The sequence below is a fragment of the Rhinatrema bivittatum genome, chromosome 7, assembly GCF_901001135.1.
Source record: "Rhinatrema bivittatum chromosome 7, aRhiBiv1.1, whole genome shotgun sequence".
Lineage (NCBI taxonomy): Eukaryota > Metazoa > Chordata > Amphibia > Gymnophiona > Rhinatrematidae > Rhinatrema > Rhinatrema bivittatum.
The window spans coordinates 61,174,122-61,307,524 of NC_042621.1; the positions used below are offsets into that span (position 1 = coordinate 61,174,122).

The 133,403-nt window shown below is 47.1% G+C and overlaps 1 long non-coding RNA gene across 1 annotated transcript; it reads left to right on the forward strand.

The window, feature by feature from the left end:
* Nucleotides 1–8,748: 8,748 nt before the first annotated feature.
* Nucleotides 8,749–109,881, forward strand: LOC115095145. Its single transcript, XR_003857701.1, has 4 exons — nt 8,749–8,802; nt 10,361–10,444; nt 108,143–108,205; nt 109,830–109,881. It is a non-coding gene; the product is annotated as an uncharacterized LOC115095145 (long non-coding RNA).
* The last annotated feature ends 23,522 nt before the right edge of the window (nt 109,882–133,403 follow it).

Here is a 133,403-nt window from a genome sequence, read left to right on the forward strand (position 1 = left end):
ATGGAAGTAACTTGGCCCAATTGTCTTGTCGTTCATTAACGAACGACCGAAGAAAAGTCTTTAACGTCCGGTTGGAGCGTCTGCCCATTACTCTGGGGGTGGAATGCGGATGAGAGACTGAGTTGCACGTCGAAACATTTACATAGTGCCTTCCAATATCGAGCGGTGAACTGCGGGCCTCGATCCGACACTATGTCCTGTGGAAGACCATGAAGCTTAAAAATGTGTTGAGTGAAAAGGTTGGCCAAGTCAGGTGCTGAGGGTAACTTTGGCAGAGGGACAAAACGTCCCATTTTGGAGAACCGGTCTACAGTCACCCAAATGACCGTATTCCCTTCTGAAGCTGGGAGGTCCTCCACAAAGTCAGTGGAGATATGCATCCAGGGCTCCACTGGGATGGGCAGTGGTTGTAACAGGCCCTGAGGTTTCCCGGTGAGTGGCTTCTGTAATGCGCAAGTGGGGCATGAGTCCACAAATGCACGTACATCCTGTTTCACCGTCGGCCACCAATAGTACTGGTTCAGCGGTTCAAGGGTTCCTTCGCAGCTGGTATGGCCCCTAGTGAGGGAGTCATGGGCCCAGGCAAGGACTGCTCTATGAGAGTAGCGTGGGATGACGGTTTTTCCTTGGGAGGACACCAAAGTTGCCGAGTAGCTCACCTTCGTGGGGTCCAGGATATATTGTGGAGTCTCTGGAGTTTCCTCAACTTCGGTGGAACGAGACAAGGCATCAGCTTGGATGTTTTTAGAGCTTGGGCGATAACGCAGGACAAGGTTAAAATGATCAAAAAACAGGGACCACCGTGCTTGCCTCGGGTTCAATCGTTGGGCTTGGCTCAGGAATGCCAGATTCTTGTGGTCAGTGTATACGGTAACTGGATGGTTGGCCCCCTCCAACCACTGACTCCATTCCTCCAAGGCGAGTTTCATGGCCAGCAACTCTTTATCGCCAATACAATAGTTGCTTTCAGCCGGGGAGAACCGTCTAGAAAAGTATGAGCACGGTAGCAGTTGTCCTGTATCAGAATGTTGACTAAGCACGGCCCCAACCACCACATTGGAAGCATCAATTTCCACCACAAACGGTCGGCTAGGGTTGGGATGACGAAGGCAGGTGTCATGCAAAAAAAATTCCTTAAGATCCTCAAAGGCTTGGCAGGTGGAATTAGGCCAGTCCACTGCATTGGCCCCCTTCCGGGTAAGAGCAGTTAACAGGGCCACAATGCGAGAGTAATTTGGGATGAAATGTCTATAAAAGTTTGCGAAGCAGAGGAAGCGTTGCAATGCTTTAAGACCCCCTTGGCCGAGGCCAATTCTTGATTGCAGCCACTTTCTCAGGATCCATCTGAAAGCCAGCTGCTGAAACTCGTCTCCAGGACGGATTCTGACCAAGTTGTAAGCACCGCATAAGTCCAATTTTGTAAAAATCTTTGCTCCCTGAAGCCTATCGAGGAGCTCAGGCATGAGCGGGAGTGGGTACCGGTCCTACTTTGTAATGGAATTGAGTCCTTGGTAGTCAATACACGGCCTCAGCGAGCCATCCTTGCTGACAAAAAAAGAAGCCCGCTCCAGCAGGCGATTTGGACGGGCGGATAAACCCCTTGGCCAGGTTCTCGGATATGTATTCGGACATGGCCCGGGTTTTGGGTAATGACAAGGGGTATATCCTACCCCGCGGAGGCATGGTTCTGGGTAGCAAGTCAATGGTGCAGTCATACAGACGGTGCTGCGGAAGGATCTCCGTGTTCGTCTTAGAGAAGACATCTGTGAAGTCCTCATAAGGTGCCGGGGGACTAAGAACAGAATGTAGTAACAGCAGTCCTGGGGCCTTAGGTATCTTCATGCAATTAGCAAGACAGAGTGGACTCTACTTGGTAATCTCTAGGGTATCCCACTGGATCGTGGGCGAATGCTTCTGTAGCCACGGCAACCCTAGCACCACAGGGTGGACAGCCTTCTCCAACACAAGGAAAGCTATCTCCTCCGAATGGATCACCCCGGTGCGGACAGTGATGGGTGCCGTGGACGTCATGATATGTCCTGGAAGGAGCTTCCCCTGAATGGAGGTAATTCACAACGGAACCTCCCGTCTTTGCGTGGGAATCCGAAACTGGGAGACTGTCCTGTAGGATAAAATTACCCCCCTGCTCCCGAATCCAGAAATGCAAGGGTTTCTAGAGACCCTCCAGGGTATCCCAGTGTAATAGGCACAGTACATTGAGGAGCTATAGCACAACCTAGGAGGAGCTCCTCTCGACCCCCTAGGTTCTGGCGTTTTCCACACGCTCCTGACAGCGTGCCAAAAAATGGCCCTTCTGCCCACAATACAGGCCCAGGCCCATCGAGCGACGATGTTGTCTCTCTTCAGCAGAGAGCGGGGCACATCCCAGCTGCATGGGTTCACAAGAAGGGACGCCAAGACTATGAGGCTTAGGTGAGGATACTGGTCTTGTAGGAACAAGAGAAGGGCTGCGTCTGCTCGGACGTAACTCCCTGGCCCTTTGTTGTAGGCAGCAGTCATTACGGGCAATCATATCTATCAGAGCATTGAAGTCCTCCAGAAGATCACTAGCAGCAATCTCATCCTTGATACGTCTGGATAATCCCTCTAGAAAGATGGCCTTGAGGCTGCCATCCTGCCAACCCACTTCTTGGGCGAGAGTCCGGAACTCCATAGCATAATCTGCCAAAGAGCGAACCCCCTGGCGAAGCTGTAGCAGTTCAGTCGTAGCAGTGGCCAATCAAGCCGGCTTGTCAAAAGCCTGTCGGACGTTCGCGATAAACTGCTGCAAGTCCAGTATGGAGGAATCGTTATGTTCCCAAAGAGGGGAGGCCCACACCAAGGCCTTCCCATCAAGCAGAGACAGGATATAGGCTACCTTTACTGTGTCAGTGGGGAACTGTCGGGGCAGCAGGGAGAACCGTATGAAACATTGGTTCAAAAATCCGCGACAGGTTTTCACATCCCCAGCGTAACGAGAAGGTGCAGGTAGCTGAGTCAGGGAAGTAGCTTGTCCCTCGGGTGCCAGAGGGGGTGTGGCTCTAGCATCCAGATGGGCAGCTAGTTGCCCCACGGAACCGGTGAGGACATCGAGGTACTGCTGTTGATGTTGTAATTGCTGGGCCAACCCAGAAAGGACCGGAAGGCCCGGCATATCCGCCGAGTCCATGGCCTTGCAATCTGTTATGGTTTGATGGTTTTAGTGGACCCTTGGGCCGACCTGCAAGAGACTGGGGAGAGGTGGACTATAGTCTCTATGTGGGAGCAGGCCAGGAGGCGGATACCAGGCAAGAAGTAGACTATGATCTTCACCCTTGGAAGCCGGAGCTCCCCCGGAGGAGCCCGTAGGAGCCCAGCCGCTGGGACTTAGGTGATGGTGACTTCACCCTGGAAGCCGGAACTCCCCCAGGAGAAGCCCGTAGAAGCCCGGCTGCTGGGACTTTGGCGAGCACAGAAGCTGAATCAGGAACAAGCAGACTTGAGAACTGGAACCAAGCAGGGAGCTGAAGCAGGACACAGGTGTCAGGACCAGGCAGGGCCAGAAGCTGAGCACAGGTACTGGATCCAAGCAAGAACTGAAGCAGGACACTGGTACTGGAACCAGGCAGGAGCTGAGGCAAGACACAGGTACTGGAACCAGGCAGGAACTGAGGCAAGATAAAGGTACTGGAACCAGGCTGGAACTGAGGCAAAACATGGGAACTGGAACCAGGCAGGAGCTGAAGCAAGACACGGGAACTGGAACCAGGCAGGACCTGAAGCAAGACAAGCAGGAACCAGGCTGGAACGTAAGCAAAAGTCAGAAGCAGGAACCAGGCTGAAACGTAAGCAAAGGTCAGAAGCAGGAACCAGGCTGGAACGTAAGCACGTCAGAAGCAGGAACCAGGCTGAAACGTAAGCAAAGGTCAGAAGCAGGAACCAGGCTGGAACGTAAGCACGTCAGAAGCAGGAACCAGGCTGGAACGAAGTGACTACTGGTGGGTAGACACACTCCGGGGCACAGAGCAACTGGGAACGGCAAGGTAACCCCGTTGCAAGGCAAAGACTGAGGGTCTTTGGCCCGCTTAATTAGGCCGTGGCGTCTGATGTCAGGAAGTGGGCGGAGCGTCGAATGGCGGGAGCGGGCCTACAAAGGCGTCCTTCTTGTGCGCGCGCCTAGGACAGGGCGTCCCCCGAAGGCTTCCCACCAGCGTTGTCCCCACGGGAACGGCGCCACACAGGCCACAAACTTCGCCAGCAGAACCGGGAGCGAAGCCAGAAACATGGAGGTAAGGGCCTGGTCACGGCACTCACGACCGGGACTGTAACACTAAGCTTCAAAGGCAAGAGGAAATGTGGAAAACAGGATTTGCATTCACAAAAAAGTGGGGAGTAGCTTGCTTGTTACCGCAGCTACTACCCCATACCAAATAAGCCTGATATTTCACTTTCAATACATAGCTCTCTGCTTCAACGGCAGGGGAGAAAGACTGATACTTCTCGCATATCCAGCATAGCACTCTGCTTCAACGGCAGGGGAGAAAGACTGATACTTCACGCATATCCAGCATAGCTGTCTGCTTCAACGGCAGGGGAGAAAGACTGATACTTCACGCATATCCAGCATAGCTTTCTGCTTCAACGGCAGAGGGGATGAAGAAAAGAGGATCTATATACAGACAACAACCAACAAGGAATGACTTACATAGTCTGGGTAAGCAAATGGGCATGGGGGTAGCTTACTTATTGTGGCGGTTACTACCCTTAACTAATTAAGCGAGATATTTCACTTAGATGCAGTTCCAACACTGCTCTCTCATTAATGGTGGGGGGTGGAAGGGGAAATTGAACCAAAAGGTTAGTAAGAGCCAAGAGGAAAAGATAAGTATGAGAGGAAAAAAAAAAGTGCGAAGCTTGCTGGGCAGACTGGGTGGACCGTTTGGTCTTCTTCTGCTGTCATTTCTATGTTTCTATGTTTCTAACATCGTGTAACTACAGCAAGGGTTATTTTTCCCTATATGCAATACCTTGCACTTGTCCACATTAAATTTCATCTGCCATTTGGATGCCCAATCTTCCAGTCTTGCAAGGTCCTGTAATGTATCACAGTCTGCTTGTGATTTAACTACTCTGAATAATTTTGTATCATCCGCAAATTTGATAACCTCACTCGTTGTATTCCTTTCCAGATCATTTATATATATATATATATATATATTGAAAAGCACCGGTCCAAGTACAGATCCATGAGGCACTACACTGTTTACCCTTTTCCACTGAGAAAATTGACCATTTAATCCTACTCTCTGTTTCCTGTCTTTTAACCAGTTTGTAATCCACGAAAGGACATCGCCTCCTATCCCATGACTTTTTAGTTTTCTTAGAAATCCAAATACACTACATCTACCAGTTCCCATTTATCCACATGTTTATTAACCCCTTCAAAAAAATGAAGCAGATTTGTTAGGCAAGACTTCCCTTGGGTAAATCCATGCTGACTTTGTTCCATTAAACCATGTCTTTCTATATGCTCCACGATTTTGATGTTTAGAACACTTTCCACTATTTTTCCTGGCACTGAAGTCAGGCTAACCGGTCTGTAGTTTCCCGGATCGCCCCTGGAGCCCTTTTGTAAAAAAGTGATATATGTGTATCCTGAGTTCCTAACTGCTGGACTTGCATGTTGACTACAGGGGTGGCAGGATGAGACGAGGTTCTATGGAGGCTCCTGAGTTCTTTTACACACCTTGGAAGAGGGATATTACTTGGATTTGATAAACCATTGCTTGATTTTTGGGGCCATATACTACAGGATTCACAAAGTGGCAGTGCTGAGTATTTCCATTTTGTAAATTCTGTGGTGTTTTCCCCTCCAGATAAAAATATCGCAACTTAATAAATGACCCCTGAAGTTTGTACCTGTGGCAACGGAAGGTGAAGCGACTTGCCCTTAGCAGAAGGCATGGGGGGTATCCTTCAAGGAGCAGCAGTTACTCACTTAACAGAATAAAAATATATGTTAAAGCTTGCTGGATACACTGGATGGAGCACGTGGTTCTTTTCCTGCAGTCATTTACTACTTTATAAGGAGCAGCAGTGGGATTTGAGCCTGCTGCGCTCACCACTAGGTTGCTGCTCTACACCCACATGTGAGGGGGTACTTGCCACACTTTACATGTATTAGTATGATGAATGTAATAATTTTATTGAATACCACAAGAGTCTCCCCCTGTGTCCTCATATACTGTAGGCACATTCATGGAAACAGGGATATTTAAGAGAGATTTCAGAAACCTAAAAATGTTTTTTTCAGGGATGTATAAAGTGACATCATAATTATATTTAACTGCCAAATGAAATATTAAAACCTTTTTTTTCATGCTGTAAACCTCCATGGATGCCAATAGCTCCAGATGAGTTATTTAATGTGAAGTTAGTGCTGACTACAAATTTTGATAAACAATCTCCCATTATAGATGGGTAACATCATTTTCATTATATAAAAACAAAACACACGCTAACATACATGTCACAGAACTTACCCTAAAAAGGAATATATTAACTGTGCTGCCCAAACCTCGGTGGGGAGAAATCCTGCCAGGTTCAGGAGCCCTGAACTGATTGCAGGGGAAGGAGAAGGGTTCAGGAGAGGGGCTGGTCGCCATTATTCTCTTCTGCTGCTGACTCTGGGGCCCCTGCCTGTTGGCCTGGCTCTCTTGGCCCCAGTTCCAACCTTTATTGCATCCAATCTATGGCAGATTGTCTCTGCTGCCATCCTCTCTGTGTTGGGCCTGCCTCTTTGGGGGCTGCCTCAGTGCTCCCATATTTGAGGGCTGGGGTTATCTGGGCCACCAAGCTTTATGGTCCTTGACCTTGCATAGGATAGGGGTGGCCAACTTTAGTCTTCAAGAGCCACAAACAGGCCAGGTTTTCAGGATATGCTCACAATGAATATGCATGCACTGCCAGACAAGAGGTAACTATCCCTGGGGAAGCTCTGTCACTTACATTCTTTTTTTTTTTTAATTTGCTTTTCATTAGATTTTCAAATAATTACAAAGCATTTATATCTTTGTACTGAAAAAAAAAGAAAAACAGATCATAAAAGATCTTAAATCATTCCATATATATTACTTCAGAAATAATTTTCTTTAACAGTCCACAAATGTAATATGGGGGGAGGAGAAAATAAATATTAGGAAGCCGTACATTCATATACAATCAAAAAGATACTGAAGTAAATGGCAATAGATTGTATCTCTTTACCCCTTCATTCTCAAACTAAGTAATTGGACTTTCAGTAGGTGATGAAATATTCATCAACCTACTCAGGAGTCAGAAATATATATATATAGGTGTTAAATTTAATAACACATTTACACGGGTAGCGTAGTTAATAAGTTGCACCCAGAGATCTTGCTTCCTGCCATAAAGCTAAGAAACCTTTCCTTCTCTCCTGTGTGGCCCTTGCCAGATCAAAACAAATTGGCCCATAAAGTTGGCTTCCATATTCTGAAAATAATTCCTCATAATCAATCCCATGTCTTGTTCATAGATAAATGAGATTGATAAAGTAGCTCTTTCCACAATGTCTACAGCAGATGATTCTAATAGTTCAGTTAAATTCCCCAAATCAAACTGATTTTGCATATTATTAAGCATGAGCGAGAGACAGACAAAAAAACATCATCCGTGGCAATTTGTAAAGTCTCGCTCAAATAATTTTGCAAAGTAACCCTAGGCAATTCTCCTACTATCTTAGGGAAATTCAGTAGTCTTAAATTGAGTCATCTTAACCGATTTTCCAACAGCTCAGTTCTCTTACTAAGAGTAGTGCAGTCTTGGATCGTAACTGACTGTATTTTTTGAATGTCTTTGAGTTCGTTTTCCATCATCTGTATCTTATTTCCTTGTTTAGTTAACTTAGTGTTGCGGTCTCAAGTCACAATGTCTAATCTCGACGATATCTGAGTTGTTTGTGCCATACAGTTATGCAGAGCCACATTCTGGTGTGCCATTAACTCCCATATTAAGTCCAAAGTAACCACAGGCGGCTTAGCAGGCATAACCAATTCTGGTCGCTGTTCCTGTGTCTGTATTGAACCCAATGATAAAGCAGCACTTCTAGTAGTAGACAAAACAGTCTTACTGCCATGTTGATCAGAGTTTGAATTATCCACCTAACTCAAAATTGGAATACCTCCTTGCTCCGCTGTTTCTCCACCAAACTCCTTGCACGCCGCTGCTCCCTCCATGCTTTCCCCCGAGCTTGAACCTCTCGGCAGATCCAACGCAGTTTCTGGTGGCAAAGTTGACAAAATCGCCTGTGGAGACCTTAGTATAGGAGGGCTGCGAGATGGCAGCTTCCTTGCCAAGCTTGTCAGCGGGGAGTGGCCTCTTCTGTTTTGGATAAAGTTGAGCGCATTCATCGTTGGTCCGTTGTCCCGACGGGAGAGAAGGTGTTGAGGGAAAGATCCTTATTTTCCCTTTTCGGTTGGGGGGCATAATGAAGAATCAAAAGCTTTCAACAAAGAAACTTGAATGGGAGCTGGGGAAATGCGCTGCTACGATGCAGCCATTTTGACTCCTCCACCCCTCACTTAAATTCTTTTTATTTATTTATTTTTTGTAACTTTTCTCATTGTCTGCAATTTTTCACCCTTTGGTTTTTTTTTTTCATTTTCCCTCCAATCTCTCCCTCTTTTCCCATTTCCCTTTCTTAATTCTCTCCAGCTTCTTTAATGCTGCTGTTCATGCTGTTTCTGCTGCTGCTGCTGATGCTGCTGCTGCAGATGATGATGCCAGGAAGCAATCCCTAAAGAGGTTAGTGTCACTGCCTTTAATGTTATTAAGCCTGAAATAATTAGAACTGGGCACTTCCTTAAGTAAAAGGTAGAAAACGTAATTGTGAATGTGATGATCGCTTGATAACTTGCCTGCTTGATATGAAGATGGCAGACCTCGTGCCTCACCTAGATAGGATTTTAGACATTGCTGGGGAGGAGCCGGCTGTCCTGCACGTGAATGCCAACTACATAGCAAGATGTGGGAGGGTGGCCCTGGAAGCCAAATTTAGGCTTTTAGGCAGAAGTTGAACTCCAGGAGCTCTAGGATAGATTCTCAGAAATGCTCCCTGTTCCACATGAGGGACCTCCGACACAGGCAGAGCTCCAGAGTCTCACTGCATGGATGAGAAGATGGTGCAGGGAGGAAGGTTTTAGATTTGTTAGGAACTAGAGATCATTCTGGGGAAGGTGGAGCCTATTTCGACAGAGAGTCTCCATCTTAACCAGGGTGGAAAAGGCTGCTGGCCCTAACTTTTAAACAGGAGATAGAGGGGGTCACATGGTGTGATGTGAGGGAGAAGCCATGTTCCTCTTGTGCTGCAGTGCCCTACTCTTCTTATATGCACAAAAAGGTTTTATGTGGTGTTTTTTCCATTCATTTTTCAGCTTCAGTGACCTTCCAGCTTTCCTGACACTTCAGAGCAGATTACATTCAGGGCTTTACAGTGTAAATCTGTACCCGAGGCAATGAAGTGACTTCCCAAAGTCGTTAGTGGGATTTGAATTCCAGTTTTCCTGGTTCGCAGCCTCCTGCTCAAGCCACTAGGCTCTTCCACTGATCAAACGTACAGACACACAGTTGCAAGAAGATCACCAACCACCCCAAAATATAGTGCTCCAGTGTCCCAGCCCCTTCTCCTCCCAGCTCCCTGTTCCCATCCTTGAGTTTTGTGCTGCCCAAACCTCGGTGGGGAGAACTCCTGCCAGGTTCAGGAGCCCTGAACTGATTGCAGGGGAAGGAGAAGGGTTCAGGAGAGGGGCCAGTCGCCATTATTATCCTCTGCTGCTGACTCTGGGGCCCCTGCCTGTTGGCCTGGCTCTCTTGGCCCTAGTTCCAACCTTTATTACATCCAATCTATGGCTGACCTGGGTCTCAGCCCTGTTGTCTCTGCAGCCATCCTCTCTGTGCTGGGCCTGCCTCTTTGGGGGCTGCCTCAGTGCTCCCAAATTTGAGGGCTGGGGTTATCTGGGCCACCAAACTGTATGGTCCTTGCCTTGCATAGGATAGGGGTGGCCAACCTTAGTCCTCAAGAGCCACAATCAGGCCAGATTTTCAGGTTATCCTCAGTGAGATAGATTTGTATGTAATGGAGGCCGTGCATGCATATTCATTGTGTGCATATCCTGAAAACCTGGCCTGTTTGTGGCTCTCAGACAAGAGGTAACTACCCCTAGGGAAGCTCTGTCACTTACATTCTTCTTATTTATTTGTTTATTTTAACTTTTCTCATTGTCTGCAACTTTTCACCTTTTTTTTTCATTTTCCCTCCAATCTCTCCCTCTCTCCCCATTTCCCTTTCTTAATTCCCCTCCAGCCGCCGTGCTGCTGATGCTGCTGCTGCTGCTGCTGCTGATGCTGCTGCTGCTGCTGTCAGTGCCAGGAAGCAATCCCTAAAGAGGTTAGTGTCACTGTCTCTAATGTTATTAAGCCTGAAATAATTGGAACTGGGCACTTCCTTAAGTAAAAGGTAGAAAACGTAATTGTGAATGTGAGGATCGCTTGATAACCTGCCTGCTTGATGTGAAGATGGCAGACCTCGTGCCTCACCTAGATAGGATGTTAGACATCGCTGGGGAGGAGCCGGCTGTCCTGCACGTGGATGCCAACTACATAGGATGATTTATTTATTTATTTATTTAATTCTTTTATATACCGACCTTCATGACATGAGTCATATCAGATCGGTTTACAATGAACCAAGGGTTAACATGCATTATCAACTGTTTTAACAATAGGGTTTTAACAGGAGACAGAAAGTTACATTTAACAAGGTGTATCAAAAACTTGGATGTAGGAAGGAAGAGGAGGGGCGAGAATAACTATTTGTATAAATAAATAACCATTTTGTGTAGAGTCAAGAAGGGTTAGCTAAATGTCTAGCGAGGGGTAAAATAAAAATGTTTTTAAAGTCGGACCTGTTATAGGAAAGCTTGGCGGTAAAGCCACGTTTTAAGTTTTTTCCGGAATGTTTTTTCCGGAATGAGGTCTGGTGGGATAGAGTTCCAGAGGGTGGGACCTGCTATCGAGAATGCTCGTTCTTTGGTGGCTGTGTAGTGAGATGCTTTGGCAGAGGGGATGTGTAGTGATCCTTTGTACAATTCTCTAATCGGTCTGGTGGAGGTGTGGAGTCTGAGTGGGATCTGGAGGTCAAGCTGGAGATGTTTGTGAATAGCTTTGTGGATTATGGTGAGGGATTTGTATAGAATTCTATGGTTTATTGGAAGCCAGTGTAGATTCTGTAGAACGGGCGTAATGTGGTCTCTACGATTGGTGTTGGTCAAGACTCTGGCTGCCGCGTTCTGTAACATCTGTAGTGGATTAGTGGTTGAACGAGGAAGCCCCAGGAGGAGTGTGTTACAATAGTCAATCTTGGCAAACAGCGTGGTTTGGAGGACTGTCCTGAAGTCATGAGGGTAGAGGAGGGGTTTAAGCCTTTTTAGTACTTGGAGTTTGTAAAAGCAGTCTTTAGTTGTACTATTGATGGCTTTCTTTAGATTCATCCGATTGTCGAGGATCACTCCAAGGTACCTTACTTGTGTGATTTGAGTGATAAGAGGGAGTTGAGGTGAGGTAGCGGTGAGGTCAGAGGAGATGATCACAATTTCTGTCTTGGCTGCATTAAGGACTAGGTTCAAGCTGTTAAGGAGGTGGTTGATAGATTGAATACAGTTTTCCCAGAATATGAGTGTTTTTGAGAGTGAGTCTTTTAAGGGGATGAGAATCTGTACATCGTCTGCGTAGAGATAATGGGTTAATTTTAGGTTTGTTAGTAACTGACAGAGGGGGAGGAGATACATGTTGAAGAGGGTGGGGGATAAGGAGGATCCCTGGGGAACTCCTAACGCTGAGTTGAAGCTGGTTGATTCTTTATTGTTGATTTTTACCTTGAAACTTCTATTACTTAGGAAAGAATTGAACCATCTGTGTATGGATCCTGAAAGTCCGATGTCTGTAAGGCGATTTAGCAGAATGGAGTGGTTCACCGTATCGAACGCAGCTGAGATGTCAAGTAGAACTATGTGGGAGGGTGGCCCTGGAAGCCAAATTTAGGCTTTTAGACAGAAAGTTGAAATCCAGGAGCTCTAGGATAGATTCTCAGAAATGCTCCCTGTTCCACATGAGGGACCTCCGACACAGGCAGAGCTCCAGAGTCTCACTGCATGGATGAGAAGATGGTGCAGGGAAGAAGGTTTTAGATTTGTTAGAAACTAGAGATCATTCTGGGGAAGGTGGAGCCTATTCCGACGGACAATCTCCATCTTTTTCTCCCTTGCCCCCGCTGGGTCCGAGGCCGACCACGTGGCCTACCGCGCCATCCGAACGCCGCCCCGACCGGAACGAATGATGAAAGAAGGCCCGCCTACCAAGCACCTACCTGCAGCCAATCGGAAAGGGCACAGAGGCCCTTTAAATTTACAGCTGACCCGGCGAGCTCCCTCTTCTCTTCGCGGCAGGCAACCCCAGCACAGGCGATTCGTCCACGCGGCATCCGGAGCGAGGGAGGGCCTGCGCGGTCGGTGCCACAGACCCATCGGGGTAAGGCCATTACTTTTTCTCCCTTGCCCCCGCTGGGTCCGAGGCCGACCACGTGGCCTACCGCGCCGTCCGAACGCCGCCCCGACCGGAACGAACGACGAAAGAAGGCCCGCCTACCAAGCACCTACCTGCAGCCAATCGGAAAGGGCACAGAGGCCCTTTAAATTTACAGCTGACCCGGCACCGCGCGCCGAGCGTCGCGCGTCGAAGGAGCGCGACAAAGGGGCCTGCCCCTTTGAGCGCCCCTTCGAGCAGCCCTATCGAGCAGACCTGAAAATCCAGAAAAATTTGGCTTGCGTCGCTTTACAATGCTACCATAAGTTTTAGATCCGCCCGGCCTCCAGCTGACCTAAGAGCCCCGAGGAAGCCACGAGCCATACCCGCAGATGAAACTAAAACCTGAATATATGTCAAAGGTCCTGGACAAACGGATTTGCTGACCGGAGTATAGCCAACACGCACCTACCCCTCCAAACAACTCAAACAATCCCCTCCAGCCGCCATCCAACATCCCCCACAGTCTCTCCAGTGTCCATCAAGTCACTTCAGCAGCCTCTCCAGCCCTTCTAGCACACATTCCCAGCCTCTCCAACATCCTCTCCAGAAGTGCCAGCCTCTCCAACATCCACTCCAGGAGCGCCAGCCTCTCCAATCATCCACTCCAGGAGTACCAGCCTCTCCAACATCCACTCCAGGAGTGCCAGCCTCTCCAATCATCCACTCCAGGAGTGCCAGCCTCTCCAATCATCCACTCCAGGAGTGCCAGCCTCTCCAACATTTACTCCAGGAGGGCCAGCCTCTCCAACATCCGCTCCAGCAGTGCCAGCCTCTCCAATATCCAAGCCAATGGCTCCAACCTCTCCAGCATCCTTTCTAACATCCACCCAGCCGCACCTGTAACCCTGGGGCAATCTCCATCCACCTGACCAGCACCTAACCCCACCCACCACTCCACCCTCTAATCATGCAATCCTACCCCATTCCTATCATCAATCATCGCCTCTCAGACCTCTCCAAACTTTCTCAACGGACCCTGAATCAGTCAACAAGATCACTCATCCCAATCATGCTCACACCCCTGACTCAACTTCTAGGACTCACAATATTCTCTCTAACCCTCTTCAACGCTCAGTCCCTCACTAAGAAAACGCACATCCTGCATGACTACCTGCTTGAATCCAAACCAGATGTATGTGCTATTACGGAAACCTGGTTAAAAAGCACTGACACAGTATTGATAAACCAATTACCTATTCACCTCTATGACGTCTTCTCAATTACCAGACCCAAAAAGAGAGGGGGAGGTCTGCTGTTAGCAACCAAGAAGGAACTGAATCTCAGACAACAACCAATCAAGACCTCGTCCAAAAAATTAGAACTCGGTTTGTTTAAATCAAAACACATTCAAATTATACTTGTCTACGCTCCTCCAGGAACAATAGATTCGGATGCCTCACCCCTTATAGAAACCATTGCCAAATACATTAACATGGACTCACCGGCCATAATTTTGGGGGACTTCAATCTACATGTGGACGCCTCCCCGATCTCCTCCAACTGCGAAACATTCCTATCCACACTCCAGGCAATGGGCTTTGAACAAATAGTCAACAAACCCACCCATAAAGCTGGACATACATTAGATCTCATTTTCCTAAACTCACACCTATCATACACTAACTCTCCGGACTGCACCCCAGTCCCATGGTCCGACCATTCACTCTTATCAGTTACTCTCATGACTAGAGGAAACCCCTCTCAACCACAACCTCATTCCACCATCCATCACAGAAGAAACTGTTCCTCTGATATTCTTAGTGATCATCTCTCCAAAGAACTCCCCAATCTAGACACTTCTAACCCCAACTCAGCACTCCTATCCTGGTGCAACATCACAGAGTCCATAGCCAACAAACTCTGCCCCAAGGAGACGAAAACCATCAACTGGACTCAAAAAAGGAAGCAACCTTGGTACTCACCGGAACTCAAACGAATGAAGCAAGACCTCAGACACAAGGAAGGTTCTTGGCAGAAATCCCCCAACTCTACAACGATGTCTGATTACAAACGAATCATGCATCTCTACAGGAATTCCCTCCTACAAGCAAAAAAAGACTACTACTCCAGCAGAATCCACGATATTCAATTTGACGCTAGAGCCCTGTTCTCCTATGTATCTCAACTTACTAAACCCTCTGCTCCCACCATCCCCGACGATCAGGCTCAATCCAAAGCTAATGAACTTGCTCTCTTCTTTCAGGACAAAATTGCAAACACCCTAGCGCTCCTCCCCTCTAACCCTACACCTCTATCACTAAACTTCACCACCACAGGCCCCCCTAATGCCACCTTAGAGACCTTCGAGCCTACCACCCCGCTGGAGATAGAATCTACACTCAAGAAGCTGAAACCATCCAGTCACCCATTGGACCACATCCCAACAAAACTTCTGCTCCTTATACCAAGCACCATCTCCAGATCCTTGGCCGACATCATTAACTGCTCCCTTGCCCAAGGAATTTACCCAGATGACCTAAAACTGCATCGATTAAACCTCTCTTGAAGAAACCCAGCCTAAACACGAATGAGCTTTCCAACTTCCGACCCATTTCCAATCTCCCGCTGCTAGCAAAAATCACAGAGAAGGTGGTGAACACACAGCTATTGGACTACCTTGAGGACCATAAAATTTTATACCCCTCCCAGTATGGCTTCCGCAAGTCTTCCAGCACTGAAACCCTCCTCATCTCGTTAACAGACCACATCCTCTTGGGCCTAGACAAAGGGACTTCTTTCCTGCTAGTTCTCTTAGACATCTCCGCGGCGTTTGATACCGTGAACCATAGCATCCTCCTCAATTGTCTCTCAGACATTGGTTTAACTGGTTACGCCCTCCAATGGTTGAGCTCATTCCTCAATAACAGAAGCTCCAAGATCACCATCAACAATAAAGAATCTCCCAACTTCAAATCTACCCTAGGTGTTCCCCAAGGCTCCTCTCTATCCCCCACTCTCTTTAATATCTACCTACTACCCCTCTGCCAGCTACTCACAAACCTCAATCTAACCCACTATTTATATGCTGACGACGTGCAGATCTTGATCCCTATAAAAGAATCCCTTCCAAAAACGCTATCTTTCTGGGAAAACTGCCTCATGTCCATTAACCACCTACTCACCAGCCTAAACCTGGTACTCAATGCAGCCAAAACAGAAATTCTTCTCATCTCCCCCGACCATTCTACCAGCCACAACCAGACAACCTCTATCCCTCAGACCACTCAAGTCAGAGATTTAGGAGTCACCATTGATAACCAATTAAATCTAAAAAAATCAATTAACAATATTACGAAGGACTGTTTCTTTAAGCTGCAAGTTATGAAAAGACTCAAACCCCTCCTCCACCTCCAGGACTTCAGAACAGTGCTACAGTCAACGATTTTCTCCAAAATTGACTACTGCAACACTCTCCTCTTAGGACTTCCGATCTCTGCCACCAGACCTCTACAGATGCTCCAGAACTCAGCAGCCAGGATTTTAACTAATACTAACCGGAGAACTCACATCACCCCGATACTTAGAAACCTACACTGGTTACCTATTAAATACAGAATTTGGCACAAAGCTCTCACCATCATCCACAAATCCATACACAACCAACTTCCTTTAGACCTTCAGTTACCACTCAAACCATACACATCTGCAAGACCCATCAGAGAGGCTCTCAAAGGAACCCTTCAAGTTCCCCCAACTAAATTCATTCGACTAACCTCCACGAGAGAGCGGGCACTTTCCACAGCTAGCCCCACCATCTGGAATAACCTGCCGACGGATCTACGACTGGAACCCTGCCTGACTACCTTCCGAAAAAAACTCAAGACTTGGCTTTTTGTCCAAGCCTTCCCTGATACATAACATCTTAACTGAGCTTTCTATTAGCTCAATAGACTAAAAGACCAACCCAGTAATTGCATTTCCATCCATGTTTACTCTCCAGTTTTTCTTGTCCTTTATTTCCTGGCTTCTCTAGCCTCCAAGTTCTTTCCCCCTGTTATTTGTAACTGCGCTTCGGCCTTCTTGTTATATGGTTTCTTGTTAAGTTAACCCCCAATTTTGATGTAAACCGGCCTGATATGAAGCTTGTCATGAAGTTCGGTATAGAAAAATGTTAAATAAATAAATAAATAAATAAATCTTAACCAGGGTGGAAAAGGCTGCTGGCCCTAACTTTTAAACAGGAGATAGAGGGGGGGTCACATGGTGTGATGTGAGGGAGAAGCCATGTTCCTCTTGTGCTACAGTGCTCTACTCTCCTTTTATGCACAAAACCTTTTTTATGTGCTGTTTTTCCATTCATTTTTCAGCTTCAGTTACCTTAGGCATTTGCCCTAGCATTTATTGTATTCCAAGAGTTTTTTGGATAGCTAGCATGATAGCAAGACTACCATGAAAAGAGATAGACAAAGGAAAAATGTTGGATTCGAAGATGGCTGACATGGTCAGCAATCCTCCCTCCCCAAGCTTTGTGGAAGAGAGTGGCAATGGCAGTGGCGGCTGCTCCAAAACTGAAATTTGGAAAAATTTGCTCACATTTTGACAAGTTACATACACTGCTCACTGAAACTAAGCAACAGCTGCAGGCGGTAAAGATGCACTTCACTGCGGTCAAGCCCTGGAAATGGAAGTGTCGATTTTTGAAGGCAGTAAATGCTAAAATGAGGCCAAAGTTGTGAGGTGTACATCCACCTTAACTTCAACAAACATGAACCGTCCTTATTCACAAAGAATTATTGTAGCTGTATCACCGCATCAATGTAACAAAGAATAAGGATGGTTCGTGTTTGTTGAAGTTAAGGTGGATGTACTCGTCACAGGGGTGGATTGCATTGCTTTTTGCTACAGGTGATACGGGTGGAGCCGAAGCATTGACGGTGATTTTCTACATTGTAAAAGAGATCACAGTGGACTCTGAATGTGTCACAGTAACAAAGTATTGAATTGCTCCATTATTTGATGGACTTTGTGATTGAAAGAGACTATTACTCTAAAATGATCATGTTACATTGATGTGATGATACAGCTACAATGTTAAAGCAAGAGTGACTGATTAGAGGATCATTTGAGTAAGGGCTTTGCCCTGCTAACAAAAGTTGTATTTAAAACAAGATTAGTGGTACTGGTTTAGATGGGGTTTTGGGTATGGGATTTGTATGTGGATGAGTATGAATCTAGATGGATGAATGGATGGTCGGGTGTTTTTAAATATGAATGACATTGATTGAAAGCATATTTATACAGTATATAAAATAAAACAAAAGGATGAAATAGATAAAAAATTAAAAGTATTAGTTGAGTACAATGTTATTGGGTGAGCAAAAATAGGGACCTTGTCTTTGATGTAGTTCTTGTTTCATGAGGAGATAGGGTTATTTGGTATAATAGTGAAAGTATATACAATACAAGGCAGACAGATTTACCAAACGTGCTGGATTAAACTAGTGCTGGTCTTGTCCGATGCTCATAGTATCCTCATTCTAGAGCGAGCACACAGATTGGAGCGAGGAATTCCTTGCACGATAAACCAAGACTGCTAATTATTAAAATTCTAAACTTTAGACATAAGGAGGAAATAATGCAAAAAATACCAGAAAAAAAAAAGAGCTTAAATTTGAAGATAGCACAGTGCTGATTTTCCAAGACTACTCTGCTGCAATTGCATCTAAGCATAAAGCTTTCTCACAGGACAAGCAGGATGGTAGTCCTTACATATGGGTGACATCACAGGATGGAGCCCAATCATGGAAAACTTCTGTCAGTTTCCAGAACTTTGACTGGCCCCTACTGGGCATGCCCAGCATGGCACTAACCCTGCAGCCAGCAGGGGTCCCCCTTCAGTCTTCTTTTTTCCGCGCAACAGTAGCCTCATGGTAAAGGAGCTCTGCAGAGATTCCTGCAGGAATTTTCCTCACAGAATTACTAAAAGTTAATTTGCCCCACAGGAATCCCTCCTTTAACTTTTTCAAGCTGCGGTACTCCGGTAAGTTTTTTTACCCGTTTTTCCGTCGATTACCATCAAATTTGGCCCTCATGGCCTACTGGCCATCGAGCGTACCACGGCTCAATTTTTTCCCATGATGTCAGGGTTCCGTCAGTGCCCGGACTGTAATCGTACCATGTCCAACACAGACCCCCATAAAGTCTGTGTACTGTGTCTTGGACAAGAGCACGATGTCTTGACCTGCACCAAATGTGCCCTAATGACACCAAAAGGTCGCAAAACCAGAATGGAGAAGATGGAACTTCTCTTCCATGCTCAAACCCCCTCTATTAATGTAAGATGTGAAATTCTCACTTAGCAAACTTCTTCCTGCTGCAGAAAAATATAGGCCATCCTTCCCATATAGCTTTTTATTGCTCCATACATGACCCCAGCCTCCAATGTATCCAAAACCATTTTCTGTACACCAGGATTTGAGCCAGGTATTGAACCTATTTATATGGCAAACCCTCTCATCTCCTATTCCATGAACAGGTAATACTTCTGAAAATGCAGTAGCCTTTGTAGTGTTTATTATCATCATGTTGTTTCTGTATGTAAACCGGAGTGAAGGCAACTCTGCTATACCTCGGTATATAAAAAAATGCTAAATAAATAAATAAATAAATAAATCATGCCTAGATTATGGACATCTTTTTGAACTTCGATACCATTTCTTAAGGATGTGCAGGGGGATGCCATACGTTGCATTCGGGATTCGTATTTGTCAGGGGGGCAGATACGTTGCATTCGGCAAGGGAGGCCCCCGATATGTACATGCGTTAATTCTTATTCGTTTCCCAGCTAAAATTGAATTAAGTACAACCCCCCCACCCTCCTGACCCCCCCAAGACTTACCAAAACTCCCTGGTGGTCCAGCAGGGGGGTCTAGGAGCCATTCCTGCACACACACCCTAGGCTCCCGGTATTCAAAATGGCCGGCACCATCTTGTGCTCCTACCATGTGACAGGGGCTGACCAATGGCACTGGTAGCCTGTGACATAGTGAGGGCAAAGGCTATCGGCGCAATTTTGATTACTGGCAGCCGACGGCCTGAGTGCAGGAGATCACTCCCGGACCCCCGCTGGACCGCCAGGGACTTTTGGAAAGTCTTGGGGGACTCTCCTGACCCCCACAAGACTTGCCATAAGTCCAGCGGGGGTCCAGGAGCGATCTCCTGCCCTCGGGCTGTCGGCTGCCAGTGATCAAAATGGCGCCAATAGTCTTTGCCCTTACTATGTCACAGGGGCTACCAGTGACAGGGGCTGACCAATGGCACCGGTAGCCCCTGTGACATAGTAGGTCAAAAGCTATCAGTGCCATTTTGAATACCGGCAGCCGAGGGTGTGAGTGCAGGAGATGGCTCCCGGACCCTCCGCTGGACCACCAGGGAATTTTGGTAAGTCTTGGGGGGGAGGGGTCAGGAGGGTGGGAGGTTTGTTTAAATTGGCTCCTTTAGATGGCTGAATAATTTGGCGAAGATTTGTTGTATTCCTGGGGAATTGCGATACGTTTTGCTTCCCCACGAATATGATGAATATTGCCCTGTTAGTTGCGGATTACAAATACGTAGGAAATGAATGCACACCCCTACCATTTCTATTGAGGTCAACGGTCCCCAGATGGATGATAACACTGATATCAGTTCCTACTTTTTTCTTCATTATTGAGGTAAATTTTAAAATTATTTAATGAGTTTATTATTGGATATTCTTTTTGTCTGCTATTTTGAAATATTTATTCATTTATACTTATGGTTTTGATATCCTGATTTGTATTTCTTGATTTTATAGTTTGATGTTTTATGTGGAATGGTGATGTTTTGGGGTTTTGTTTTTTTTTTCCATAGTTGGACTGCATATAGAATGTGGATTGTTGCAGTTTCCAGTTCAGTTTTTGTCTGCATGTTTCTCTTTATGGTCTCTCTGTTCTGTGTTTGGTGAGGGTTTGTGTTCTGCATGTGTGACAGAGGTTAAGTATTTTGCTAGCATGTAATTTCTATGTAGGGATCTATAGCAGTTTGGCTTGTTATATTTTCATAATAGGAGGAGTATTGGAATTTTATGGCCTAATTGTTACTGTTTGAGTGCTGACAGCACTCAAACAGCTAAGCCGCACATTTTGCTTTCAGAAATTAGCGCCTACCCAAAGGCAGGTACTAATTTCTTTGGGCACCAGGAAAGTGCACAGAAAAGCAGTAAAAACTGCTTTTCTGTTCACCCTCCAACTTAATATCATGGCGATATTAAATCGGAGGTCCCGAAAGTTACTGAAAGTAAAAAAAAAAAAAAAATTTGAAGTTGACGTGCTGGTCAAAAACCGGACTCTCAGTTTTGCCGGCTTCCGGTTTCCGAACCCGTGGCTGTCAGCGGGCTCGAGAACCAACGCCGGCAAAATTGAACGTCAGCTGTCAAACCCGCTGACAGCTGCCGCTCCGGTCTAAAAGGAGGGACTAGGGACGCGCTAGTGTCCCTAGCGCCTCCTTTTACCTGTTTCTACCGCCGGGCCTAATTTAAATACTGAATCATGCGCCTGTCCCAAGGATTTTACTGTATCAGTTGTGTAAGTCAGTGAGCACATGTGAGCATGCATGTGTGTCAGCATGTATTTGCATAACGGTATGTGAGAATCTGTGTGTGCATGCATGAGAATGTGTGCCTGAGTGTGACTCAGTATGACTTGTGTGTGTGTGTCAGTGAGCATGTGTGAAAGTTTGCGTCTCAGCCTATGTGTGTGTGAGTAAATGAGTAAGCAAACATGAATATGTATGTGAGTCAGCAAGTGCGAGTCAGTGAGCCATCCTCTTCTTGTGGGAACTCCAAGCATCCAGCTAACGTGCACACTGGCTGCAGGCAGGGGGTGAGGGGAGGTGACCCGCACAGACTGCAGAAGATGGTGAGTTTTGAATGTCCCTACAGTTAGGCACTTTGGGTGTTTATCTGGCATGCTAGGCCCTTAATCTGGTCCTGATTGAGCATGCGTATGAGAGAGTCAGTAAGGGTGTGAGTGAGAATGAACAAGTGTGTGTTAGGGAGCGTGTAATTATATGAGAGAGAGAGAATGATAAAGATTGTCACCCTCCACCCCTGACTAATCCAAAACAATCTGAGTGATTGGAATCTAAAGTTCCCAGGTATGGAGAACAGAGTTTTTTGGGGGGTTTTTTAATCCTTATTAATTCTAATTATTGGGTGTTACTTAATATGTTTTGAAATATGTTGTTGATATTTGACAAATTTTTAAACATTTTTATGAATTTTTAATTATTTGTTGTATTCATAAGCTGTTTTGAAATATTTTTTAGTATGTTTTTACTATTATGTTTTATATTTCTTGATTTTGTTGTTTGATGTTTTATGAGGTATGGTGACGTTTGTGTTTATCCATTGCTGCACTGCATACAGAGTCTGGCATCTTGCAGTTTCCAGTTCAGTGTATGTCTGCAAGTTTCTATTTATACTTTATCATGTCTTTATTCTGTATTTGGTGAAAGTCTTTGTGTTCTAAAAGCATGACCGAGGCAAGGTATTCTACTAGTGAGTAGTTTCTGTTGCGATCCCGGTCGTGGCCCCCGCGACTGGGCTCTTACCTCCGCTGCTGGTCCCTCCGGCGCTGTTCTGGGCCTGCACAGACCTTTCTCCGCTGCGGCATCTCCACGAGGGAGACCCTGTCGAGTTCTCCGGTCTGGCCCCGCCCACCCAGTACGCACGCGTGAATAGGCAGCTTTTAAATCTGCAGGCGCGGGAAACCTCAGCTGGCCCCTGGAGTGATGTGAGATGCCGGCAGGGTATTTAAACCCAGGCCTTGCTCCAGAGGATCGCCTTGCAACGAGGTTCACTCCAGTGTGAGTATCTAGTTGCTGTTCTGTTCCTGCTCCAGCCTTTCCGTTCCTGCTCCCGTTCCGGTTCCTGCTTTTTCCTGACCCTTTGGCCTATCTTCCCGGTTTGCCTTCTGGTCATTCTCTGTCTGCCTCTGGAGCTGATCCTTGGACTGTTCCACTGACCTGCGACTTCTTCACTGTGACATCTGGACTCATCCCCGGGAGACTTCGCCTAAGTCCCAGCGGCTCAGGTTCTCATGGGCTCCTCCCGGGGAAACCTCGGGCTTCCGAGGTTGAAGCCAACCACTGGTCTCCCGGCATCCTCCGCCTCTTGGCCACTCTTCTACTGCAGAGATCTTCCATTCTTCCTCTGCTGGCCGGTCCAAGAGTCCATGACTCCTAACAGTTTGCAAGGCCATGGACCCGGCGAATATTTCTGGACTACAGGCCTTCCAGGAATGGCACAGCATCTTCAACAACAGCAATACTGTCTGGATGTCCTGGCAGCCACAGTGGAACGATTAACCAATCGCCTGGATGCCCAGCCACCAGAGGTGCCACCGATACACCCAGTGGGTCCCGCTCCTGAAAACACAGCTCCCACACAGTTGACGGTACCACCACGTTACTCAGGTGAAGCCAAACCCTGCCGTGATTTCTTAAACCAGTGTTATATACGGTTCATCCTGTTACCAAACCAGTTCCCGACTGACTCCTTGAAGGTTGCCTATATTTTCTCATTGCTAGACCGGAGGGCCCTGGCCTGGGCTTCGCCATTGTGGGAGCACAATGACCCCATGCTAGGCAATTTTCAAAAGTTTATCCTTAACTTTAAACAAATATTTGATGAACCAGCACGCCACTCCACGGCGACTATGGAGCTATTACAACTTTGCCAAGGATCTCGTTCATTGGCGGATTATGCCATTGAATTCAGGACTCTGGCTTCAGAGCTGGGTTGGCGGGAAGATAGCCTCAGAGGTATATTCCTAGAGGGATTGGCGGCGTGGAGAAAAGATGAGCTGGCAGCCAGAGATCTCCCAGATGATCTGAATAATCTAATTGATCTGGCTGGGAGAATTGACCGCCGGCTACAGCAAAGGTCTCTAACTCCGCCCACCCAGGAGACAGGTCTCATTGGCTCCCGCCTTTTCAAAACCTCTAATACCTTCTCAACCGCCAGGAAACTCTCATTCGGATACTCAGGGAGAGGAACCGATGCATTTAGGTCGCAGCTTCCTAACACTGGAGGAAAGAAGACGACGATGAACACTGGGCCTCTGCCTGTATTGTGGCGGAAAAGGCCACTTCCTGGCCCAGTGTAAGGAGCGTTCGGAAAATGCCAAAACTTAGGCAGCAGAGGGGAGCTGTCCTTAGGCTGTGTTAATCCTGCTTCTCAATGTATAGACCCAGTAACCCTGGAATACTCAGGAGAGACCTTTTCCACAGTTGCCTTTATTGACTCTGGGGCAGGAGGGAACTTTATCCTGGCTAATCTAGTGTAGCAACTGCGGCTTCTGGTTCAGACCCGTATTCTGCCACTCCGCATCACCTCCATCCGGGGTACCCTACTCTCCGGCTGTATCACCACCACCACTACCAAGCCATTGACTCTCCGGATGGGAGTTCTTCTCACTGAACAGATAACTTTCCTGGTACTTGAAAAAGCGGTGCATCCCATTGTACTGGGGTTTCCCTGGCTCCAGAAATACTCTCCTGTCATTCATTGGGACTCTCTCCAAGTGGCAGCTTGGAGCCTAAGTTATTTCACCACTTGCCTGCCTGACCAGCCATGTCCCAGCAACACCTTAATGACCACTGCTCTAGCAATACCTTCACAATATAAAGACTTTTCTGATGTATTCTCCAAAGAGAGAGCGGAATTGTTATCCCAGCATCGTCTGTTCGACTGTGCTATAGACTTGTTACCAGGCACTACTCCTCCTAGGGGGCGGGTTTTCTGCTCTCCCTTCCTGAGACACAGGCCATGTCAAAATACATTTCCAAGAACCTTTCTCGTGGATTCATTCGGCCGTCCAAGTCTCCCGCAGGGGCCAGGTTCTTCTTCGTAGGGAAGAAGGACGGATCTCTTCACCCCTGCATTGATTATAGAGGATTAAACGCCATCACTTGGCGAGATCGCTATCCGCTACCCCTGATCCTAGAGCTTCTTGACCGTTTACAGGGGGCTAAGGTATTTACCAAACTCGACCTTTGTGGAGCCCACAATCTGGTATGCATCCATCTGGGGGATGAATGGAAGACTGCTTTCAATACCCGGGATGGACATTACGAGTACCCTTCGGGCTGTGCAATGCCCCCGCAGTCTTTCAACACTTAATGAATGAGGTACTGCGAGAGATGCTACACTCTTCCGTCATCGTCTACTTCGATGACGTACTGATTTACTCTAAAAACCTAAACACCCATCGCCCAACATGTGAGACAAGTGCTACAAATTCTAAGGGAGAATCACCTGTTTGCAAAATTGGAAAAATGCTTCTTCGAGCAAGAGTCACTTCCCTTCTTAGAGTATATCATCTCAGCTACTGGTTTCCAGATGGATCCAGATAAAGTATCTGCCATTCGAGAATGGCCCTAGCCTACAGGAATAAAAGCCCTTCAACATTTCCTGGGATTTGCTAATTTCTACAGGCAACTTATCCCACATTATTCTCGAAAGGTGGCCCCCCCCCCTCACAGCCCTTAAAAGAAAAGGGGTGGATGCCAAGAACTGGACCTTGGAAGCACACCGGGCATTCGAAGGCTTGAAGGAGGCCTTTCTAGTAGATACATGTTTACACCACCCAGATCCTCTGCGACCGTTCATTGTAGACGTGGATGCGTCCGATCTCGCCATAGGCGCTGTTCTCAGCCAATTCTCCAGTAAAGGGAAGTTACTTCCATGCTCTTACTTTTCCCGCAGATTCTCGGCAGCAGAGAAAAACTACGGGATCGGGGACAAGGAACTTCTGGCCATCAAATTGGCATTTGAGGAGTGGAGACGGTGGTATCCATGCCATTGTCCAGCCCCTGTCACATGGTAGGAGCACTGGATGGCCCGCACCATTTTTAAAGATGGCGCCGGCCGTCCATTACTCCTACCATGTGACACGGGCCAGCAATGGCACGGATACCCTGTCACATGGTAAGGGCAAAGGGCCATCGGCGCCATTTTGATTAGTGGCAGCTGACAGCCCGAGAGCGGGACATCACTCCCGGGACCCCACTGGACCACCAGGTACTTGTAAAATGTTTTGGGGGGTCAGGAGGGTGGGGGAAGCTAAGGGATCTGTTTTAAAGGGTCAGGGTGGATTTAGGGGTTGTTTTTGTGTGCCGTTTTTCCCGCCCTCCCCCAAAATGATAAGAGATCCCCACGAACAATTTCGTGGGGTTTCCTATCGGTTTCGGGGAGCCCCCGATTTCTGATGACTTTGAAAATATTGTACGATATTGTCAGAAAAACGATTCACATCCTTAGTATATACTGACCACAAAAACCTGGAGTTCTTATGCCGGGCGCAGTGCTTGAATCCTAGACAAGCCCGTTGGTCCCTCTTCTTCAGTCACTTCAACTTCTCGTTACGCTATCGACCAGCAACCAAAAATGTACGAGCAGATGCCTTATCTCATATCACGGAACTGGAGGAGGAAGATAAACCACCCCAGTATATCCTCGACCCAGCAAGAGTTAGTGTGGCAAGCACCAACATCAACCCGGGAGACAGGACCGTAGTGCCACTCCAGCTTCGGAAGAAGGTTCTGACTTGGGCCCATGATTCCCTCATTGATGGACATGCTGGGAGAACTAAAACTCTAGAACTCTTGATTCTGTACTATTGGTGGCCTCGCATGAGGCAAGATGTCAATCTGTATGTCAGTTCCTGTCCCACTTGTGCAAAGCAGAAACCTATTCCAGGTCGCCCATGGGGCCTTCTCCAGCTCCTGCCTATTCCCGTGGAACCATGGACACATCTTTCCACAGATTTTGTAGTAGACCTGCCTCCTCTGAAGGGAGGACGGTTATTTGGATTACCGTGGACCATTTCTCAAAAATGGCCTCCTTTGTTCCCTTACCCAAATTGCTCTCAGCTCCAGAGTTGGCCCAACTGTTCACGCAGCACATCTTTCGGGCTCACGGTCTGCCGTTGCATATTGTGTCAGAGGCCCACAATTCACTGCAAGATACTGGAGGATGTTGTGCAAAACGTTTGGGGTTCAGTTGGACCTCACCTCGGCATTTCACCCACAAAGCAAAGGCCAGGTGCAGCACACCAATCGGAAATTGAAGACTTTCCTGCGAGCCTTTGCTACTGAGAGTCAGAATAATTGGGTGTCCCTATTACCATGGGCCGAGTTCTCGTACAACAACCATACGCATTCTTCCACGGGGAAGTCTCCATTCCTGCTGGTAAATGGAAGACAACCCAAGATACCTCTGTGATTCCTGGTAACAGTTCCATCTCCAGCAGCTCAAATGACGGCCCAGCAGCTTCATGTTCTCTGGAACACAATTCAAATGAAGCTTCAGCACACAGCAGCAACACCAAAGAAGTTTGCTGATTGTCATCGTCGTCCAGCTCCAGTCTTCCTGCCAGGAGATAAGGTTTGGTTAAGCACCAAAAATATTCATCTATGTCTACCTTCCAAATGCCTGGCACCTAAGTACTTCGGACCCTTCAGAGTAGCAGAGAGGGTGGGTGCAGTATCTTACTGGCTGCGGTTGCCTTCTGCTCTGAGGATTCATAATGTATTCCATGTTTCCCTCCTCAAACCAGTGATTCTCTCCAAGTTTCATCGCACTCCACCTGATCACTTGGAGATACCGTCTATGGCTGAGAAGGTCTATCAGGTTCAAGAAGTATTAGATGTCCGCTTCTATCACCGTAGATGGGAGTATCTTCTCTCTTGGGAGGGATGTGGTCCTGAAGACAACACCTGGGAACCTGCTCGTTACGTCCTGGACAAATCACTTCTTCATCAGTTCCACCTGGATCATCCTGGGAAGCCCGGTCCTCCGAGGAGGGGGGGGGTACTGTTGCGATCCGCGACCGGGCTCTTACCTCCACTGCCAGCCCCAACATCCAGCTGGTCCCTCCGGCGCCATTCTGGGCCTGCACAGGCCTTTCTCTGCTGCGGCGTCTCACGCCGTCGAGTTCTCTGGTCTGGCCTCGCCCACCCAGTACGCGCACGTGAAGTGGCAGCTTTTAAAGCTGCAGGCGTGGGAAACCTCGGCCAGTCCCCGGAGAGACTTCAGACGCCAGCAGGGTATTTAAACCCAGGCCCTGCTCCAGAGGATCGCCTTGCAACAAGGTTCACTCCAGTGTGAGTATCTAGTTGCTGTTCCATTCCTGCTCCAGCCTTGCTCCAGCTTCCGTTCCTGCTTTCGCTCCAGTTCCTGCCTGTTCCTGACCCTTCGGACTGTCTTCCTGGTTCTGATCCAGTTTGCCTTCTGGTCATTCTCTGTCTACCTCCGGCCCTGATCCTTGGACTGTTCCACCGACCTGTGACTTCTTCACCGTGACATCTGGACTCATACCCGGGAGACGTCGCCTAAGTCCCAGCGGCTCAGATTCTCAAGGGCTCCTCCCGGGGGAACCTCGGGCTTCCGAGGGTGAAGCTAACCACTGGTCTCCCAGCAATCCCCCGCCTCCCAGCCACTCTCCTACAGCGGAGATCTTCCATTCTTCCTCCGCTGGCCGATCCAAGGGTCCACGACGCCTAATAGTTTCTGTGTAGGGCTCTGTAGCAGCTTGGTTTGCTTTGCTTTCCTAATAGGAGGTGTATTGGAATTTTAGGGCCTGATGTAATATTTGAAGTGTTGCTTTTCATAGGTAGGATTGTTGCTGTTTGATTGTTGCCAGTTAATGCAGTTTTGGTATGGGAGATTTACTATATTTTTATTCAGTTTACTCATGGCTTGCTCTGGGCCAAGTGTTACAATGGGCCTAATATGATATGGCAATGATCTTCACTACTTTTCAAGCAGGGACCACTTTAGCAAAAAGACTTCATTGTGAGAGCCAGAACAGTCAGTGGACAAAGTGGTTGGCATCCTGGGAAAGCGTGTCCACTTCCAGTGATGTGGCCAGTCCAGCTGCTCAGCCATACTCGAGGCAACTCATGTAACTAAAACAGTCTGCTCCAGTACAATCTCTCTGTGCCTGTGTTTTTCTCTCTATTTCTACCTCAGTCCATCTTCCTCCCAAATCACTCACCAGCTTCTCTCCCTCCATACACACAGTCTTCACTCAAAACCCTCTCCCCCCAAATCCATTCCAGCTAATCTCAATTCCTATCACCTGTCCCATCATTCAGCCTCCATATTCCTATCCCTATCCTTATCCTCTCCAAGCTAGTACCCCCCCCCCCCCCCTCTCTCTGGAGGCTTGCTAGCTGCCTCTGAAACAACTGTTCTGTTTTCTTCTAGCATTGCATAGCTCTTAGTAAGTTTAAACTGAGTGATGACTGAGCTCCTGTGCTATTCTCCCCACCCTTGCGATAATAACATGAGATCTCAGACATTGTGCAGTTCAAACTCACTAAGAGACTCACAGTTCTGGAAGGACTGCTGTACTGGAGGCAAGAGCTGCCACTGGCTACCAGGCCTTAAAATGAAGAACACTGCCATATGGCTTCCAAGTGTCTTTTTTTTTTGCAAGGTTTTCTGGTTGGCACCATGGTAGTACAATAAAAAATGAAGAAGCAAAGAAGTTCTAACCAACAACTTTTTTAAAACACTATTATAACAATTCTAAGAAAAGGAGCAAGGCAGTGTCAGAAATAATAGTGCCTTTGATGAAATCCACTGTCTCTCGCCCACAATGGGCCTCAGGCAGTACCAGTAGCACTAAAATGTTTACCATCTACCGTCTAACACCCTAACTTGTTATCATAAAATTCAAAACACCTTTATTATTATCAACAAAAAACAAAATTTACTACTAGTATGCCGTATATCACCATGAATTCACAAAATACTTAGCTCAGCAGGTATTCAGCATATCCTCCCGACTGTACTATGTTTCGGCAGTAACACCTTCCTCAGGGGTAAACATCCAATCATTTGTCAACCAAGACTCCTCATTTTCAAAAAATGGAACAAGTCCTACAACCAAAAAACAAGATGCTAAAAACAATAAAAACACATACAAACCATCTCCTCAAAACTAATGAAATTAATACTGTAATACATGCACCAACGATATGGTGATCCAAACACTTACAAACAACCTGATCCACTTCCCCCCTTTAAATAATGAAAGTAAGCTGACGTAACAACTGGAAATGCCAAAAGACTTAATGATATTCATTCAAAAAACCTTTGTAGCAAACCAGAGATGCGGCCCAAAAGATATTCCACTTTAGAAAACTGATCAATCTATCTCTCTGTTTAGGACATGTGGAATAACCGTGCTAATAAAAAATATCCATTTCTGTTCACGCTGTAAGAAACATGTAGAAACACAAAAACATAGAAATGACGGCAGAAGAAGACCAAACGGTCCATCCAGTCTGCCCAGCAAGTTTCACACACTTTTTTTTTTTTCTCATACTTATCTGTTACTCTTGGCCCTTAGTAACCTTTTGGTTCTATTTCCCTTTCACCCCCACCATTAATGTAGAGAGCAGTGTTGGAGCTGCATCTAAGTGTAATATCTGGGGTAGTAACCACCGCAATAAGCAAGCTACCTGTAAAAATCCCCACCACATAGAGAACATTTAGGCTGTTCAGTCACTGAAAAAACAAGGTCAGAAAAACAATGTCCTTTTAATAAACAATGTTCAACTAAAGGTGCCTCTAAACCAGAGCTTTCCAAAGTGTGTGTCGCGACACTTTGGTGTATCGCCTGAGGTGTGCCGGTGTGTCGCGCAAGCCCGGTGCACGTGACACACCGGCAAGTGGGAGCCAATGCAGCCGCCGGTAGAGCTCATCCCACTGGCGGCTGAGCAGTAAAATATCGCTGGCAGGAAGATCGGCAAGGCCGTGGTGGAGCTCACCTCACCACGGCCTGAAGAAGAAAAAGGTCACGTCGAGACGTGCAGGTGCTCCTCCTCCTTCCTGCCCATGCGGCCCCGGAAGAAAAATGTTGCCGGAGCCGCACGGGCAGAAAGGGGGAGGAGCATCAGCCGCGTCCAGAAGAGGAGCAGCAGCGGGGAGAGAAGAGGAGGAGGCCCGGTAGCAGGGTCGCCGCTGCAATCGGCCGGAGAAGAGCAGGGCGGCCGCTGCAGAGCCCATCCTGCAGCGACCCGTGAAGAGGAGGCCCAGAGGTAAGAGAGCGGCTGAGGGCCCGTAGAGTGCGTCTGTGAGCTGAGTTGAGCGATTGTGTGCGTGAATGAGGTGAGTTGAGCGATTGTGTGCGTGAATGAGGTGAGTTGAGCGATTGTTTGCGTCCGTGAGCTGAGTTGAGCGATTGTGTGCGTCTGTGAGCTGAGTTGAGCGATTGTGTGCGTGAATGAGGTGAGTTGAGCGATTGTGTGCGTCTGTGAGCTGAGTTGAGCGATTGTGTGCGTGAATGAGGTGAGTTGAGCGATTGTGTGCGTCTGTGAGCTGAGTTGAGCGATTGTGTGCCTGAATGAGGTGAGTTGAGCGATTGTGTGCGTGAATGAGGTGAGTTGAGCGATTGTGTGTGGGAGTGAGGACCTGAATGTTTGCAGAGACAGCATGTGAGAGAGAGTGTGTGTGTGTGTGTGAGAGAGAGAGAGAGACAGCATGTGACAGTGAGAGCCTGTGTGTATGAATGATTGTATGAGAGAGAGCATGTGATAGTGAGAGTCTGAGCTTGAGCAAGACAGCATGTGGGAGTGAGAGAGAGCCTGGGTGTGTGTGAGTCAGACAGCATGTGCAAGAGAGAGAGACTGTGTATGAATGATTGTATGAGAGAGAGCATGTGAGTGTGTGAGAGAGAGAAAGTATGTGAGAATGAGAACCTGACTGAATGTTTGAGGGAAGAAGATAGATGGAGAGAAAAGAAATAGAAAAAAAGACAATATGAAAGGAATTGGCAAAAAAATAAGAAAGGGGAGGTGGAACAAAAAAGCCTGTGACCAACCGATTAGAAAACTAAGATCAGACAGCAAAGGTAAAAAAAAAAGAAAGAAATTACTTTTTACTGATTGGCACATGTAATCTTTGGTAATGTGCAAGAGTAGCACTTTCTCTATGCTGATTTCACAATGTACGAGATCAACATGGAGGAAGTGGAAACCCACGGGTCCTGCAAAGAGGAGGCAGCAGAATGGGCTTCAGTGCCAATAGCAGCAATCAGCGCCTCCCCAATAGCCATGCGGCAGCAGTGACAGTGGCAGCAGAGGAATGAGAGAGGCTCCGAGGTTGCTGGCAAAAGAAAGAGAGGGGGTTTGCCTTTAGTGTGTGCCTGCCTGAGGGTGTGTCTGTGTATGAGAATGTATGGGTGTCTTCCTGGGGTTTGTATGTGTGAGAATAGGTGCCGGCCTGTGTGTGGTGTATGTGTGTGTGAGAATGAATTGGTGCCTGCCTGGGGGTCTGTGTGTGTGAGAATGAATGTGTGCATGCCTGAGGGAGTGGTGTGAAATTGAATGGAAGCCTGCCTGGGGGTCAGTTTCAGTGTGTGAGAATGACTGGGAGCTTGCCTGGGTGTGTGTGTTTGTGTGTATGTGAGGGAGCCAGACAGAGTATGTATGAGAAAATCCAGGGGAGTTAGAGTTTGTGTGGGGGTGTGTGTGTGGAGGGAGAGAGAGTGTCTTAGAGCTTGAGAGTGTGTCAGTGTCTGTGAGAGCGAGAGGTTATGGTGGGTTATAAGAGCATGAATGTGTATGTATGTGACAGTATATGTGTGAGAGAGAATGGAAATGTGAGTATGTGTGAGAGAGAGAGGATAACCTCCTAATCCTTGACAATATCAGGGTGACTGGAAATCAAGAGCTCCCTCGTATGGACAGCAGGGGCTTTTTAAAATCCTTATTAGTTTTAATTATTGGGTGTTATTTGATATATGTGCTGTTTTGAAATATTTTATTGGTGTTTAGGAAATTGTAAAAAATGTATATGATTTTAATGAATAGAAATTCTATTTATCAGTAGTTTTAAAATATTCTTTTATTAGTATGGTTTTACTATTATAACTGATGCTTTATGTTTCTTGATTTTATTTGTTTTATGAGGAATGATGGTTCTGTTTTTCCATTATTAATACACAGAGTCTGGCTTCTTGGGGTTTCCGTTTCAGTTTTTGTCTAATTTGTGCTCCTTTATTTTGTATTCTGTATTTGGTGAGGGTCTGTCTCTGCTCTGTGTGTGTGACCATGATGAGAAATTCGCTAGCATAGGGATCTATAGCAATTGTTTCCTCAGTAGGTGGTGTATTGGTATTCTAGGACCCAGTATAATATTTACCCTTGCTTTTTCACAGGTAGGGTTATTGTTGTTAGAGTCCTTGGTGTTATTATTGTTATGTTATGATGGGATTGCAGTATAGATTTTGAGTGTCTTTTTTTTTTTTTGCGAGGTTTTATTTTCGTTCACAATGTGCCTGGCAGTGGAAGGTGTTTGTGCTGCTGTTACTGTGAGGTGACACCAGAATTTGAAAACATCTTTTAGTATGATGAGATGTAAGGGAAACATTCAAGCTCCATTGTTTGGGGGAATTTCAGTGGATGCACAGAGTTACAGAACTGGAGGTGCAGGATTTATATTGACATTCTGTCCCTTCCTATAAATTCCAGTCTTCACTCTCATAGCCATATAGAATTAGTTGAATGAGGCTATCAAATAATTTTATAGTGTGAAACTGGGCAGCTTTTTAAAATTACGCAGAAGACCCTTTGGACTTTCTTATTAACACCAAATATTCAAATCTGTGTTCATCCCATCAAGCTCATATATCTCATTAAAGAGGTAAATTGAATAACACAATAACTTTGTTTTATTATTGTTACTCATAAATTATAACAATAACATTAATCTTGGAATATTATATATTTTTAATATAAATGAAAGATTTTCACAAGATAGGTTGTGTCGTGAAACATTTTATTATGTATATATTTAAGGAAACATACATAAATTGTCGAAATACATTTTGTTCGTTTAACCTTTAACCTCTGGTTTGCTAGTAGACTGAATTACTGTGTCCCGAAATTATGTTTGTCTAAAAAGTGTGTCACCAACATGAAAAGTTTGGAAAGCTCTGCTCTAAACGCTCCCTCGTAATCGCACTTCAATGTTATTTATTTATTATTATTTATTTATTTAAAGCTTTTCTATACTGCATTCATGATACAATCATATCATGCCAGTTTACAAAAAACAAAACAAAACAGGGGGTGCAATAACTTTGTTCTTTTAACAAGTGCAGAGGAAGCAAACGTTACAATATAACAGGGTTGTTAAGACTGGGGGAGGAAGCAGACAAGGATAGACAAGAATAATAGAATCTTTACAGAGGTAAATTATTTACATTATGCAGTGATGTTTCTTTATGTATATTATTTACAAATTGCAGTAAGGTCTCTCAATGGAGATTAGACTTGGGAAAGGCTTGTTTGCAGTAGGGTCTCTCCATGGATATTTGATTCAGGGAAGGCTTGTTTAAATAGCCAAGTCTTAAGCTTTTTTCTGAATGTTAATAAGCAAGGTTCAAGTCTAAGATCTGGTGGTAAGGTATGTTCTATGAGTCGTGTGTGTGTAAAGCCTGCTTGGTCTTCCCTATTTATTTAGTTATGCAATTTTTATATGTCATTGCACAGAAAGCAAGTTTCAATCTCGACGGTTTACATATAAAATAAAAATATCATCATATAGCTTTGAAAAGAAGCAAAAAGGTACAATAAAATCCAATATATGATCAAGATAAAATCCATAAAACTAAAATTATTTTTTCACTTATTAATATTAGGAAGACAATAAAGTAAAAGATGCAGGGGCAGTAAAATTGAATATAAGATCATTAATAGTTCAGCTAACTAAAAGAGAGAGGGAAAGATTAAGCTCTCTTGGTAATTATCCTCTCAGCTGTCCTCGTGGAGATTAGTCCCGTATGCTTGTTGGAAACACCACGTTTTAAAATCTTTTTTAAATCTCTTCAGATTATGCTGTAGTCTTAGATCTTATGGCAGACTGTTCCAAAGTTTTGGACCTGCCATTGAAATAGCCCGGTCTCTAACTTCGCTGAGATGGGCAGATCTAATGGTGGGTATTGAAAGGAGTCGTTTGTTGGCCGACCTTAGGTCTCGCTGAGGTATATGTAATTTGATAATTGAGTTCAATCAGTCTGTCTTTTCACCGTATACGATCTTATGAACAATGGATAGTATTTTGTGCTTAATTCTATATTCTACTGGTAGCCAAATCAGTCTTCAGGACTGGGGTAATATGATCTTTCTTTCTCTTGTTGGTTAAGATCCAAGCTGCAACGTTTTGGAGTACTTGCAGGAGGGCGAATGATTGTTTTTGGGAGACCTAGCATTGTAAAGTTACAGTAATCAAGTCCCATAAATAACTAGAGATGTGAATCGTGTGATCGATCGTCTTAACGATCGATTTTGTCTGGGGGGGGGAGGGACTCGGATTGTCGCAGTTTTGTTTTTTTAAATATCGTGTAAATCGTAAATCGGGGGAGGGCGGGAAAACCGGCACACTAAAACATCCCTAAAACCCACCCCGACCCTTTAAAATAAATCCCCCACCCTCCCGAACCCCTCCAAAATGTCTTAAATTACCTGGGGTCCAGTGGGGGGTCCCGGTGTGATGTTCCACTCTCGGGCCACGGGTACATTTGATAGAAATGGTGCCGGCGCTACCTTTGCCCTGTCATATGACAGGGCAAAGGTAGCACCGGCGCCATTTTGGTTCCTGTCCCCCGACATCGCGAGCGTAGGAGATCGCTCCCGGACCCCCGCTGGACCCCCAGGGACTTTTGGCCAGCTTGGGGGGGCCTCCTGACCCCCACAAGACTTGCCAAAAGTCCAGCGGGGGTCCGGGAACGACCTCCTGCACTCGAATCATGTTGCCGTAATGCAAAATGGCCATACGGCCGGCGCCATTTTGCAATACTTGTTGCAAAATGGCGCCGCCCGTATGGCAATATTGTCGTACTGCAAAATGGCGCCGGCCATATGGCCGGCGCCATTTTGCAGTACGGCAAAACGATTTGAGTGCAGGAGGTCGTTCCCGGACCCCCGTTGGACTTTTGGCAAGTCTTGTGGGGGTCAGGAGACCCCCCCCAAGCTGGCCAAAAGTCTCTGGGGGTCCAGCGGGGGTCCGGGAGCGATCTCCTATGCTCATGACGTCGGGGGACAGGAACCAAAATGGCGCCGGCGCTACCTTTGCCCTGTCATATGACAGGGCAAAGGTAGCGCTGGCGCCATTTCTAAGACATTTTGGGGGGTTTCGGGAGGGTGGGTGATTTATTTTAAAGGGTCGGGGTGGGTTTTAGGGTTGTTTTAGTGTGCCGGTTTTCCCGCCCTCCCCTTCCCCTCCCCCTTCCCCCGATTTACGATTTTTGACGATAAATCGGGGGAATTCCTATTATATATCGCCTCTAACGATTTTTGACTATTTAAAATATATCTGACGATATTTTAAATCATCAAAAAACGATTCACATCCCTATAAATAACATCACCTGTAGAACATATCTGAAATTATCGAATGACAGTGATGGTTTCAAACGTTTCAACAACCTCAATTTACTAAACCCTTCTTTTATTTTTTTTTAGATATATGGGCTTTAAAATTTAGTTCATAATCCATAACAAGTTCTAAATTCTTAGCTACATCCACTAACTTAAAAATGCTTTGTTATCAAGACTGTTAACTTTCTTCTCTAAATTAACATTTTTTCTATCTAAAATTATAAAAACAGATGTATCTAAATTTAAAATCAGTTTCATTTGGGCAAGAAGTTGGCCAATAATTTTTAAATACATTTCAACTATCTTTTTTTTTTTTTAATTTTTAATTTATGAATTTTCAATTTATACAGTCATAATTAAAGACAGTAATTGCAGAACAAGAAAGAAATATTTTTTTTTCATTAATACTTTATTGGATTTTTATCAATTCAACATTAATAAAACATAGGTATTCAGGATTACACAAAAATAAAAGAAATATAATACCATAGGAAATTTGACAAAGTCAACAACCTGAACTAGTCCACATTATATTTGGGGAGCGTTATACAAGCAAATATTTCCTACATATAATTTATACAGTCATAATTAAAGACAGTAATTGCAGAACAAGAAAGAAATATTAACTAAGAAATAAATCTAGTATCACTTGAAATACCATAGAAATACCATAACAATACTTCTTGCTCCACCTAACTACAGGAAAAGTAAGTGTCATGAACCCTGCTTGCGGGTCCCCCTTTGAGCAGGCACTCTCTTACCTCCCCCCATGCTTCACCTGATGCGGCATGGACACCGCCGTCGGGCCCTTCAGCGCGGCTGGAGCCATGGTCTTGCTCACGCGGCCCGGAGGCCGCCCCGGATATCCGTCTTCACTGTGGCTGGAGCCGCGGACTTTCAGCGTCCTCTTCGCGGCTGGCAGCTGCCGCCGATGTCATCTCCTGTTCACGGTGTGCAAGCCGCATCCCTGGGCTCGATTAGCGGCTGGAGCTGCCCCCGGGGCCTCCTGCAGCAGCTGGAGCCACTGCCGTCATCGAGGCCTGCTTCTCAGGCCAGCCCTGCCTTCTGCATGGAAGACGTCAGTGCAGGCCGCTATCCGCGGTCCTGCACTAGCTCCTGCTTCTTTCCCTCTAGGCGCCGGCGCATGTCTCTTCACAGAATTTAAAGGGCCAGTCACAGGAAGTGTGGCTGACCCCACCTATGGGCTGACTTTCTGCCTAGCCCTATAAAAGGGCTGTCTTCACAGTACTTCTTCGCCTTGCATCAGAGTTACTTCACTCTGGAGGCTTCTGCTTCCAGAGCTCCATCAGGTCTTCTTCGTGGAGCTCCTCTTCGTTTCGTCTTCATGTCAAGTCAAGTCTTTGTGCCTAAGGTCCTCATTCAGGTGTCCTGGTGTCTCGTCTTGATCCTCCGCTTCCTGATGTCCCAGGTTCCTTGGTGTCCTGCTCTTCTTGGTGTTTGCTTCAGCGCTCCTGAGCCTTCTGCTCCTGTTCGGCCGGGCTCCCTTGGATGATGTCTTTCCTGGGTTGGAGTGGCCTGCAGCTGGACTGGTGTCCTGTGCTCCTGAGCTGTCATGTCCTGCCAGCCTTTGTGGTGCTTCAGGTGACATCTGGCTCTGTCGTCGAAGTTCTGCCTTGGCTGGATTCTTCCCTGCGCTCATCCCATTCTCAGCGTGGTCCATGACCAGCCTCCTCAGGCTGTGTAGGGTGCGCAATGGGACAGGGTGGTCCGTGACCAGCTCATTGGATCCGCCCATGAAAGTGGGCCGAGTAGGGCACCCTGAGAGACAGTGCCAATGTCCTTCTGCCCAATCTCTCGTCTCCTTAACTTCGTCAAGTTCCTCGTCTTGTCCTGGATGCCGTTGCATCAGTCTTGGTGTCATATCAACATCTTGTTCCTGATGTCGTCGCATCGACCCTGGTCTGGGATGCCGTCGCATCGACAATTGGTCCGTGATGTCTTCGCATCAGCCTTGGTGTCATGTCTTCAACTACCTTGGTGTCATGTCTTGTTCCAGCCCTCGTCTCTGATGCCATCCACATCAGCCTTGGTGTCATGTCTTCATCTGCGATGCTGTAGCATCGGTCTTTGTGTCAAGGCCCGTCTGCCCTCATCCTCAGGCCAGGCCTGCTGCTCCATGCCGATCCAAGCAGCAGGTCCGAAAGGGCTCGGAATGGTCGGAGGACCATTCACATTCAAACATCATCCGGTTGTTGCCCTTGGGAGCTTGCCGGCCTGGCGGAGGGCAAGACTGTCTGCCATAGTGGAACATGCCGTCAACCATCGGTTCGGTCCCGGATCCGTCTGAGGTCGGGCCAAGGCCCAAGGGCACACTAAAACACCCCCTACATAACAGTAAGAATATCCTCTGTGAAACTTTATGAGCGAAAATATTAAAATCTTAATCTAACCAGAAAATGTTATGGGATTTCCATCTATCTATATTAACCAGCTGTTTTCCCCACTAGGAAATTTCTAAGTTGATCTGCTCTAGAAATGAGTAATTTTTCCCCTTGTTCTTGATGATGCATCTACAGGGATATTTTTTTTATAAAAAGAATCCTCCTTTATCCACTACCTCTTTTTTTTTCTCAATTGTAGAAAGCTCTTTCTATGGAGCTGAGTAGCCCTTACCAGATTCGAAAAGATCCAAATTTTTTGTCCATAAAAATGTTTTGATCTATTGCAAAAGAAAGATTTTAGTACAACATATATATCAATAATAAAGGCAAACTGTAACAGTGTACCTCTATTTTTTATTTCTATTTTTTCTTGCGATATTTGCAACAGATCAGAAATATCTATGGGTTCAGATGGAATTCCCTGATATGAACTTTCCTGATTTTCTTGTGAATTTTCTTGTATTTGTTCTAATTTTTTTGGTCCTTTTTTCTTTATACCTATGTAAAAAGCCTTTACTATGACTGGATGGTTAACCTCTGGAATATTAAGAATTTGGTTAGTGTATTTTTAAACAATTCCCTTGGACCCAATTGATCTATTATGGAAAATTTATTACCCTTAAATTTAAGCCCTTATATTGTTCTCCAAGTTCTCAAATTTCCTTTGAAATTCATCTTCAATTTTAATTTGATGTTGTTGGATTTTCTCTATCTGCTCACATCTCTTATCTAAAGCTCTAATTTATTTTTGTTGATCCTCTACTTTTCCCAAATTAAGGAATTCTTTATTTCCTTAACTTGTTGCATAATTTTACCTATTTAACCATATAACTTTGCTATAAAATTCCATAAATGTTCCAGAGTAATAGAAGGAGACTTATTTATGTGCCTATCTGTAAACCGTTGTGATGGTATACTACTAAATGACGGTATAGAAAAGTTTTTAAATAAATAAATAAAATATCACTGATCTAACAGTGTCCCGTTTCATAGTTCCAACTAATTTCACAATAGGTGTACTTTAGGAGGTAATAAAGAAATATCAATATCAGATTCTTCCAATGATTCGGCTAGGACTGGTGCCATTTGTACTTCAGTCTCTGGAAATTTAACATCTTTCAATTCCTCATTTCCTTCCCTAGATTCCTGGGACTTGGAATCAACACATATTTTCCCTGGTTTAACCGAAGGGGACCTCCCTTCACTACCAGGTGGGGGCGGTGTCTCCAGTGCCCCAGGACTTAATGATGTTTCTAAGACCATGGAAGTAGGGATTCGCTCCACTCCCTCCTCCAATGCAATCAGTCCTTCAGGGTTTACAATTGGAGATCCTAGCCATTCTGATACACTTTATTGCCCAGGATCAGAATTAGGTAAATTTGAGGACACCTTAATTTGGCCTTCCTTTTAGTGTGAGGCATATTTAAAGAATAACTTCTCCGGGCTTCTTAGGTTCTCAGAAGGCACCATAACAGTTCAAACATTCAGAAGGATATCCTTATGGAGGAGAACAAGTGGGTGCTAGAAACTTCAGGCTGGCAGCCCTGGTGCTGCCTTGGAGGAAGAAGGTCTCATGATTGGAGAGCATCAACCGGGTGCAGCAGGAAAGGATCCTGTAGCAAGGACCTGCTCTCCAGGTGATGCATTGTCCTTTCGCACTGAGGATATCTCCCAAAGGACTACTGCCCAGGAGGGAAGGGTTAGGTTGGCCGTCATAGTTGGTGATTCAATTATTAGGAATGTAGATAGCTGGGTGGCTGGTGGGCGTGAGGATCGCCTGGTAACATGCCTACCTGGTGCGAAGGTAGTGGACCTCACGCGTCACCTAGATAGGATTTTAGACAGTGCTGGAGAGGAGCCGGCTGTCGTGGTACATGTGGGCACCAACGACATAGGAAAATGTGGGAGAGAGGTTCTGAAAGCCAAATTTAGGCTCTTAGGTAGGAAGCTTAAATCCAGAACCTCCAGGGTAGCATTCTCTGAAATGCTGCCTGTTCCATGCGCAGGTCACCAGAGGCAGGCAGAGCTCCGGAGTCTCAATGTGTGGACGAGACGATGGTGCAAGGAAGAGGGATTCCATTTTGTTAGGAACTGGGGAACCTTTTGGGGATGGGGCAGTCTCTTCTGAAGGGATGGGCTCCACCTTAACCAGGGTGGATCCAGACTGCTGGCGCTAACCTTTAAAAAGGAGAGAGAGCAGTTTTTAAACTAGAATAAAGGGGAAAGCCGACAGTCGCTCAGCAGTGCACGGTTCAGAGAGAGGTATCTTCAAAGGATACTAATGATGCATTAGAATTAGGGCATCCCGACAGTGAGGTTCCAATAATAAGAAAAGTAGTCCAAGTGCCTGTAACTAAAAACTCACCTAAGCTAAAAAAATTCTGACTTACCCCTATCAATTAAAAAGCAGAATGAAAATACAAACAAAAAACAAACTTTGAAATGTTTGTATGCTAATGCCAGAAGTCTAAGAAGTAAGATGGGAGAATTTGAATGTAAATCAGTGAATGATGACATAGACTTACTTGGCATCTCAGAGACATGGTGGAAGGAGGATAATTAATGGGACAGTGCTATACCGGGGTACAAATTATATCGCTATGACGGAGAGGAGCATCCGGGAGGCGGTGTGGCGCTTTATGTCCAGGATGGCATAGAGTCCAACAGGATAAACATCCTGCATGAGACTAAATGCAAAATTGAATCTTTATGGGTAGAAATCCCTTGTGTGTCAGGGAAGACTATAGTGATAGCAGTATACTACCATCCACCTGGTCAAGATGGTGAGACAGACAGTGAAATGCTAAGAGAAATTAGGGAAGCTAACCAAATTGGTAATGCGGTAATAATGGGAGACTTCAATTACCCCAATATTGACTGGGTAAATGTATCATCGGGACACGCTAGAGAGATAACGTTCCTGGATGGAATAAATGATAGCTTTATGGAGCAATTGGTTCAGGAACCGACGAGAGAGGGAGCAATTTTAGATCTAATTCTCAGTGGAGCACAGGACTTGGTGAGAGAGGTAACGGTGGTGGGGCCACTTGGCAGTAGTGATCATAATATGATCAAATTTGAATTAATGACTGGAAGAGGAACAGTATGCAAATCCATGGCTCTCATGCTAAACTTTCAAAAGGGAAACTTTGATAAAATGAGAAAAATTGTTAGAAAAAAACTGAAAGGAGCAGCTACATAAGTAAGAAATGTGCAAGAGATGTGGTCATTGTTAAAAAAAAAAAAAACCATTCTAGAAGCGCAGTCCAGATGTATTCCACACATTAAGAAAGGTGGAAAGAAATGATTACCGGCATGGTTAAAAGGGGAGGTGAAAGAAGCTATTTTAGCCAAAACTTCATTCAAAAATTGGAAGAAGGATCCAACAGAAGACAATAGGATAATGTATAAACATTGGCAAGTTAAATGTAAGACATTGATAAGACAGGCTAAGAGAGAATTTGAAAAGAAGGTGGCCGTAGAGGCAAAAACACAGTAAAAATGTTTTTAAATATATCCGAAGCAGAAAGCCTGTGATGGAGTCAGTTGGGACCGTTAGATGATTGAGGGGTTAAAGGGGCACTTAGAGAAGATAAGGTCATCGCAGAAAGATTAAATTATTTCTTTGCTTCGGTGTTTACTGAAGAGGATGTTGGGGAGGTACCCATACTGGAGAAGGTTTTCATGGGTAATGATTCAGATGGACTGAATCAAATCACGGTGAACCTAGAAGATGTGGTAGACCTGATTGACAAACTTAAGAGTAGTAAATCACCTGGACCAGATGGTATACACCCCAGAGTTCTGAAGGAACTAAAAAATGAAATTTCAGACCTATTAGTAAAAATTTGTAATCTATCATTAAATGTTGTGGTCCGGTCCGCGAGGCTCGCGTCCCGGCCCTTTCCTCGGAGGTCTTTTCCAGCTAACAGTGAAGCGGAGTCGGATCCTGGGCGTCTCTGCGGGGGAGACGTCATTGCTGGCCAGCCTCTAGGCGCGTGCGTAGCTGCCCCGCGCCTTTCTAGACAGTTTCCCGCCCGAGGATGGCTCCGCCCCCCAGCCTGACATCAGACGCCGCAGCCTACTTAGAGTCCCTGCGGACGCCTGATCGGTGCCTTGCAACAGGGTTCCTTCAGTCCCCTGTTTCCTCGAGCCCCTGAATTGGCTAGCGCTCTAGCCACTCCGTCCTTGCCTGCCTGCCGTGCCGGTACTTGTCTTGCTCTTTTGTACCGGCTTCTTCCTTTCCAGTTTGTGCTTTCCAGGGTTCCAGCCTGGCTACAGCCCAAGCCTGGTTCCAGCCTGCCTGCAGCCCGAGCCTGGTTCCAGCCTGCCTGCAGCCCGAGCCTGGTTCCTGCTAGCTTCAGCCAAGCCTGGTTCCTGTCTGCCTACGACCCAAGCCTGGTTCCTGCCAGCTTCAGTCAAGCCTAGTACCTGCCTGCTTCCGCCCCACCAGCCGCCGTACCTGTCCAAGGTCCAACTTCGAGCCTTGCCTAAGTCCCAGCGGTCGGGTCCCTACAGGCTCCTCCCGGGGGGGCTCCGACTTCCAGGGTGAATCTCCTAAGTCCCAGTATCTGGGCTCCTAAGGGCTCCTCCCAGAGGGAGTACCAGCTTCCTGGGTGAAGCTGACACCGTCTGCCCGCCCGAGATCTGCCTCCCGGCCTGCCTGGTTGAGACCAGTGAAGTCCTTCCCAAGTCTCCTGCAGGCCGGCCCAAGGGTCCACTAGTCTCATAGTTCACAACAGATTGCAAGGCCATGGACTCGGCAGAAATGTCAGGAGTCCGTAACCTTTCAGGAATGGGTCAACAGATGCATCAGCAGATGCAGCAGCAACAACAAGACATTGACCTCCTGATAGGTTCCATAGGGCAGTTAGCGAGTCGCCTAAACAGCGGTGCCGAGCACCCTCCGCTAGCTACGGACTCAGTATCCGACGGATCGGTTTCCCAACAACTACAGCAACAACACCTGGATGCTCTTGCTGGTTCCATTGGACAACTGGCTGCCAGACTAGAGGCTATGGGTACCCAACCCGTGCCTGCGGTAGCCTCTCTACTTCAGTTATCAGCTGCGCCCACGACGCAGCTTCCCGCAACCTCACGCTATGCCGGAGATGTCAGAACCTGTCGCGGGTTTCTTAACCAGTGTTTTAGCAGGTTCGCTTTGTTGCCCCAGCAATTTTCTACAGACTCCGTTAAAGTTGCCTATATCTTGTCCCTGCTGGACGGGAGAGCCTTAATATGGGCGTCTTCCCTTTGGGAAAACAATAACCCTTCTCTGAATGACCTACAGCGGTTCATTGTATTAATCAAACAGGCTTTTGATGAACCGGCCCGCCGGGCCACCGCCACTTCAGATCTACTATGACTCCACTAGGGGGCTCGCTCTCTGGCTGATTACACCATGGAGTTTCGGACCCTTGCCCAGGAAGTGGGGTGGCAGGATGGCACTCTCAGGGCAATCTTCATGGAGGGACTTTCCGGGCACATAAAGGACGAAGTTGCGGCCCGCGAACTCCCTGAAGACCTCAACACCCTGATGGAGTTGACCGTCCAAATCGACTACCGCTTGCAGCAGAAGGCACGCGAATCATGTGCGAGGAAGGCTAGTCCTGCACCTGGCCCACTACGATCGCAGCCTTCATCGAGGGCCTTTTGCCAAGACACCTCAACGTCTGAGCCCATGCAATTGGGACGTACCTCTCTCTCCCCCGAGGAGAGACAATGCCACCGGCGCCATTTCTCTTCACAGCAGCCATGGGCAGAGAGCGGGTCATCGCGCCGGGATCATCCTGCCGGGACCCCAGGTCATTTAAAATATTTTGGGGGGGTTCGGGAGGGTGGGGGTTTGTTTTAAAGGTTCGGGGTGGGTGTTAGGGTTTTTTTTGGTGTGCCGGTTTTCCCACCCCCTATTTAACGATACAATACAAATGCCCCTGACGATAAATCGTGGGCATTTGTATTGTATCGTGCACTCTAACGATTTTGGACGATTTTAAAATTATCTGACGATAATTTTAATCGTTCAAAAACGATTCACATCCCTACTCTTTAGTATTTTCTCATAGGCAGGGGCTGTTCCATTCCCCTTATTATTTTGGTAGCCCTTCACTGTATCTTCTCCATCGCAATTATATCTTTTTTGAGATGTAGCGACCAGAATTGTACACAGTATTCAAGGTGTGGTCTCACCATGGAGCGATACAGAGGCATTATGACATTTTCCGTTTATTCACCATTCCCTTTCCTATAATTCCCCACATTCTGTTTGCTTTTTTGACTGCCGCAACACACTGAACGACAATTTCCATGTGTTATCCACTATGACGCTTAAATCTCTTTCTTAGGTTGAAGCACCTAATATGGAACCTAACATTGTGTAACTATAGCATGGGTTATTTTTTCCTATATGCATCACCTTGCACTTAACCACATTAAATTTCATCTGCCATTTTGATGCCCAATTTTCCAGTCTCACAAGGTCTTCCTGCAATTTTTCACAATCTGCTTGTGATTTAACTACTCTGAACAATTTTGTGTCATCTGCAAATTTGATTATCTCACTCGTCATATTTCTTTCCAGATAATTTATTTATTTATTTATTTAGCATTTTTCTATACCGACTTTCCAATAACAGAATTATTGATCAATTCGGTTTACATTGTAAACAATAACAATGACAAGTAAATGTCTTACAATGAACAGGTCGAATTAACTTGGATTAAGATATATGGGGTTAATAACATAATTAAAAGGTAAATATATTGAAAATAAGGGTCCCAATACAGATCCCTGAGGCACTCCACTGCCCACTCCCTTCCACTGAGAAAATTGTCCATTTAATCCTACTCTCTGTTTCCTGTCTTTTAGCCAGTTTGCAATCCACGAAAGGACAACGCCACCTATCCCATGACTTTTTACTTTTCCTAGAAGCCTCTCATGAGGAACTTTGTCAAATGCCTTCTAAAAATCCAAGTATACTACATCTATAGGTTCACCTTTATCCACATGTTTATTAACTCCTTCAAAAAAGTGAAGCAAATTTGTGATGCAAGACTTGCCTTGGGTAAAGCCATGCTGATTTTGTTCCATTAAACTATGTCTTTCTATGTTCTGTGATTTTGATGTTTAGAACACTTTCCACTATTTTTCCTGGCACTGAAGTCAGGCTAACCAGTGTGTAAGTTTCTCGGATTGCCCCTGGAGCCCTTTTTAAATATTGGGGTTACATTAGCTATCCTCCAGTCTTCACCTACAATGGATGATTTTAATGTTGTGAACTACGAGACTAGTGGACCCTTGCGCCGGCCTGCAGGAGACCTGGGAAGGACTTCACTGGTCTCAACCAGGCAGGCCGGGAGGCAGATCTCTGGCGGGCAGACGGTGTCAGCTTCACCTAGGAAGCTGGTACTCCCCCGGGGAGGGAGCCCTTAGCCCAGCTACTGGGACTTAGGAGATTCACCCTGGAAGTCGGAGCCCCCCCAGGAGGAGCCCTTAGGGACCCGACCGCTGGGACTTAGGCGAAGCTCGGAGTTGGATCTTCGACAGGTACGGCGGCTGGTGGGGCAGAAGCAGGCAGGTACTAGGCTTGACTGAGGCAGAAAGGAACCAGGCTTGGCTGAAGCTGGCAGGAACCAGGCTCGGGCTGTAGGCAGGCTGGAACCAGGCTCGGGCTGTAGGCAGGCTGGAACCCTGGAAGGCACAAGCTAGAAAGGAAAAAGCCGGTACAAAAGAGCAAGACAAGTACCGGCATGGCAGGCAGGCAGGCAAGGATGGAGTGGTTAGAATGGTAGCGAACTCCGTGGCTCGAGGCAACGGGGGACTGAAGGAACCCTGTTGCAAGGCACCAATCAGGCATCCACGTGGACTCTAAGTAGGCCGCGGTGTCTGACGTCAGGCTGGGGGCGGAGCCATCCTCAGGCGGGAAACTGTCTAGAAAGGCGCGGGGCAGCCGTGCGCGCGCACACCTAGAGGCTGGCCAGCAATGGCATCTCCCCCGCGGAGACGGCCAGGATCCGACTCCGCTTCACTGCTAGCTGGAAAAGACCTCAGAGGTAAGGGCCGGGATGTGAGCCTCGCGGACCGAACCGCAACAATACCTCCCTTCTTACGCCCCCTCTTAGCAGGCCCGGGTTTACCTGGGTGGTCCTGGTGGAAAGTCTTAATCAAGTCCTTGTCCAAGATGTTGCGGCCTGGCTCCCAGGTCAGGCCTGCCCGGCGAGAACGGCGGGGAACTGTGGATTTTTCTTCAGAGGCAACTGCAGAGGAGGCAAGGCATACATTCTGTGGATCCAGGATGTACCGGGGGTCTCGGGTATTTCCTCAGCCTCAGCGGCTCGAGACAATGCGTCAGCACGGACGTTTTTGGAGCCAGGGCGGTATCATAATGTGAAATTAAATCGATCAAAAAAATAGGGACCAACGGGACTGCCTAGGATTTAGGCGCTGAGCCTGACTGAGGTAGGTGAGGTTCTTGTGGTCGGTGTAAATAGTGATAGGATGGTTGGCTCCCTCCAACCACTGCCTCCATTCTTCTAAGGCTAGTTTCACTGCCAGTAGCTCCTTATCACTGATGCTGTAATTGCACTCCGCCGGGGTGAACTTCTGAGAGAAGTATGAACAGGGAAGAAGTTGTCCCGTATCCGTGTGTTGATTCAAGACGGCACCGGCTGCGATATTGAAGGCATCCACTTCCACGATAAACGGCAAGTTCGGGTCGGGATGACGGAGGCAAGTGTCTTGAAGAAACGCCTGTTTAAGCTCCTCGAAAGCTTGGCAGGCAGAGGCAGGCCAGTCCATCACATTGGCCCCTCTGCGGGTAAGCATAGTCAACAGGGCCACAATGCGTGAGTAGTTGGGGATAAAGTGTCGGTAGAAGTTCGCGAATCCTAGGAAGCGCTGTAATGCCTTCAGGCCCTTCGGGCGTGGCCAGTTTAGAATCGCAGAGACTTTATCAGGGTGCATTTGAAACCCATCGGTAGATACAATGTACCCCAGAAAGGGCAGGAACGACTGCTCGAAGGAGCAATTCTCCAACTTTGCGTAGAGGTTGTGTTGACGAAGAATCTGCAGAACCTGGTGGACGTGTTGTCGGTGCGTGGGTAGGTCTCGAGAGAAGATCAAGACGTCATCGAGGTAGACTACAAAACAACTATTCAGCAGGTCCCATAACACGTCATTCATTAAATTCTGGAAGACCGCAGGGGCATTACAGAGGCCAAAGGGGAGGGAATCTTATCGTCGCGGTTTTGTTTTTTAAAATATCGTGTAAATCGTAAATCGGGGGAAGGCGGGAAAACTGGCACACTAAAACATCCCTAAAACCCACCCCGACCCTTTAAAATAAATCCCCCACCCTCCCGAACCCCCCCAAAATGCCTTAAATTACTTGGGGTCCAGAGGGAGGGTCCCGGTGTGATCTTTTACTCTCAGACCTCCGGTGCGTTGTAGAAATGGCGCCGGCGCCACCTTTGCCCTGTCATATGACAGCAGGGCAAAGGTAGCGCCGGCGCCATTTCGTTTTTTTGTCCCCCGACATCAGGAGCGTAGGAGATCGCTCCCAGACCCCCGCTGGACCGTACGGCATGGTCGGTCGTACGGCATAGTCGTACGGCATGGTCGGCGCCATTTTGCTGTACGGCAAAACGATTCGTGTTTAGGAGGTCGTTCCCGGACCCCCGCTGGACTTTTGGCAAGTCTTGTGGGGGTCAGGAGGCCCCCCAAGCTGGCCAAAAGTCCCTGGGGGTCCAGCGGGGGTCCGGGAGCGATCTCCTACGCTCCCGACGTCGGGGGACAAAAAAACAAAATGGCGCCAGCGCTACCTTTGCCCTGCTGTCATATGACAGGGCAAAGGTAGCGCCGGCGCCATTTCTACAACGCGCCGGAGGTCCGAGAGTAAAAGATCACACCGGGACCCTCCCTCTGGACCCCAGGTAATTTAAGGCATTTTGGGGGGGGGTTCGGGAGGGTGGGGGATTTATTTTAAAGGGTCTGGGTGGGTTTTAGGGATGTTTTAGTGTGCCAGTTTTCCCGCCCTCCCCCGATTTACACAATATTTTAAAAAACAAAACCGCGACGATAAGATTCCCTCCCCCCCCCCAGCCGAAATCGATCATTAAGACGATCGATCACACGATTCACATCTCTACTAAAGAGGTTAGGACTTTTCAACTTGGAGAAGAGATGGCTGAGGGGGGATATGATAGAGGTGTTTAAAATCACGAGAGGTCTAGAATGGGTAGATGTGAATCGGTTATTTACTCTTTCGGATAATAGAAAGACTAGGGGGCACTCCATGAAGTTAGCATGTGGAACATTTAAAACTAATCGGAGAAAGTTCTTTTTTACTCAACGCACATTTAAACTCTGGAATTTGTTGCCAGAGGAGGTGGTTAGTGCAGTTAGTATAGCTGTGTTTAAAAAAGGATTGGAAAGTTCTTGGAGGAGAAGTCATTACCTGCTATTAATTAAGCTGACTTAGAAAATAGCCACTGCTATTACTAGCAACAGTAACATGTAACACCGGTTTGATATGTATTTTATACAGGAACATCGGTTTATAAAAACTAAAAATAAATAAATAAATAACATGGAATAGACTTAGTTTTTGGGTACTTGCCAGGTTCTTATGGCCTGGACTGGCCACTGTTGGAAACAGGATGCTGGGCTTGATGGACCCTTGGTCTGACCCAGTATGGCATGTTCTTATGTTCTTATAATTAATATCCTACCTGAGGAGTAATGAAGAATTCCAGAGGCAACAAAAAAGTCCATGCAAAGCCGGGCTAAGCCACTCATCCATGCACCCCTTAGGTGCACGCGGCTTTGGCGGCTCGCCGGCATTGGCTGCGTGCTGCAATCAAGCCCGTTCTTATTGGGCTTGATTCGGTGTTTGCCCTCTCACATTGGACCTAGAGACAGCTGTTAATCAGTTGTGTTAGAGAGCCCCACGTCCCGACTTTTTCCTTCAGCAATATCACACACCTCAGCAAGGTAGGCAAAATATAAGTTCACTTTCCAGCAAACACAGGCAATACAATTAGGTTCACCTCATCCTGCTCCTCAAGCAGCTCTTCAGGATAGCCCATTCTTATTGGGCTTAATTCCGGGTCCGCCCTCTCACGCTAGATATAGAAACAGCTGTTAATCAGTCGGGTTAGAGAGCGCTCACATCCTGACTTTTTCCTCCGGCAATATCACACACCACGGCAAGGTAGGCAAAATATCAGTTCACTTTCCAGCAAACACAGGCAATACAATTAGGTTTACCTCCTCCTACTCCTCCTATTTCAACTATCTTAAAAGTGGATTCAATGTTGTTTTCAATAGGAAATAGAAGCTGAATATCATCTGCATAGATGAAATAAGTTAAACTAAGACCGGTTAGCAAGTGACACAATGGGAGTAAATATATATTAAACAGGGTGGCCGATATGGCTGAACCCTGTGGAACTCCTGTTGATAGTTTTATCTTTTCTGAAGTGCTATCTTTGATCTTCACAGTGAAGGTTCTATTATCTAGAAATGATTTAAACCATTTTAAAGTGATATTGGTTATTCCAATATCTTGTAATCTATTAAGAAGAATGTTGTGATCCACCCTATCAAATGCGGCTGAAAGATCTAACAATACAAGGAGGAAACTGACCTCTATCGAACCCCCTGAGAACCATATCTGACAAACGGGCTGATACAGTAAAAATCACGAGAGAGCGTGTGTGTGTGTGTGTGTGTGTGCACCCGCTCTCCCAGCACGCACACAGGCCACTCTCCTGTGTGCACGATACAGTAATTTATTTAAATTAGGGCCGGCGGTAAAAAGAGGCGCTAGGGATACTGGCGCGTCCCTAGTGCCTCTTTTCGGACAGGAGCGGCAGCTGTCAGCGGGTTTGACAGCCAATGCTCAATTTTGCCGGCGACTGTTCTCGAGCCCGCTGACAGTCACGGGTTCGGAAACTGGACGCCGGCAAAATTGAGTGTCCGGTTTTCAACCCGCGGGCTGCGGGCCTATTTAAATTTTATTTTTTTTTTACTTTTTTTAACTTTTGTGACCTCCGACTTAATATCGCCATGATATTAAGTCAGAGGGTGCACAGAAAAGCAGTTTTTACTGCTTTTCTGTGCACTTCCCTGGTGCTGGCAGAAATTAACGCCTACCTTTGGGTAGGCGCTAATTTCTTAAAGTAAAATTTCTTAAAGTAAAATTTCTTAAAGTAAAATGTGCGGCTTGGCTGCACATTTTACTTACTGAATTGTGTGGGAATACCTAATAGGGCCATCAACATGCATTTGCATGTTGCAGGTACTATTAGGTTCGGGGGGGGGGGGGTTGGATGTGCGTTTTCGACGCGCTATTACCCCTTACTGAATAAGGGGTAAAGCTAGCGTGTCAAAAACGCGCGTCCAATCGCAGATTAACAGCGCGCTCCGTCGACCGCACTATACTGTATCGGCCTGAAAGAAAGTAGTAGCGTCTTGGTGCTACATAGTTTACGAAAACCGTGTTGTGACGAATATAAAACCTCATTAATTTCCAAATACTCACTTAACTGTCTATTGGCTACTCGCGGGGGAAACGGAGCGGTGCGCAGAGGCTAGGAAATGGAGCAGCAGCTGGAGACAGCTATTGATCCAAGAGGCGGAGGCCTCGATGGTCCAGAGGCAAAGCAGCAGCAGGTAAACATAGGAGAGCCACTCTCCAGTTCCCTGCACTGCAAAAACGACCATTTTTACTGGTCGTTTTTGCGGTGCAGGGAACCATTTTGCGGTGCAGGGAACCATTTTTACTGGTCATTTTTGTGGCATATAGTTCCTGTCAAAAATCTACCATAAAGTTTCTTTGATTAATCAAGACTGTGATCTTTTCTATTGAAAATAGTTGACCTATTGAGAGCATGGAGTTCATTTATTGATTTCTTAGCCTTGGTGTTGCACGAAGGGGCTCACAAAGGGGCATGCCCCTTTGTCACGTTTATTTATTTATTTATTTATTTTTAATTTTTATATACCGGAATTCCTGTATGCAATACAAATCAATCCGGTTTACATGTAACGAGAATGTTGCCCTGGTCTGGGAAGTTAGACCAGGGTTTTTTACATAGAACATTGAAACAATAACAATCAACCATTGAACATCATTACAAGGAACATAGAAAGCAATAATAATATTTAACCAAATAATAAATAACAAATAACCTTATTCGTGTATTGAAAAGTATGTGTGTGTTCACCTTTTTTCAAGCAACTTTAGTAGCGTATATGGTCTACAGCAAGCGGTTATATAAAGGTGAATAAAGACTGTTAAATAGACATCCGAATAAGCAAATACGGGAATGAAACTAAGTGTCAAGGTGTTAATGACATCCTGCAATGGTTGGGTCCGAAGGTCAGGAGTAGGTGCCTAGTTACACTCTGGGAATTGGAACGCTTGCCTGAAGAGCCAAGTTTTCAACCTTTTTTTGAACTCTGGTAGATTGGGTTCGAGTCGTAGGTCTGGTGGGAGTGCATTCCATTGGTGTGGTCCAGCAGTGGAGAGCGCTCTTTTTCTTAGTGTTGATTTGGCAGGCGCTGCGACTAATGTGCCTTTGTAGGCGCTTCTGATGGGTCTGGAAGATAAGTGTGGGCGAAGTTGAGTTTGTAGAGATATAGGTGCGATGTTATGAATTGCTTTGTGAATGATGGTTAAGGTTTTATATAGGATTCTCTGTTTGATGGGTAGCCAGTGGAGGTTGCTCAAGATGGGGGTAATATGGTCTCTTCTATTGGTGTTAGTTAGGATTCTGGCTGCGGCATTTTGTACCAACTGTAGGGGTTTGATGCTGTTGGAGGGGAGGCCAAGTAAGATTGAGTTGCAGTAATCAAGTTTCGAAAAAATAATGGATTGAAGAACGAAGCGAAAGTCATTGAAGTGAAGGAGTGGCTTTAGTTTCTTTATGACCTGTAGTTTAAAGAAGCAATCCCTAGTGGTTGTGTTTATGAATTTTTTTTTTTAGGTTAAGTTGGTTGTCAAGCCATGCTCCTAGATTCCTGACGTCAGCAGAGAGCTCCATGTTTAAAGATGTGGTTTGTGCCTGGCTAGGTGGGTGGGTGTTCGGGTTGTGTGAAATCAGTAGCAACTCTGTTTTGCTGGAGTTTAGAATCAGGTTCAGGCTGGAGAGTAGTTGTTTAATTGGTTGAAGACAATTCTCCCAGTAGGCGAAGGTTTTTTGAATGGATTCTGTGATGGGAATGAGGATCTGGATGTCGTCTGCATAGAGGTAATGAGTAAGTTTGAGTTGTGATAGCAGATGGCAGAGGGGGAGGAGGTAAACGTTGAACAGGGTGGGAGAGAGGGATGAACCTTGAGGTACGCCTTGGTCTGATAGGATGGGGTCAGATTCCTTGTTATTAAGTGGCGCCTAAGGATCCCTGCGCCGCTCTTGTAACCCCCCTCGACGCCCTTTAGATGACATCAGTGGGCGGAGACAGGCTCGCGGGGGAAACGGAGCGGTGCGCAGAGGCTAGGAAATGGAGCAACAGCTGGAGACAGCTATTGATCCAAGAGGCGGAGGCCTCGATGGTCCAGAGGCAAAGCAGCAGCAGGTAAACATAGGAGAGCCACTCTCCTCCCTGCACCGCTCTTGTGACCCCCTCGACGCCCTTTAGATGATGTCAGTGGGTGGGGACACGGACACCAAAGTCCATATACTACTCCAATAGAGGAACAATCAGTAAAGGTATGCAGCTGAAAAATCCCTTTATTGGAAAATGGCAAAATTATCCCCCGAAAAAGAATGTGGACAAATGGAACACTTATTGTGAGGATAATGACCCACTTGAGTTAAACAGATCATAGAAGGGCTAACAGTAAGATCAACTAAACTAGAGTGTATTAATGCATCCCTAATATTTCTGCCTTGTCTTAATGCAAATAACAGGCCTGTTAAAAATACTTCATGCAAACCTAACACATACCAATGATTCTTAATACTACACTGGACATATCCAATTGCTGGAGAATATGGTAAAACACACACAGCTCTGAAGTCACGATTCTTCTTAGATGGTATAAACAGTAAACAGCAAATCCCGATTCACCCATCGAGCCCTCATAAGCTTTCTTCAAAATCTGCAAGGGGTAGCCTCATTGTCAAAGGACTTAATCATTTCCTTATCTTTGATTTTATAGTAAAAAAATACCAGAACACAGCCTCCGCAAACACAGGAACTGTCCATAAGGTAAATTTATGCGCAAGTGATGCAGATGACAGCTATCATATCTAAGCAAAGTGTTCCTGGCTGTTGCTTTCTGATGCAGCATGAAACCAAAATCTTTTTCAAGAATTGAAATAAGGATGTCCAGATAAGCTAAACCAAACTTACTAAACACAGAGGTAAAACTCAAATTGCAATCACTGACCCCATCCATTTCATGAAAGCTGTAAAATTGGTTTCATTCCCATCCCATATAATGAGGATGTCCTCAATATAATGTTATACCATGCAACAGGAAAAAGTATTTCTAGGGAGCCATTTATCCTCAAAACACCCCATATACAGGTTAGCTACATCTGGCGCCATTGTGGCTCCCATTGCTACTCCCTTAGTGTTAGCTACGTGGACCCTTGGGCCGATCGGAACCAGAAGATGGACTACCTTAGAGAGGTTGTGATACTGGTTCCAACCGGGAGGCGGCGAAGGCGGGCTCGCGGACAGCTGAGAGGAAGACACGAAGGGCCCTATGCGACCAAGGGCCAGGAGAAGAGGCTGACCTGGTGGGAGAGGATCTTCGCCCTGGAAGCCGGTACTCCCCCGAGAGGAGCTCGTAGGAACCCGGCCGCTGGGACTTAGGAGATCCCTACTGACGGAGTCGTTGCTCACCAGGCCAGGGTCAGGTGCCGGAGGATCGCCGTCAGCCAGTCCGAGTCAAGAGCCAGAGGGGAAGAACCACGAGCCAATCCGAAGTCGAAAACCAGAAGATCAAGCGACGAGCAGGAACACAGCAACTGGGAGCAGGACGAACCTGGGAACCTTGTTGCAAGGCCCTGAGGAGAGGGACTGCAGGGCTTAAGTAGCCCAGGTGCGTCTGACGTCACTGGATGGAGGGGGCAGGTTTCCCGCGCCTGGCCCTTTAAGACTCGGGCCGAGACGCGCGCGTGCCCCTAGGGGGCGGAGCCAGCCGCGGCAGGATGCCGACTGCGGCGGCACGGAAGCAGCACGGGGGAAGCTGAGGCAGGCCCGGGCGCCGCGTGGGGACGTCGGGACCGCGGCGGTACGGGCCCCCGGAGGCCCGGGGAGGGCCGGAAAGGAGCGGAACCCCCGAGTGGTGAGTGAAGCGGCCGGAGCCGACCCGGAGCCGCAACAGTACCCCCCCCTTACGCCCCCTCCCGGGGGGTCGCGGTTTGTCCGGATGTCGGAGGTGGAACTGCCGAAGAAGGTCCTTATCCAGGACGTGGGAAGAAGGCTCCCAAGAATTTTCCTCCGGACCGTATCCCTCCCAAGACAGTAGGTACTCCCAGCGGTGGCGACGGCAGCGGACATCCAAGACCTCTTTTTACCGTGTAGATGACATCCGGATCCGAGGAAACATTGGAGGGTACTGGCGGGGAAGCCCGAAATCGAGAGAGCACCAGCGGTTTGAGGAGAGACACGTGGAAGACATCATGGATCCTAAGCGAGGAGGGCAGCCGCAATCTATAGGACACAGCCCCTATGCATTCGGCCACCGGAAAGGGTCCAATGTAACGAGGCGCTAGTCTCATGGAGGGAGTCCGCAATTGAATGTGCTTAGTACTTAGCCATACCCTCGTCCCGGGTAAAAATACCGGAGCGGGCCGTCGAGACCAATCTGCATACGCCTTGAAGCGAGCTGCAGTGCTGCGGAGCTTCTCCTGAGTGGTAATCCAGAGGTGGTGAAGCTGGCTAGCTGTTAGCTGTGCTGCCGGAGAGGTGACGGTCACCGGTAATGGCAGTGGAGGTCTTGGGATCCTCCCATAAACTAGCTGAAAGGGGACTGTAGCGTAGCGGAGTGCTTGTGGCGATTGTAAGAAAATTCCGCCCAGGGAAGGAGAGAGACCCAGTTGTCTTGGAGCTCATCTACAAAAGCTCGGAGAAAGGTCTTAAGAGACCGGTTGGTCCGCTCCACTTGGCCGTTACCCTGGGGATGAAATGCCGTGGTGAAATCCAACTGTATCCCGAACTTTTTACATAATGCCCTCCAGTACTTAGCCGTAAATTGGGGGCCGCGATCCGAAGCGATATGCGAGGGCAGTCCATGTAATCGGAAAATATGCTGGACAAATAGGTCAGCCAGCTCAGGAGCCGTAGGTAGCTTGGGTAGAGGGATGAAATGTGCCATCTTTGAAAAGCGGTCAACCGTGACCCAGATTACAGTCTTCCCCTCAGAGGGAGGCAACTCCACCACAAAGTCGGTGGATAGATGGGACCACGGTTCTGTGGGGATAGGAAGCGGCTGGAGTAGGCCCTACGGGCGTCCCGGTGGTGGTTTTTGCTGAGCGCATGTGGGACAAGACTGAACATAGTGCCGGACATCCTCTTTCACTCGTGGCCACCAATAAAACTCAGTGAGCAACTCAAGGGTTCGAGCAATCCCAGGATGGCCAGCCGTCAAGGAGTCGTGTGCCCATGCCAGAACCTTCTTCCGGGAACGGATTGGAACCACCGTCCTCCCCTCGGGTCCTAAGTCTGTGGCCGCCAGTAGGACTTTAGCTGGGTCCAATATGTACTGAGGGGTCTCTGTTGCGTCGTCAACCTCTGTGGTGCGGGAGAGAGCATCCGCCCGGACATTCTTGGCTGCGGGTCGGTAGTGAAGCGAGAAGTCAAACCGACTAAAAAAGAGGGACCAGCGGGCCTGTCGGGGATTAAGCCTCTGAGCATGAGACAAGTACTGCAGATTCTTATGGTCGGTATATACTATGATCGGATGTTGGGCACCCTCCAACCACTGCCGCCACTCCTCGAACGCTAATTTTATGGCCAACAGCTCCTTGTCGCCAATCCTGTAATTCTTCTCTGCCGGTGAGAACTTGTGGGAGAAGTATGAGCAAGGCCGGGTCTTGCCGGTCGGAGAGGTTTGGAGCAGCACCGCCCCAACCGCGACATCAGAAGCATCCACCTCTACTATAAACTGACGTAGAGGGTCAGGGTGCCGGAGACAGGTATCCTGTAGGAAAGCCTCCTTGAGATCCCGGAAGGCCTGCGTAGCAGCGGGAGACCAGTTTCGTGCATCCGCGCCCTTCCGTGTGAGGGCCGTCAGGGGGGCTACCAGGCTGGAGTAATGTGGGATAAATTGGCGGTAGAAGTTAGCGAATCCTAAGAACCGCTGAAGCGCTTTCACTCCCGATGGTTGCGGCCAATCCTTGATGGCGCTCACCTTGTCCGGGTCCATGCGGAAGCCTGTAGAGGAGATGATATATCCTAGGAAGGGCAGCGATTCCTGTTCGAACTGGCACTTTTCTAGTTTAGCGTACAGACGGTTCTCCCTCAGTTTCTGTAGAACTTGCCGCACGTGCTGTCGATGTGTCTCGAGATCCTGGGAATATATCAAGACATCATCCAGGTATACGATGACGAAGGTGTATAGGAAGTCGCGGAGAACCTCGTTCATCAGATTCTGGAATACAGCTGGGGCGTTACAGAGACCAAACGACATGACCAGATATTCGTAATGGCCGTCCCTGGTGTTAAACGCGGTCTTCCACTCGTCCCCTGGGCGTATGCGAACAAGATTATAAGCCCCTCTGAGGTCCAATTTGGTGAACACACGAGCCCCTTGGAGGCGGTCCAGCAGTTCCGGGATCAGAGGCAAGGGGTAACGGTCCCGGTGAGTGATTTGATTCAAGCCCAGATAATCAATACAGGGGCGAAGAGACCCGTCTTTCTTCCCTACGAAGAAAAACCCGGCCCCGGCCGGGGATTTGGATGGTCTGATGAAACCCCGATCCAAGTTTTCCTTAATATAGGCTGACATAGCTTGGGTTTCCGGCAGAGACAGGGGGTAGACCCTCCCACGGGGCGGTGTGGTTCCTGGTAGTAAATTAATTGCGCAATCAAAGGGTCGGTGCTCCGGGAGTAATTCTGCCTTTTCCTTAGAGAAGACATCCTGAAAGGCATGGTAAGGTGGAGGTACCGTTAACGGGGCTATGCAGAGTGATATGGGTTGCAGCGGACGTGCGGGAAGGCAATGACGGTGGCACGCGGAACTCCAGGAGGTAATCTGAAGGGACCTCCAATCAATCACCGGAGAGTGTTCCCTAAGCCAGGGTAGGCCCAGGATGACTGGGTGGATGGATTTTTCAAGGATAAGAAACGAGATTTCCTCCTGGTGGAGGGCTCCCACCTGAAGCTTCAGAGGATTGGTGCGAGTGGATATAATACCAGGAAGTGGGTTCCCTTGAATAGAAGAAACCCGCACAGGCGGTTCTTGTGGGCAAACCTCGAGCTGTAGTTGTTGTACTAGCTCCTGGAGGATGAAATTCCCCCCGGACCCAGAGTCGAGTAAGGCTAGGGTATCAAAGCCTCCCTCCGGAAGACACAGGCATACCGGAACGGTACATGGGGAGCTGGGTGAAATGTTGCCTAGAGTCAACTCCCCGCTGAACTCTAGGTTCGGGCGTTTCCCGGACGCTCGGTACAGCGGGCCAGAAAATGCCCCTGGCCCCCGCAGTAAAGACACAGTCCTTGGGTACGACGGCGTCTGCGTTCCTCAGAAGATAGAGGACCATGACCTAACTGCATGGGTTCCTCGGTTGATGGAGTGGTGGCTGTAGGGGGTGGCGCCCGGACTCGAGGTGGAGTGATCCTGCGGGTAGTTTGTCCCGGAGTCGGCTGTCGCTCTCAAAACCGACGCTGGATTCGTCGGTCTATGCGCCCAGCTAGTTCAATGAGCTCTTGAAGGTCGTCGGGCAGGTCACGACCGGCGAGCTCGTCCTGAAGACGAGGAGAGATGCCTTCCATGAAGATGCCGTGCAGGCTGTCGGTCCCCCAGGCCAGCTCAGTGGCCAGGGTCTGGAACTCTGTGGCGTAGTCCTCTAGGGACCGGTTGCCCTGCCGTAGCTGAAGCAGTTCAGAAGCAGCCGTGGAGGCCCGGGAAGGCTCGTCGAAGACTCTGCGGAAGGCTTTGACAAACTGAACCAGGTTGTTCAGTCGGGAATCCTGACGTTCCCAGAGAGCCGAAGCCCAAGACAAAGGTCTCCCATCCAGGAGGGAGATTATAAAGGTCGTCTTGACTCAATCCGTAGGGAATTGTGCGGGTAGTAGATCAAAACGGATGTAGCATTGATTAAGGAACCCCCGGCACGCCTTCGGATCCCCTGAGTACCGGGATGGGGCAGGCATCTGAACAGGAGCGGCGAAGTCAGGATTGGCCTGAGACGTAGACGCCCGGGAACTTGCTGCGGAGGCTCCATCAACGCGATCTGCCAGACGTTGTACTGTCGACATCAGCGTGTCGAGGCAGCTCTGTTGCTGCTGCAACTTCTGGGCTAAGCCTGGAATAGCCTTGAGGCCGGCAAGGTCCGCCGGGTCCATGGCCTTGCAATCTGTTAGCTACGTGGACCCTTGGGCCGATCGGAACCAGAAGATGGACTGCCTTAGAGAGGTTGTGATACTGGTTCCAACCGGGAGGCGGCGAAGGCGGGCTCGCGGACAGCTGAGAGGAAGACACGAAGGGCCCTATGCGACCAAGGGCCAGGAGAAGAGGCTGACCTGGTGGGAGAGGATCTTCGCCCTGGAAGCTGGTACTCCCCCGAGAGGAGCTCGTAAGAGTCCGGCCGCTGGGACTTAGGAGATTCACCCTGGAAGCCGGTGTCCCCCCGGGAGGAGCCCGTAGGAACCCGGCCGCTGGGACTTAGGAGATCCCTACTGACGGAGTCGTTGCTCACCAGGCCAGGGTCAGGTGCCGGAGGATCGCCGTCAGCCAGTCCGAGTCCAGAGCCAGAGGATCGTCGTCAGCCAGTCCGAGTCAAGAGCCAGAGGGGTACCGTAAGCCAAACCGAGTCGAGAGCCAGAAAATCACCGAAGCCAAGCTGAAGTCAGGAACCGGGAAGAACCACGAGCCAATCTGAAGTCGAAAACCAGAAGATCAAGCGACGAGCAGGAACACAGCAACTGGGAGCAGGACGAACCTGGGAACCTCGTTGCAAGGCCCTGAGGAGAGGGACTGCAGGGCTTAAGTAGCCCAGGTGCGTCTGACGTCACTGGATGGAGGGGGCAGGTTTCCCGCGCCTGGCCCTTTAAGACTCGGGCCGAGACGCGCGCGTGCCCCTAGGGGGCGGAGCCAGCCGCTGCAGGACGCCGACTGCTCCGGCGGCGCGGAAGCAGCACGGGGGAAGCGGAGGCAGGCCCGGGCGCCGCGTGGGGGACGTCGGGACCGCGGCGGTACGGGCCCCTGGAGGCCCGGGGAGGGCCGGAAAGGAGCGGAACCCCCGAGTGGTGAGTGAAGCGGCCGGAGCCGCAACACTTAGTTTATAGATAAAACTTTCCATCAAACATGAAGAAATTATTCTGAAGAGTAATTGCTGCCAATGTCACTACAAACTCAGCTGGAGTCCTGTTACTCCTAATGAATCAGTCAATTTCCTAGTAATAATGTGAGAGTCTCCTCCTGTGGTATGTGTGCTTAAAGTGCTACTACATCAATAATTGCAATCACCAAAGACTGGCTTGGAAACAGAGTGGCAACTGATTTTCTAAAGTAGCAAATACATCTGAAGAATCTCTTACAAAGGAGGGTAAGGTTTTAACCAAAGGTGCCAAAAATGTATCAATAAACATGGACAAAGGCTCCAATAAAGAGCCACGAGTGTAGATGATGGGTCAACCAGGAGGTTTTGTCAAGGTCTTATGAATCTTCGGGAGGACATACATAACGGGCATTTTGGGAAAATTAACAATCAAAAAGCGTCGTTCCCTGGGCATTGTCCAAGCTTTACAATAGGCTTCCTCTATCAGTAAATCAATTTCCAATTTTAAGACTACTGTAGGATCCTCACATAGTGGCTTGTCATATGCAGAATCAGTTAGTTGTCTCATAACTTCCTGCCTATAATTATATTTATTCATTACCACCACTGCACTGCCTTTATCAGTTGATCACCACTTCAGATTATTTAGGTAGTTCACATAAAGCATTGCGTTCTGCAATGGTTAAGTTGTCAGCACCTCTAAAAGAGAACCTATGCAAATTTGTAGGATGCTTCAAGACCAAGTCCCTAAACATGGCAATTACCAGGTCCAACTGACCAGGTGGACACCAAATCGATTTCGGCGCTAATATAGAGGTATCAATCACTTCAACCAAACTGTTGTAAAAATATAACCTCAGCCATAAAGATCTTATAAACTGATGGAAACATTTCTCTACTTCAAAACAATCAAATGTTACAGTGGGCACAAAGGATAATCCCTGCTCCAAAACACTGACTTGTGCAGTGGTCAAAGTCACAGATGACAAATTGATCACTGATGATAGCTCTCTTGTTGTGATTGGGTCACAGGACGTAACCGTTTTTGGAGAATGCCCGACGGCATGGTTTCTTGAAATCCCAAGTTCTGACCCCTTGAGTCTTGAAACCTTACATGCTTGTTGCATTTCTGGGATTATTGTTTTCTTCTCCTGAAGAATCAGACAAAGACCTTGAATGTTAAAAAATTGTGTCATTTTTGCATGTCAGATTGCTGACTTCCCCCTTTTCCATGGAGGGAGGGGGCACTGCTCCTGCCCGATGAGCTGTCCTTGGACAGACTGTTTTCTGCTCTGGGGGATTATGTTGTATTTGTGTTTCTTCCCTAGCTGTCCTAGGATTGCTTACGTTTTATTAGAAAGGAGTTTATAATCAACAAGCTGATCTGATAAGCAAGGTAGCATTGTTATGCTGGTCAAAGTTCTTACTTGTTTCTCACTGCTGAGACAGTATTTCTTTGCTGGAACATACATGTCAGCATCCATCTTTTAAAGTCTCTCTGAGGTTAGAATTCATATTTTGTTGCATACAGTGGTAGAACAGGGCTGCTGTAGACTGGGATAAGGCTGGCAGCAAGTAAGATCTTTACATAATGATGTGGGGGACACTTACTGAGTGAGCACATGAACAGCAGTACAACAGCAGAATGTGTATGTAGGAGCCACTGACTGGCAGTGTGGTTGCCTCATTCCTTGGCAACTGGCTCAAGAGCTGATTGGTTGGCAAGATACTTTTAACACTAGGCCAGGAATATGTATGAGATTTATCTAAATGAGTGGGAAGAGCAGCAACCAATTGAATGGATGCAAGGAGGACTGCAGCTCTGCTTGCTCACGTCTAATCTAGGATAGGAAAAATATGAAATGTATGTTTCCTAGCGTGTAGCAGATGGACTCAAAACAAATGGGTATAGTGTGCTCGTGCTAGCAGTTGGAGATGGATCTGATGTCAGCACGGGTACATATACCCCCATAGGAAGTGTAGCAATTCAGTAATTTCCGTCTCCAAAGCAGTTTGGAGCTACCTCACGCTCGCTGAGCGTGTTTCCAAATTCTAATGACTAAATTCATAGAAGAAACCTACTGAAGACGAGCCCCGCACTCCTGTGGTGATACCAGGCGGTCACTCCCCCAGTTGAGTTTCCCGAGCTGACTTCCGTGGTCCCTCGGAGGTAAGAGCCTCGGTCCGGTGGCCCGTTCGTGGCAGGGACCTAGCCCCCGAGTGAGAAGGGCTCGGGCGCGGCTTGGCCCCCGAGCGAGACGAGTTCGGGCGCGGCCTAGAGGCAGCCTTGGTCCCGGCGTGGACTTGGCCCCCGAGCGAGACGAGTTCGGGCGCGGCCTAGAGGCAGCGGGTGCACTTCCTTAAGCACGGCGGTGAAGGTACTCACCCTCTCCCCCTGCAGCCGGAAACCGCCCGGGTCGCAGCCGGGAAGCACCGAAGACAAGGTAAGGTGTACATCTTTACTTGGTCTCCGAGGAAGTGTGGACTAACTGGGCCTGCCTACGAGGCAGCCCGCCAAGGAGGTCGCCATTTTGCCTGCCTACTCACCTTCACCAACTAAGCGCACGTTGTTAGCACACGCGATAGGAGCACGTTGTTAGCGCACGCGATAGGCGCACGTTGACTAAGCGCACGCTACTAGGATACGCGCACATTTATAAGACGCCCATTCATAGGCGCACATTTATAAGACGCCCGTTATAGGCGCATGCTGTTAAGCGCACATCATTGGGCGATACCGATTTTCAGGCGAATGGAGCACAAGAGAGCCCATGCGTCCGCAGAGCCGGCACCTCCAGAATCAGGCATGAAAGCTCTAAGCCTCTGCTCAGCATGCAACCTCAGAGCCACACAGAGCGAGGAAGCAGACTCACTATGTGCCCAATGTGAGGAGGCCATGGGAGTTCCAGGACAGGACCGGTCCCAGCCCAGCAGTTCCTCAGGGAACACACCGGACTTAGCAGGCCGCGGCGAGCAGCCAGGGAACCCGAGGGACCTGGTGCCCCTACGGCCAGATCCGGCTTCGCTTTCCTGGGTGGAATTATTCAAGGGAATTCACGCCTTTGTCCAGATGCAGTCTGCTCCTCGAATGGGTCTTTCCATCACGGTTGATCCGGCCCCTGGACCCTTGAGACCTAGGCGCAGCCACTCGCCACCCAACAGCCCCGATTATGGGGATTCGGATTGCTCCAAGGAAAATGAGGAGCCCCCTGAGGAGGGTGAACTTCCCTCAGAGATAGAACCATATCGGACCATGAGACGCTTCTTTCGAAAAGAGGATCTTCCAGGCCTGGTCTCACAATGCCTATCGGAACTGGCCGTTCCGGGCCAGGACACCCCAAGGAACCCTAAAATGAACCCCCTGTTGGAGGGCCTGCGCCAAATGGCTCACCATTTTCCCCTCCTACAAGCAGCACAGCAGCTAATCGATCTGGAATGGAAGGCACCGGAGGCCTCATTCAAAGGGGGTCGGGCCTTGTCAGGCATGTACCCTCTGGATCCGGCGTCCAAGTCGCTGCTGGCGTGCCCCATGGTAGACGCCATAGTTAACGCAATAGTGAAGCACACCACCATTCCGGTTGAGGGGGGAGCGGCCCTCAAGGATACGCATGACCGACGCATGGACACCATTCTGAATCAAGCCTTTGAGGTAGCAGCCATGTCCCTACGAATCGCGACCTGCTGCACCGTGGTGACGCGTTCCTGTTTATCACAAGCGAGAAACAACACCCCAGGAGAAGACATGGAATCAGCTCTCGCATTTCTCACTGACGCAGCCTCCGACCTCGTCCGTACAGCAGCCAAGGGAGTGTCCTCCTCAGTGGCAGCTAGGAGACAGCTTTGGCTTCGTAATTGGGCGGCCAACTCGTCCTCCAAGACACGCCTCACAAGAATGCCCTTTAAGGGTTCCCTACTGTTCGGCAGCGATCTCGAGAACTGGACTACTAAATGGGGTGCCTCTCCATTACCCCGTCTACCAGAAGACAGGTCGAGGCGGAGCCAGCGTTCTTTTTCTAGACCATCCAGAGGTAGAAACTCTCAGCATTTCAACCCTTACAGGACTCGCTATCAAGCACCTCGTTCTCAGGCCAGGAACAGGCCCTTTCGGACTAAGCACAACAAGAAGAGAACTGGCTCGGGTTCTGGCCCCGGCCATAACCCACAATGACAATCAGCCGACCCATCCGGGGGTAGCAGCCATAGGGGGCAGGCTAACCCTCTTCTACCGCAGGTGGGTCGAGATCACTTCGGACCAGTGGGTCCTCGCCATCATCCGAGAAGGATATTACCTGGATTTTCTTTGGCTTCCGCCGAACAAGTTTGTGGAATCTCCTTGCTCACCGCTCAAGAAAGCGGCACTAGAAGTGACCTTACAGAGGCTCCTGGCCCTAAAAGCCATAATCCCAGTACCTGCAGGAGAGATAAATTCTGGGCATTATTCCATTTATTTCATAGTACCCAAGAAGGAGGGCACTTTCAGGCCCGTCCTGGACCTCAAGTCAGTCAACCGACACCTACGGGTCCCCAGCTTTCGCATGGAAACTCTGCGGTCTGTCAAGAATTCAGTACAGCCAGGGGAGTTTCTCACCTCCCTAGATCTGTCGGAAGCTTATTTGCATATCCCAATCCATCGGGATCACCAGTGCTATTTACGCTTCAAAGTCCTGAATCAGCATTTCCAGTTCCGTGCTATACCCTTCGGATTAGCCACTGCGCCGCGGATCTTTACCAAGGTCATAGTAGTAGTGGCGGCGGCACTCAGGAAGGAAGGAATTCTCATCCATCCCTACCTGGACGATTGGCTGATCAGGGCAAAGTCACTGGAGGAGAGCCACCGCGCAACCAACAGAGTTATAGCTCTTCTGGAAAGCCTAGGATGGGTAGTCAACATAAACAAGAGCTCCCTATAGCCGTCCCAGTCGCTGGAATACCTAGGGGTCCAATTCGACATCCAAGAAGACAAGGTCAGCCTGACCTCCAAGAGAAAGTCAAAACTCCGGAATCATCTGCAGGTCCTGCTGAGCACCAGCCGGCCCACAGCTCGGGATTACCTGCAGGTCCTCGGCCTCATGGCATCCACTCTGGAGGTGGTGCCATGGGCGCGGGCTCATATGAGACCATTGCAACGCACCCTTCTATCACAATGGAGCCCACGATCACAGAACTATACCATACACCTACCTCTACTGACCAGAGTGCGGAATCAGCTACGGTGGTGGCTACAGCCTGGCCACATGAGCTGGGGGTCAAGAATGTCCTCCCCAACCTGGATCCTGCTCACCACAGATGCCAGCCTGAACGGATGGGGAGCACACTGCGAGGAACTCACCGCCCAAGGGCGGTGGACCAGAGAAGAGTTAAGGTGGAACATCAACCGACTAGAGGCATGGGCATTCAGGCTATCGTGCCTGTGATTTGCCCACAGACTTCTCAACAGAGCGGTCAGAGTGATGTCAGACAACGCCACCACGGTGGCATACATCAACCGACAGGGCGGAACCAGAAGCCAACAGGTGTCCCTAGAAATAACTCCCCTGATGATTTGGGCAGAAGCAAATCTCCAGGACATCTCCGCCGTCCACATCGCCGGGAAGGACAACACCACGGCAGACTTCCTCAGCAGAGAAAGCCTAAACCCGGGGGAGTGGCAGCTGTCACCCACAGCCTTTCAGATAATTGTGGATCACTGGGAGATGCCAGTCATGGACCTATTAGCGGACAGGTCCAACGCTCAAGTTCCCAGATATTTCAGCCGCAGGTGGGATCCTCGAGCCCAGGGGAATCGATGCCCTGGTACAACTGTGGCCTCAGGGGATCCTGCTATACGCCTTTCCTCCATGGCCCCTGCTGGGCGCCATTGTACACAGGATTCAGCGACACAGAGGCCTAGTTCTTCTAGTGGCCCTGGACTGGCCAAGAAGACCCTGGTACACAGACATGAGAAGACTGCTGGCAGGGAATCCTCTTCCTCTGCCTCCATACAGGGACCTGCTACGGCAAGACCCCATCCTCCACGAGGATCCAGCTCAATTCTCTCTTACGGTCTGGCCATTGAGAGGGCTAGACTGAAGAAAAGAGGATACTCGGAGCCGGTGATAGATACACTCCTCCGAGCACGCAAGTTCTCCACATCACTAACATATATCAGGATCTGGAGAGTTTTTGAAGCCTGGTGCGACTCGCACAGCACCAATTCACATGCCGCTAAGATTTCTGTCATTTTGGACTTCCTACAAGATGGACTTCAGAAGGGTCTGTCCCTCAGCTCCATCAAGGTTCAGGTAGCAGCGCTGTCTTGCTACGGTCCCAGGAGTGACGGCAACACCATTGCCAAACACCCAGATGTTTCACGTTTCCTGAAAGGAGTCAAACACATTCGTCCACCACTGAAGTGGCCAGTGCACTTGTGGAACCTCAACCTAGTATTGGAATTTCTAGCGGGATCCGCCTTCAGGCCCCTTCAAGGGCTGTCTCTCCATTTGTTAACCTTGAAGATGGTGTTCTTGCTGGCTGTGTGTTCCGCACGCCGCATCTCGGAGCTACAGGCACTTTCCTGCCGTGATCCGTTTCTCAGAATCACTCCAGAGACTATCCATCTTCGCACAGTTCCTTCCTTTTTACCCAAAGTGGTCTCACACTTTCACCTCAACCAAACCATATCCTTGCCTACCACGGAAGGTTTGAAGAAGTCGAAAGAAGGTCGAATGCTACACCATCTCGACATCAGCAGACTACTGTCCAGATACCTGGAAATGTCTGAAGCAGTACGAAAGATGGACCACCTGTTCGTCCTGCACAGCGGGAAGAAGCAAGGGGAAGCAGCCTCACGGCCAACCATCGCCCGCTGGATTAAAGAAGTTATCAAGGCAGCCTACGTAGAGGCAGGAAAACCACCACCTCTACAGGTCAAGGCTCATTCTACCAGAGCGCAATCGGCCTCTTGGGCAGAAGCTAGGAAGCTGTCGCCTGCAGAGATATGTAAAGCGGCGACGTGGTCCTCCCTCCATACCTTCTCCAGATTCTACCGTATGGACGTCCTGGCCAGGGAGGACACGGCATTTGCGAGGGCAATCCTAAACGGTCCTCGGGCAGCCTCCCGCCCAGTCCGGGAGTAGCTTTTGTATATCCCATTTGTTTTGAGTCCATCTGCTACACGCTAGGAAATGTTGAAATTACTTACCTGATAATCTCCTTTTCCTGTATGCAGATGGACTCAGCATCCCGTCCGGCTGCCGGTATACATGGGGATATGGGGCATCCACCCTGCCGGGTGTCGACGCCTTCCGGCTGAGTACACTGGCGGTCTCCAGCTACCATCAATTGGTCAGGGTAATCCTGTTCATTTAATCGATCGGTCAGTACACATATATCCATAAAAGCTTTTGCAAGGAAGATTACTGAATTGCTACACTTCCTGTGGGGGTATATGTACCCGTGCTGACGTCAGATCCGTCTCCAACTGCTAGCACGAGCACACTATACCCATTTGTTTTGAGTCCATCTGCATACACTAAGGAAAAGGAGATTATCAGGTAAGTAATCTCAACATTGGAGAATATATTTTGGTTCAATTTTGCTAGGCTCCAAATCAAAGGATATACTTGTGGCATGCTTGTGGGAGCTATTGATGCATATGCTGCACAGAAGGTGCATGAGGGAGTCAGACAGGTACTGTGTGGGCTGGTTTTGAAACGTTCCCCATGGCTGATATTTTACTATAATCTGCTCCTGAGCAGAATGTTGCTCCTCACATTTGTGACATCATCCAACAGAGCCTGGTTCAGAACTTTGATCTCAAAGATTCCAGAGCTTTCAGCATGCACTACTGAGCATGTACAGTTGCAGCACCTCCCTGCCTCCCAGGCAGGGTCCCTCAGTCTATTTTCTTCCACAGAGCCTGTAAGACACAGTTTGTTGCTCTTTCCCACAGATACTGCAGTGGAAGTTTCTGGAGCTGCAGAAGCTGCCTTTTTTGGCAGGGCCTTATGGGTTGTTTTTTCTCCCTCATGTACCTTTCAGTAATTTTTGTTTTATTTTGATTTTTCTTCCTTTTAATGTTCTTTCTTCACCGGCTACATGATATGCAGGCCTAGTGGCCCAGCTCAGCATGCTCGCAGTATGGTCTGCATTAATAAATACTACCTGGCAGCTTATGAGTTTTATTTTTTCCTTAGCCTTCATTTGTTTCTTTTTTGCCTTTGTCTGTGCCTCGTGGAACCTGAAGTCTGCAAGGTCCCTGTGTGGTCAAGATAGGCTTCTGGCTTGGGGAATTGTCCAAGCTCCCATTCAGGCAGGAGTTCTGTGCATTGGGCATCAAAGGAGACCCAAAGAGCGAAGGATTCCAGTGTTTACTTGGGGAGGAGAGCTAATCCTCTCCACATTCCTGCGAACCACACTAATCTCAATGGGCCCAAGTTACTTTTCATCACTGGTGCCCTGGATGACATAGCCTCCCCTCCTATTTGCCAGTGTGTTCTGACAGGGCAATCTCCAAGGGTGTGAGGGTGAGCTGGAATATGGGTACTCAGCTGTGCTAATGCAATGATGATGATGATGCAATGTCCAATATTGGCTGCCCATGCATCTCCATGTGCCAGAGCACTGATGGTCATCAACAGTGTCCCCTTAAGGCACAGTCACCAGGGGACACTGTCAAGTGCCATGTGTGTTCCATTGAGTGCTGTGAGCACCATCGATACTGGCGAGTGCCATCGATGGGCACTGTGCCACTGATCACCACTGACACTGTGGAGCAATGTTGAGTGCCATTGATACCGTCTGGTGCTGAGGAGTGCTATGGGCATCAACGCCAGGGGCATCACAGACTCCGGATGCCTTCAAGAGCATGGACTCCGGGAGCACTGTAGAATGCCTTGGGAGAACCACTGATCTTTATGGGCACATTGGACACCATCACTGTTTGTGCATTGTCAACATCAGTCACCATGCGGCACCATCCTGTAGAGTTGACCCATTCAGGTTGAAAAGTGCCACCAAAACTGAGCAGCTTCTGGCACTGTCATCCAGGGGTGCCTTGGAACACTGTCTGGAAACATCGGGCACCAGATGCCAATTGGTTCAGCAAAACACTGCAAGGATCAGTACGGCTGAATTTTTCACTAGATGATGGTTACTATCAGCTACTTTGCAGAGCACCACTGCAGGCAGATGCATTTGGTGGCTCACGCTAGGTATGGAACATACAGAGTGTGGTCTTAAGCAGCACTGCCAACACTGCACCACTGTCGGGTGCATTGGTCCAATGGCAAGGTCATGCAGACGCCAGGCTGATGAGTGCTGCTGCGCCATTGTTTCCTGTGTCATATACAGTGTGTTGCTTCATAACAAGGAGCACCTGTTGCTGGGGCACCTAGCTCAGCAGGGCACTGAGATGTCTCTGTCCTCTATGTATTTGTGAGAGCCTATCCATTCCTGGTAGGACCCCGCCCGGTTGCAGTGGGTACCGGAGGAGTAAGGTTAAGATTGAAGCCCTTTCTTCCTTCCCTCATAGGAGGGAAAGGGACTCCAAAGAATCCTTTCTATGAACTCTTGCATCCTGGATTCCCCTTCACTGTGTGTTTCCAGGGCTTCTACTGTCGCAAGTTCTTTGGTCTCACAGGGGCTATGCCCTATGAGGGCACAGCTGTTGGCCCACCATGGCTTGGAGTAGCTCTTTACAGGTTTCCTATAAGGAGGAGGGAAATGCAACGGAAGGGTCAACTAAACAACCTTCTGTTTTGTTCATGATGCTGGCAATCTCATAGGGTCAATGTTGCGGCTATACTGCTGTGAGGGTAGATGGTGGACCCTTGGGCCGGCCTACTGAAGATGATAGGGCAGGCCGGGAGGCGGAGACACAATCTGGCAGGATTTCACCCGGAGTCTGGGGCCCCCCCCGGGAGGAGCCCGTAGGGGCCCGGGCCCTTGGGACTTAGGCGTTGCTGTGAATGTTCAGAAAGGCTGATGCGTAGGGAAGGCAAGAGGCCTACCGGTAGCAGAGGCGGCTCGAGGATTGCCAGAGAGTCACAGCGATAAGCCAGGTCAGGGAGTTGGCCCAGAAGGTACACGGGAGCCAGCGCAGGCAGGCAATGTAAGAGTTTGTGGCAACCCGGGTAGGGTTGACGGCAGGCTGTAGCGAGGATGAAGGTAGACTGGAGACACGGCAGGCCGCAGGCTGCGGTGAAGTCAGAAGCAAACCGGGAACTAGCAGGCTGCGGGCTGAAGCGGGATCAGAAGCAGACCGGAGTCAATGCAGACAGCGGGCTGCAGCGGAGTCAGAAGCAAGTCGAAGTCAGGGCAGGCAGCGGGCTGTAGCGGAGTCAGAAGCAAACCGGAGTCAAGGCAGGCAGCGAGCTGAAGCGGAGTCAGAAGCAAACCGGAGTCAAGGCAGGCACCAGGAAAACAACAGGAAACGCAACTGGAAGCAACTAGTCAGTTGGGAACCTCGTTGCAAGGCGTTTAGGGAATGACTGAACGCCGGTTATATCGGGAGCCGAGCGTGACGTCAGCCGAGAGGGCGGGACCGGCCTTCCGGGAGCTGGGCGCACAAGTAGAGCGTCCTCGCGCGCGGAGATGAACAGGCCTGCAATGGCGTCTGCCACCTGGGAGGTGCGCGAACAGAGGACCCCCTGGGGCCTGGGCCCGGCGGAATCCTGTGGCTGCCGGAGCGGAGGTAGGCGGGCCTGAGCCCGATCAGGAGTGGGGCGGTCGGGACCGCAACAGTCAAACTGCTTGGGTCCACAGCAGCTTGCTCTATGGAATAGAGCATAATATTGAGGGATGGGGGATGCCCTCTCCCTCCTTCTAATGCCTCAACTGTCAGCGGTTGATCCTCGGTCAGAGATTTGTTACCCAGCTCCCATCAGAGTCTGGCGTGATGCGTTTTATAGTTCAGTTTTTGTCTGCACATTTCTATTGATACTTTATGTGGCTTTATTCTGTATTTGGTGAGGGTTTGTGTTGTGCATGCAAAGACTGAGATGAAGCATTCTTTTAGCATGTGGTTTCTCTGTAGGGATCTGTAGTAGCTTGGCCTGTTCTGTTTTCCTGATAGGAAGTGTATTGATATTTTAGATTCTGGTGTAATATTTGTGGTATTCTTTTTCATAGGTAAGGTTGGTATTCTTTGAGTGTTGGCAGATAGTACTGTGTTGATATGGGAGGACCATGCCGAAATATATCATAATAGGTATGATTCCATATGAATTCCAAGATGAAAAGTTTTCTTGTTGGCATCATAACAGTGCTTGAAATTATCACAATAACGTATATATTAATTTTACCTCAGAATACCACTTTTCATGTAAACTATGTGCTAAATGTTGTGGAGCGCTAGGAGAGTAGTCCCACTTACCAAGAGATGTGTGTTCTTGGGCCACGGCTCGACCCCAGAGGAACTCCGAAGAGGTGCCGTGGTAGGCGAGGCATGCCCGAGCATAGGCTGGACAGGAGTGAGGCTGGACTGAAGACTGGAGACACTGGACCTGCATGCTTCGGAAGACCAACAACGCAATGATAGTCTTATGAACAGACCTCCGACCATTCCAAGCCCTTTCAGACCTGCCGCAGGGTACGGCAAGAAGCGGCAGGCTGGATGGAGGCCAGGACAGCGAAGACCGGAACATGGAGATTCAGATGAGACTCAGGGATGAGGTACTTGGATGCACAGACGAAGACTCAGGAATGAGGTACTTGGATGCACAGATGTAGACTCAGGAACGAGGTACTTGGATGCACAGATGAGACTCGTGTATACGGACAGTGGCGCGATCCCTCAGGGCACCCTACTCAGCCAGTACGACTGGTCTGGTCACAGACCACCCTGTCCTACATCCGCGGGAGCAGGACCAGCGCAGGAAGGAACGAGGTACTTTGCTTTCAGAAGACTCAGGAACAAGGTACTTTACTTTCAGAAGACACAGGAACAAGGTACAAGGCTTGCATCATGAAGTGCCCTACTCAGTCCGCCCGTGGGGCTGGTCGCGGACCAAGACATGGCTTGCTGCAGGGTACCAAGCATACAGAAGACTCAGGAACAAGGTACTTTACTTTCAGAAGACTCAGGAACAAGGTACAAGGCTTGCATCATGAAGCGCCCTACTCAGCCCACCTGTGGGGCTGGTTGCGGACCACGACATGACTTGCCATGGGATACCAAGCGTACAGAAGACTCAGGACCGAGGAACTAGGGGTTCAGGACAGCAAGACAGACTCACGGACTTCAGGATCAGGAGAAGCAACATCAGGCTGGGTCATGGATTTTAGGAACAAACATCTGGACTAGAACACAGATACTGGATCAGGAAACAGACCTTAGGGCTGGCACATGGACATCTGGAACAGCAGGTGAACATCAGGACTGGAACATAGACAAGAAGACAAGACGAGGAGCTCCAGTGAAGAACAGGAAACACAGGACCTTGAAGAAGTGCTGGAACAAGGACGACTCCTGGAGCGAAGGATAGCAGGATCCCAGGAGTGACCAACTCCTTTCGAAGGCAAAGCTGGAATGGATGCTGAGCCCTTTTGTAGGGCTGAAGAGGACAACGCCCAGGGAGGGGTCAACAGGGGGCCACACCTGGCTGGCCCTTGAACAGGCGAGAGGCGCGCGCCCGCGCCTTAGGAAGCTGGAGAGAAGAGAGAGCTGGAAGCTGGTGGCGTCCTCAGCCACGTGGAAGGCCTGAGGAAGCCAGGCAGGCAGCAGAGCAGCCCTGCCCTGAGGCTGAAGAGGTGGCAGGCTGCAGGAGCGGCTCCCAGCCGCGAAGATAGAAGCAGGAGAAGGACTGCAGGTACCGACAGGGTCAGCCTCCCTGCCGGCTGAAGACCCCGGCATTGGCTGCAGCACGTCGGAGAGAGGCAGGAGCAGCAACACAGGACCCGGCCGCAGGGAGGAGCTCCTGGCGGCCCGACCATGCCACGCAGTGCTAGAGGCAGCCAGGGAGGAGCCCGGCAACGGCAGCACTCCCGCCGTGAAGGGAGCAACGTCAGCGGCCCGACTGGCCGCGAGAGGTAAGGAGCCTGCCCGCGCTCCTTGCGGGCAGGACCGCAACACTAAATGCATAATTTAAAACTGTGTATGGGGAGAAGCGGGTAGGCCTCCAGGCTGTAAGTTTTGCCTAGGGTGCCTAATACCCTTGCACCGGCCCTGTGCACAGCAGCAGTGCTTCACCTCACCCAGGCATAGTTCATCATGTTTCAGGTCCTAGCACACATGCTAGACTCCTCGGTCCATGTTTCAAGACGGGTCGGGTGGACAATACGCCCCAGTTTACAGTTGCGCAGCATGCTGAGCCTCGTCTTGTATTGCCTCCTTGTCTTTCCCCTAGGAACACCACAGCGACCTGATTACCTCAGCTCTGCCAGCCTGTCTTGCCCCTATCAACTTTCTGCCTCTCTGCCTTGCTGCTATACACCAGATGACTCACTCAGCTCCTTGTGGTGTTCTTGCCACTATCATGGTTCCTCAGTGTGTTGGTGCTAGTCTTTCTGCTTGCTATGTTCCCCCTTCATTGTGCTGTAGGATGTTGATGCCACTTGCCTTGACACTTTGCCTGTAGTGCTGCCTTCGAGGGTTCATGCATCTGTTATCAGTGCTCTTTTTAAGCTGTGATGTGTTTTTGACACTCTCGCAGCTGCTTTGCACCTCTGTTAAAGCACTCTTGCCAATCCTGGTACCCCTTTGCCCCTTTAAAGTGCCTTAGGCTATTCAGGCCACTTTGGTGCCACTTTGCCACAGTCTAAGTACCTTGGAGCTCTTTTCTCATTCTGATGATTGCTTCCCAGAAGGTTTTATCAGAATTGCTAAGAAAATCCCAATTCTGCAGCCAAAAATAGGCTGCAAATACTTCCCCCATTGACTTTAATGGAAAATGAAATGAATTGGGATTTTTCCCATGAAAACGAATGCAACGTATTTGGGTCCTGGCAAAATGAATAAGAATCAAAATGAATTTTTTTCCTTCTGCACATCCCTACAAATTTATCTTTGGCGTTTGGATTTACAGTCCTATGCCAAGCAGGCAAGGAGGCTCTCCTGGTGGTCAGACTGAGCCTGGTCTTTAATCATCCCTGATTCCTGCTCATTATCTAAAGCTTCAGTTTCATTCATCCCAAAGTGAAAACCTGCCAAGCCAGAGAAAGTTACCAGATTCTGTGGCAGTGATAACAAAAACTCTTACCTGTGAAGAGAACAGTCTAACTGGCAAGAAACTTTGTATCTGGCATAACTTGGGCATATTGTAGCTTCCGGGCATCCCACTCCCCGCCCTGAACTTGCCCCCTAGACAACAATGATGCACTACAAGGTCCATAATGCTCTTCTATTGAGTGGATGAAATGGCCACAAGCATGAACTTAAACATCAAGATCCAGAAATATTTTAAGCAAGCTTAAATTCACCTTCTATAAAAATGGCCTACGCCCCCACTTGCCAGAAGACCACTCTCTTATTCCGAAATTGGGGCATCCCACAATGGTGAATAATTTGAGAAAGGTGATATTCCGGTGAACACTCCCAATGTGAAGGCCATGGTTCTGCACACCATCTCCCTGTCAATTAGGCCCCAAATCGCAGGCCACCCACCGCGTCAGTGTAAAGCTGTAATTCCTGATTGGTCACTAAGGGGTCTCTCCACAAGGTCTCCCATTATATTCACCCAAAAAGGTTTGCCAGACTCTCAAGTCATTTCTTAATTCCTGGGTGATTCTAATAAAATGATGGCCCTTCTGGATACCTGCTGTAGACTGAGACAATCTTCTAATGAAAGGGCAACCTATCGGCATGATTTTGCATGCAAAATTAAGATGGCCTATGAGAGACTACATTTGTTTTAGCGTGACCTTTTTGGCCCTTATGGAGACAGAGATGGCCTCCAACAGAGCTTTTAGTTTTTTGCATGGAAGCCATGTCACCATTTGCTGTGTGTCAATCTTGATGCCGAGAAAGGACAATATTTCGGCCAGTCCTTCTGTTTTTTGGTGAGCTAGTGGAATGCCTAACTCCTCTAACTTCATGACAAATGCCTGAAGAGCCAGGGCACATGCATTCATGTCCCTGTGAATAAAAAATCATCCAGATAATAGATAATTTTTCTCTTACCGATATCTTGCTCCACAGCCCATTGCACAAATGTGTTGGATATGGAGCAGCCCATCAGCAGGCATTTATCAAAGTAGTACTTATTTTGAAATTGAAACCCTAAAAAATGAAAACAACTAGGATGTACTGGGAGAAGACAGTAGGCTGACTCAATGTCAGCCTTCGCCATCTAGGCCCCCTGCCCCCAACGCCTGGTCAAATGATGCATATGAAATGGAGCAGGCTTTTGGGTGCAGATAATCGTTCACCGATCCTCCTCCTGGGAAGGACAGATGATGGATCATCCTGAATTCACCCGGCTCTCTTTTTGGTAGTATCCCCCGGGGTGAAATCCTGAACTTAGGCAGTGTTTTTTTCTCAAATGGCCCTGCAACCCTACCTAATGCACATTCTTTTTTAATTTTATGTGCAATGACATCCCCATTGTCCCTTGCTGAGCGGAGATTATCAGCCTCTGTTGAGGTTTCTGGCCCCTCATAAGGGATATAGAAACCCTCTGAGAAGCCAGCCTGCTATATTGGGCTGATAGTCCTTTAATAGGCTCCTTAGCTTGGGCAGGTTGATTGGTGTCTGAGCTCTGTGAAGCTCAGGTACCATCTCCTGACCACAACTACCGCTGCTCTGTCTGTTGGCTGCCCACCGTACACCTGGCTTGTGGGTGACTTGCCCCACATGCAGCGCATGCGTTCCTGTATTTGCATGCCCATGCATATCTACAGTAGTCGGCGTTATACAACCTAGAGAAGTTGCCTCGGTTGCATGCTCCCCCCCAAAAACAAAATCTCACGTGTTGTGTAACCTCTGCCCTGGCGGAAAGGCAGCCTCCCCGAAAAGCCCGGTGGTGATTTGCCATCCATGTACTGGTAAGAGTGCCATCCATAGGCTGGTAAGAGTTGTCCGAAAAACCAGGTATGACCTCATGCACTGGTCTATAGGGGTGATCTTGGAAAGCCATAGGTCGATATCCTTTCGATCCCAATCTAAGCTAGGATTAACCGCCATATTGCGCCTGAGCTGTTCATCATACTCTAATCATGCAGTACCACCGTATGTGCGGTACATACCACAGATCACGTCTTAGTATTTGAACAAAGAACAATATTTCTACCGATGTTTTTCCTCCAATTGTGCTTGAAAGGATTCTCAAGGCAGCTGACCAATTTGGTAATGTCTTTGCTATGATAGGTTTGTCTTTAGCTGCCAGCTTGCAAGACTCATGGCCTTTTGGTTATGCTCCTTCCCTAAAGAGGTTAGAACTTTTCAGCTTGGAGAAGAGACGGCTGAGGGGGGATATGATAGAGGTGTTTAAAATCATGAGAGGTCTAGAACGGGTTATAGTGAATCAGTTATTTACTCTTTCGAATAATAGAAAGACTAGGGGGCACTCCATGAAGTTAGCATTTAAAACTAATTAGAGAAAGTTCTTTTTCACTCAACGCACAATTAACCTCTGGAATTTGTTGCCAGAGGATGTGTTTAAAAAAGGATTGGATAAGTTCTTGGAAGAGAAGTCCATTACCTGCTATTAATTAAGTTGACTTAGAAAATAGCCACTGCTATTACTAGCAACGGTATCATGGAATAGACTTAGTTTTTGGGTACTTGCCAGGTTCTTATGCCCTGGATTGGCCACTATTGGTAACAGGATGCTGGGCTTGATGGACCCTTGGTCTGAACCAGTATGGCATGTTCTTATGTTCTAAGCAATTCAAAAATTTCAACATACTTGTTACGACAAATTTTAGCTTATACAGCTTCAGAAACATGTGCGGTGAGGGAGCCTAACTTACATACATAATGTGCCGCATTAAGCGCCGGGACATTTCTAGCATCATCGGCATAGCTGAGGATCCAGTTTCGAGCTCATGCCCTGCGAGCCACATCTGTGTCTCCGATGCTCCCTCTGCCACCACCGCGGGCTTGGGTTCTGTCCCACCTTATGCTGCTGCTATATTGGAAGCCCCTCCAGTCATTTTCTCCATTAACCCCTGCCCACTCTGTGGAACCTGCATGGGTGCCCCTGGGGGTGAGGCCCGACAAGGCTCTCAAAGATGGCGTTCATGGTGGCACTGGCAAATATATCTGGCACCACTCCTTGTGACCCCAGCCATACCTCACTGCCACTGTTTTAAGTTAGGTGGCAGTTACAGAGGGCGAATGACTTGTCCTTGGCCCACATTTAAATTAGTGTACTCACAGTTCTTGTCCCGGACACAGTTCTTGTCCCGTGCGCCAAACTGGCTCTGGCGCCACTGCTTGATGTAGTAGAATATGGTCATTTGCTGTTGTCGAATATGTTCGGGCCACCTGCTGCTTCAGAATTATGCGGCAGGACCTGGCTATCACTCCCCAGTAACCCCGTAAGCAGCGACATTACTCTGGTGCCGTGGATCACTGCTGCCACCATCGCCTGCTCAGTGAGGGGTCTCAGCCGATTGTTGGACAGTGTTACGCTCCCCGTGGTGCTCGTTGCTGCGGGAACTCATTGCGGTGGAGAAGTGATCGTAGGGGACACTCCTTCAAGCGGGCTGGGAATCTGGTGATGCTCTGGTATGTAGCAGCCCATGTGGCTGATGATGGGTGCGTGATGCTTGGCCCCCACTTTCCGCGTCTTGTTTCTCCGGGACTCGGACTTCAGATCCACACACGCCCGTGGCTCCAGAAGGGAAGCACAGCAAACCCAGTGGCTCTATCTTCTGGCCTGCTTCTTCTGCCCAGGAGTGCTGGAAGCTGCATGTGGAGGTGAGCTGCATGCTTTCTGGTGCAACCACTCCCTCTCACACCCTGTATTGTTCCTGAGCCCTGCTAGCCTTCCCTTCTCATTGGATCCTGGCTTGGATTTAAATCAATCACACAATATATGGGCTCTTACACACCTTCTGTATTCCGGGTACCCCAATTGTAAACAATGCTTAAAAATATTGGTACACCTGGTACTTTCTTGCAAATAATTGGGAAAAGCTACTATATAACAATATGTTTGTAGGACCACTACTCACAGGGTCAAGGTATTTTTACCAGACTCTTTTTTTATGGTTCTTGGTCCAGTTTACTTTATATATTTTTTTCAAAACATTTTTTTTAGTTTTTTCAAAACATTTTTTTATAATTTTGATCTCTTCATATCAAGCTGATGAAAACTCCAAACACAGTCACATTTAAAAGTCTCTAAAGTTGTCACTTTTTCTCAATCCCGATACCATTTGATTCAGCAAAAGTACTTATCTGCATAAACCCAACACGATCGCGTTTCGGACCCCCACTCTTGAGGTCCTGCTTCAGGGGACAAAAACTTTCATCTTATTCCGTGACAGTCAAACCAATATGAAGTGTTCAATAGCTGCATCCATCCATTTTTGTAGACACGATCCCGGCTTGGAATCGACTTTCTTTAAAACATGGCTCACACCGGATGGCTTTTAAAGAGCTAGAAGCGGAAATCCCTCCCCTCTCCTACTTACTGATTGATAGACCACTGTCACCAACCAGGTCGGGTAAATTCATGGGCTTCATCAGTCTCAGTTCTCCATCACGTCATCTATTTCAAAACCGGAACAAACAAACAAATATCACCTTAACAAACGGGAACATCATTGGATTTACACTTTAAAGACAATGGACCCATGTGGCCTAAACGAGAAAATCAATTGGTACTCATTAATTTGAAGATCTTGTTCAGAATACGACGAGATTGAAGATTGAAGTAAAAAAAAGGGTTTAAGTCTAAATAGACCTGTCTGAAGACCCTGGTAGTGTGGGAGGCTGCTTGGCACACGTGGGTTGTTTGAGAGTTCTGGTTTCGGAAAAGGACGACATGTTAGAGAACTAGGGCTAAGTAAGCCTATGCACCCATCCTGTTTGGCGATAGTGGTTAATTGTTTAAACACGACGAAATTGAAGACTGCGGTAAAGAAAGTGATGAGTCGAGCCGACCTGGCTGAGGACCTCGTTAGGGGCGGGAGGTTGTAGGTATTACTTGGATTGTTTTGTTCCGGTTTTGAAATAGACGACGTGATGGAGAACTGAGACTGATGAAGCCCATGAATTTACCCGGCCCATGAATTTAGCCCTCTGTAACTGCCACCTAACTTAAAACATAATTGGTGACAGTGGTCTATCAATCAGTAAGTAGGAGAGGGGAGGGATTTCCACTTCTAGCTCTTTAAAAGCCATCCGGTGTGAGCCATGTTTTAAAGAAAGTCGATTCCAAGCCGGGATCGTGTCTACAAAAATGGATGGATACAGCTATTGAACGCTTCATATTGGTTTGACTGTCACGGAATAAAATGAAAGTTTTTGTCCCCTGAAGCAGGACCTCAAGAGTGGGGGTCCGAAACGCAATCATGTTGGGTTTATGCAGATAAGTACTTTTGCTGAATCAAATGGTATCGGGATTGAGAAAAAGTGACAACTTTAGAGACTTTTAAATGTGACTGTGTTTGGAGTTTTCATCAGCTTGATATGAAGAGATCAAAATTATAAAAAAATGTTTTGAAAAAACTAAAAAAATGTTTTGAAAAAAATATATAAAGTAAACTGGACCAAGAACCATAAAAAAGAGTCTGGTAAAAATACCTTGACCCTGTGAGTAGTGGTCCTACAAACATATTGTTATATAGTAGCTTTTCCCAATTATTTGCAAGGAAGTACCAGGTGTACCAATATTTTTAAGCATTGGATTTAAATCAGACAGGGAGCCCCATTGGCCGCATGTCCCCCACCCCCTCCCCCCGAGCTGACTGCAGCACGCCTGCCCAGTTATGAGTTCCCCTGCTTCAATCGGCTGCACCTCCTTTACTACAACAAAGTTTATGCTGAAAGTGAGTGAGTGAATGTTTAAAGGCACCGTTCTTTCCTTAGAGCAGAGCATTTAAATTATTTTATATTATTAGCTAGAGTGGATACAATAACAAGCCAGCAAAGAGACTCATGGAAAAGCAGTTACAAGAAGATGAAAGAGCCAGCAGTGAATACAGAAATCTGAAGACCACGGCTAAGTGTATATACACAAATCAAACAAAATAGTCTTTGCATAGAACAGGGGTGGCCAAAAAAAAGCCTAATCTGATTGACTCTAAAATTCCCTCGCCATCCAAATAGGGCTAGGCCCTTTAGCCTGATTTCAATTCTTGGGGTGGCCAACAATTAGTAACATGTGTCTCTGGTCTGTGCTAGGTTTAGACCAGTTAATTCCACTTCTACCAGCATATGTGAAAATGTCGGGTGGCCCTTGGCTTCATGAAGGGTGCTGGAAAATAGATTCTAGCTTTTCCCATAAAATAAGTATTTTATTATACATAAACAGAAAATAACAGTCTGCATACCTCAACATTTTCTGTTTTAGACATCTACAGTCTTGACATTCTGCCTGCTGCTTTCTCCTATTGTTCTGGACCTCTCTATTTATTCTTCTCCCAAGGGCAATGCCCTCTGAACTAGGTTTCCACTCTGTCTGGGTTTTAAGCTGGACCAAGCAAGAAATGTTACCTTTTAAAATGTTCTAAGTGTTTATGGCCTTTTACACCCTCATTGAACAGACTGAGACATTGAAAGAAAGCAGTTTATTGCGTACTAAGGATAGATTATGGTTTAGCAAAATGATTTGATCAACATTTGCAGAACATTTTGTCTTCCATCAGTGAGTGTTGCGTTGCCTGGCCACGGCAGGGTAAGAAGCCAGCGTCGGGGCTCTCCCTTTTAAAGGGGCTGCAGTGGGAAAACTAAGCCCAGCCCTGAAGGATGACATCACATAGGAGGGGTATTTAAACCATACAGCTGCTTTTAGAAAACTGCCTTTTCAACGGGTCTTCTCTGCGGAGTGCTTAGTTGCTGTTCGTGTATTCCTGCGTTCTGTCCTTGATCCTGCTTCCAGTTCCTGCCTTATTCTGGTTCCAGTTCCAGTCCTTGTGATTCCACTTCCAGTTCCTGCCTACCTATCCGTGCCTTGCTCCTGTTTCCAGCCTCATTCCTACTCCTGTATCATCTTCTCGTCTCTGATTGTCTGCTGCCCGTCCTGACCCCTGGCCTGTTTCCTCGTTCCTGATTCTGCCTGCCTCAGACCTTCTGCCTGGACTCCGTTTCTGCTTCTTCACTGCCTTCCCAGACCCGGACTGCTGACCCTATCACCGTCATCCTCTTCACCTGCTTCACCGAGGCACCCGCACCTAAGTCCTGCCGGTCCCGGCAACCAAGGGCTCAACCTGTGGGGAACGAGGGCTGGTATAAGTGAAGGTCCTGTCGGGTTGTCCTCACCAGCACCACCTCCCGGAGACGAGTTCCACTGGGGGCAATCCTCAGTGGTCACCACCACTCACTCCTGCTCAAGGGTCCACTACCGTAACAGTGAGTAGTAGGGATGTGAATCGTTTTTTGACGATTTAAAACAATCATCAGATATATTTTAAATCGTCAAAAATCGTTAGAGCCGCGATACAATAAAAATTCCCCCGATTTATCGTCAAAAAATCGTAAATCAGGGGAGGGGGAGGGGGAGGGCGGGAAAACCGGCACACCAAAACAACCCTAAAACCCACCCCGACCCTTTAAAACAAATCCCCCACCCTCCCGAACCCCCCCCAAATGTTTTAAATTACCTGGGGTCCAGTGGGGGGGTCCCGGCAAATCTCCCGCGATCTCCCGCTCTCGACCACGGCTGCGTTAATAGAAATAGCGCCGGTGGCCCTTTGCCCTTACCATATGACAGGGCAAAGGTAGCGCCGGCGCCATTTTGGTTCCTGACACCCGACGTCACGAGTGCAGGAGATCGCTCCCGGACCCCCGCTGGACCCCCGGGGACTTTTGGCCAGCTTGGGGGGGGCCTCCTGACCCCCACAAGACTTGCCAAAAGTCCAGCGGGGGTCCAGGAGCAACCTCCTGCACTCGTGCCGTATTGCCAATATTCAAAATGGCGCCGGCGCTACTTTTGCTCTCACTATGTCATATGTATGACATAGATTTTTAACGATTTAAAAAAAAACAAACAAACATGACGTTCAGATTTCCCTCCCCCCCAGCCAAAATCGATCGTTAAGACGATCGATCACACGATTCACATCCCTAGTGAGTAGGTCTCTTGCTTTAGGGAAGTGTCTTTCACTTTCTACAGATGTTGTTGGCACACAGAAGAAACAAGGAGATGCGCCAGTAAAGGAAGTGAATTTTTGTATATTTTGCAAAAAGCTAAAGGGCAGGAATCGAGAGGCTTCTTAATTTTGCACCATACACCTTCAGTGTGCTGCGCAAAGGAGAAAAGAAACAGGTCAGATGAATTGTAATATTTCTGAGATTACTCATTGTTTATTGCATGCTTAATAAGTTGGTTTTATATGTTTTATGTGTTTATGTTTGTTTTACCTGGTATCTGCAAGCACTTTCTGATCCAAGTGCTGCCATGGATCAGAAAGGTCTCCCAGTTGGAGAACATTACCCTGGTGTAGCAGGAAGTAATCCTGCCCTCCAGGTGATGTATTGTCCTCTTGTATTGAGGACAAGTCTCCCAGGGCTACTGCCCAGGAGGGAAGGGTTAGGCCGGCCATCATAGTTGGTGATTATTATTAGAAATGTAGATAGCAGGGTGGCTGGTGGACATGAGGACCACCTGGTAACCTGCCTGGTGCAAAGGTAGTGGACCTCACGCGTCACCTAGATAGGATTATAGCCAGTACTGGGGAGGAGCCGGCTGTCGTGGTACATGTGGCCACCAACGACTTAGGAAAATGTGGGAGAGAGGTTCTGGAAGCCAAATTTAGGAATTTAGGTAGGAGGCTGAAATCCAGAACCTCCAGGGTAGCATTCTCTGAAATGCTCCCTGTTCCACGCCAGGTCCCCAGAGGCAGGCAGAGCTTCGGAGTCTCAATGAGTGGGTGAGACAATGGGGCAGGGAAGAGGGATTCAGCTTTGTAAGGAACTGGGGAAACTTTTGGGGAAGGAGGAGACTTTTCCCAAAGGAGGGGCTCCACCTTAACCAGGGTGGAACCAGACTGCTGGCACTAACCTTTAAAAAGGAGAGAGAGCAGCTTTTAAACTAGAACAAGGGGGAAAACAGACATCACTCAGCAGTGCATGGTTCGGAGGAGTTGGGGGGGGGGGGCCTGGGTACAGGGGTGAAAAATATGGGGAAATTTACAGGAGTACTTTTACATTTGGAAAACTTGAACTCTGCTCTGTGTTGACCTGTATTCCTTAATAGAGATTGGGGGGGGGGGGGGGGGGGGGGGGGAAGCCATGTAATTTTGCTGGTCTAAATGTCATTGTTATCTGTAGGTCCAGACTAGTATAACTTAACTTGAGGTTCCTCAGCAATAAATTTTATAAAACTACACGGAACAGAATGAAACTGAAACTTCTGTATTTAGGTTATAAGCATATAACATCATACAAGCCGATGCAATATTGGCTAGCGGAATATGGGTGCTCATGATTGAATGCCCGCTCTCCTCCTGGGCATGCGATGCATAATTTGAGGAGTCACGTCCGGGCTGGCATAAAATTTGTTGTGTTGCAATGGGCGCATTGGCCGTGCGGAAAATTTTGAATCGCTTGGATTAGCTAATAACCTCATCTACATGGAATTTTCATATGATGAGTGCTATTAACTACACGCTCGATTGGATACTCGTTTCAGCACGCTAATCCCGGTATTGCATCAGGGGTTATGGTCATGCATTAAGCTGTGCACTGGCCGACACGCATGGTATTGCATTGGCCTGTTAATGTGCTTGGATTAGCTCATTAACTACGAGGAATTGCAGGAGGATGGAGGTGGAGCTGTCCAAGGATTCAGGAGTAAAACTGGCAGGGTGGCCGCCCTCATTTCCCTCCAGTGCTGACTTCAGGATCTGTGCCTTGTTGGCCTGATTGCTTCCTCTGCAGGGTCTGATCTCCAATTGACGTGAGTGCCTTGGCTCTGTCACTCCTCCTTGTTGTCCCGTCCTTGCTGGCTCCCACTCTGCAGCTACTTCTTTGAGCTCCGGCTTCTCTGGCTCTCTCTTCGGCCACAGCACGATGGCTGTTGTTGTATGTGTACTGCAAGTCAACGTCCAGGAAGAGCTTAATTCTGATGGGAAAGACCTAGCGATTAAACCCTGAGCTCCTTTTTCTGGCAGAGTCAGAGGAATTGAAGAAGAGCATTATTTATTTAATTTTATTTATTTATTTATTTAGCACTTTTATAGACTGATTTTCCAGTAACAGAATTACTAATCAAGTCAGTTTACATTCTAAACAGTAACATGACAAGAGGATGTCTTACAATAAACAGGTAGATTGAACTTGGATAAAAATAAATGGGGTTAACAAAATAAAGTACAAGTTATGGGGCCTAATGTAGGCTGGAGTTAAGAACGGGTGTTGGGCATAAGGCTAGGTTTTTAATATGGCTCTTTGGGGGTTACCAATGAAAGGGATCATAGGTTGGAATTCAAATAAAAGCTGAAGTTAGGAGAATGCTTGGTTGAATAACCAGGTCTTGAGTCTTTTCTTAAATACAATAAGGCATTGCACTAGTCTGAGGTCTGATGGGAGAGAGTTCCAAAGTTTGGGACCGGCAGTGGAGAAAGCTCTTTTACTTAATGCTGTCTTCATCGGTGGGACCTGTAGGTTGTTTCTGTATGCTTGTCTCACTGGTCTGGTGGAGGTGTGAGGTTGAAGAGGGATCTTGAGCTCGAGTGGGGCGATGTTATGTATTGCCTTGTGGATTGATTTAATTTTTCTATACCGAAGTTCCTGTACGAATACAGATCACACCGGTTTACATAATAACAACAAAATTCGCTAAGGAGCGTTACATAGAACAAAGAAGGCATAAAAATATGAAATGAGTTTTAACTTAACATATTGTAAACTGTACATATCCTATCATATCAATTAACTTCTCGTAAATATATGTTTCGTTTGAAAGCTATGGAGAGGTGGGTGGGAAACAAGGTGGGAGCCAAATGCGGTAGAAAGAGAGGGGGAATAAACAGTCAGTCAGAGGTTGCAAGAATTAGGAGACTATGAAGGCTGGAATCTGGAGTATGGGAAGAATAGCATTAGGAGTCAGGGAAGGCTAGGCTGAATAGCCATGTTTTAAGTCTTTTTTTTGAAGGAAGAAGGACACTGTTCTTGCCTGAGGTCTGGTGGTAATGTGTTCCATTGATGAGGTCCTGCTGTCGAGAGGGCCCTCTTTCTTAGGGTTGATTTTGCTTGTGGGGCAAACAGGGTGTCTTTATAGGCGCTTCTAATGGGTCTGGATGAGGTGTGAGGTGTGAGTTGAATAGTGGTGTCGATGGATGTGAGGTTGTATTTGGCTTTATGGATAATCGTGAGGACTTTGAAGAGGATCCTGAACTTGACGGGAAGCCAGTGGAGGTGCTGAAGAACGGGGGTGATATGATCTCTTTTTTTGGTGTTGGTGAGAATCCTGGCGGCTGAGTTTTGAACCATTTGAAGAGGTGTTGGCTGGGAGTCCGAGCAGGAGGGAGTTGCAATAGTCCAGTTTTGAAAGGATGATGGATTGCAATACCAGTCTAAAATCTTGGAGGTGAAGGAGAGATTTTAAATTTCTGAGAACTTGTAATTTGAAGAAACAATATTTCGCTGTGGTGTTCACAAAGTTCTTTAGGTTAAACTGATTATCTAGGATCACGCCTAGATCTCTGACGAAAGGAGATGATTTGATTGTTGAGTTGACCGAATGAGCTAGGGATGGTGGTGTTGGAAGTTTGGTGAGGATTTCCTTTGAGATGATAAGAATCTCGGTTTTGTCGCTATTTAGGACCAGGTTGAGCATGGCAAGTAGTTGGTTAATTTCTTGGAGGCAGGTGGTCCAGTGGTTCAATGTTTTTTGAAGAGAGTCTTTGATCGGGATGAGGATTTGGACATCGTCTGCGTAGAGATAGTGGGATAGTTTTAGCCTTGTGAGTAGGTGGCAGAGTGGTAGAAGGTATATGTTGAAGAGTGTTGGAGATAGGGAAGATCCTTGAGGGACACCCTGGTTGGAGCGAACAGGGGGAGATACTTTATTGTTGATCCTGACTTTGTAGTACCTGTTGGACAGGAAGGATCTGAACCAATCATGGGCAGGGCCTTTGACGCCTATGTTAGTTAGTTGTTCAAGAAGGATGTTATGGTTCATGGTGTCAAAGGCGGCGGACAGATCGAGGAGAGCGAGAAGATATGTTTGTCCTTTTTCCAAGTTTAATAGTATAGTGTCTGCTAGTGATATGAGCAGGGTTTCTGTACTGCGTGTTTTACGAAATCCGTGTTGCATGGGGGAGAGAATGTCATGCTCCTCAAGATATTCTGATAGCTGTGGACTATTTTTTCCATGATTTTTGCTATCATGGGAAGGTTGGCTATTGGGCGGAAACTAGACGGTTCTGTAGGAGGTAAGTTTGGTTTTTTTAAAATAGGTTTGAGAATAGTGAGCTTAAGAGGATCTGGCACTGATCCTTGGGATAAAGAGAGGTTAATGATGTCGGAAATTGGCTTGGAGATGGTGTTTGGGATGTTGAAGAGCAGGTTAGGCGGTATCGCGTCCGAAGGATGTGAGGATGGTTTCAGTTTTTTGAGGATATTTTCTACTTCCAGTGATGAAGTTGGTTCGAACGCTTCGATCAGTGAGTTCGGTTTTGGTAAAGAGGGGAGGGTGTGAGCAGGTATTCCATGGGGAGTGTGCAACGCGGCGGTTAGGTTGATGATTTTTTTCTCGAAGAATTGTGCAAGTTCCGTGGCTTTGTTGAGTGCAAGGTCATCAGGAATGGTAGGGGGAGCTGGCTTAGAGAGTGCTGAGACATATGTGAAGAGAGCTTTAGTATCGTAGATGAAATGGTGGATCTTCTTTGCAAAGAAGTCTTTCTTCATTCTGAGGATGGTGATTCTGTAAGCGTTATAGGCTGAATGGCTACTCCTTTCCCTTTCTGCTAGACCAGAATGCAAACTAGGGCTCAGCAGGAGAAAGGTGTGTATGTGGGGCTTGTATCTGTAACCCACGGTACAGGCAGTCTTTTTGGTCATAGGTGGGGCACATCAAGCAGGCCATATGTTCTCCCTCAACAAAGGAGGGAAAAAAAACCCCTTGGTTGTGTCTCCCTGACAGGTCCTAGCAGTGGGGTGGGAGATTTGGCATCAGCTTCGTGTATCCTCTGACCTTCCATAGTTGACATATGGGCATAGCCCAGAAGGCAAGGCTTAATTAGTAGACTAAAGAAGTGGAAGTGTGGTGTGCAAAGGGGCAGGACCAGGGCCTGGTGCGAGCTCTCTTGCACATACATACATACATACATACATACACACAAACATACACATCAAAGCCATGTGGCTGCCATTGTCTTAGGGTGAGTAGCTCCAACACTCTGTTTTTCTGTGCTTCCTCTAAGGGCCAGGGGGCCTTTCAGAAGGCGTTTGACAAAGTCCCTCATGAGAGGCTTCTACGAAAACTAAAAAGTCATGGGATAGGAGGCGATGTTATTTTGTGGATTACAAACTGGTTAAAAGATAGGAAACAGAGTAGGATTAAATGGTCAATTTTCTCAGTGGAAAAGGGTAAACAGTGGAGTGCCTCAGGGATCTGTACTTGGATCGGTGCTTTTCAATATATTTATAAATGATCTGGAAAGGAATACGACGAGTGAGGTTATCAAATTTGCAGATGATACAAAATTGTTCAGAGTAGTTAAATCACAAGTGGATTGTGATACATTACAGGAGGACCTTGTGAGACTGGAAGATTGGGCATCCAAATGGCAGATGAAATTTAATGTGGACAAGTGCAAGGTGTTGCATATAGGGAAAAATAACCCATGCTAAAGTTACACAGTTAGGTTCCATATTAGGAGCTTCCACCCAGGAAAAAGATCTAGGCATCATAGTAGATAATACTTTAAAATCGTCGGCTCACTGTGCTGCAGCAGTCAAAAAAGCAAACAGAATGTTAGGAATTATTAGGAAGGGAATGGTTAATAGAACGGAAAATGTCATAATGCCTCTATATCGCTCCATGGTGAGACCACACCTTGAATACTGTGTACAATTCTGGTCGCCGCATCTCAAAAAAGATATAGTTGCGATGGATAAGGTACAGAGAAGGGCAACCAAAATGATAAAGGGGATGGAACAGCTTCCCTATGAGGAAAGGCTGAAGAGGTTAGGGCTGTTCAGCTTGGAGAAGAGACGGCTGAGGGGGGATATGATAGAGATCTTTAAGGTCATGAGAGGTCTTGAACGAGTAGATGTGACTCAGTTATTTTCACTTTCGAATAATAGAAGGACTAGGGGGCATTCCATGAAGTTAGCAAGTAGCACATTTAAGACTAATCGGAGAAAATTCTTTTTCACTCAACGCACAATAAAGCTCTGGAATTTGTTGCCAGAGGATGTGGTTAGTGCAGTTAGTGTAGCTGGGTTCAAAAAAGGTTTGGATAAGTTCTTGGAGGAGAAGTCCATTAATGGCTATTAATCAATTTTACTTAGGGAATAGCCACTGCTATTAATTGCATCAGTAGCATGGGATCTTCTTAGTGTTTGGGTAAAGCCCCTCCAGGATTATTAGAGTCAGACGCCTCACCTATTATTGAAACCATAACTTTACATCTCAATCTTGACTCACCTGCGATAATCCTGGGCGACTTCAACTTACATGTTGACAAAGTCCCTCTTTCAACTAACTGTGAAGCTTTCCTCACCGCAATGTCAGCGATGGGCTTCCAACAACATATCAACAAACCCACTCACAAAGCAGGCCACACACTCGATCTCTTCTTTACAAACTCCGGTATTTCTCTCACAACACAACCAAATTGCAAAAAAGTCCCATGGTCTGATCATTCGCTAATCTCCACCAGCTTCTCTCTACCAAGATCAGACTCCAATCTCAACACAAGACCCGCTTTCCCATACAGAAAACCTTGCACCTCGGAAAACCTCAGCAAACTTCTTACTTCAGATCTACAACTCATCGATGTTTCAACGCCCAACTCTGCCATCCAATCCTGGTCCAAAATAACAAAATCTATAGCAAACACTCTCTGCCCATTGACAACCAAAATAAGGTCTTCTAATGCATCCAAAAGACAACCCTGGTTTAATGACGACCTGCGAAAGCTCAAACAACTTCTTCGGCAGAAAGAAAGAAAATGGCGTAAAGCCCCCTCACAGGCCTCACTCTCGGACTACAAACGCACACTCCATCTATACAAAAGTATCACACTGAAAACCAAAAGAGACTATTACGCCCGGAAGGTTCATCATCTAATCTTTGACTCAAAAGCTCTTTTTGCCTTCGTATCCAGCCTCACTAAACCCATCGTGCCAGATATCCCACCCGAGCTAGCCCAGACAAAGGCTGATGAACTGGCTCTTCATTTCAACAAAAAAATATCTGATCTCCTTAACCAGCTGACTACAAATAACACTGATCCAGATAACACATATCTCCCCCAAAACAAAGACATCCAGCTCAACGCTTTCGAACCCATCACAATCACAGAGATACATTCAGTGCTAAAGAGAATGAAGCCATCATCACACCCATTTGATCAAATCCCCTCCAAAATGCTTCTTCTCATCCCTGACACTATAGCAAAAACACTGGCAGACATCATAAACTGCTCCCTATCTCATGGTATCTACCCAGATGACCTAAAAACAGCTTCAATCAAGCCACTGCTGAAAAAACCAAATCTAAATGCATGTGATCCCAACAACTTCCGCCCTATTTCCAATCTCCCATTCATAGCAAAAATCATAGAAAAATTGGTAAACACCCAACTATCCAACTACTTAGAGGACCACAGCATTCTTTCACCAAACCAATACGGTTTTCGCAAAGCTGCAAGCACAGAAACATTACTAATCTCTCTCACCGACTTCCTCATTTCTGGAATTGATAAAGGCCAAACATTTTTATTAATCCTCTTGGACTTCTCGGCGGCCTTCGACACCGTCAATCACACCCTTCTTCTAAAACAACTGGCGAACATTGGATTGACAGGTGCTACACTAAACTGGTTCAAAACATTCCTAGAAAACAGAGGATACAGAGTCAAAATTCACAACAAAGAATCCCAATACCACCATTCTAACAGAGGGGTGCCGCAAGGTTCATCACTCTCTCCCACGCTCTTTAATCTATACCTGTTACCTCTATGTCAACTCCTTACAAAATTGAACCTGAAACACTTCCTTTTCGCTGACGACGTACAGATCGTGATTCCCTTAAAAGAAACAATTTCAAAAACAATGGAATTCTGGGACAGTTGCCTTCTACAAATTAAACCTCTTCTCACTAACCTAAACCTCATACTCAATGCTTCAAAAACAGAATTCTTGCTCATATCACCGGAAAACAATAACACACTTCAAAAACCACCCGTACTCCTGCAAACAGTCCACGTAAGAGATCTAGGAGCTATCTTAGACAATCGTCTCAACCTTAAAACATTCATTAACCAAACCACCAAAGATTGCTTCTACAAATTACATATTCTGAAAAGAATTAAACCACTTTTTCACGCTCAGGACTTTAGAACTATATTGCAAGCAATAATCTTTTCCAAACTAGATTATTGCAACTCATTGCTACTAGGCCTCCCAGCTTCCTATACCAAACCCCTACAAATGGTTCAGAACTCTGCAGCCAGAGTCCTTACAAATTCCAGGAAAATGGACCATATCTCCCCTATCCTCAAAAACCTCCATTGGTTACCAATCCACTATAGAATCATGTACAAATCCATCAACATCATATTCAAGACCATTAACCAACACACGCATCTCGATCTACAAATACCATTCAAAAAATACACCTCCACCAGACCCATCAGGGAATACTACAAAGAGTCACTCCAAATTCCAAAAGCCAAAACCTTCCAACATAAAGCCTTGAGTCTCAGAGCCTTCTCGTCAGCTGGTCCAGCGTTGTGGAACTCCATCCCTCCTGATTTGAGACAGGAGCCATGCGCTCTAACATTTAAGAAAAGACTTAAAACTTGGCTTTTTAAAAAAGCATTTCCAAGCCTTGAATAAAACCCTTACTCATCTTCATAAACTTGTTTACAATAACTGGATCTAATCAAGAATCCACCTACCATAAACTTATACTCATCTTTACCTGCTGAGGACTATCGTCTTTACCTGCTGAGTATTATCATATCATTACCTTGCACTACTGTGTCTTATTTATTTATTCTCTTGGTTACTCACTACCGTTTCATTTTATTATCATATCTTTCCAGGCACTACTGTGTCTTATTTATTCCCTTGATCACTTATTTTACCGTCTCTTATTTATGTACCATCACATGTATCCACATAGGCTTATTTATTTACTCTACTATACTATTTCATTAATTGGAAGAAATGTATATATTGCATTGTTCAATTTTCCCCCTATTCCAGCTCCAAGTTAATTTTCCCTGTTTTATTGTAACTTTCTCACACACGGTATTGATACACTGTATTTAAAGTTTCACAGTTTATTGGGAATATACGTTACGCTATGCTTTACACACATTGTTAATTGTAAACCAGGTTGATGTGATATCTGTCATGAAACTCGGTATAACAAAAATAATAAATAAATAAATAAATAAATAAATAAATAAATGCCAGGTTCTTGTGGCCTGGTTTTGGCCTCTGTTGGAAACAGGATGCTGGGCTTGATGGACCCTTGGTCTGACCCAGCATGGCAATTTCTTATGTTCTTATCTTATGTTCTTAATGAATCATGCAACTACCGGCTCTGTTCCATTTTCTCGGGTCCCAGATTAATGGTGGCAGAACAACATTCTAGGTTGTTTTGCCAGAAATTAAGCCTCTGTAATGGACCCAAAAAGAGGACGAATTAGCATAAGTTTGAAAGTTGTGAGTAGCAGTGCTATTCATCAAGAGCCTAGGGTTAAAGCCTTAACAATTGGCATTAATGCTCACAACTTTCAAACTTGTGCTAATCCAATCCCTTTTTTGTCTCTGTTTGCTCTGCAGTATCTGCTTCAATATCACCCCCTTCCCCTTCTGTTCCCTGCAATGGAGGAGGAGAGCCGGGTGGAATGAGAGGAGGGGCTGAATTAGGGAGCAGAGTGGATGTTCTCTTCCCTGCAGGCTGCCTGGAGGGGAGGGTGTGGAGCAGAACACCCCTGGTACTCTCCCTCTCAAGTCTGAAAGGAAGTGCCAGAAATGCGTTCCATCCCTTTCCCTCACAAATTCAGCCCTGACAGTAAGGCTCCATACCAGCAGCCATAATTATTTACCATGGATGGATGTTGACTTTGTTAGTATCTTCAGGATCCTCTCCTCAGCCCTTGCCAAGCCTTATTCATCTACTCCTCCATTTGAGGAGATGTTGGAAATAATTTTCTGCAAATTACAACGGGGTAAGACTGCAGCTTGTCAACCTGCCAGCATTGGCCTGCCTGCCTGGTTTGATGCAGTGAGGCTTTAAACGTATTCTGGCAACCACCATCCTCCCCAGCAGCAAAGCCTTCTGCCCTCACACCTCTGGTCGGTCCTCTTGTCCTAACATCTGCTTCTCTTCCCTCCTCCATGGAATTTCCTGAGGCAGGAGCTGTTCATAGGCCTGATTATAGCAACAACAAGTAGGGATGTGCAGAGCAAAATTTTATGTTCATATTTTTTATGTCCGAAAGGGGGTCCCACTTGCGGCCAATATGGACATAAAAAAAATCCAATGAGTTGGGTATATGTACATATGTGCAAAAAAAAAATTTAAACCCCCTCACCCTCCTTAATCCCCCCCCCCCAGACTTACCACAACTCCCTGGTGATTGAGCGAGGAGTGAGGACGTCATTTCTGCAATCCTTGGCGAGAAGCATGTGACGTCGGTGGCACGTCGAGTGACGCGGCGTCACGTGATTCCCGGCTCGTTCGCGCCGGACGGCTCGTTCGGCCCAAAAAGAACTTTTGGCCAGCTTGGGGGGGCCTCCTGACCCCCTCAAGCTGGCCAAAAGTTCTTTTTGGGCCGAACGAGCCGTCCGGCGCGAACGAGCCGGGAATCACGTGACGCCGACGTCACATGCTTCTCGCCAAGGATTGCAGAAATGGCATCCTCACTCCTCGCTCCATCACCAGGGAGTTGTGGTAAGTCGGGGGGGGGGGGGATTAAGGAGGGTGAGGGGGTTTATATTTTTATTTTGGCTCAACAATCGTGATTTCCCACATATCGAACATATCTATGTTCGATATGTGGGAAATCCGATCGTTTATGTCGAATCAATTTTTTAAGTAAAAAAAAAATATGAGTTGCGTTTTACTAATGCGGTCAATCCGAATGCACACCCCTAACAACAAGCTGTAAAGGCACAGGGGCTTGGACTGAGCCTGGGTATCCAGACCCTGCCTCCTGTATGGAAGCCAGAAGCAGGTGCAGTCCATGGCCCACAAGCCTTCCCTCCTGCTGCTGCTGCTGCTGCCATGGTCAGACCTAGGACCTCCCCCAATTCAGAAGATAAAATTGTGGAGCGAAGACGGTCTAGAATTTGGGGTGAGGAGAGGCTTGGTATGTCTGTTTTGTGATTTGTTTTTAAATTTGGCAACCCTGCTTGTATTCAGGTTCTTGTGCCAAGTCTCTGGCCACCGCATACATTTATTTATTTGCTTTATATTCCACCTTTCAGACACTACGAGTGGATTACATTCAAGTACTGCAGGTATTTCCGTAGCCCAGGGGGCTTACAATCTAAGGGTCTCATTCACAAAGCCTCATTAGGCTGTTTACCGCGTGGTTACCTCCTAGTGCAGGGATAACGCAAGGTATGTAGAATACTTCCTGTGTTCAGCCACTGGCACCACGCATATGGTAATGAAACGATTAGGGTGCACATGCTAATCAGGTCTTTCATACTCTAAAACATGCAATTCAATTAACGCAGCTTGCCTCAAAAATCACATGCTGTGTTATTTGAGTTGAAGTTAGGTACAACTCAAGAGCTGTAGCTAACTTTCCCTGGACATCAGCACGCTACTGCATATCCTGATGCTGTCGGGACCATTTCTTTAAAGGGGCTGATTGCTCTTACTAATACTCTTCAAGACCATAGACCTCTACTGCTGTCCCTGGAAGTAGCCAAAATGAAAAATAAATATATTTCAAGTCTTTAATTTCTGGGGCAGGCCTCTCCCCCAAACCACCCAACCTTGACTTAAAATTGAGATCCCAGGAAGGTGGGGGACCCCCACCCTAGCTCACCCTCTGGACCTCCCTTGCACTTATAGTCAAAGCCCTAGTGGTGTAGTGGGGACCCAAAGCATCTGCACGTTCCATGCCCGTTGTCCATGGCCATTTTTAAAATGGCGCCAGCTGCCTCATCACGTGATGGGGAAAGGTATGATCCATCCATCTGGCTGGCATGATTTTGAAAAACGGCTGCCATCAGGCCCGGAGCCTAGGAACACTCCGAGCTACCACTATATCACCAGGGCTTCTATTGTAAGTGCAGGGGGAGGGCGGTCCGAAGGATGGGTTAGCGTGGGAGCCTGGTCTCTGGGGGTCTGATTTTTAGGTCAGAGAGGAGGGATTGGGGATAGGTCCTACCTTGGAGGTTTAAATGTTTTCCTCCATTTCAGCTGCCTACAGGGGTGGCAGGATGAGACGAGGTTCTATGGAGGCTCCTGAGTTCTTTTACACACCTTGGAAGGGGGATATTACTTGGATTTGAAAAACCATTGCTTGATTTTTGGGGGCCATATACTACAGGATTCACAAAGTGGCAGTGCTGAGTATTTCCCTTTTGTGCGTCCTGTGGTGTTTTCCCCTCCAGATAAAAATATCGCAACTTAATAAATGATCCCTGAAGTTTGTACCTGTGGCAACGGAAGGTGAAGAGACTTGCCCTTAACAGAAGGCATGGGGGTATCCTTCAAGGATCAGCAGTTACTACACTTAACAGAATAAAAATATATATTAAGGGAGGGGGGGGGGGGGGGGGTTCACATGATACGGTAAAGCCGAGCGGATGTGCAAGTTTAGGCTCCGTGCCTCACCCTCCTGAAATCGGCATCCATCTCCCACATCTCAAAGTCAAATTTACCACAGGTACTATAGATTAATGTCTATAGACCAATTTATGCTTAAAGGTGCCAATACTATGCCCTTGAAGGGAAGTAAAAAAGAAAAAGATAAAGTGGGAGCTCTAGGACCTAAAATGGTGGACACTCTGAGAAGGCTGACACCTCTGACCACGCCCAACCCAGCAATGCTACAGACTGAACTTACTACCAATGTAACAAATGTGGTAGTAGCTGCCTTCGACTGCCTTCCAAGGCTGTCATGAAGGCGTGTTTTAACTCTGAATTGTGAGGAAAGTTCATTAAATGAACTTTCCTCACAATTCAGAATTAAAACACTCCTTCGCAGAGCTCCACCTGCAGATAACTTCAGTTGAGGGACGAGTCTCTAGTTTGGAAGACAATGCTCTTACAACGCAGAAGAAGGTAAAAGAACTAGAAACGGTAGTAGCTTCTCAAACCGAAAAAATCGACGATTTAGAAAACAGGGCCAGGCGTAATAACATCTGCATCTCCAGCTTTCCCGAGTTACCAGGGGAGAATAATTTAGAGACGCTGCTGGAGACCTGGCTCCTTGAGGCCCTAGATCTACCTGACCTCAGACCCAACTTCCACATTGAGCGAGCGCACCAGCTGGGGCATAGAAGGAAGGGAGTTCAGAGGCCACGTCTTATTATCGTAAAACTCTTAAATTGGTCCCAAAAACAAAGAATCATGCAAGTATACAGAACTCATTCGGAGTTAAAATATAAAGATGCATAGATCCGACTTTTCCAAGACTTTTCGGTCATCTTGTCTCCGCTAATTATAAAAAAGTTGTTCCTTATGTTACGTTATGTTATACTGTTATACCCCTGTTCGATATAAACCGACCTGATATGGTATTCAACCTTGAAGGTCGGTATAGAAAAATGTTAAATAAATAAATAAATAAATCCTGGGTCAGAAACGCAAGCAATTTAGCCCACTATGCACTGACCTCTTCAATAAAAATATCAGATTTCAACTTGTCTATCCAGCAATTCTGAAGTTTAAGTATGGAGGGAAAGATCATATATTCATGGAGGTTGAGCCGGCAAAGCTTTTCATAGCCAATATGTCACAGTAATGTGAAACTGTAAGATCTTGAAATTTCTGATTAGTATTAGACAGCCTTTCCGGGTTTTAAACGGAACATTTACCTACTTTGGAGCTGACACGCTATGCCTCAAACTTTCTGCGACCCATCTGTAAGCCTGCTGAACTTGGAACATGCTGACCCCATAAAAGGCTTTTGGAATGAGAATTTGAACATGGCGGTCTCTGAAGCTGGATGCCGTCGCGCTGTGACATTTCTGTTACCATAAGGTAGGGCTACTCCATGATACATGACAGGGTTTCTCCCATCCAACCTGATGTGGCAACGGAGGGGATTAAAAGTGATTACAATAGCCTGCTTCCCCATGATGCCCGGAGTGCCCCAAGCTTTAATTAGTAGTCTTACGATCCCGGCACGTAGAGCTCAGGGCTCATATACACGCCGGATAATCCCCTACCACCGCCAAACACCACCGAGAGCCTCCTAGTGCTGGAAGGACTATTTTAGCTGGTGATTTGGCACTTTCAAAACTGATTATTGTGCTGAGGGGCAATACCGCTGGCTTTTCCTGGGGGCCTGACAGAACTTTTGGATTCTGACCCGAGCGGACCTGGTTGTTCCAATTCCCAATGCCCACATTGCTAATGGCCTCGGGAATGGCACAGGAGGACCTTTATGTCTCTATATGGTTGAATTTCCGACGGTCCCCGTGTCTCAAGCGCTGTATACTCTGATGAACCTAAGAAGGGGCGAACGGTGTGTTCCCAATCTCATGAGTCTTGGATCCAGGGAGACTTTATTTCTTTCTTATCGCTCGACAATTGCGGAAGGGCCCATTCACCCCATAAGGTCTTTATTGGTGCTGAGAGAGGGGTCCCGGGCCTACGCAAACTGAAAATAATTATCACTCGCAGTGCCCAGGGGATGGGAAGAGACTCTCACGGGGGGGAACTTTTCTACATACTGGAACAGCTGGTACCAATAGCGGGCTGTGTCATGAACATTGAGGCTGTTTATATATAGTTCCAAGGCTGTGAGTTAAACGGAGTTCTTGTTGGGTATATGTATGGTTATTGTTAATGATGCCGAGGAAGGAGGGTGGGGGCAAGACACATCACTAACGTGCCTCCATTTATTTTCCCCCTTTAGGAGGGAAATATACAAGGCAGGTGAGAATGATTGGGGACAAGGGATGGGGTAAGGGGGGAGGAGGGGGGAGGGGGGAGGGGAGAAGGGAGACACAAAGCAGTGCATGGAATTTAGGGGTTAAATATTTTGTACCATCTCATGCGTTTTCAAGTAAGAACCAAGCAAGGTCACTATACAGGGGTTGTGAGGAAAATTGTGCGGATGGTGGTCTTAGGCTGGGGAGCCCACTATCTTTCTAAGGCAGAATACTCTTCTTTCATGATTTTTACAAGGGGACAAGTAGAAATTACATGACGTTAGCCAGCTTGAATGTTAATGGCCTCGGCCACCCTATTAAAAGAACAAAAGTACTGCAATTTCTTAAAAGATCCAAGGTACAATTAGCCTGCATTCAGGAAACCCATCTTACAGCAGCAGAGCCTATGAAACAGAGAAGGGACTGGGTAGGTCAAAGCCACTTTTCTGTGGCTGTAGGGAAAAAAGCAGGCGTAGCCATCCTAATCCATAAAACTCTTTCCTTTCAATTGATGAAAGAACTTGTGGATCTGGAGGGAAGGTATATAATCATACCAGGGAAATTAAATGGGAAAACTATAACCATAGGCAATATTTATGGGCCTAATTCCCCAACCCCAACATTCTTTACGAATATTATAAAACTTATTTACCATTCATGGTACACTTGTGCTGCTTTTAGCAGGAGATTTTAATACTGTGCACGATCCATCAATAGACCGCTCCTCTGACAGGATTAAACTAACACCCCAATCTAAGAAAATGAGCATAACCAGATATGTCATAAGCTAAATTTTATGGATTACTGGCGGGTGCTCCACACTGAGGAGAGGGATTACACTCATGTCTAAAGCACATGGCACATTATACACTGGCTGCCCATCCAATATAGAATACTTTTCAAGGCTCTCACCATCATCCACAAATCAGTATACCAGCAATCCACTCTCCAACTCACCTTCCCACTTGAATTACATACTTCCGCAAGACCGATCAGAACTGCCTACAAAGGTTCGCTCAAGGCCCCCCCCAACAAATCATCGGTCCACAACACTATTCACAAGCGAGCTCTTTCATCAGCAGGTCCACTACATTGGAATTCACTTCCACAAGACTTACGCCAAGAACAATGCCATTCAACTTTCAGAAAGAAATTGAAAACCTGGCTTTTCGCAGAAGCCTACCGCTGAAGGATCTCCTCAACCATCACTGACTCTCACTCCCCCACCCCTCCCCAATCCCTTCCCCCCCCCCCAACCTCACCCTTTCCTTCTCCCTCTGGACATACCAGGCTAATAACTGCCTAGGATAAACCTATGTTTTGTATCTTACAGTTTTTGTTGATTTATATATTTATCTCTCTCTAATTGTTTCTTAGTTTAAACTCTGTACTGTCTTCCATTGCCCAGGTTTTATGCTCCCTGTTTAATGTAACTTTACTTTCTACCTTGATGTTAATTGGTTTCCCCTCAGTTACATTGTAAACCGGTACGATAAGACCTAGTCTTGAGCATCGGTATAGGAAAAGAAATTAAATAAATAAATAAATAAATCTCGAATAGATTACATTTTGGGACCCACCTCTCTGTTCCCTCAATGGGTATAGATGCGCCGGCTGTCTCCGATCATGCCTTAATTTGGGCTGATCTCACCTGGGACGAAACATTCTGTTGGGTTTGTGGCATATTATGGACTCTTGGTCAAAGTGGTGATGACTCCTCCCATGGGGAGGGGCCCCATGGGGAACCACAATGATAGGCTAGACCAGTGGTTCTCAACCCTGTCCTGGGGACCCCCCCAGCCAGTCGGGTTTTCATGATATCCACAATGAATATGCATGAAAGAAAATTTGCATGTTATGGAGTCAGTGTATGCAAATTTTCTCTCATGCATATTCATTGTGGATATCATGAAAACCCGACTGGCTGGGGGGGTCCTCAGGACAGGGTTGAGAACCACTGGGCTAGACTCTTTAGTGAACGGACACTGAGGAAAGAAAGCTTTATTATACTGCTGATGGTAGAGAATCTTGCCCATGGAACGGACAATGCTGTAGGGCTTCAGACAGTCTCTGTAGTAGATGATCTCACCCAGGTGTAGCAAAGGTCCGCTAGTGTTCCGCAGCGTGGGATAAGCCGTGAACATGCAGGGTGGAAGGCAGAGAGCTGGAGCGTAGTGGTAGCAGCGTCGATGATTTCCTTGGTAGTAGATGAAGAGAGAAAGGACCTGAGGTCCAAGGTGCAGGATACCCTGAGCAGGATAAGCCCTCAAGGAGCGAGTACCTAGGAGCACAGAAAGTTCCTGAAATAAAGCAGACAGGAATCCCGAGGAGCGGGACTCCTTAAGGTTAGGCAGCTTACCTCTGGAGAGTGAGTAGAAATGAGGGGCCCTGAGGAGCGGGTACCCAGAGCTTCAGCAGGAGCGAGTGACCCCGGACGGTAAATAGAATCCAAGCGAGCAGCTTAGAAGTGGTCAGAGTAGCAAAACCAAAGTCCTTGCAAACTCGTTTGTATGGAGCGGGAGCGGTGGTTTAAATACCCGGAGGTACTGACATCATGCAGTGAGGCCTTCCCCGAGGTTCCTGCCATGACGTGGTTAATAGTGCGATCTGCGCATGCGCGCGCCCTAGAGGCCTCAGGAAGAAACATGGTGGACGAGGACGCCCATGCTGGCTCGGAGATGCTGAGGGATTCAGTAATCGGCAGTGGAGGTAGCCATCTTCCCTAAGGAGGAAGAGAAAGGCAAAATAGAGGTGAGGCAGAGCGGTCGCAGCCATCTGCGACCGGACGCAACACATTCCCACCGAACAATTGGTGGAAATTCCCCACTTATATCAAAGACAATAGGCAATTTCAAGACTACTTGAAAAGCAAATGGGACCAATACCAAAACTGCAATAATCAACATAAAGATGACCCAGAACTATTTTGGCAAGCATGGAAATCAGTTATACGGAGGGAGATCATCTCCTTTTTAAGACGCAGGAACAAACTCTTGAACGCTAGTATTTTAAAACTGGATCAACAATTGAAATGGAATAAACAGACTATGATCCGCTTCCCCTCCAAAGCTAACTGGGCTAAATACCATGAAACCCTTGGGACACTACAGGCTTCCCTACAGCACAGGACTCTAAAAACTTTCCACTTCAAGGAGCACTCCTTTTTTAGATATGGAAATAAGTCTGGGAAAACTTTAGCGAATCTGATCAGGCTTCATCATAGCAAAACTTACATAGAAAAATTATCAATGGCTCAAGGCACATGGGCACTCAAAGGTGAGATTTGCAAAGTGCTAAGATTGTTTTATTTATTTATTTTATTTATTTAACAGTTTTATATACCGACCTTCATAGTAAATAACCATATCGGATCGGTTTACAATTAACAAGAATAAAAAACTGGGGTAACTATTCAAGTAAACGAAAGATAAACAGTAAGTAGGAATGAGTCAAAGTTACAATCAACAGGGAAGAGAACATAAGAACATAAGAAAATGCCATACTGGGTCAGACCAAGGGTCCATCAAGCCCAGCATCCTGTTTCCAACAGTGGCCAATCCAGGCCATAAGAACCTGGCAAGTACCCAAAAACTAAGTCTATTCCATGTAACCATTGCTAATGGCAGTGGCTATTCTCTAAGTGAACTTAATAGCAGGTAATGGACTTCTCCTCCAAGAACTTATCCAATCCTTTTTTAAACACAGCTATACTAACTGCACGAACCACATTCTCTGGCAACAAATTCCAGAGTTTAATTGTGCGTTGAGTAAAAAAGAACTTTCTCCGATTAGTTTTAAATGTGCCCCATGCTAACTTCATGGAGTGTCCCCTAGTCCTTCTACTATTCGAAAGAGTAAATAACCGATTCACATCTACCCGTTCTAGACCTCTCATGATTTTAAACACCTCTATCATATCCCCCCTCAGTCGTCTCTTCTCCAAGCTGAAAAGTCCTAACCTCTTTAGTCTTTCCTCATAGGGGAGTTGTTCCATTCCCCTTATCATTTTGGTAGCCCTTCTCTGTACCTTCTCCATCGCAATTATATCTTTTTTGAGATGCGGCGACCAGAATTGTACACAGTATTCAAGGTGCGGTCTCACCATGGAGCGATACAGAGGCATTATGACATTTTCCGTTTTATTCATCATTCCTTTTCTAATAATTCCCAACATTCTGTTTGCTTTTTTGACTGCCGCAGCACACTGAACCGACGATTTCAATGTGTTATCCACTATGACACCTAGATCTCTTTCTTGGGTTGTAGCACCTAATATGGAACCCAACATCGTGTAATTATAGCATGGGTTATTTTTCCCTATATGCATCACCTTGCACTTATCCACATTAAATTTCATCTGCCATTTGGATGCCCAATTTTCCAGTCTCACAAGGTCTTCCTGCAATTTATCACAATCTGCTTGTGATTTAACTACTCTGCACAATTTTGTGTCATCTGCAAATTTGATTATCTCACTCGTCGTATTTCTTTCCAGATCATTTATAAATATATTGAACAGTAAGGGTCCCAATACAGATCCCTGAGGCACTCCACTGTCCACTCCCTTCCACTGAGAAAATTGCCCATTTAATCCTACTCTCTGTTTCCTGTCTTTTAGCCAGTTTGCAATCCACGAAAGGACATCGCCACCTATCCCATGACTTTTTACTTTTCCTAGAAGCCTCTCATGAGGAACTTTGTCAAACGCCTTCTGAAAATCCAAGTATACTATATCTACCGGTTCACCTTTATCCACATGTTTATTAACTCCTTCAAAAAAGTGAAGCAGATTTGTGAGGCAAGACTTGCCCTGGGTAAAGCCATGCTGACTTTGTTCCATTAAACCATGTCTTTCTATATGTTCTGTGATTTTGATGTTTAAAACACTTTCCACTATTTTTCCTGGCACTGAAGTCAGGCTAACCGGTCTGTAGTTTCCCGGGTCGCCCCTGGAGCCCTTTTTAAATATTGGCGTTACATTTGCTATCCTCCAGTCTTCAGGATGATTTTAATGATAAGTTACAAATTTTTACTAATAGGTCTGAAATTTCATTTTTTAGTTCCTTCAGAACTCTGGGGTGTATACCATCCGGTCCAGGTGATTTACTACTCTTCAGTTTGTCAATCAGTTTGTCAATCAGGCCTTCAGTTTGTCAATCAGGCCTACCACATAAGGCAGGAAATAAATATGAAGTGATGCCATAGGGCGTACGGGTTAAAGCTTAATGGTGCTTTAACCTGTTTTACACACAACTATACACAGAGGATAGGAAAGGTGCCCCCCTTGAGGAAAATAATTTTTTTGACAAATTACAACTTCCTACATTAACAGATATCCAATGAGATAAACTCAACCTCCCAATCACGAAACAGGAAATTCTATCAGCCATACAAAAGAGCAAGGCTGGGAAAGCCCCAGGCCCAGATGGATTTACCTATGATTTTTATAAAATCATTGGGGAAGGGATTGTGGATCCTCTTCATTCCTTTTATCATAATGCCTTAGCTACATAAAATTCCTGCAAGATTTTAATAAGGCCTATCTATAACCATTCTCCCCAAACCGGGCAAAAACCCTAGTCAACCAGTTTCCTACCATCCAACTTCCCTGATAAATTGTGACCTTAAGCTTCTTGCTAATGTCTTAGATGCTAGACTCAGCTTAGTTTTACCGGATCTCATTTCTGCCTCTCAAGTGGGTTTTGTCAAAGGCCGGTCCTCTAGTTTCCACATTGCCAAATTACTTACAGCTATAACTTACTGTCAAAATAATCATATCCCCCTCCATGGCGGTAAGTTTTGACTCAGAAAAAGCCTTTGATTGGGTTTCCTGGGTAATACTCGATACTTCAATGTTTCGGTTTTCAAGGCAGTCTGTTGTCTTATATTTCTCTTCTCTATCACCATCCGTCACATATATTAGCGAATGGTCTTCTCTCCCAAGCATTCATTCCACAAAGAGGTATTCGACAAGGATGCCCTTTATCACCTTTGTTATATATTTTAGCGATCGACTCCCTACTTCGAATAATTTCCCAAGATCATCAGATTCTGGGCCTAGACTGGAATGGACAGGTTTTTAAGACAGCTGCATTCGCAGATGATTTATTAATTTTCCTCACACACCCACAAGCAGCACTTTCAAGGGTATTGACCCTACAAACTTTGCATGGCTGTTTCTCAGGACTTAAAATAAATACTGACAAATCGGAGGCTCTGGAAATTTTGGCAATCTCCAACAGAATTGTACTTGGACCAGTGCTTTTCAATATATATATATATATAAAGGGAGGAGGAATAGCCTAGTGGTTAGAGCACTGGACTATGAACCAGGAGACCAAGGTTCAAGTCCTGCTGTCACTCCTTGTGACCTTGGACAAGTCACTTTACCCTCCATTGCCTCAGGTACAAAAAACTTAGATTATAAGCCCTCTGGGGATAGAGAAATACCTACAGTACCTGAATGTAAACCGGTGTGATATCTCGATTGAGATGAATGTCGGTATATAAAAATAATAAATAAATAAATAAATATAAATGATCTGGAAAGGAATACGATGAGTGAGGTTATCAAATTTGCGGATGATACAAAATTATTCAGAGTAGTTAAATCACAAGTGGATTGTGATACATTACAGGATGACCTTGCAAGACTGGAAGATTGGGCATCCAAATGGCAGATGAAATTTAATGTGGACAAGTGCAAGGTGTTGCATATAGGGAAAAATAACCCTTGCTGTAGATACACGATATTAGGTTCTATATTAGGAGCTACCACCCAGGAAAATCTAGGCATCATAGTGGATAATAATTTAAAATCATCGGTTCAGTGTGCTGCAGCAGTCAAAAAAGCAAACAGAATGTTAGGAATTATTAGGAAGGGAATGGTTAATAAAACGGAAAATGTCATAATGCCTCTATATCGCTCCATGGTGAGACCGCACCTTGAATACTGTGTACAATTCTGGTCGCCGCATCTCAAAAAAGATATAGTTGCGATGGAGAAGGTACAGAGAAGGGTAACCAAAATGATAAAGGGGATGGAATAGCTTCCCTATGAGGAAAGGCTGAAGAGGTTAGGGCTGTTCAGCTTGGAGAAGAGATGGCTGAGGGGGGGCTATGATAGAGGTCTTTAAGATCATGAGAGGTCTTGAATGAGTAGATGTGAATCGGTTATTTACACTTTCGAATAATATAAGGACTAGGGGGCATTCCATAAAGTTAAGAAGTAACACATTTAAGACTAATCGGAGAAAATTCTTTTTCACTCAACGCACAATAAAGCTCTGGAATTTGTTGCCAGGGGATGTGGTTAGTACAGTTAGTGTAGCTGGGTTCAAAAAAGGTTTGGATAAGTTCTTGGAGAAGATCATTAACAGCTATTAATCAAGTTTACTTAGGGAATAGCCACTGCTATTAATTGTATGTAGCATGGGATCTTCTTAGTGTTTGGGTAATTGCCAGGTTCTTGTGGCCTGATTTGGCCTCTGTTGGAAACAGGATGCTGGGCTTGATTGACTCTTGGTCTGACCCAGCATGGCAATTTCTTAAGTTCTTATGTTCTTATGGGGCTCGCCTTTCTCTCTGAAATGGGCCCAAGGTCCTATAAAGTATTTGGGGATCTTGGTGTCTTCTTCATTAGACTCTATTTATAGTATTAATGTACACTTATTGCTAAAGAAAATGAAGCAGAGGCTCCATCATTGGCAAGTACTACCCATATCTTTGACGGGAAGGCTCCACCTCCTAAAAATGATAGAACTCCCAAAATGGTTGTATTTATTTCAAATGTTACTGATCTCGTTAACTAGGAAAGATTTACAAAAAATAAACAGGGACATTCATATGGAGAGGGAAGAAATCAAGGTTGGCCTTGAGTCACCTATGTCAGGCAGAAGAGGAAGGAATGACCTGCCCAGACTTTCAAATATACAACTTGGTTTGTATGTTGCACCATATATGGGATTGGAATCTGTGCAAGAATATTTCTCTCCCTCTGCCTTCTTATAAGGTAGTCTTAAGGGCTTCTCCTTGGCCATGCTGATACAATTAGATGCAACACATCCACCAACAGACTGTAAACATTTTCTGCTGGTGAAGTCAGGCAGGCGAGCCTGGGCGCACTTATGTAAAAGTTTGAGAATTCCGAAGACTTTGACACCCCTCATACCCATTTGTTCCAACCCTCCGTTCGTGCCAGGGACAGGGAGGGAACATAATGTTTTTCAACATTGGGCTTCCAAAGGCTTAACATTAATTATTCAATTATTACAGCCCAATGCCAATCACATACGCAGTTTTCAAGACCTCCAAACCCAGTATGGTCTCCCTACACAGGATTTTTTCACGTACCTGCAACTTAGCCACTACATGCACACTGTTATGTTGCACACTGTCTTGGTGACTCACAGGGAACAACTAGAGCAGATTCTTGGGCTTCGGCAGTCTATAAGAGTTTCCTGCACCTTCTTTTCTAAATTGCTGAAAATGCCCTTGATTACCCATGCTTTTGCTGGCATCGGCAAAAGATGGAAAGAGGTCCCAGAGGTGACTGTCACCCCTAATATCATCAAACTGTACCTGAGCAATATTAAGACTCTCACTGAAAATGCAAATTTGAGAGAAATGCAATTCAAATTTATATGGCAACTATATTTTATCAAATCTCATGCCTATAAGGCTGAGGTTAGTGATTCACCCAGGTGTTTGAAATGTGATGCATGCAGTGGGGATTTCTTCCATAGTTTTTGGGCTTGTACGAAGATTAAAATCTTTTGGACCCAAATACAGACATCTTGCTCTAAGGTCTGGGAATGTTATATCCCGTTTCATCCCCAAATTTGGCTGCTTGGCATCGAATTGACTGCCTCCATATGATTTGAACCTCATGTAGCAATGTTTGTGAACAAAACGGGCCTTATGGTCTCCAAAGACGCACCTAAGTTTAAGCATTGGGTGAACAAAATGATTAAACTAGCCAGCTTTGAACAAATGATTGCTAATACACAGAGTGAAAACAAGAAAAAAATAACCTTCAGCATCTGGGGTCCCTTTTTGGACTATCACAACTCCTCACACTTACCAGATTGTATTCCTGAAGTGTAACTCAGAGCACAGGCTAGCTAAGGGAATCTGAAACGCAGATTACCTAATGATGACAATATACACTCTCACATGTTATAAAGTTTCTTTATATGAGCACAGTTCCTACATTACAGGTACTTTAAGACTCTTTGCGAGATTGTAGATTCCATGTTCTATGCATTGCGGGATGGGAGGAGAGGGCGGGAGGGAGGGAAGAATCAGATAACAGAGTAAATAAATAAAAATACTTTATGAGGACCAAGAGTCTAGTCCAGCATAGTTAAGCTGGGCTTTGACCCACTTAAATGTTCCTATGAAATTATACTATACTATCAATCTGAGAATACCTGGCTGTTATCCTACTTGTGGAAAGGAATGTCAAGTTCGTCGAACCTAGTTTTACTGTCTAACGTTTTCACTCCAAATTGGTATGGTATATGCTTCCCGTTAGCTCCCGCATTGATTATACTGCTTCCGCTACCTTATTATGTAACACACTTGATGTAAGGGGCTGTGGAGCTGGAATGTATAACACTATATACCTGAGTGCTGTTTTGTTTGAAAACTAATAAAAAGATATATAAAAAAAAAAAAATATATATATATATGTTAAAGCTTGCTGGATACACTGGATGGAGCACTTGGTTCTTTTCCTGCAGTCATTTACTACTTTATAAGGAGCAGCAGTGGGATTTGAGCCTGCTGCGCTCACCACTAGGTTGCTGCTCTACACCCACATGTGAGGGGGTACTTGCCACACTTTACATGTATTAGTATGATGAATGTAATAATTTTATTGAATACCACAAGAGTCTCCCCCTGTGTCCTCATATACTGTAGGCACATTCATGGAAACAGGGATATTTTAAGAGAGATTTCAGAAACCTAAAAATGTTTTTTCAGGGATGTATAAAGTGACATCATAATTATATTTAACTGCCAAATGAAATATTAAAACCGTTTTTTTCAGGCTGTAAACTTCCATGGATGCCAATAGATCCAGACTAGAGTTATTTAATGTGAAGTTAGTGCTGACTACAAATTTTGATAAACAATCTCCCATTATAGATGGGTAACATCATTTTCATTATATAAAAACAAAACACACACTAACATACATGTCACAGAACTTATTTAAAAAGGAATATATTAACTGTGCTGCCCAAACCTCGGTAGGGAGAAATCCTGCCAGGTTCAGGAGCCCTGAACTGATTGCAGGGGAAGGAGAAGGGTTCAGGAGAGGGGCCGGTCGCCATTATTCTCCTCTGCTGCTGACTCTGGGGCCCCTGCCTGTTGGCCTGGCTCTCTTGGCCCCATTTCCAACCTTTATTACATCCAATCTATGGCTGACCTGGGTCTCAGCCCTGTTGCCTCTGCAGCCATCCTCTCTGTGTTGGGCCTGCCTCTTTGGGGGCTGCCTCAGTGCTCCCATATTTGAGGGCTGGGGTTATCTGGGCCACCAAACTGTATGGTCCTTGCCTTGCATAGCATAGGGGTGGCCAACCTTAGTCCTCAAGAGCCACAATCAGGCCAGATTTTCAGGTTATCCACAATGAGATAGATTTGTATGTAATGGAGGCAGTGCATGCATATTCATTGTGTGCATATCCCGAAAACCTGGCCTGTTTGTGGCTCTCAGACAAGAGGTAACTACCCCTGGGGAAGTTCTGTCACTTACATTCTTCTTATTTATTTATTTTTGTAACTTTTCTCATTGTCTGCAATTTTTCACCTTTTTTTTTTTTCATTTTCCCTTCAATCTCTCCCTCTTTCCCCATTTCCCTTTCTTAATTCTCTCCAGGTTACTTGCTGTTGTTGCTGTTATTGCTGCTGTTTTTTGTGTCGTGCTGAAATTCAGACATAGGTTAGTGTCGCTGTCTCTGTTATTAAGCCTGAAATAATTGGAACTGGGCACTTCCTTAAGTAAAAGGTAGAAAACGTAATTGTGAATGTGAGGATCGCTTGATAACTTGCCTGCTTGATGTGAAGATGGCAGACCTCGTGCCTCACCTAGATAGGATTTTAGACATTGCTGGGGAGGAGCCGGCTGTCCTGCACGTGGATGCCAACTACATAGCAAGATGTGGGAGGGTGGCCCTGGAAGCCAAATTTAGGCTTTTAGGTAGAAAGTTGAAATCCAGGAGCTCTAGGATAGATTCTCAGAAATGCTCCCTGTTCCACATGAGGGACCTCCGACACAGGCAGAGCTCCAGAGTCTCACTGCATGGATGAGAAGATGGTGCAGGGAGGAAGGTTTTAGATTTGTTAGGAACTAGAGATCATTCTGGGGAAGGTGGAGCCTATTCCGACAGAGAGTCTCCATCTTAACCAGGGTGGAAAAGGCTGCTGGCCCTAACTTTTAAACAGGAGATAGAGGGGGTCACATGGTGTGATGTGAGGGAGAAGCCATGTTCCTCTTGTGCTGCAGTGCCCTACTCTTCTTATATGCACAAAAAGTTTTTTAAGTGATGTTTTTCCATTCATTTTTCAGCTTCAGTGACCTTCCAGCTTTCCTGACACTTCAGAGCAGATTACATTCAGGATTTTTAACATTTATAGCAGCTCCTGATACACACCAGCCTTCCACCCCACATATAAGAAATCCAAATCGGGACATTAGACACAAGACCAATATTGAATCCTTTTATTGACTTTTCCAGAATCATAGAGAATAAAATGGAACCTTAATTTCTGTGTTTAAGTTAGAGGAAAATAAGAAATGAATGTGACTGAGTCAGCTGAATAAAAAGGAGGCATCGGGTCATCCACTAAGCAACCCCAAAATAAAGTGCTCCAGTGCCCCTGCCCCTTTCCCCCCTGCTCCCTGTTCCCATCCTTGAGCTTTGTGCTGCCCAAACCTCGGTGAGGAGAAATCCTGCCAGGTTCAGGAGCCCTGAACTGATTGCAGGGGAAGGAGAAGGGTTCAGGAGAGGGGCCGGTCGCCATTATACTCCTCTGCTGCTGACTCTGGGGCCTGTTGGCCTGGCTCTCTTGGCCCTAGTTCCAACCTTTATTACATCCAATCTATGGCTGACCTGGGTCTCAGCCCTGTTGTCTCTGCTGCCATCCTCTCTGTGCTGGGCCTGCCTCTTTGGGGGCTGCCTCAGTGCTCCCATATTTGAGGGCTGGGGTTATCTGGGCCACCAAACTGTATGGTCCTTGCCTTGCATAGGATAGGGGTGGCCAACCTTAGTCCTCAAGAGCCACAATCAGGCCAGATTTTCAGGTTATCCACAATGAGATAGATTTGTATGTAAAGGAGGCAGTGCATGCATATTCATTGTGTGCATATACTGCAAACCTGGCCTGTTTGTGGCTCTCAGACAGGAGGTAACTACCCCTGGGGAAGCTTTGTCACGTACATTCTTCTTATTCATTTATTTTTTTTGTAACTTTTCTCATTGTCTGCAATTTTTCACTTTTTTTTTTCAATTTTCCCTCCAATCTCTCCCTCTCTCCCCATTTCCCCTTTTGTAATTCACCTCCAGCCGCCGTGCTGCTGCTGCAGATGATGATGCCAGGATGAAATCTCTAAAGAGGTTAGTGTCACTGTCTCTAATGTTATTAAGCCTGAAATAATTAGAACTGGGCACTTGCTCAAGTAAAAGGTAGAAAACGTAATTGTGAATGTGAGGATCGCTTGATAACTTGCCTGCTTGATATGAAGATGGCAGACCTCGTGCCTCACCCAGATAGGATTTTAGACATCGCTGGGGAGGAGCCTGCTGTCCTGCACGTGGATGCCAACTACATAGCAAGATGTGGGAGGGTGGCCCTGGAAGCCAAATTTAGGCTTTTAGATAGAAAGTTGAAATCCAGGAGCTCTAGGATAGATTCTCAGAAATGCTCCCTGTTCCACATGAGGGACCTCAGACACAGGCAGAGCTCCAGAGTCTCACTGCATGGATGAGAAGATGGTGCAGGGAGGAAGGTTTTAGATTTGTTAGGAACTAGAGATCATTCTGGGGAAGGTGGAGCCTATTCCGACAGAGAGTCTCCATCTTAACCAGGGTGGAAAAGGCTGCTGGCCCTAACTTTTAAACAGGAGATAGAGGGGGTCACATGGTGTGATGTGAGGGAGAAGCCATGTTCCTCTTGTGCTGCAGTGCCCTACTCTTCTTATATGCACAAAACATTTTTATGTGGTGTTTTTTCCATTCATTATTCAGCTTCAGTGACCTTCCAGCTTTCCTGACACTTCAGAGCAGATTACATTCAGGGCTTTTAACATTTATAGCAGCTCCTGATACACACCACCCTTCCACCCCACCTACAAGAAATCCCAATCGGGACATTAGACACAAGACCAATATTGAATCCTTTTATTGACTTTTTCAGAATCATAGAGAATAAAATGAAACCTTAATTTCTATGTTTGTTAGAGGAAAATAAGAAATGAATGTGACTGAGTCTGCTGAATAAAAAGGAGGCATCGGGTCAGCCACTAAGCAACCCCAAAATAAAGTGCTCCAGTGCCCCAGCCCCCTTCCCCCCTGCTCCCTGTTCCCATCCTTGAGCTTTGTGCTGCCCAAACCTCGGTGGGGAGAACTCCTGCCAGGTTCAGGAGCCCTGAACTGATTGCAGGGGAAGGAGAAGGGTTCAGGAGAGGGGCAGGTCGCCATTATTCACCTTTGCTGCTGACTCTGGGGCCCCTGCCTGTTGGCCTGGCTCTCTTGGCCCCAGTTCCAACCTTTATTACATCCAATCTATGGCTGACCTGGGTCTCAGCCCTGTTGTCTCTGCAGCCATCCTCTCTGTGTTGGGCCTGCCTCTTTGGGGGCTGCCTCAGTGCTCCCATATTTGAGGGCTGGGGTTATCTGGGCCACCAAGCTGTATAGTCCTTGCCTTGCATAGAATAGGGGTGGCCAACTTTAGTACTCAAGAGCCACAATCAGGCCAGATTTTCAGGTTATCCACAATGAGATAGATTTGTATGTAATGGAGGCAGTGCATGCATATTCATTGTGTGCATATCCTGAAAACCTGGCCTGTTTGTGGCTCTCAGACAGGAGGTAACTACCCCTGGGGAAGCTTTGTCACGTACATTCTTTTTATTCATTTATTTTTTTTGTAACTTTTCTCATTGTCTGCAATTTTTCACTTTTTTTTTCAATTTCCCCTCCAATCTTTCCCTCTCTCCCCATTTCCCCTTTTGTAATTCCCCTCCAGGCGCCGTGCTGCTGCTGCTGCTGCTGCAGATGATGATGCCAGGATGAAATCCCTAAAGAGGTTAGTGTCACTGTCTCTAATGTTATTAAGCCTGAAATAATTGGAACTGGGCACTTCCTTAAGTAAAAGGTAGAAAACGTAATTGTGAATGTGCGGATTGCTTGATAACTTGCCTGCTTGATATGAAGATGGCAGACCTCGTGCCTCACCTAGAAAGGATTTTAGACATTGCTGGGGAGGAGCCTGCTGTCCTGCACGTGAATGCCAGCTACATAGCAAGATGTGGGAGGGTGGCCCTGGAAGCCAAATTTAGGCTTTTAGGTAGAAAGTTGAAATCCAGGAGCTCTAGGATAGATTCTCAGAAATGCTCCCTGTTCCACATGAGGGACCTCCGACACAGGCAGAGCTCCAGAGTCTCAATGCATGGATGAGAAGATGGTGCAGGGAGGAAGGTTTTAGATTTGTTAGGAACTAGAGATCATTCTGGGGAAGGTGGAGCCTATTCCGACAGAGAGTCTCCATCTTAACCAGGGTGGAAAAGGCTGCTGGCCCTAACTTTTAAACAGGAGATAGAGGGGGTCACATGGTGTGATGTGAGGGAGAAGCCATGTTCCTCTTGTGCTGCAGTGCCCTACTCTTCTTATCCACAAAAAGTTTTTTAAGTGATGTTTTTCCATTCATTTTTCAGCTTCAGTGACCTTCCAGCTTTCCTGACACTTCAGAGCAGATTACATTCAGGGCTTTTAACATTTAGAGCAGCGCCTGTTACACACCACCCATCCACCCCACATATAAGAAATCCAAATCGGGACATTAGACACAAGACCAATATTGAATCCTTTTATTGACTTTTCCAGAATCATAGAGAATAAAATGAAACCTTAATTTCTGTGTTTGTTAGAGGAAAATAAGAAATGAATGTTACTGAGTCTGCTGAATAAAAAGGAGGCATCGGGTCAGCCACTAAGCAACCCCAAAATAAAGTGCTCCAGTGCCCCAGCCCCTTTCCCCACTGCTCCCTGTTCCCATCCTTGAGCTTTGTGCTGCCCAAATCTCGGTGGGGAGAACTCCTGCCAGGTTCAGGAGCCCTGAACTGATTGCAGGGGAAGGAGGCCGGTCACCATTATTCTCCTCTGCTGCTGACTCTGGGGCCCCTGCCTGTTGGCCTGGCTCTCTTGGCCCCAGTTCCAACCTTTATTACATCCAATCTATGGCTGACCTGGGTCTCAGCCCTGTTGTCTCTGCAGCCATCCTCTCTGTGCTGGGCCTGCCTCTTTGGGGGCTGCCTCAGTGCTCCCATATTTGAGGGCTGGGGTTATCTGGGCCACCAAACTGTATGATCCTTGCTTTGCATAGGATAGGGGTGGCCAACCTTAGTCCTCAAGAGCCACAATCAGGCCAGATTTTCAGGTTATCCTCAGTGAGATAGATTTGTATGTAATGGAGGCAGTGCATGCATATTCATTGTGTGCACATCCTGCAAACCTGGCCTGTTTGTGGCTCTCAGACAAGAGGTAACTACCCCTGGGGAAGCTTTGTCACGTACATTCTTCTTATTCATTTATTTTTTTTGTAACTTTTCTCATTGTCTGCAATTTTTCACTTTTTTTTTTCAATTTACCCTCCAATCTCTCCCTCTCTCCCCATTTCCCCTTTTGTAATTCTCCTCCAGCCCTCGTGCTGCTGCTGATGCTGCTGCTGATGATGATGCCAGGATGAAATCCCTAAAGAGGTTAGTGTCACTGTCTCTAATGTTATTAAGCCTGAAATAATTGGAACTGGGCATTTCCTTAAGTAAAAGGTAGAAAACGTAATTGTGAATGTGAGGATCGCTTGATAACTTGCCTGCTTGATGTGAAGATGGCAGACCTTGTGCCTCACCTAGATAGGAAGTTAGACAGCGCTGGGGAGGAGCCGGCTGTCCTGCACGTGGATGACAACTACATAGCAAGATGTGGGAGGGTGGCCCTGGAAGACAAATTTAGGCTTTGAGGTAGAAAGTTGAAATCCAGGAGCTCTAGGATAGATTCTCAGAAATGCTCCCTGTTCCACATGAGGGACCTCCGACACAGGCAGAGCTCCAGAGTCTCACTGCATGGATGAGAAGATGGTGCAGGGAGGAAGGTTTTAGATTTGTTAGGAACTAGAGATCATTCTGGTGAACGTGGAGCCTATTCCGACAGAGAGTCTCCATCTTAACCAGGGTGGAAAAGGCTGCTGGCCCTAACTTTTAAACAGGAGATAGAGGGGGTCACATGGTGTGATGTGAGGGAGAAGCCATGTTCCTCTTGTGCTGCAGTGCCCTACTCTTCTTATATGCACAAAAGGTTTTTTAGGTGATGTTTTTCCATTCATTTTTCAGCTTCAGTGACCTTCCAGCTTTCCTGACACTTCAGAGCAGATTACTTTCAGCGCTTTACAGTGTAAATCTGTACCCGAGGCAGTGAAGTGACTGCCCAAGGTCGTTAGTGGGATTCGAATTCCAGTTTTCCTGGTTCGCAGCCTCCTGCTCGAGCCATTAGGCTCGTCCACTGATCAAACGTACAGACACACAGTTGCAAGAAGATCAGCCCGTTTAGTTTCCAGTGCTCTTAACATTTATAGCAGCGCCTGTTACCCACCAGCCTTCCACCCCACCTACTGGAAATCCAATTCGGGACATTAGACACAAGACCAATATTGAATCCTTTTATTGACTTTTCCAGAATTACATAGAATAAAATGAAACCTTAATTTCTATGTTTAAGTTAGATGAAAATAAGAAATGAATGTGACTGAGTCACCTCAATAAAAAGGAAACATCCGGTCAGCCACTAAGCAACCCCAAAATAAAGTGGTCCAGTGCCCCAGCATCTTTCCCCCCTGCTCCCTCTTCCCATCCTTGAGCTTTGTGCTGCCCAAACCTCGGTGGGGAGAACTCCTGCCAGGTTCAGGAGCCCTGAACTGATTGCAGGGGAAGGAGAAGGGTTCCGGAGAGGGGCCGGTCGCCATTATTCTCCTCTGTTGCTGACTCTGGGGCCCCTGCCTGTTGGCCTGGCTCTCTTGGCCCCAGTTCCAACCTTTATTACATCCAATCTATGGCTGACCTGGGTCTCAGCCCTGTTGTCTCTGCTGCCATCCTCTCTGTGCTGGGCCTGCCTCTTTTGGGGGCTGCCTCAGTGCTCCCATATTTGAGGGCTGGGGTTATCTGGGCCACCAAGCTGTATGGTCCTTGCCTTGCATAGGATAGGGGAGGCCAACTTTAGTCCTCAAGAGCCACAATCAGGCCAGATTTTCAGGTTATCCACAATGAGATAGATTTGTATTTAATGGAGGCAGTGCATGCATATTCATTGTGTGCATATACTGCAAACCTGGCCTGTTTGTGGCTCTCAGACAAGAGGTAATTACCCCTGGGGAAGCTTTGTCACTTACATTCTTCTTTTTTATTTATTTTTGTAACTTTTCTCATTGTCTGCAATTTTTCACCTTTTTTTGTTTCATTTTCCTCCAATCTTTCCCTCTCTACCCATTTCCTTTTCTTAATTCTCTTCAGCCTCCTTCATGCTGCTGTTGATGCTGGGATGGAATCCACAAACAGGTTAGTGTCGCTGTCTCTAATGTTATTAAGCCTGAAATAATTGGAACTGGGCACTTCCTTAAGTAAAAGGTAGAAAACGTAATTGTGAATGTGAGGATCGCTTGATAACTTGTCTGCTTGATATGAAGATGGCAGACCTTGTGCCTCACCTAGATAGGATTTTAGACATTGCTGGGGAGGAGCCGGCTGTCCTGCACGTGGATGCCAACTACATAGCAAGATGTGGGAGGGTGGCCCTGGAAGCCAAATTTAGGCTTTTAGGCAGAAAGTTGAAATCCAGGAGCTCTAGGATAGATTCTCAGAAATGCTCCCTGTTCCACATGAGGGACCTCCGACACAGGCAGAGCTCCGGAGTCTCACTGCATGGATGAGAAGATGGAGCAGGGAGGAAGGTTTTAGATGTTAGGAACTAGAGATCATTCTGGGGAAGGTGGAGCCTATTCCGACAGAGAGTCTCCATCTTAACCAGGGTGGAAAAGGCTGCTGGCCCTAACTTTTAAACAGGAGATAGAAGGGAGGTCACATGGTGTGATGTGAGGGAGAAGCCATGTTCCTCTTGTGCTACAGTGCCCTACTCTTCTTATACGCACAAAACGTGTTGTATGTGGTGTTTTTCCATTCATTTTTCAGCTTCAGTGACCTTCCAGCTTTCCTGACACTTCAGAGCAGATTACATTCAGGGCTTTACAGTGTAAATCTGTACCCGAGGCAGTGAAGTGACTGCCCAAGGTCGTTAGTGGGATTTGAATTCCAGTTTTCCTGGTTCGCAGCCTCCTGCTCGAGCCACTAGGCTCTTCCACTGATCAAACGTACAGACACACAGTTGCAAGAAGATCAACAAACACCCCAAAATATAGTGCTCCAGTGTCCCAGCCCCTTTCCCCCCTGCTCCCTGTCCCCCCCTCCCTTTGAGCTCTGTGCTGCCCAGACCTCGGTGGGGAGAAATCCTGCCAGGTTCAGGAGCCCTGAACTGATTGCAGGGGGAAGGAGAAAGGTTCAGGAGAGGTGCCGGTCACCATTATTCTCCTCTGCTGCTGACTCTGGAGCCCCTGCCTGTTGGCCTGGCTCTCTTGGCCCCAGTTCCAAGAGTTGTGGCTCTCAGACAAGAGGTAACTACCCCTGGGGAAGCTCTGTCATGTACATTCTTCTTATTTATTTTTTTATTTTAACTTTTCTCATTGTGTGCAATTTTTCACCTTTTTTTTGTTTCATTTTCCCTCCAATCTCTCCCTCTCTCCCCATTTCCTTTTCTTAATTCTCTTCAGCCTCCTTCATGCTGCTGTTGATGATGGGAAGCAATCCCTAAACAGGTTAGTGTCACTGTCTCTAATGTTATTAAGCCTGAAATAATTGGAACTGGGCACTTCCTTAAGTAAAAGGTAGAAAACGTAATTGTGAATGTGAGGATCGCTTGATAACTTGCCTGCTTGATGTGAAGATGGCAGACCTCGTGCCTCACCTAGATAGGATGTTAGACAGCGCTGGGGAGGAGCCGGCTGTCCTGCACGTGGATGACAACTACATAGCAAGATGTGGGAGGGTGGCCCTGGAAGGCAAATTTAGGCTTTTAGACAGAAAGTTGAAATCCAGGAGCTCTAGGATAGATTCTCAGAAATGCTCCCTGTTCCACATGAGGGACCTCCTACACAGGCAGAGCTCCAGAGTCTCACTGCATGGATGAGAAGATGGTGCAGGGAGGAAGGTTTTAGATTTGTTAGGAACTAGAGATCATTCTGGGGATGGTGGAGCCTATTCTGACAGAGAGTCTCCATCTTAACCAGGGTGGAAAAGGCTGCTGGCCCTAACTTTTAAACAGGAGATAGAGGGGGTCACATGGTGTGATGTGAGGGAGAAGCCATGTTCCTCTTGTGCTGCAGTGCCCTACTCTTCTTATATGCACAAAACGTTTTTATGTGGTGTTTTTTCCATTAATTTTTCAGCTTCAGTGACCTTCCAGCTTTCCTGACACTTCAGAACAGATTACATTCAGGGCTTTACAGTGTAAATCTGTACCCGAGGCAGTGAAGTGACTGCCCAAGGTCGTTAGTGGGATTTGAATTCCAGTTTTCCTGGTTCGCAGCCTCCTGCTCGAGCCACTAGGCTCTTCCACTGATCAAACCTACAGACACACAGTTGCAGAAGATCAGCCCGTTTAGTTTCCAGTGCTATTAACATTTATAGCAGCTCCTGTTACACACCAGCCTTCCACCCCACCTACAGGAAATCCAAATTGGGAATAAAAAGGAGGCATTGGGTCAGGCACCAAACACCTTAAAATAAAGTGGTCCAGTGCCCCAGCCCCTTCTCCTCCCTGCCCCCCCCCCCCCCCTTGGGTTTGTGCTGCCCAAACCTCGGTGGGGAGAACTCCTGCCAGATTCAGGAGCCCTGAACTGATTGCAGGGGAAGGAGAAGGGTTCAGGAGAGGGGCCGGTCGCCATTATTCTCTTCTGCTGCTGACTCTGGGGCCCCTGCCTGTTGGCCTGGCTCTCTTGGCCCCAGTTCCAACCTTTATTACATCCAATCTATGGCTGACCTGGGTCTCAGCCCTGTTGTCTCTGCAGCCATCCTCTCTGTGTTGGGCCTGCCTCTTTGGGGGCTGCCTCAGTGCTCCCATATTTGAGGGCTGGGGTTATCTGGGCCACCAAGCTGAATGGTCCTTGACCTTGCATAGGATAGGGGAGGCCAACTTTAGTCTTCAAGAGCCACAATCAGGCCAGATTTTCAGGTTATCCACAATGAGATAGATTTGTATGTAATGGAGGCAGTGCATGCATATTCATTGTGTGCATATCCTGAAAACCTGGCCTGTTTGTGGCTCTCAGACAAGAGGTAACTACCCCTGGGGAAGCTCTGTCACTTACATTCTTGTTATTTATTTGTTTTGTGTGCAATTTTTCACTTTTGTTTTTTTCATTTTCCCTCCCATCTCTCATTCTCTACCCATTTCCTTTGCTTAATTCTCTTCAGCCTCTTTCATGCTGCTGTTGCTGCTGGGATGGAATCCACAAACAGGTTAGTGTCGCTGTCTCTAATGTTATTAAGTCTGAAATAATTGGAACTGGGCACTTGCTCAAGTAAAAGGTAGAAAACGTAATTGTGAATGTGAGGATCGCTTGATAACTTGCCTGCTTGATGTGAAGATGGCAGACCTCGTGCCTCTCCTACAGGCCGATACAGTAAAGTGGGGCCGCTGTTACCCCGCTTCTAACCCGCTTTCTACTCACTTACCGGCCGCGTTAGCCCTTCCTGCGATACACTATCCCCTTTAACCCATCCTTACCGCCTCTTTAAATCCCTGGGTAACCCCTTCCGCACGCGGCATGCATATTAAATGTAAACGATCGAATTAGCAATTCCCTCCCATACAGTAACGCCCGCCCCGACTATCGCTTTTTTACCCTGCCGTTTTGCCGCGCGTTTAACCTGCTAACTTACCGCCTACCCTTACCCCTGCGTTAGAGGCAGGGGTAAGGGTAGGCGGCAAACTTTCCCCCAAAAGGAAACCTCTAAAAACCTAAAATCCCCTCCTCCCATCCTCCCGAAGTGACTTTTTGTTGTTTTCTTACTTTTTGTTGCTTTCAGCTCCTTCCCTTCTCTGCCGTCCTCCGGAGGGGCAGCCGGCGGCGAAAGTGGCTTGTAGCGTTCCCTCGCGACCATGTGCAGCGTCTTTTAGGAGGAACCGGAGTCCTAGCGCCTCCAGTGCCCTGGAGGAAAAGTCCTCCCCCCCCCCCCCGGAGAACCCAGCTGGGGTTGAGAGGCGCAAGTACTGAGTGAATCCCCAGGGGCTGCAAGGTAGCGAAGCGTACTTTCATTGGCCTGAGCGCCCGTCAATTTGGGCGCTCAGGCCAATGAAAGTACGCTTCGCTTCCCTCACAACCTTGCAGCCCCTGTCGGGGGCACTGCCCTGGGGAAGGGGATTTACTCAGTACTCGCGCGTCTCAACCCCAGCTGGGTTCTCCGAGGGAGGTGGGGGAGGATTTTTCCTCCAGGAGAACCGGGACCTGCGCGGGGGGGACCACTGCGAGCCGTTTTCGCCGCCGGCTGACCCTCCGGAGGGCGGTAGAGAAGGGAAGGGGCTGAAAAACAACAAAAGGTAAGTTGGCACATGTCGAGCCGCTTTGGGAGGAGGGGATTCTCGGTTTTAAGGTTTTCATGGGTTAAAGTTGGGATCCACTTCCTGGTGCCTGTCATTTCAAATGTCATTTGAAATGACAGGTACCAGCGCACCCAGGATACTGTATAGGCGCTGTATTAAGCGCCTATACAGTAAAATGGGTTGCGCGGGCCTAACGCTTCGCTTAACGCTTTGCAGCGCAGCTTCCATTTGCAAGCAATTTAAATAGAGTATCGAGCGGTATGTGATCAGAACAGTGCGAGGGGCAAATGAGGGTGAGCTCGGCACTGCCGCACTCTTTCTAATGCGGCCTTATTGTATCGACCCGCTAGATAGGATTTTAGACATTGCTGGGGAGGAGCCGGCTGTCCTGCATGTGGATGCCAACTACATAGCAAGATGTGGGAGGGTGGCCCTGGAAGCCAAATTTAGGCTTTTAGGTAGAAAGTTGAAATCCAGGAGCTCTAGGATAGATTCTCAGAAATGCTCCCTGTTCCACATGAGGGACCTCCGACACAGGCAGAGCTCCAGAGTCTCACTGCATGGATGAGAAGATGGTGCAGGGAGGAAGGTTTTACATTTGTTAGGAACTAGAGATCATTCTGGGGAAGGTGGAGCCTATTCCGACAGAGAGTCTCCATCTTAACCAGGGTGGAAAAGGCTGCTGGCCCTAACTTTTAAACAGGAGATAGAGGGGGTCACATGGTGTGATGTGAGGGAGAAGCCATGTTCCTCTTGTGCTGCAGTGCCCTACTCTTCTTATATGCACAAAAAGTTTTTTAAGTGATGTTTTTCCATTCATTTTCAGCTTCAGTGACCTTCCAGCTTTCCTGACACTTCAGAGCAGATTACATTCAGGGCTTTACAGTGTAAATCTGTACCCGAGGCAGTGAAGTGACTGCCCAAGGTCGTTAGTGGGATTCGAATTCCAGTTTTCCTGGTTCGCAGCCTCCTGCTCGAGCCACTAGGCTCGTCCACTGATCAAACCTACAGACACACAGTTGCAGAAGATCAGCCCGTTTAGTTTCCAGTGCTCTTAACATTTATAGCAGCGCCTCTTACACACCAGCCTTCTACCCCACCTACAAGAAATCCAAATCGGGACATTAGACACAAGACCAATATTGAATCCTTTTATTGACTTTTCCAGAATTACATAGAATAAAATTAAACCTTAATTTCCGTGTTTAAGTTAGAAGAAAAAAACAAGAGAATGTGACTGAGTCAGCTGAATAAAAAGGAGGCATTGGGTCAGGCACCAAACACCCCAAAATAAAGTGCTCCAGTGCCCCAGCCCCTTTCCCCCCTGCTCCCTGTTCCCATCCTTGAGCTTTGTGCTGCCCAAACCTCGGTGGGGAGAACTCCTGCCAGGTTCAGGAGCCCTGAACTGATTGCAGGGGAAGGAGAAGGGTTCAGGAGAGGGGCCGGTCACCATTATTCTCCTCTGCTGCTGACTCTGGGGCCCCTGCCTGTTGGCCTGGCTCTCTTGGCCCCAGTTCCAAGAGTTGTGGCTCTCAGACAAGAGGTAACTACCCCTGGGGAAGCTCTGTCACGTACATTCTTCTTATTTATTTTTTTTGTAACTTTTTTCATTGTCTGCAATTTTTCAATTTTTTATTTTCATTTTCCCTCCAATCTCTCCCTTTCTCTCCATTTCCCTTTCTTTTCTTCAGCCTCTGTCCTGTTGCTGCTGATGTTGATGTCAAGGTGGATCCTATGATGAGGTTAGTGTCACTGTCTCTAATGTTATTAAGCCTGAAATAATTAGAACTGGGCACTTCCTTAAGTAAAAGGTAGAAAACGTAATTGTGAATGTGATGATCGCTTGATAACTTGCCTGCTTGATGTGAAGATGGCAGACCTCGTGCCTCACCTAGATAGGATGTTAGACAGCGCTGGGGAGGAGCCGGCTGTCCTGCACGTGGATGACAACTACATAGCAAGATGTGGGAGGGTGGCCCTGGAAGCCAAATTAGGCTTTTAGGCAGAAAGTTGAACTCCAGGAGCTCTAGGATAGATTCTCAGAAATGCTCCCTGTTCCACATGAGGGACCTCCGACACAGGCAGAGCTCCAGAGTCTCACTGCATGGATGAGAAGATGGAGCAGGGAGGAAGGTTTTAGATTTGTTAGGAACTAGAGATCATTCTGGGGAAGGTGGAGCCTATTCCGACAGAGAGTCTCCATCTTAACCAGGGTGGAAAAGGCTGCTGGCCCTAACGTTTAAACAGGAGATAGAGGGGGTCACATGGTGTGATGTGAGGGAGAAGCCATGTTCCTCTTGTGCTGCAGTGCCCTACTCTTCTTATATGCACAAAACGTTTTTATGTGGTGTTTTTTCCATTCATTTTCAGCTTCAGTGACCTTCCAGCTTTCCTGACACTTCAGAGCAGATTACATTCAGGGCTTTACAGTGTAAATCTGTACCCGAGGCAGTGAAGTGACTGCCCAAGGTCGTTAGTGGGATTCGAATTCCAGTTTTCCTGGTTCGCAGCCTCCTGCTCGAGCCACTAGGCTCTTCCACTTATCTAACCTACAGACACACAGTTGCAAGAAGATCAGCCCGTTTAGTTTCCAGTGCTCTTAACATTTATAGCAGCGCCTCTTACACACCACCCTTCTACCCCACCTACAAGAAATCCAAATCGGGACATTAGACACAAGACCAATATTGAATCCTTTTATTGACTTTTCCAGAATCATATAGAGTAAAATTAAACCTTAATTTCTGTGTTTAAGTTAGAGGAAAATAAGAAATGAATGTGACTGAGTGAGCTGAATAAAAAGGAAGCATATGGTCAAGCGCCAAACACCCCAAAATATAGTGGTCCAGTGCCCTAGGCCCTTTCCCCGCTACTCCCTGCCCCCCCCCTCCCCCGGTTTGAGCTTTGTGCTGCCCAAACCTCATTGAATACTGGCAGCCATTTTGAGCACTGGCATCCGACGGCTGGAGTGCAGGAAGTCGCTCCCGGACCACCGCTGGACTTTTGGCAAGTCTTGTGGGGGTCAGGAGGGACCCCCAAGACTTGCCAAAAGTCCCTGGAGGTCCAGCGGGGGGTCTGGGGGTGACCACCTGCACTCAGACCGTCGGCTGCCACGAATCAAAATGGCGCCAATAGACTTTGCCCATACTATGTCATAGGGCTACCGGTGCCATTGGTCAGCCCCTGTCACATGGTAGGAGCACAAGATGGTGCCGATGGCCATGTGACAGGGGCTGACCAATAGCACCAGTAACTCCTGTGATATAGTAGGTCAAAGGCTATCGGCGCCATTTTGAAACCAGCACCGAGGGTGTGAGTGCAGGGGATGGTTCCCGGACCCCCCGCTCGACCACCAGGGAGTTTTGGTAAGCCTTGGGGGGGAGGGGTCAGGAGGGTGGGGGGTTTGTTTAAATTGGCTTCTTTAGGCAGCCGAATAATTCGGTGAAGATTCGTGTATTCATGGGCAATCGCGATACATTTCGCTTCCCCACAAATACAACGCATATGGCCATATCCGTTGCAGATTGCCAATACGTAAGGACCGAATGCACACCTCTACCAAACTGTATGGTCCTTGCCTTGCATAGAATAGGGGTGGCCAACTTTTGTCCTCAAGAGCCACAATCAGGTCAGATTTTCAGGTTATCCACAATGAGATAGATTTGTATGTAATGGAGGCAGTGCATGCATATTCATTGTGTGCATATCCTGAAAACCTGGCCTGTTTGTGGCTCTCAGACAAGAGGTAACTACCCCTGAGGAAGCTGTCGCTTACATTATATTTATTTTTTTGTTTTGTGTGCACTTTTTCACTTTGTTTTTTTTCATTTTCCCTCCAATCTCTCCCTCTCTCCCCATTTCCTTTTTTTAATTCTCTTCAGCCTCCTTCATGCTGCTGTTGATGCTGGGATGCAATCCCTAAACAGGTTAGTGTCGCTGTCTCTAATGTTATTAAGCCTGAAATAATTGGAACTGGGCACTTCCTTAAGTAAAAGGTAGAAAATGTAATTGTGAATGTGAGGATCGCTTGATAACTTGTCTGCTTGATGTGAAGATGGCAGACCTCGTGCCTCACCTAGATAGGATTTTAGACATTGCTGGGGAGGAGCCGGCTGTCCTGCACGTGGATGCCAACTACATAGCAAAATGTGGGAGGGTGGCCCTGGAAGCCAAATTTAGGCTTTTAGGCAGAAAGTTGAAATCCAGGAGCTCTAGGATAGATTCTCAGAAATGCTCCCTGTTCCACATGAGGGACCTCCGACACATGCAGAGCTCCAGAGTCTCACTGCATGGATGAGAAGATGGTGCAGGGAGGAAGGTTTTAGATTTGTTAGGAACTAGAGGACATTCTGGGGAAGGTGGAGCCTCTTCCGACAGAGAGTCTCCATCTTAACCAGGGTGGAAAAGGCTGCTGGCCCTAACTTTTAAAAAGGACATAGACCTCTCTGTGCTGGGCCTGCCTCTTTGGGGGCTGCCTCAGTGCTCCCATATTTGAGGGCTGGGGTTATCTGGGCCACCAAGTTGTATGGTCCTTGCCTTGCATAGAATAGGGGTGGCCAACCTTAGTCCTCAAGAGCCACAATCAGGCCAGATTTTCAGGTTATCAACAATGAGATAGATTTGTATGTAATAGAGGCCGTGCATGCATATTCATTGTGTGCATATCCTGAAAACCTGGCCTGTTTGTGGCTCTCAGACAAGAGGTAACTACCCTTGGGGAAGCTTTGTCACTTACATTATTCTTATTTATTTTTTTTGTAACTTTTCTCATTGTGTGCAATTTTTCTATTTTTTTTTTCATTTTCCCTCCAATCTCTCCCTCTTCCCCCATTTCTCCTTTCTTAATTCTCCTCCAGCCCTCGTGCTGCTGATGCTGCTGCAGATGATGATGCCAGGATGAAATCCCTAAACAAGTTAGTGTCACTGTCTCTAATGTTATTAAGCCTGAAATAATTGGAACTGGGCACTTCCTTAAGTAAAAGGTAGAAAACGTAATTGTGAATGTGAGGATCACTTGATAACTTGCCTGCTTGATGTGAAGATGGCAGACCTCGTGCCTCACCTAGATAGGATTTTAGACAGTGCTGGGGAGGAGCCTGCTGTCCTGCACGTGGATGCCAACTACTTACAGGCCGATACAGTAAGGGGTAATAGCGTGTCCATCCCCCCGAACCTAATAGCTCTCGCAACATGCAAATGCATGTTGATGGCCATACTAGGTATTCCCACGTGATTCAGTAAGTAAAATGTGCAGCCAAGCCACACATTTTACTTTTAGAAGTTAGCGCCTACCCATAGGTAGGCACTAATTTCTCTGGGCACCGGGAAAGTGCACAGAAAATAAGTAAAAACTGCTTTCCTAGCGTATAGCAGATGGACTCAGAACCAATGGGTATAGTGTACTCCTGCTAGCAGTTGGAGACGGATCAGATTTCAATCTGACGTCAGCCCTAGTACATATACCCCTGCAGGAAGTGCAGCTCTTCAGTATTTTCCGTCTCCATAGCAGTTAGGGACTCTAGGCATGCTAGCACAGCGTTAGAGTAAAGGTTTTACCAAAGAAACCAAAATTAAGAAGAAAACTCACCTCTACAGACAAGTCCCGCTTTCCTGCGGTGACACCCGCGGGTCCCTCCCCCAGTCGAGATGTCCCGAGGTGATTTCTGTGGTCCCTCGGAGGTGAGCCTCGGTTCGGCAGCCGTCCTTCAGTGGGGAGCTAGCCCCCGATCTCGGGCGCGGTTTAGAGGCAGCAGGTGCAACCTTGAACGCGGCGGTGAAGGTAGTTGCCCTCTCCCCCCCCCCGCAGCCGGGGACCGCCCGGAACGAAACCGGGAAGCGCCGAAGACAAGGAAAGGTAGAAATCTTCTTTAAAGACTCCGGTCTCCAAAGCTCGAGGAGTCGCACAGGTCGCCAGCCGGGACCAGTGCCACTGGCTTGATCTGCCCTAGCAGGGCTAGGCCCCGGTTAGATCCAAGGGTCCTCCCATGTGGAGACCCTCCGAGGTGGTCGCCATCTTGTCCGCGTGGTCGCCGTCGCCATATTTGCCCTGTTCGCCGCCCTGTCCGCCGCTTCGGTCCGTGCGCACAGGGGCGAGCCGTGCACACAAAATCCTTATGCGCACAACGTCACGCGCACAAGTGCCGGGCACACAGGTTAAGCACATAGCCACATACTCACGCTGCTGGGCGCACAATTTAGACCCGTGCGCACATCTCGCGGCATGAGCCATTAAACCTACACGCACATCTTAGGCGCACAACTGTATTATATGCGCATAAAACATGGCTTCACCTGAAATTAAGCCCAAATCTCAATGCCTCTGCCCAGCATTCCATTTCAGAACGGCACAGCATGAGGAGGCCATGGCCTTGTGCATTCACTGCGAAAGGCCCTAGGGGACACAGCTCATGGCCCTCCCCAGCCGGTACCAGACCCCACTCCTTCCAGTGGTACGCCGGACCTGGCACCACACAGCGGGACCTCCCCCTCAAACGGGGCTCCCCAGGATACGGCGCCCCTTAGCGTAGACTCAGCTTCAATCTCCTGGGTGGAATTCCTCAAAGGTCTGCATACCTTCATTCACATGCAACCAGGGCCTCCAGCAATGCGGCCACATGCACCACCAGAGGATCCCAGCATACCAGGGTCCTCTAAGCCCAGGGAGGTGAGCCCACCGCCCAGAGCCCCACCTTCGGGGACACAGACATCTCAGAGAAGGAGCCAGAACCCCTGGAGGAAGGGGAACTCCCTCCGGGGACAGAGCCCCATTGAACCATGAGGCGGTTCTTTTCCAAGGACGATCTCCAAGACCTAGTCATGCAAAGCTTGAAAGAGCTTGACATCCCGGGTACAAGCGCCCCGGGGGAACCTAAGCCGAACCCACTTCTGGAGGGACTTCATCAGACCTTGCGTCACTTCCCACTGTTACAAGCAGTCCAGCATCTAATTGAACTGGAATGGGGAGGCCCCAGAAACCACATTCAAAGGGGGCCGGGCTCTGGCAACCATGTACCCTCTGGACCCCGCCGCCAAAGATCTCTTGGCATGCCCAAAAGTAGATGCCATGTCTGTGCGGTCTCAAACCGCACTACGGTCCCAGTGGAAGGAGGAGCAGTGCTAAAGGATGCTCAAGACAGACGTCTGGAATCTATCCTCAAACATTCCTTTGACGTCTCCGCTATGTCCTTACAGATTGCGGCCTGCTTGTGCCATGGTGACACGCGCCTGCTTAGCACAAACCAGGAACAACACTCCTGGGGAAACCCTGGAACCAGCCGTATCATTCCTCGCAGACGCCGCCTCGGATCTGGTACGCACAGCTGCTAGGGGAGTCCCATCCGCAGTGGCAGCCAGAAGATAAATCTGGCTCCGAAACTGGTCTGCTGATGCATCTTCCAAAACAAAACTCACAAGGATGCTCTTCAAGGGACAACTCCTATTCGGCAGCGAACTAGAGAAGCTAGCCAACAAGTGGGGCGAGTCCCCACTGCCGCGGCTACCAGAGGACAGGATTAAGAGAAACCAGCGATCCTTCCAGTGGGAACACTGAGAGGAGAGGATCACCTTGCTGGTGGCTGAAAGGAATCAGTAAGTTTTTTGCTTGGGACATTGTCTTTTTTAAAAGTATTGGGGCAAAGTTAACTATTTGGGAATATTATTTAGTGTGTTTGTGTCTTTAATAGTCAGAAAGGCAGTGAATAAACAAGTTAGACTGTTTGCATTTTTAGTCAATAAGGTAGCAGTAGGTAGGCAGTGAATAAACAAGTTAGACTGTTTGTATTTTTAGTCAGTCAATAAGGTAGCAGTAGGTAGTGTGTTTATTTTTAAAAGTCTGCAGAACTGAGTGTTCTCCAGACTTTTAAAGAGTTGAGTGTTTATATTTAATACTAACTGAGTGCTTGTATTGAAAAAAAAAACAAACCACAAAAAAGAAAAAATCCCAACCCAAAAAGTAGCCAGAAGCTAGAAATAAGCTAGGAGCAGTGTATACCAAAGTAAAAAAGTTGAATAGTTCAGCTCAGTTACTCACCTTCCAAAGGTGTTGAGGTAGTGTGATTGGGTTTGAATAGGGACCAACATTTGTTAATCAAGGGAGCAGTGAGTCAAAAAAACATCAACAAAAACTTTATTGACAATCCAATCAGACCCCAGTAGGCCACTACCAGACACATAGTGAATTCACTAATACATTTAAAGGAAGTTAGACACATTCCTACTCCCATAGCAACCTAAAACTTAACTAGGAACTAATTAAATTTGAGATGAAGGCAGCAGTCCAGCAGCAAGAGGGGGGCTTCCCAGTCTTTTGCATCGAGTGTCACATGTATGATTTTTTTCCCACCGGTGAGAAGTTGTACATGTGCATGTGATGTAAAGAGCTCCTCGCTCTCAGACAACGAGTCCGATCTCTGGAGGCTAGAGTGGCAGACCTGGAGGAGCTGAGGCAGACAGAGAGGTATATAGATGAGATCTTCAGGGACATAGTAGTCAAGTCCCAACTTCAGACTGGCAGCCCTGGTGCTGCCTTGGAGGAAGGTCTCATGATGGGAGAGCACCAACCAGGTGTAGCAGGAAAGGATCCTGTAGCAAGGACCTGCTCTCCAGGTGATGCATTATCCTTTTGCACTGAGGATATCTCCTCAAGGCCTACTGCCCAGGAGGAAAGGGTTAGGTCGGCCATCATAGTTGGTGATTCGATTATTAGGAATGTAGATAGCTGGGTGGCTGGTGGGCGTGAGGATCGCCTGGTAACATGCCTACCTGGTGCGAAGGTGGAAGACCTCACGCGTCACCTAGATAGGATTTTAGACAGTGCTGGGGAGGAGCCGGCTGTCGTGGTACATGTGGTCACCAACGATGTAGGAAAATGTGGGAGGGAGGTTCTGGAAGCCAAATTTAGGCTCTTAGGTAGAAAGCTTAAATCCAGAACCTCCAGGGTAGCATTCTCTGAAATGCTCCCTGTTCCACGCGCCGGTCACCAGAGGCAGGCAGAGCTCCGGAGTCTCAATGTGTGGATGAGACGATGGTGCAAGGAAGAGGGATTCAGTTTTGTTAGGAACTGGGGAACCTTTTGGGGAAGGGGGAGTCTCTTCCGAAGGGATGGGCTCCACCTTAACCAGGGTGGAACCAGACTGCTGGCGCTAACCTTTAAAAAGGAGATAGAGCAGCTTTTAAACTAGAACAAAGGGGAAAGCCGACAGTCGCTCAGCAGCGCATGGTTCGGAGAGAGGTATCTTTAAAGGATACTAATGATGCATTAGAATTAGGGCATCCCGACAGTGAGGTTCCAATAATTAGAAAAGTAGTCCAAGTGCCTGTAACTAAAAACTCACCTGAGCTAAAAAATTCTAACTTATCCCTATCAATTAAAAAGCAGAATGAAAATACAAACAAAAAACAAACTTTGAAATGTTTGTATGCTAATGCCAGAAGTCTAAGAAGTAAGATGGGAGAATTAGAATGTATAGCAATAAATGATGACATAGACTTAATTGGCATCTCAGAGACATGGTGGAAAGAGGATAACCAATGGGACAGTGCTATACCGGGGTACAAATTATATCGCAATGACAGAGAGGAACACTCGGCAGGAGGGTGTGGCGATTTATGTCCGGGATGGCATACAGTCCAACAGGATAAACATCCTGCATGAGACTAAATACAAAATTGAATCTTTATGGGTAGAAATCCCTTGTGTGTCGGGGAAGACTACAGTGATAGGGGCATACTACCGTCCACCTGGTCAAGATGGTGAGATGGACAGTGAAACGCTAAGAGAAATTAGGGAAGTTAACCAAATTGGTAGTGCAGTAATAATGGGAGATTTCAATTACCCCAATATAGACTGGGTAAATGTATCATCGGGTCACGCTAGAGAGATAACGTTCCTGGATGGAATAAATGATAGCTTTATGGAGCAATTGGTTCAGGAACCGACGAGAGAGGGAGCAATTTTAGATCTAATTCTCAGTGGAGCACAGGACTTGGTGAGAGAGGTAACGGTGGTGGGGCTGCTTGGCAATAGTGATCATAATATGATCAAATTTGATTTAATGACTGGAAAAGGAGCAGTGTGCAAATCCAAGGCTCTCGTGCTAAACTTTCAAAAGGGAAACTTTGATAAAATGAGAAAAATTGTTAGAAAAAAACTGAAAGGAGCAGCTACAAAAGTAAAAAATGTCCAAGAGGCGTGGTCATTGTTAAAAAATACCATTCTAGAAGCACAGTCCAGATGTATTCCACACATTAAGAAAGGTGGAAAGAAGGCAAAACGATTACCGGCATGGTTAAAAGGGGAGGTGAAAGAAGCTATTTTAGCCAAAAGACCTTCATTCAAAAAATGGAAGAAGGATCCAACAGAAGAAAATAGGATAAAGCATAAAAATTGGCAAGTTAAATGTAAGACATTGATAAGACAGGCTAAGAGAGAATTTGAAAAGAAGTTGGCTGTAGAGGCAAAAACTCACAGTAAAAACTTTTTTAAATATATCCGAAGCAGAAAGCCTGTGAGGGAGTCAGGTGGACAGTTAGATGATCGAGGGGTTAAAGGGGCACTTAGAGAAGATAAGGCCATTGCGGAAAGATTAAATGATTTCTTTGCTTCGGTGTTTACTGAAGAGGATGTTGGGGAGGTACCCATACTGGAGAAGGTTTTCATGGATAATGATTCAGATGGACTGAATCAAATCACGGTGAACCTTGAAGATGTGGTAGGCCTGATTGACAAACTGAAGAGTAGTAAATCACCTGGACCGGATGGTATACACCCCAGAGTTCTGAAGGAACTAAAAAATGAAATTTCAGACCTATTAGTAAAAATTTGTCACCTATCAATAAAATCATCCATTGTACCTGAAGACTGGAGGATAGCAAATGTAACCCCAATATTTAAAAAGGGCTCCAGGGGCAATCCGGGAAGCTACAGACCGGTTAGCCTGACTTCAATGCCAGGAAAAATAGTGGAAAGTGTTCTAAACATCAAAATCATAGAACATATAGAAAGACATGGTTTAATGGAACAAAGTCAGCATGGCTTTACCCAGGGCAAGTCTTGCCTCACAAATCTGCTTCACTTTTTGAAGGAGTTAATAAACATGTGGATAAAGGTGAACCAGTAGATATAGTATACTTGGATTTTCAGAAGGCGTTTGACAAAGTTCCTCATGAGAGGCTTCTAGGAAAAGTAAAAAGTCATGGGATAGGTGGCGATGTCCTTTCGTGCATTGCAAACTGGCTAAAAGACAGGAAACAGAGAGTAGGATTAAATGGGCAATTTTCTCAGTGGAAGGGAGTGGACATTGGACATTGGATTGCCTCAGGGATCTGTATTGGGACCCTTACTTTTCAATATATTTATAAATGATCTGGAAAGAAATACGACGAGTGAGATAATCAAATTTGCAAATGACACAAAATTGTTCAGAGTATTTAAATCACAAGCAGATTGTGATAAATTGCAGAAAGACCTTGTGAGACTGGAAAATTGCCGGTTTCCTGCTCTCCCCCTTCCCCTGATTTAGCTACGGACCGCCGCTATGGAGGTAATTTAAGGCTACGGAGGTAATTTAAGCTACGGACCGCCGCTACGGACCCCCAGGTAATTTAAGGCATTTGGGGGGGGGGGTTCGGGAGGGTGGAGGATTTAATTTAAAGGGTCGGGGTGGGTTTTAGGGGTTTTAGTGTGCCGTGTTTTAGTGTGCCGCTGGACCCCCGGGTAATTTAAGGCATTTGGGGGGGGGGGGTTCGGGAGAGTGGGGGATTTAATTTAAAGGGTCGGGGGTGGGTTTTAGGGGGTTTTAGTGTGCCGGCTCACGATTTTCACGATTTTCACGATATTTTAACCACCCAAACGATAACAATACGATTCCCTCCCCCTCCCAGCCGAAATCGATCGTTAAGATGATCGAGGACACGATTCACATCTCTACTGATTAACAAAGAATAGTACCTATTCACATCAATTTATAATGTGCTTCTATGGTAAATTAGTGCAAAACAATCCCTTAGATGTACACTTCAGTTAGATTTCCTGAGTGACTCTCTGCTGTGCTGATTAACAAAGAATAGTACCTATTCACATCAATTTATAATGTGCTTCTATGGTAAATTAGTGCAAAACAATCCCTTAGATGTACACTTCAGTTAGATTTCCTGAGTGACTCTCTGCTGTGCTGATTAACAAAGAATAGTACCTATTCACATCAAACACACAAGCTTCACACTTAGTCAGCCTGAGTGACTCACTGCTCCCTTGATTAACAAATGTTGGTCCCTATTCAAACCTAATCACACTACCTCGACACCTTTCCAATGTGAGTAACTGAGCTGAACTATTCAACATTTTTACTTAGGTATATACTGCTCCTAGCTTATTTCTAGCTTCTGGCTACAGTGGTCTACATCAACCGGCAGGGAGGAAACAGAAGCCAACAGGTGTCACTGAAAATAGACCCCCTAATGTCAAGGGCGGAAGCGAACCTCCAAGAGATCTTGGCTGTACACATCACCGGGAAAGACAATGTCGCAGCTGACATCCTCAGCAGGGAAAGTCTAGACCCAGGAGAATGGAAACTGTTAACCACAGCATTCCAATTGATAGTACACCGTTGGAGAACGCCAGCCATGGACCTCCTGGCAAGCCGGTCCAATGCCCAGTTTTGTCAGCCGCAGGCGGGAACCCCAATCCCAGGGAATCGATACCCTGGTACAGACCTGGCCACATGAGGCTCTGTTATAAGCCTTCCCGCCATGGCCCCTTTTGGGCACGATCATCCACAAGATAGAACATCACAAGGGACCAGTACTTCTAGTGGCCCCGGACTGGCCAAGAAGACCATGGTACGCAGACATGCGAAGACTGTTGGCAGGCAACACCCTGCCGCTGCCTCCACACAGAGACCTGCTCCAGCAGGGGCCGATCCTCCACGAGAACCCAGCTCAATTCTCTCTTACGGGCCTGGCCATTGAGAGGGCTTGCCTAAGGAGGAGAGGTTACTCAGGGGCAGTAATTGACACCCTACTCCGATCACGCAAATTCTCCAGCTCCCTGACATACATAAGGGTTTGGAGAGTATTCGAAGCCTGGTGTGAAGACCACAACGTCAGGCCACACTCAGTCAAAATTCCTAACATTTTGGAATTTCTACAGAATGGACTACAGAAGGAATTGTCCCTCAACTCCATCAAGGTACAGGTGGCGGCCTTGTCATGTTACGGAACCAAGAGCGGAAGCGGCAGCATAGCCTCTCACCTGGATGTCTCCCATTTCCTAAAAGGAGTCAAGCACATCCGACCACCCCTAAAGTGGCCGGTGCCTCTTTGGAACCTCAACCTGATCCTAGATTACCTAGCAGGATCCTCCTTCAGGCCTCTCCGAGATGTGTCTCTCCGACTATTAACATTTAAAACAGCCTTCCTGCTGGCAGTCTGTTCAGCTCGTCGTATATCAGAGCTACAAGCACTGTCCTGCCAGGAGCCATTCCCCAGGCTCACCCTGGGAACCATCCAGCTGCGCATGGTTCCGTCTTTCCTACCTAAGGTGGTGTCTCACTTCCATCTCAACCAGACCATCTTGCTACCATTGCCAGATGAACAGAAGAATTCAGAAGAGGCTCGAAGTCTACGACATCTCAACGTCGGCAGGCTACTAACCAGATATCTGGAAAGGTCAGAGTCCGTATGAAAGACGGACCATCTGTTCATCCTCCACAGTGGAAAGCAGGGGAAAGCGGCCTCGCGGGCAACCATAGCCCGCCGGATCAAAGAAGTTATCAAGGCGGCCTATGTGGAAGCAGGCAAGCCACCGCCTTTACAAGTCAAGGCCCATTCTACCAGAGCCCAGGCACTGTCCTGGGCAGAAGCCAAGATGCTGTCACCCGCTGTCACACCTGTCACCCGCTGTCACACCTTCTCCAGGCTTTACTGCCTGGATGTTCAGGCTCGGGATGGCACAGCATTTGCAAGGGCAGTACTAAGTGGGTCACGGGCAGCCTCTCACCTGGTTCGGGAGTAGCTTTTATACATCCCATTGGTTCTGAGTCCATCTGCTACACGCTAGGAAATGGAGAAATTACTTACCTGATAATTTCGTTTTCCTTAGTGTAGACAGATGGACTCAGCAGCCTACCCACAGCTGCCATTATTCATGGAATTCTCAGGGGACATCCCCGGGAGCGAGTGAATAAAGGGTAAGCTATGCTTTCCTTCATCTAGGACACC